This window comes from Meriones unguiculatus, chromosome X (assembly GCF_030254825.1).
Source record: "Meriones unguiculatus strain TT.TT164.6M chromosome X, Bangor_MerUng_6.1, whole genome shotgun sequence".
Lineage (NCBI taxonomy): Eukaryota > Metazoa > Chordata > Mammalia > Rodentia > Muridae > Meriones > Meriones unguiculatus.
The window spans coordinates 97933946-98078124 of NC_083369.1; the positions used below are offsets into that span (position 1 = coordinate 97933946).

Here is a 144179-nt window from a genome sequence, read left to right on the forward strand (position 1 = left end):
GTCCAATAGCAATGAGTAAATCCAGTGGCCGGGTCTTGGTTTCTAATACCATTCTTCACTCAGTGAAACCAGGCTATTTTGGAGAATTGGCTAATTCTAGGACTGGAGAAGGAAATAGACAACATGAACTTTTGAATGTATTGTAGTGCCAGAAAGCAAAGAAGTGCTTAAAAATAAAAGCCTCCAACTATGAAGGCGTGTCAAAAGGACACAGGAGACCGCAGAAAAAGCTCTTAGTGATTACAATGGGAACAACTGCAGCAACAAAATAACGCAGTGTTCGTATCTGCTAATCCAAACTTGGATAAGTGGATGACTAAATAACTTAGTCATTGGACATATTTCAGGAGGTATTTCTACAGAAGAAATCAGTTATAGGAGCACTTTATTCTCAACATAGGATAGCATAAGTTCTCACTCTATAGGTGTGGGCTGTATGGACTTCTAATAAGTACTGCATAGGGAGGAAAAAAAAGTAGCTTTACAGCTCAGACTCCTGACAAGTCTTACCTTTGAAATGTGAACGATTGGTGAGTGGATACTGGGCCTTGGTGTGCTATGATGAGGAGGACAGTTTAACATGGCTGTCTTTCTCTCCCCACCCAATATATAACCACAGTCTTAATAACCTTAGACAAATCCCAGCAGCAAAACATCCAATAAAGGTTAGAAAGTTGTCACAGCCAAGAGAAGCCAGAACATGATATATGAATCTAAGGTGGTACTATGGATAGGTTCTTGAAATACGAAAAAAATTCTAGGCAAACACAAGAAATCTAAATAAAGTATGGACTTCAGTTAATATCTTGCACTAATATCGGTTCACTGCTTATACCAAATGTCTTCAGTTAGCATGTTAGAAACAAAATAAATCAATTATAGGGTACATGAGAACTCTTTGTACCCTATAATTACTTATCTTCCCCTGTTTTCTAAAAGTGTGCAAATGTTCTAAGAAGCAGTCTACCTTCCAACACATGCCAGGAAAGCTAATTCACCTAAAATCAGTCTAAAGAACTGGGTGGAAGAATTTTCTACTGGCTTTTCTGATTCAGAAAAGCATATCTGCTTTTTATTTTTTTAATAACCTTTCTGATTCTTCCTTTGGGATTGGCCAAAGCCTGGGTACACTTTCTAGACACTCTGGGATTCCTCACTATTTCTCTATGAAGCCTCCTCTCCTGTCTTGCAGCAGTTGTCCATGTGGCTGCTGGCTGACCATTACTGAACAGGCCTGCTTTCTTAAAAGACTATTTCCCTTCTTCTCTGTATTCCTCTTCTTTGCAGCTTGTCTGCCATTGTCTTTTTCTTAAATGCCAATAAAGGTGTCAAGTTTCAAAAAAAATTCGAAGAACCAATTTTATTTAGAAAATAACAGTTTTCAAAAAGATACAGTAAAAGGGATACCAATCAGTGCTAATTTGTGAACCTTGGAGAAGCTACTATAAAAGCTATTTGAAAGACGTGTGAAGAAATTTAAATATAAAATGGTTTATTCTTGCACAGTTGTGAGAGTGGCATTGTGATCACATAGGAGAATGTTGTCTCCCTTGTAAGGACAGGCACGATGGCATATTTAGGAATGTCATGAAGTGTGGTGATAAATGTCTATCACTTGCCTGAAACGATTAAGGAAGCAGAGAAAAAGCACACTGGGAGAAAAAAACAACAGTAGCAAGCATGTTAGGAATGAGAATCTAAATGAATGGAGAATCTCAAGGCTCATTAAACTATTCTTTCATGTTTCACTAGCTTGCAAATTCCCAAATTAAAATATCAGGAAAAAAATCAGTATGATTCTAGATATGAAGAAAATGGTAACTAGAGGTTATCTAGAAACAATAAACATATAAGAATTAGGACTAGTGAGGTTTGGACTAGAGATGCAAAGTATGAGCATATAGGGCTAGAGACAGACCAGTGAGGTAGAGCACTTATCAATCATCCTCAAAGAAGTGGGCTCCCCCCTGCTTAACAGACTGCAGGGTCCAGGATCAGATCTGTAGACATTCAATGTACACAGATGGCTATTCCAATCATTGTGGGAGAAAATCATAAATGGATATGGGATAACCAGTTAGCTACTTGGATGAAAAGTATTCCTATTGCCTAAATAAATTCTAAATGAACAAAAGATATAAAGGATAAATGCAAATAAACAAAACCCCTTGAGTCAGTTCCGGTGTAACCGCAGCCCTTTGGAAGCTGAGGCAGGATTGTGGTTAGTTCCAGGCCAGCCTGGGCTATATACTACGTATAGGTCAGCCACTACTACATAGAGATATATTGTCTCAAAAACAAACAGACAACCCCCCCAAAACTAAAACCGAAAAAACAAAGGACCCTTAAAAATACTAGAGAAGTATATTCAATTCATTCTTAAATATGAAAGCTTTTCTAAGCAAAACAAATTCTCAGTAGCCACAAATATGCATAACTTTACAGAAATAACTCAGGAAAATGTGAATTACTAAATAACCAATTTTCCTAACTTACAAAAAAGCTCAGTTGAACACAGATCATGACCATACAGTTCACTGAAAATATAAATAACCAAGAGATAACAGTGCTCCATCTCCTCCATTAAAATGCATTAATCCTTCATTAAAATGTAAGATTCCAATACTTTGCTTTCAGATGATCAAACTGAAAACACTTCATATCCATCTTGGCATGGATCTGGTAAACAACCCCTCTTATATTTTGCATGTGGAAGGATACTGGGCAGAGATGTCTGAAGGTCAATTTGGCGGTAGCTACTGAACTGAAAATGAATCACACCCTTTGATCCAGGAATTCTATGCTAGGAATTAACCCTGTGGGCATAATCTCATTAAATGCATGAGTATATTCACTCCAATGTGGCTTAGCAAAATAGTGGAAACAATCTAAAAATTCACTCATGTTTGCTATATCAGTTGTTAAAAATGATATATTTCTGACTATGTTGATATGGAAAGATCTCATAAAAACACAGGAACAAAGAGAACAACATACAAAGGCATAAGCTGATTTCATTAATGTAAAATAATGAAGTATACACTGGGTGTCTATTAAAGCTGGTTACCTCCAGAAACATACATATGAGAGACAAAAGAGACCAAAAGCATACTTTTCCCAAAACACAGGGGAAAAGTCTATTTACAAATTATACAATGAACAAACACCTATCACATAAAACAACATATTAAATGCGGCATATGTATTTCTCTAGCTACTCTGAGAATATTACTTTTATTTAACAAAATAAAAGGTTTTTCTTTTTTTTTTTTTTAACATTGTAAAGCTGGCCTCTTTGACCAGGAGCTAATCTTTTTAATTTAAAAATTATTTTCATACAATATATTTTGATCATGTTCCTAAATTTTATGACTTTCTTCATTACCTGATCTTTTATTCCATGTGCATATATTATCTCTCCTGTTCCTTCTTAAATAATAAACACTTTATGAGGTTATTTTGAAATAGCGTATATGGATTTTGATACTGTCTTTTCAAATTACTGTAAGTACCTAGCAAGTTTTACATATGGGACTTGCCTTTAGAGTCTTATTAAACGTTTGATTCTGATGGTTTTTTTTGTTTGTTTGTTTGTTTTGTTTTTCAAGATAGGGTTTCTGTGCAGTCCTCGCTGTCCTGAAACTTGCTATGTAGATCAGGCTGGCCTCAAACTCAAGAAAGTCACCTGCCTCTGCCTCTGAGTACTGGGATTAAAGGTGCGCAACACCACTGCCAGGCTAAACTTTTGATTTTTCCCTGATATTCCAATCGATTTTTTTGACAAGATCTTAGTACAGTCCTGGGTGGCTTAGAACTCACTTTGCAGCTGAGTCTTAAAGGTGTGTGCCACTATACCCAGCTCAATCAGTTTTTTTTTTTTTTTAACACTGTCATTTTGACTGTGCGCTTTATCTGTAATGCACTACATATTGCTGTTCAAGAACCAGGGCACTTGTTTATTTAGCAATGACATTATACATTATGAGTGCAAAAACAAAAGTACATTAAGACATTACATAGACAGTGGGGTGTGGTGTTGCACACCTGTCACTTCAGGACTTAGGAGGCAGATGCAAGATAATTATCACCGACTCTACATCCCACCTCAGTTGACCTTGGCCTTTGGCGATTGGGAATTCAAGTCTAGCCTTGATTATGTAGGGGATTCGAGGCCAATATGGGCTAAATGAGACATTGTTTCAAATATGTATGTAAAACAAAACAAATAAAAAGAGACCATGAAATCAAAAGGTGCCAAGGAAGGTACATGGAAGGAATTGGAGAAAGGAAAGGGAGAGATTATATAATTGTATTCTCAAAAACTAAAAAAAAAAAAAAAATTAAGGAAGATTTTACATATAAAAGTAAAGTAAACATTAAAAACAGCATCATGCTAGAAAAATATATCAAGGCTTTTTTTTGGGGGGGACAGAAACTTAAGAAATGAGATCAAAAGTTAAAACAAACAAACAAACAACAACAACAAAAAAAACACTACCCCAAACAAGGTGAGACAATCACTTATTTATTGGACAAGGAAAGGTCATTTAGAGAGAGAAAATATATCTAAAAACGGGTTTATTGATGTTACAGGCATCAAGGCTCACAAACAACAGTAACTGATACATCGTGGAAACAGGTAACGTCCAGCCAGGAAGATGCTGTTATATCATTCAACAGTATGCCACAAGTGCTTAGGAAGCAATTATTCGGTAGTTACTGTGCATACTTGCCATCAATTCATAATCTTTATTCCCTGCAGCTGAGGTATTAGCTCATAGGATTTGGCTAGTTCCCTGGTTATGAAGTGTGTTCCTGCATTCTGGAAAACTCTGAATGAGTGTATGTCTATTATTGAGTGTCACTGAGGTCATGTCAGCTATAGGCTTACCTAGCACTAGACCATATCACAGTTTTTCAACTACCCTAGGCAGTAATGGACTATCACACAGTACTGTAAATAAAATTCTGTACTGAACACACTTAGCACTGTCACAATGCACCCAAATCTGATTTAGTCCTATAGTACCATATTTCAAGAAGATAGCAGAAATTCGATGAAGTCAAATTAAAACAAAATGGGGTATTTATCTGGTCTGAGGTATACAAGTTGTCCACAAAGGTGGACATGTCTAAATTTACCATGTCAATTTTTTTGCCAAATTTTTAGCATTGTTTTTAGCATGATTTTATTGCCTGGGTAGGTAAGACTAAATTTTAATATCCATTGTGGAAACTAAAATAGGCTGGGTGGTGGCAGGTGCATGCTTTTGAACACTCCGGAGGCAGAGGCAGGTGGATCTCTGAGTTTGAGGCTGGCCTGGTCTACAGAGTGAGTTCCAGGACGGCCAGGGCTACATAGAGAAACCCTGTCTCAAAAATCAAAAAAAAAAAAAAAAAAAAAAAGAAAAGAAAAGAAAAGAAAGAAGAACCTAGAATGAATGTTAGAAGCAGTAGTACAGAAAGGATGTTTGGCTAGGAGGAAAACTATTCTATATAATAAGATTAACCAGGAAATCTGTGAGGTATCTGGCTTTCCCTCTTTAAATCCACTGATTTACAAACTACTTTTTCTGTGATACTCTGGATGAACCTAGGGCCTTGTGCATGCTAGGCAAGCATTCTAACAGATTTACAATTCCAGCTTCCCAATCATTTCCTTTCACTGTATTGGGTTCTGGGTTCTCAAGTTGAACATTCACTCCACATAGGAAACCATATTTAGGAGACTGGCTGCAGATGACTAAATATTGCATCAGTTCACTTATGGTAAATGATAAGATTATACATATAATAGACTATTGGTTTCCTAGGACTTAGGCAGGACACACTGGGAGGAAATTAGAGGTGACAACTAAAGAATACAGGATTTCGTTGAGGGTAGTGAAATGGCCTAGATTTATCAAGTGGTTACACAATTTTGTGAGTAAATAAAGTTATTTAATTATGCCCTTTTAAATTTGTATAACTTCTTTAATGGTAAGTCTCACTATGTATTTTAATCTGGCCTTGAACTTGTATGACAACTTTCCTGCCTTGACCTCCTGAGTGTTAGGGTTACAGACATGAGCCACAGCTGGCAACTATACCCTTTAAAGAATGAAATTAAAAAGGATATAGATTAATTTTTAGTAACGTTGCTAGGAAAACACATTAAGAGGAGAAAACAGTCCTCAAAGAGAAAAAAACAAACAAACAAACCAAGAGGCTCTTCAATCAAGTAATAGTTGTGAAGAATGGCAGAAAAGCTTCTGCATGCCATTTTCATTCCATTATATCACCTTAGTCCTTGGATTCAGGTTTTTAGGAGCCTGGAGTTAAGACAATGATTCACTAATATAGCTCAGATTTGCCATAAACTTGTGATCCTGTTTCAGCCTCCTAGGTGCTGGGATTACAAGCACATGCCACCACACCCATTTTTAGCCTGTTTCTAAATTATTATAGGCAATCAGCTGATTTCTGAGTTTGTTCTCAGTAGAGAACAGAGTCAGTGTTCCATAGATTTAGGTAGCAAAATAAAACTAAAATATCACAATCCAACATCAAGGGCCCCGGGATATAGCTCAGCTGGTACAGTGCTTGCCTAGCATGCATAAGGACTTGGGTTAAGTCCCCAGGACCTAGAAAACCAGATGGAATGGCAGCACCTATGACCTTAGCACTGAGGAGGTGGAGGCATAAGGATCATCCTTGGCTACATAAGTGAGTTTGAGGCTAGCTCAGGTTATATAAAATCCTGTTTACAAACAAATAACAAAAACAACAGAAACAAATAAATGACAAAATAATCTTGTCCTTTGAGGCTGTGCATTATCCTAATGAAAAAAAAAAATCAAAAAACTCCAAGTAAAAGAGCATCTTGATATCAAGACCCTGCCTGAAACAAACAAAAAGCTTCAGGTGGGTTTCCTATCAAAATCTGCAGTTATTCCCTTTAAACCTATATAATTTAACAAAAGTAATGTGTTCATGCTTGTGGAGAGCAATAATCTCTACAAAGTAATGTTGAGCTTCTTAGTTTTCTAGCTGAAAAAGCTACTCCAATTTTCCTAAGAGTAAAATTACTGCCTGTGAAAAACATTCAATGCCATGTCCTTATCCTCACCTTCAGCACCATAGAGTGAAGATGGAAAACTCCAAGCCAGCTCTCGGTCAGAAGCTGCAAAACAACTTCTTAGATGACCTTAATTTTCTAAGAGAATTTAAAGTGATTAACTCCAAATATTTAGAACATATTTGGCTCAATTTCTTTGCATGTGCCTTTAGATTAAATGAGACGTTTCCTTTCTTTTTACCATTTCACTAGTTTAGTATGAGATAAACCAATAGACTTTGAATGAAACTGGCTAATGACGATCAGTTTTCCTCAATTGATACTATTCTACATAGGCAAGATAATGAAATTACAAATTGTCTTTTTGGTCTACTTTCAACTAGTCTTACATTATACACTCAATGAAATTTTTACAATAAAACAACATGAGTAATTTTACAGCATGATGAATTTGTTAAATACATGTTATGATAGAATTTCAGACATAAAAATTGCTCACTGCACAGAGTCTCAGAAGTGATGACACAAGACAGCTGATGTTAAAAGGTATCTGGGACTTGGGTCCAGAGAGAAACCACTGATAAAGTAAAAATTGGCAAGTATCTGTAAAAGTAGAGTCACTTTTGAGGGGACCCCCCCAAAAAAAAAAACTGTGAAGTCACCATTTTGGTCTTCTTAAAGAAGTTGGTCTGATAAGAACTGAAGACCATTTGAGTCCTGTGCTGCAAAATGCAGGTATTACATGATTTCCCAGGATTCCTAAAATCTGTAGTGCAAAAGAAAAAAAAAGTCTTTGAAAATAAATAATCATGAAAATCCTAACATTTTTCAGGGAAATGTGTTTGAAACAGCGACTTTTACAAAACATGAGAACTGTTTCAAATGAACAAAAATTTTATACGAAAGTTCAAAGACTCATTTCACAGATAACTTATACACCATTTAATTTGATCAACAATGTACAAACAAGGGCCATAGATTATTTTAACTAGCTCTGAAACAGCAATATAAATACTGATGTTGGGGGGGGTGTTTTACACCCCAAACTCCAATACTCAATTCTGTATCTGTCCTGTTATTTAATTTGTAAAAAGCTTAACGGCGCAGTGAGTCAAACTTTCTTAACTTCAATGATGTGTTAGAGGACAATGCATCGAGGTTTGAAGAATTTGTTGCATCCGAAGACCGGAACAGCACTCGGCCACGATGGTTAAACACATAAAAAGATGGGTGATTCCTTAAGGTATCAAATGTCCTTAAAAGAAAAAAAAAAAGCACCAATTTTCAGATAAACCTTTATAAAAGCCCATTTGAAAAGTAAGCAGGCTTCTAATGAATTATGAATTTGCTGTAAATTACATTTTTGAAATAAGAATAAATCTGAGATTAGACTACAAATGATAATCACACTGTATTGCATATTTTTACTATACGGAAAATGTAAGAAACTTGGAAATAACAATAAAGTTGTCTGACTTTCTTTTCTTCAGCTATTCCTTCCGGGATGCCTATCAATAATAACGAAGACTAGGTGAACGTCAATCACCTCTGTAAACCTAACAGTAGCTTATAATAAACCATCTTTCAAATGCCAACAACATACTGCACCTCTTAGGCCCTAAGCCACAGACATTTCAAGCCATAAGATATTTCACAGATCTGTTTTTCAAGTAAAATGAAAATTTCCTTTTGGCCCTCTGTATGTACCATTGGCCAAACTCAACTACCCACTACTTGATGCCATTTGGTTTGGCTCCTTTCTTTCCTGGCTTCTTGCCTAAGAAATAATAATCTTAACATACATAGAAATAATGAAGTAAATGGAGGAGGAGGAACTTCCTCCAGTATACAGATGCTTACTATGAATCCTTCTATGAAAATACTATAAAGCCTTACTTATTATTTCTAGATAAGGACGGTAGGGAAAGTCCAGAAATGGAATTGAAGAAACTGAAGTAAAAATATGGGACAGGAAAGGAAACAAAGAAACAAAAACAGGAGAAAAATGCAGAATAGCGATATTATTTAATCCAGATATAGAAATAGGACTGAGGGCAGAGCTTAAGTCAAGATTAGGTTCAAATGAGAGAGGAAACAGAAAAATCAGTTGTTTTTTCAAAGACTAAGCTGGAACAAGAGGATAAAAGCATAAGAAAGGAATGGGGGGAAGACAGGGAGGAAGGGAGTAGACAGGAAGGAAAAGCAGGCAAGGAACCTAGTTAATGTTTCTGAGCTATTATCTTTCTATATACCTATTCTCATCCACCTATAATCACATTCTAATGAATCTTTTAGGCTACTAGCAGGAACTACAATCTAATACCTTGTTTTTACTCTTCTTCTTATTGATCAATTGATTGAAGGGTCTTCCCAGAATATCTTGGAATTCACAATACTTCAGCTTCTTGGCTCTCTCCGTCTCCCTCTTTTCCCTCTCCCTCCCCTCTTTTCTCTCTTAGTTTTTCTAGACAAGGTTTTTCTGTGAATCCTTGGCTGTCCTGGACTCGCTTTGTAGACCAGGCTCCTGGCATTGAACTCACCTGTCTCTGCCTCCCTGAGTGCTGGGATTACAGGCGTGTATCACTGCACCTGGCTTGCTTCTCACTTCTCAAGACTGCTGGGCTTACAGGCGTGTGCCATCATACCTGCTTTCAACTTCTACTTGTCCTATGATACCAAACACTGACTTAATATTTTTGCCCCATTACCCCTATAAACTACATAACCAGAAGATAAAAATAAAACCAGATTTTATGTAGATGAAAGCACGTTATGAATCATGCACAAAAAACAAATCTTTCTGAAGTTAAATGCTTCTGAAAAGGGACTTACTTATTCTTTAACTCTGAAGTGGCATCCATGTCTTTGAACTCCCCTGCGATATGAACTATGCCATAACAGGTGACTGCAAAGGCCAGAAGTGTCTGAAGAACTATCTGCGAGTATAAAAATACAGATTAACAAATAGTATATGAATACTATTTGAAAATTTGACAATCCGCTTTCCCCCTCTGTGCAACTTCTACAAGCATTCCTCAGTACCACACATCAAGGAGTCAGGTCTTACTTGAAATGATTTGTATTCAGATACAATAAAATCTCTTAAGTATAATAACATATCTGAGGTTTTAGGAAATGACCTTAGCAACATGCTCAGAGAAGCTAAATCACCAAGTACTGAATGGCACTAAGCCTCTTAGAACTTAAGTACCAAACAGTGTCTGCTTCCAAGAGCAATTAAAACTCGTTTGTTATTTTGTTGCTGTTCAGTATCAGAGAGAGCACAAAGCATACAAGCACAATATAAAGAAAAGCAATAAAAAGGTATCATATACCCGCCAACCAACTACACTTTTGTCCTTCTTCCTTTCTTTGAAACAGGGTCTCATTATACATTCTAAGTTGGAATTAAACTCATAATCCTCCTGCATCAGGCTTTCCAGATATATCAATTACAGGTACTAAACATGGCTTCCCAGAACCTTCCAAGTCCCTCTCCCATTATTTCCTTTCCTTTCTTCTCAAAGTTAACTATTATACCAAATTGTGTAATAATCCATTCCTTGTTATTCTTGACAATATTTCTTTTGTTTTTGAACAATCTATGAATCTCTAAAACACATTCGTGTTTACTTTTACTCATTCTGAATCTCATTTAAATGCACTCAAATACATTCCTTTAAGTCCAGCTGTATTCCCTCAACATTGTGAGATTCATCTCCACAGCAGCAGTCTATTCCTTTTCATTGTGTTTACTACCCATCATATGAAACCGTCATTTATTTCATTATTGCTGGGAATGTGGGGTGTTTCCTGTTATTTTTACGAGGCCAACAAATATTCCCACATCTTTTCTGGTACACAGGAATGGAAACTCTGAGTACAGAATACGTATGTGTCTATATGTATTACATAACACCAAACTGCTTTCCAAACAGGTTGTACAAGCAACAATGCTGAATGTTTGATTAACCAACACAGGATTATGAATCTATTTTCTTAATTATGATTGTATGAATTTTTAAAAGTTTGCCATTTGATAATCATGAGAAAATTAGATATAAATGAGCGTATGTTTGTATATATCTACCAAAAAGAAAAGGTGAAAGGATGAGTGAACAGCCACATATATTGTAGCTTTATTTATAAACAGAGACAAAATTAGCCACAAGCTATTACTATCTAAATGAAAACCCAATGACATCTGAATTGTTACTTTACATTCCAACCATCAATACCCTAAAGAGATTGTCTTGTTTTATTAAGACAGGGACCCAGTTCAGTGTTGCTGAGGAAAACCTTGAGCTTCTGAGCCTCCGTTTCTACATCCCAAGTGCTGGGTGGGTGCCACCATGCCCGAATTATTGGGTATAGAGAATCAAACACAGTGATCTATGTATGGTAGGCAAACACTATACTGAGTTACATACATCCTTAGCACCACGGAGATTGTCTTTTTAAAAAAAAACTTTTTGAGATTGTCTTTCATACAACACACTGTTAGCAAGAATGCGGTAGATCAATGAATTGGCATGAAAATATATGTTCCAGAAAAACTATGTCCATGAAAAGCTAACTATAAAGTGAGGGTAGGGGCATATGCCTGTACTCTCAGTACTCAGGAGATGATGGCAACAGATCAAGCATTTCAAGGCCAGGCTTGGCTACCTATAATTTCAGTGCTAGCCACATAAGACTGTCTCCACAAAACACAGCTAGCTAACTACAAGACTACATACAAGCTTAGGAATGGATAGCGAATTTGGGGGTTCTTCCCTGGTAAAGGCTATTCCTCTTATTCTCAGCATTTCTTAGTTGTCTGTGCTGCTTTGTCTAGGGCTGAGGCCCCATGGTTATCCTTGAAATCACACACACACACACACACACTAGCACGAGAGTGTGTGTGTGTGCATGTATGTAACAATTAAAGAAATACAGAGCATGAATTTGAGCGAGGGCAAGGGATGAGTGCATGGAAAGTGTTAGAGGGAAGAAAGGATGGGGGAGATAATTATACTTTAATTTCAAAAACAATTTTTAAACTATACACGCACATGCATAATGCTTTTTTAAACAATCCGGTTTTAACCTTAATTTTGTTGCTTCCTATTTATTTACAGATAGGGGAAGCATAGGTGCCACAGTATAAGGGTTCATTCAAGTCAGAGGCAACTTGCAGAAGTTGCTTCTCTCCTACCATGTGGATTCCAGGGATCAAATTCAAATCATTAGGTTTGGCAGCAAGTGTCTTTACCCACGTAGACATCTTTACCACTGCAACATCTTACCAGCTCCCAAAAGCTCTTTCAGTTAGGTAAAACATTTTAAAAAAGCGTAAAATCCTTAAAGTGTTAGGGGAAAACGTAAGGTTTCCAGGGAATGAGATAAGTCCTGCTGCTGTTATTGTTTTAATTTTGAATGATTAATTTATATTTTCACACCTATTATTTAGTTCTGTTACAAAGAACTTACAATGTTTCTAAGTTTAAATCTAATAACAAAAATAAACTAAGTCAAATGGGGAATAGGTATTAATTCAAGTTAAAAACCACCTTCTTTAGTATTTTTTTCTTTTTTGGTTTTTCAAGACAGGGTTTCTCTGTGAAGCCTTGGCTGTCCTGGAACCACTTTGTAGGCCAGGCTGACCTTGAACTCACAGAGATCCTCCTCTGTCTTCTTTAATTTTTATCTTTGATTCCTGTCTGTAAATAATATAGAGTCAGTGTTGCTTGTTTTTAAACTTTATTTTTTTATGGTGGAAAAAGTATATTTTAGAATTAACCAGCTGGACTCAGCTTAGATGATCACAATCTTGTTGGCAACATCCAGAGCATCATAATCAGGCGCCAACTGAACATATGCCTTCTTCTCTCCCTCAGGCCTTATCAGGGTATTCACTTTGGCCAAATAAATGTCATAGTTTCTTCATGGCCTGTTTGATCTAGTGCTTGTTAGCCTTGACATCCACAATGAACACAAGTGTGTTGTCCTCTATTTTCTTCATGGCTGACTCAGTGGTCAGGGGAAATTTGATGATAGCATAGTGGTCAAGCTTGTTTCTCCTGGGTGCACATTTTTGAAGGTATTTGGGTTGTCTCCATAGCTGCAGGGTCTTGGGCCTCCAGAAGGTTGGGTGATGTGTAGATCTTCTTCCTTTTGTGGCTATGGACAGCTTTCAACACTGGCTTCTTAGCTTCTTTGGCTTCGGCTTTGGGAAGGGCAGGAGGAGCTTCCTTCTTCGCTTTTGGTGCCATCTTGGTGAAAAGGCTTAAACTTCATTTTTAGAAGGAAGTATTGGGCCAGTGGAATGACTGAGAGGGTGAGGACACTTGCCACCAAGCCTGATGACCTGAGATTTTTTTTTTTTTCCATTGGGACCCACATGGTAGAAGAGAACTCACTCTTGTTGACTGTCTTCTGACCTACATGCTTGTGATATAACATGAACACCTATACACATAATAAGATATTTAAAAAGGAATTTTTATAAAAACTTGAGCCAAGTAACATTTTAAAAGACCATTTTCTACTGTCAATACAGAAACTTCTGAAACGGTACCCCCCATTTCCTTCTTTAGTTTTTGCTCTTTTTGACAAAGGGTCATACTCTGTAGTCCATGTTGACCTCAAACTCAAACACGTATGATTATATGTGCTGAGGCACCATGTCTGAACAAAAGGATCAAATAGAAATTTTTAACACTTCAAAATCTTTTTATTTTACAGAGTGATAAAAGCAAGTAACTGCTGGGTGAGGTAACACAGGCCTTTAATCCTAGCATTCAGGAGGCAGAGGAAGAAGCAGAAATAGGTAAATCTCTGTGAGTTTGAGGCTAGCCTGGTCTACATAACAAGTTCCAAGCTGGCCAGACCTACACAGTGAGACCTAGTTTAAAAAAAAAAAAAAAAAAAAGAGGTAACAGATGCCATATGATGCTTGAAAATGATAACAAAAGCAAAGTGGCTGATTTTAAATATGTATTTAGTGGAATAGAAATTACCAACTTACATCTATTGGTAGTGATTCATCTTCCTTTTCTGTTAGTCGCATATAAGAACGATCTATAAACCAGAAGCATATCATTAGGAAATTGTAGCCCATTTTCCTTTCTCAAAATGCAAGAAAATCAATATACCAAAGAAGTGGCTAACTTATATGCTACATAAATAATCCCAAATTCCTACAAAACCCCTTCTACTGCAATAAACCTTATCTTTATAAATTAGTTTATGCTTGTCATGGCCTGTTTTATCACCTTAAATGAGTCACAGGTAAGTATGAAACTGAAATAACTAAGTCTAATTTTTCATTAGTATAGGAAAATATAGAAATTCTGAAATTGTTTCTTTCACTAAGTTATCAAAGAAGTCATAATTATTTAACAATCAAGAGGAGTATAAAAATCTTCAACGTTGAATGGCCATGACACTGTGTAGTAAAGCCAAGGTGACACTTGTATGAAAATGTTTCACTTTAGTATAGTAGACTAACTGGAGTTCCAGGACATTAATTTTTGTTCTTGCTACTACTTAATTCTGCTGCTGCCTTAACTTCAGGAGGCAGCAAGGGATTAAAGGATGGGAACAGGACTTACAAACTGGTAGTCCTGAGTCATACACAGCACCAGCTCTTTTCTATTTACTATAATCTACCGTACCTCATTCAAGACATCCTTAGCAACCCCAACATGTATTTCAATTGTGGAATGTTAAAATGTGAAAGTGTTTCTTAGATTCAAAGGTGTTTCTTAGATTCAAAGAGCTACAGAACCGTTGTACTGGCTGAGTTTCCTCTGTGGTAAAATGGGAATGTGAAAGTTAAACAGGAATTGTTTAGTGCATGATCATTGCACTGCTAAATCAAAGGTCACTATGGCAGAGATGAGCATGCCACAACACCATAGGATGCTATCTGCTGCCACAGTTTCACATGACACAACTAGCGTCAAAGGTAAATGCCAGTCTCTTTGCCAGTATGAGTAAATTACAAACCCACAAGGCATTCTAATCACTTGAAAAATATAAAAAGCCAAAATCTTAATTCTAGATTACGTAGGACAGTCTACTTCTAGATTAAACAGTCCAATTCCTACTTCATAACGTACTCTAGACTTAAAATACCCAAATTGTTTTGTATGAATGTTATGACTTTGATAAAATAGTGTATCTGCAGGCAGAGTGTATTTGAGTTTACAGAGCTTGTAAGTACAAAGGGTAAATGCAAAATGAATCCAGTATCAAAAGCAGTTTCGGATTAACCTTCTAATGTCCCACTTCTAGCTAGCTTTCTTGTTTGAATGAAGTCCAATTTGGCCCTTTAACACTATTTTCAGCTAGGCATTTCTTCATCGGTGAAATGAGCATGTTGTATTTCAAACAAGGGCCTTCCCTGCTCTACCAATGTGTAATAGAGCTAAAGCTTACTTCGAAAATAACACAGTACTTCAGTGCATCCTAATCTCCTCCAGGGCAGTGCTTCACAAACTAATGTGCATGGAAATCACCCAGGGATCTATTAAAACGAATATTCTGACTCAATAGGACTGAGGTGGAGCCTGAGTAGACACTAACAAGCTCCCAGGTGATGTCCATGATGCTGCTGTATGGAACACACTATGAGCAGCAAGGCTCTAAGGCATTTTCCCCGGGTCCCACCAAATTACCACTCCCCACGAGCATTTATACACACATACATACACACCTTTAGCATATTCAGATTATTTTATCTTACTGTAATTGTTGGCCCACTAGTTTTTCTACTAGCCTAAGATTTCCCTTATGGCGTCATGGTACTTCTAGAACCTAAAAGCAGAAGCAACTTCAATCACTGATCTGAGAGAAAAAAAAAAAAATATATATATATATATATATAGCACTATATAGCACGTTAGCCTTTTCCCCAAGGTCACACAGATTTAACAGTTAAGCAAAAATTTACAAGCCAACCCTTGAAAGCTACCAGTCCATTGCTCTTTCCCCGTGTGTCACAGTGCCTCCCTGAGGCAATCTGTCACATCACTTTTCAGTCTCTGCCTAGACAGCAGAGTGCCCAGGATCTGTCTACCTTGCTGTCCTGAGGCCACAAGCATTCAAAGTTCTCAACCCCACACTTTGTCTGATCTGCCTTATGCTGAATCTGAAATCTTGTGTCTTGAGTTCTGGGTCGGTCTCCTGCTTTGAATTCTCTCAAATATTAGCAACCTCCTCTAACGGATCTAAATTCTAGGTGCTCCACAACCCTCCAATTTCAAGCCTTCCATTGAGGACCCGGCACTGCTTTACTTAGGCACGCCAAATTAAAAGGTCTCCAACAGCTGTCTCTCTGGCACTGAGTCCGACAGTCCCTTAGGGGAGCTCCCACACACAGCCCCAAATGTCCCTCACGCGAGCAGTCCCCGTCCCTCAAGCACTTACGCTGCGCAGCTGAAAAGGCAGCGTGGGCTAGGGCAAACAGGCCGACGCCTACAAGCCCCTTCCATAGCGATGGCGCCATGATTCAGAAGGAGCGGCAGCCCAACAAAAGGAGACGAAGAGCGGTTGGAACTATTCTTTCTTTTGCCGGCGGGCATCCACTCGGCGCAGAAATATGATATCAACAAAACCCTAGGCGCGAAGTGCTGGGTGATGCAAAAGCCAGTGAGCCGTGAGAACGAGGAAAAATGAATGCCGGGAAGAAGGAGAAAACGACACGGAAAAACCTCCTCCGGACCTTCTCTGAGTCTGCGCAGTGCGGGTTCGTTGAGAGGGGCGGGGCTGAGTGGAGGGCGTGAAAGAACTGTCCAAGCAAGACCAATGGGGAGACAAAGAAGAGTGCCCACAAATAAGCACCCGACTTGGAGAAGAGGCGGGACTTACGGAAAGGCCCTGGAGGAGAAGAGGGTGGGCCTGGTGGGGACAGCGAAAGGCAGTGGGTGCGGGATTCAGAATCCTGATTTTTGGTAGTTGTAAGTTGGTTAGTTGATTTGGTTTTCCTTCGAACAGGGTCCTTTGCTTTCAGTCTTTCCTATGCTTCTGGCCTCGGAAAACTGGTACTAAGGAAGGTTGCGAGGGTGTTAATGTGAGGCAGTAAATACAGTGTGCAGATTAATAACTTGGGGGGAGGGGTGTAGAGCTCTGAACGCTTAGTATGCTGGGGACCCTCAGAAAGTTAGTTCAACCTCTTAATTTTCTACTTTCTTGGAGAAAGATCCATGTGAAAGAGAATGTAGCACAGCGGGACTGCTTTGTCATGAAGGAAGCCTAGCATGCTAAAACAGTTTGATCAGGATACAAATGTAACCTCCGTTGTTCATTTTGTCTTCATCTTCTAAATTGTAGGCATTCAGAAGTGAGGTGTTTCCTTGATCTCTTTTCGCTCTACTGTCTGTTGACAAGCTCATTAATTCGTTTTTACTTCATACCAGTGTAGTTATTACAGTGATCCCAAATCAACAACTATGCCTCAAATACCTTAACTCCTTAGCTAGTCACTGCTGGATATTTATTTTTGTATGAGTATACCCTGTAGCACAGGACATTTATATGGCCAGATGTAACTCACACCCTCAACTCTATATGTTACTTCAGTGCCCCTGGCTGAGGGGCATATTTTTGTAAACTGCGTTTCACAAAGTAAATGTAAAGCATGATGATTACAATTCTTTCCCACCAACCACCAAAGAACGGTGTCATCTGAATCAGTTGGCTCACCAGTACCTCTTCAATGATTCTGGTCCTTTAAAATTTGAAGCATTCCCACTTGTGATCTTAATCTACTCTGATTTTGTATCACCTTCTAAACAATGTAATCTATTTATTGTGTTTGTTGTGTTACTGTTGCTTGCTACCTCTCTTCCCACTCTGGAATGTGAGCTGCAAGAAGGCAGTTTTCTCTGTGCATTAGAACACTGACTGTCAAATAGTAGATATTGAATACATAATTGTTGAATGAAGAATGGATAAATGGTGGGAAAGAACTGGTACTGATTTTATCTGAAAATAATCTTTTAACTGAAAAAAATGTGTTTCTTCAAATTGGAAAAAAATGGAAATTAAGACATCCAAGATTAAACATATTTCCTTAAACTTACCCATATTGTTTTTCTTCTGGATCCCATGATTCAAACATTAAATCATGGTCATTACTGTTCTCTGGGTCCTCTCCACCAAATGCCTGATCAATGATCAATTGCAGTATCATGTATTCCTCACAAAAGGAGAACTACCCATAAACTTCACAATTGGAACAAACCAGCAAACTACTCACTGTTTAGTTGGCAGGTAACTGCTTGGGATGCTGCAAGATAGAAAACGCACCAAATTTTTGTTTTACCTTAGATAGATAAGGTTCATATTGAAATTGAAATTCAAACTTTTTCATGTGGCCTGCTCACAACTGATCTGCAGCAGAAAATGATTAATAAAATGTTAGAGGATTTTGAGGTGGGGAGAGGAGGGGGGGAGTGGAAAAATTCTGACTCTCTGTGGTCTCTGCTGGCCTCGTAATCATAACTGAAATGTTTTGTGCCTTATCTTCCCACCCAGTGCTGGGGGTTGCTGGCATGTAACACCATGGACAGCTAATAGTCTTCTTGAAGTGTCAGAGTTCTGGCTCACTTCTTTAAAAGACGGGGCTGGTTATGGAGAAGTACACCCACTGAGAAGTCTGGGATTTGTATAAGCCACCAATGCATTCCCCAAGGTTCAGGGAAGTCATTGCACTCTAGAAACAGAGTTTTGCTTTTTCTGTGAACTTAAGCTACATTTGCATCTCTCACACACATTCTTACTCGCTTTTATGCATTCAGCGCTCTTTTTTAACCTTTATCACTGTATCAAATACAAGGAAACTAGCTTAGTTTTATGTTTTCTAAACACAAACTGTTAAATTACATTCACTGGGGTTGTTTTCAAACAGGGTCTTATTATGGTACCCAAACACTTGGCTTCAAACACTTGGGCACAAATGGTCCTCCTGCCTTACCCTTTCCAGAAACTATAGGACTACAGATATGTACCACCATGCCCATGGAAAGTACTTTAATTATCTGTAGAATCCAAACTGAAGGGAAATCAAGGTGTTGATAAATAGTTATTGAGGGCTGGAGAGATGGCTCAGCCATTAAAGGCTAGGCTCACAACTGTAAATATAAGACAAATAGTTATTGAGAAATGGATCATATAAAAAGGTAACTAGAATATGCTCCCACTCTGCAGGTCGGAGTTAACCCAGGGCACAAGATGCAGCTAGTGAGAGCACTAATTCCCTGAGTTCTTAGAACAAAACTCAAACTGCATGGGACACAGTATTTAAATTCCTGAGTGACCACATAAGTGCCTTAATTATCCAGCCACCCCTCCATCCCCCCGCAAACCCACTCTCCAAGTGTGTCATGGGTTAATGATCCAGATATTATTGGGGAGGGAGATACTGATAGATCAAGCATTTATAGAGAAATGTTTCCCCAGTTGAATCTGTTGACTAGAGAAAATGTCCCAGTATTGGACCTTTGTTTCATGCCAGCTAAGTCCTTAACTAGTTTTTTTTTTCTTAACTAGTTTTATATGTTACTTGTGCACATTTCAGTCTCTCATTCATAGTTTCCCCTTCCTCTTGCATACTCTGACCTAGTTTGAAAAATCACTTTCACTGTAAATATGTTCCTATTACAGATATCTAAAGAAGACTATATAGATTGCCTGTACTAAAAGGGCTGATGAGATGGATTAGCAGGTAAGAGTGCTTGCTGCCAAGCTTAATGACTTCAGTTCAAGCCACAGAAGCCACATGATGTTAGGGGAGAGGATGAATTTCTGAAAGTTGAACATGAATGAATGTGCAAACACACACACACACACACACACACACACAGAGAGAGAGAGAGAGAGAGAGAGAGAGAGAGAGAGAAATAATTAAAAACCTATAAGCTATTTATATTTAGAACAATAGTTCTGGATAACAAATTCTAGAACTTTATTGCCTTCTAGGCAAACTAGCCTGCTTGCTTGCCCTCTTTGTCTCTCTCCCTTCTTCCCTCCCTCCCTTCATCCTCTTCCCTCCATGGACTTATCAGCAAACAAAGAATTGCATAGATCTTTCTCCGGTAAGGAATCAGATCAATAAAACAGCAGAAACTAAATCACTCAGACAGTCAGATCTTCCACAGATTTGTATAGGTTTTACCTAACACATCCATCATGCAAAAAGTGCTTGTCCAGTTTCCCTGAAGACACATAAGTAATCAGCCAGAGAAAGTTCACACATTAAAAAAAATCAGGACAAAGCAGAATCCCTTCAACATATTTTGTCCTTCAGCCGAGCAGCCTTATGAGAGCCTGTGCCTCTCTGCAGACAGTTCCTGGAGGCCCTCTACAGCTCCCTAGCTACTGGAGTCCAGGACCCTAGCCTGATGCTCTACATAAGAAACTAGCATTTTCAAAATTGACACTGTATCTTCTCATTTTCTTCTTAAAGACATAGTGTGAACTTTGAAGTAATTTGAAAGCGACACAACAAAACATGTATCTCAAAAGATCTAAGTTACTCAGTGTCTTGAGAGTTCAGTCTTAATGAGATTGTATTTGGGTGATTCGTGGCTTTGAGAATTGTTAATTGTTTGCTGGATCGCTTATACTACAGTAGCTTTCTAGAGCATGTACTGTGAACTGGTGTAGGGTTTGGACCCTGGATTTTCCTTCTGTAAGTCTGGTAGATCGAAGGAGTTACTCATGTCCTCTGTGCTTCAGTTTCCTCACCTATATCCTCAACTTGAGGATAACTGTAGTACTCATTTGATAGGGCTACTGTCAGAATTGAGTAACATGATGTCTTTGAGGTGTTTGATTAATCTCATATGTCATAATCACTCAGTAAATGTTGATTACTGCTTTTATTATTTAAACTATTTATTTTTAAAATTATGTGTATGTTTGCATATCTGTACTTGTGTATTGTGAACGTAAGTACAGGTGCCTATGGAGGCCAGAAGTGCAGTGTCACCCGTTTAGAGCTGGAGTTACAGGTTGTTGTGAGCTAGCTGCCTCATGTGGGTGCTGGGAATTGAACTCACGGTCTCTGGAAGACCAGTACATATTCTTAACTACAAAGCCGTACCTCCAGACCTCCGATTTTTATTTATTTTCCAGTCTCTGCCTCATCTTGCTGTAGGAGTACTGGGATCACAGATGTTTGTGCTATGTGTGTCTCGGGGATCCAAACGCACCCTAGCCCCTGTTATTATTATTGATCCTTCTATTTTTCCAAACTGAAGAGATTCCCTATCCAGCTAATTTTTTCTAAAACATCAGTTGATTCTCCCCTTTGACTGGTTTTTTTCTTTTGTGGTTATTGGAGACAGGGTTTCTCTGTGTAGCCCTGGCTGTTCTGGAACTCACACTGTAGACCAGACTGGCCTCGAACTCACAATGATTGACCTTCCTCTGCTTCCCAAGGCTTCTTTTTTTTTTTTTTTTTTTGAGATGGGGTCTCAGTATGTAGCTCGGGCTGGCCTAGATCTGCCTGCCTTTTCCTCTTGGGTGCTGACACATTGATTATTTTAATTGCTGTTCTTGTGGCCATTTCTAGAATGAATATATCTCTTAGGGCTTTATCATCACACCTGCACAAAAGTAGCCTACCTCATTCGTATGAAGTTAATACAAGCATGCACTTCAAAAAAAATCTGAAAAAATCTTACTTGCTCTTTTTTCCCCATTGTGATGGTCACATGAGAAAATAAATTTTGTGAAAACTTACACATGTTTATTCAGGTTCCAAACTAGTAGCTATGGCCTCTCTGTACTCTGTTTGAATATAGGCATTCACTTTCTTATTACTTCAGGACTGAGTTCATGACACCCTCTGTTCTTAGGAAAAGTCAGGATCTCCCACAGCTTCAATACTGAACGTACTGCTTCCAAATCTATTGTTGGTTCTGATGTCACTCCTGAACCACCAGGCTACATATAACTGTCTACTACAATATCTGCATGTGGATTTTCTACCACTCTCCTATTTATTTTTGGGACACAGTCTTGTTGTCCCCTATCCCTGGCTGCCCTGGCACTTGTTATGTAACCCAGGTTAACTTCAGACTCACGACAGTTCTGAGTGCTGTGTCACCATGCTTTCTTCCTTCCATCCTGTCCATACCAAGTTCAACCTTCTGATTGACATTACTGCTAACAGTTCTATAATATTACTGCTAACAAAACTATAATATTACTGCTAACAGGGCTATGTTTCCCAGTTATATAGGTTCAAAACCTTGAAGTCGCTTTTCAGTGCCTTCTTTTTTTTTCTTTTTTGACAGTGCTAAGGATTGAACCCAGGGCCTTGCACATGTGAGCAAGTGCTCTCCCATGGAGCTGCATCCTTAGCATCCTACTTGGCTCTTATATCAGTTTGCCACATTTATTCTTTTGTTCTGACATACTCAATATATTAAGACACATGTGCATTTTGGCACTACTTCTGTTTTATTTTTCCATCTTTTTTTGGGGGGGGGGGGTAGAAGAGTGAGAAATGATTCCCATGGGCTTTGGTTCCAAGTTGGTGGTGTTGTTTGGAGTGGTTTAGGCAGTCCAGCCTTGCTGGGAAACATATGTTACTGGGGACAAGCCTAGTGATTATATAGTTCCACCCTCCTTCCAATATGCCTTCTCCTCTTCTTGCTTGCTTATGCAGATGTGAGCTCCAAGCCCTGCTGCCATGCCTGCCCCTTTGCTGCTATGCCTCCCTGCCATGGTGGGCTCTTATCCCTCAGGAACTATAAGCCAAAACTGTCTCTTCCTTCAGTTGTGTTTACTCATGGTGTTTTGTCACAGTGACAGAAAAGTAACTAATATAGAGAGGGCACAGAATATCACTGTGTAATCCAGGCTGTCCTCAAAACTTGTTGCTCCTACCTCAGCCTTTACTTTTTAATTACATTTTTATTTTTGTATTAATTACAGTTTATTCACTTTGTATCCCAGCTGTAGCCACCTACCTCACTGTCAGAGGCAGTCACTGTTCCCCTTACTAGGTACCCACTTGGAGACTGAGCTGCCCTGGGCTACATCTGAGCAGGGGTTCTAGGTTATCTCCGTGAATGGTCCTTGGTTGGAGTAACAGACTCAGAAAAGACCCCTGTGTTCAGATATTTTGGTTCTTCTGCTTCAGTGGTGCAATCGGTTAGCACGTGGTACTTATATGTCAGTGCTACCTCAGCCTTTTAAGAGCTGGAATTACAGCTGTGAGCCACAAGAAACTGCTTTTCTAAACTCCTAATTTGTCTCTCAATACCCATCTTTTTGTGTGTTATTTGTTCCCTTTTCTGCCACCAAACCTAAATTGGGAAGACTTTTGAATGAGGAAATGAGTTAAGCATTTCAGTTGCATTGCAGATCTTCTGTAATGTGACCTCAACCAAACTTCCCCACCTTTCTCCCAGTATATGAATTAGTTAACCAACTGTTTGCTCATCAGGCAGTTCTAGTGAACTAAAGATTGTGCTGAGCACTAGACTAAACTTATCTGTGCTTTTCAGTTATCAAGTATTTACTGAGTACTTAATATGTACCTGGTATTGCAATACCCTTTTAGTTAATCCTTGAATTGAATCTAAGTTCCCATGGAAATTTAATGCCGTCTGCAAACATGGAGAGTTCCTTTGTACCCAATGAAATCCAAGAGACATTTATTGATGCATTGACATTATATGTATTATTGAATACTTTTATGGTGTGTGTGTGGGTGTTGTGTGCACGTACACATGCACACCATGGTTCAGGTGTGGAGGCCACAAGACAATTGTCAGGAGGCAGTTTGGTTCTGCCACCATGTGAGTCAGGCTTATCGGTGTGTATCCTTACACAGTGAGTCATCTTGCCTGCCCCAGAGTACTTATTTTGGTCAAGTTTTGTGCTGTGTGCTGTTGGTAAAAGACAAAGTAGCATTTAATTTCTACCTTGGAGTTGTTCATGATCTTAGAAAATGAATATTATAATATATCAGGAGAGCTAGGATAGAGGTTTGTCCAGGGGGGTCAGCGCCCTTAGGAAGAGGAGACCCCAACTCTGTCTGAGGACATCCTGGGAGTTTGATGACTTAGTTTGAGTTTTGTCAGTCAAGTAGAAGTTAATTTTAGAAGGAAGGGGTTGTAGGCCTATCCAAGCAGGAGTAAAGCAAAGGGAAGTAGAAAGGAGAGATATCTGATACATTTATGGAACTCTAAGATGTAGTATTTTGTGTTTCAGAATATCTGTGATAAATATCTCAGGGGAGACCAGACCATAATAGTGAAGAAGTAGCCTCAAGCTGCAGTGCTCCCAGCACTATGTCCCAAGTTGAGGGCCAGAACTGAATTGGGGTGGGGCACTGGAGGCTCTTGAGCAAGGGTTAATATATAAAAGCAGAGTGAAGCTTCAGAAAGTGCTGTCTCATAGAAGTATTGGGGGAATGATTGACAGGGATCAAACTTTTCCAGGAAAGGGTCACATAGCAAATACCTAAGACTTTGCAAGCCCCAGGGCCTCACTGAAAATTACCCAACTCTGTCCTTGTTACAGAAAAACAGCCATAAACAATGAGCAGACAGACAACAGCACTTTTCCTAGTACTCTACCATGGCTGAACACTGAAATTTTAATTTCATGTGATTTTCATAGCACAAAATACTCTTTTGGTTGTATTATTATTAATTTTAAAATATCAAAACTTTTTTAGATTCTAGTTAAAAAACAAACAAACAGATGACAGGCTTCTTTTGGCCCCTGCATTAAGGGATGTGCTCACAGAAAAGATAGAAATGCTTTTAAAGAGCTTATCTCTCAAGCAAGAGGCCAAACAGTGCAATAGCAATGGGGAATCTTGAAGGAAGGGCTTTGTATCAGAAACTACCTCCTGAACATGTTGACAGAGTAGCAGGGGGACGGGAAAGAGTCATGGAATGTGCTTGCATAGGGTGGTGTTGATTAGAGTTGTTTCTGGAAGAGGCACAAAGGAAGAGATGGGATGAGCTTGCTTGAGGAATATGTTCCCTATAGGAGGAAACACCTTTATGCAAAGCTCAAGCTGGGGGAAGACACGAATGTGATATTAAAAAATTAAAAATTAATAAATTGGAGCATGCTTTGAGTTTCCTTGTGAAAACAGAAGCGAGGCCAGAACTCTGAACTGTTTATCTGACTACTGAAGTCTCTTAAGGGTGGTGGCAAGGCTGAGAGGAAGATAGAAAGCCTGCGAACCAGACTCTGAAGTACTCTCAATACGTAGGCGTGACCAGGAAGTGGTTAGGTGTCAAAAACAAGGAAAAGAGAAGGTAACAGAGCTTTCCATGAAGGGTGTAGGAGTAATGGGCTTGAACAATAAGGAGGAAGCAGTGTCAGATCCTTTAGGCTACATGATTCATGGTGTGTGTGTGTATGCACATGAGCAGATGTGCCCGCACACACGAACACATGCACAGGCGTGCACACACACACACACACACACACACACACACACACACAGATGCATATAGAACAATAAGATTGTGATGAACTGCCTCCACTTGAAACTACTTCAGAACAAGGAAATACAGGGCCATGAGAACATCAGCGAGGGAGGGAGCACTGACCACGACTCACAGAGGTGGCAATGAAGAAAAATGGAGCTCAGAATGAGAAGTGGGAATAGTGTGTTTGAGAGAGCATATTCTGAGGGAAGCATAGGTCCATGGTTTTGGCTGTCTGCTGGAGATATTTCTGTGTAGATTCATCCTGGAGCACTGCTATCAAGAGACTGCAGATGGAGAGTTTCTGGGGCCATGGACATTGTGGTGGGAGTCTGGAGCTGGAAGAGGTTTGTTTACTGTGGTAAAGTAAACAAATCTGTGACTTTGTTCTTAAGATCCTGACCCTCATCAGAAAGTGATTTTGTGCAGAGACAAAATAGCCTTGGAGTGAGTGGTTATGCTCAAAGAAGGTAAGCACTTTCAGATGTTCTGTGCCATCCAGCTAGTCTGAAGAGAGCAGACTGGGAAGCTCAGGAATGCTCCTTGCTTGGGTTTCTTGTCTGTAGAAGGTAAGGTGCCATCTCTGTTTGAACAAGGAAGTGCAATTAGACTGGAGTCAGGGGAAAGGAGGCAGGTGGTCATGAGATTTCTTGGAAAGACACACATCCCCTGCTCTAATAGGATGGAATGGGTAGTTATTGCTGGAAAAATTCCTGGCCTGTCAGACAGAACATCCTTTCTAGAGTTATTTTGATTTTTTTGAAGTTCACTATCCTTACAGAGCTTAAATAGTTTGCTAGTGAAGAGGCATCCACACTAGGGTCACTCATTGTTGTTGTTTGTTGGTTATGTTACCCTGAAAGAAAAAAAAACATTTCAGAATGGTATGTTATATACATGATGGCAGGGCTGGGATTGATATTATTACTAATGATGTCATGAAGGCATTGAGCAAGGATATATCTCCAGAGGGGAAAGAATAAGCTCATTTACAGGACATGTTCAATACCCAACAGGTAGAGGCCTGAAAGGATGGTGACAGGCCAGGGCTTGAGACTTGTAGCCTATTCATGTAGAAGTTAAAGTCTAGAGAAAAAGAAACCCAAACTGCCTAAAGAGTGATCCTTCAAATATGGAGACCTTTTGGAGAAGCTCCCAAACACAGCTCAAATGTGGAGGCAAGCTGTGAAAATCTCTCTTAGTGAGGTCTAGGGAAATACACAGAAATGACTCCTTGGGGGGAAAAGTGGATGACAGGTGTGGAGTCAAATGTGAAAGAACTGGTGACATGTGCCTTAAAGTAATAATCAAAAAGAAAACAGGAGTGGGGAACACCCTGCATCAATAAATATTTCTTCCCAAAGGGAGCGCGGTGCTTCTGAGGGAAGGTAAAATCTGAGCTCAAACTTGGTTGACTACTCTTTGCAATGTTGATGAAGCTATGCATCCATTTTTGACTTGGTGGGTGACATATATTAAGTATTGGCATCTAAAGAACACTTGATTATTTGGATACACACTTGATCCATACCTTTGTGTAAATTCTTTTATGAACTCTTACAGCGTTATTGTTTTCCCCAATAAGGGGATCCCGATTTAAATTACAGAGATAGAGACTGAGGTCACTCCCTTGGGGACAACTTCTTATGCTGTTAAAAGACACTGGGGGACGATATCCAGACGGGTTATGAAGATCGATTCCTGTCCCCTTCCCAGCTGTCAGAAGAGTCAAAGTAAAGAGCGCTCAGTGTGTGTCTGATTACATTGGGCCCATGTTTCTTCAACGGAAAACAGTGGGTTAGATTAGATGAGTTTTCAGTTTGGGACAGAGCACGAGCTCTAGGCGTGCCTGTGGGTGGGCAGATGGGCAAAGGAATGGGTACGCGCGGGGGGCGGGGGAGGCGGGGGGACGGGAGCAGCAGCGCGGGCCCTTTAAAAGTGGAGGCCGTGCTGGGCGGTGCCTGCACTGCAGCCTCGGCTCTAGTCCCGCCCCTTTCCCGTGAGCCCTCGGGGAGTGGTCCGACCGCGGGCGGCTGAGGGTGAGGAGAGGGGTGGGGGTTGGGGGGGGAAGATATGGCTGTGGCTCGGCGCGGCTGGAGGCTGGCGCCTGTTCGCCGTGGCGTCGGTGGGCCCCGGGCGCGTCCTCTTCTGAGGCCCCTCTGGTTGCTCTTCGCAGTGAGCCTCTTTGGCTGGGCAGGGGCTTTGGACAGCTCCGGGAGAATGACGAGAGCCATGGATGAGGAGATCGTGTCCGAGAAGCAGGCAGAGGAGAGCCACCGGCAGGACAGCGCCAACCTGCTCATCTTCATCCTGCTGCTCACCCTCACCATTCTGACGATCTGGCTCTTCAAGCACCGCCGGGCCCGCTTCCTGCACGAAACTGGCCTTGCTATGATTTATGGCAAGTGTCTCGGACCCCTGTTCCCTAGCTGGCACTGTCCCTTTCTCTGCCTGCCGGCCGCTTTGCCTCCTGTCCTAGTCCTGCTCGGCCTACATTCGGCTCTGCTTCTCATTCCATTTTCCGCCTCGCCTTAAACCGTCCTTCGTTTCTCTGTCTCATCCTCCTCTATTTCTGCTACGCCCCCCATTTTTCCTACCTCGTTCTCAGCCTCGCCTCCCCATTTTCTCTGGCTCTCCTCGCTGTTATCTCCTCCGACCCCACCCCCTTTTTCTCTGAGCCCTGCTGCCCCTTCTTTGCCTACCAAGCTGGGGACCAGGACGGGTGGGTGTTCAGGAAGGGAAAGGGAGTGGATGGAATGGGGCTGGGGGTCTGGGGGAGGGGAAGACATCCTTGTAATCTATGTCTCCAGGACGTCAGTTTGTTTAAGGTTCGTTGAAGCTGCAGTAGTAGCTTGTACCGCCCGCATCTGGCATTCATTTGGAGCCAGAGTCGACCTTTACTCACTGGCCAGCTTTTGCTATGCCTTCTTTCTAGGTGCAAATGATAACCTTACTCCGGTGGAACTCATGGAAAATAAAAGCCTGAAGTAGGCTACGGAAGGCTTAGGGCATTTTAAATGTCGCCCTAATGTAATACCTGATAGGGAGACCTAGGGTTGACCCTTCAGATTCAGGTTTATGAAAGTGAGGACGAGTAAGAGTTATGGTTCTTTCCACAGCGTGTCACATCCCATATGATGAGAACTGTTCAGTCAAGTAGTAATTAAGAATCTTCACGTGTATGCGTGGGGGTGACTTGCTGGTGGCATGAGGTTATTGACCAGTTGCTATGTAAATGATTTTGGTTCTTGAGTCTCAGTGTGCTTTTTTTGAGGTTATTTATCTGTGTATGTTCGTGGAGCAGGGACAGACGACACACAAACGCACTGAAAGAGAAGGGCAGGAAGAGAGCAGGAGAAAGGAAAACCAAATCATGGGTTTAGAAGCCTTTTAAGCCATGTTCCAGCCTTGTGAGGAGAAAAGAAGATATTGCTGATGTCTCATATCTGCCTACAAGGGTATGGCTGGCTGAAGAGATGAGGGCAGACAAACAATCCTGGCTGGGCAGTACATGTGTGAACATTTTTTTTTTTTTAAATTTAGTACAGTCTTGAATTGTTGAGCTTGTTGCGGTTTCTTTCTGAGACTTGAAGATAGGTATAGGAAGGTTTGGAACTAAAAGGCATTTCTCCATTCAGCCCCCGCCCACCTGCTTCCAGTAAATCTAGACTTCTAGAATGTGCATTCATCTCAAGGGTAGCAATAAAAGGTACTTGTGTACCTTAAGAAAATGCATGGACTCAAGCATGTTTTTCTTTGGTAAGATAATACATTTTAAGCATTCTAAATTTGAAGGTAAATAAATTCTAGAATGTCCAAAATGGCATCTCATTGGCAGTACCCCTTAAAGCTAATTGGTCATAGAAGCTATAGATTTTGTCTAATTTCTTTGTGTGACAATGTGTGTGCAACTTGTTTACTATCTTCAACAATCATTTGTGGGTTAGTTTATTATTATATGTTTATATAAACCATGTACAGAATAAATTATGTACAGAAACTACAGACATGTAAGACCTTTGAGGAGAGTAAAGACAAAACATAAAACGCATATAATGGCATTTGAATTTTGGTTGAATTCAAAATGAGCCTTATATTGTTAAAATAAGGAGCTGATCACAGACCATCTCTGTCCTATTGAGAGAGATGGTTTGATATGATAGTTGATGGTACAAGGCTTTAGGCCAAAGATTGGCATTTTTTAAAGGGCTAGATAATAAAGATTGTTGATTGTAGGGGGCATAAATATTATATTTTTACAATCTGTTTCTTTCTTTTTGCAAACTTCAAAAATGTAAAAAAAGAACAAAACAAACAAACAAAAACAACAGGGCTTGGAGGGAAGGATCAGTGGGTAAGAGCACTGGCTGCCCTTCCCAAGGTCTCTAGTTCGATTCCCAGTCCCCACATGGTAGTTCAGAGCCATCTGTAAGGGGATCTAATGCCCATTTTTGTACTCTGGGCAGTGCACACACATGTTGCACCAATACACATGCAGGCAAAACAAGCATACAGATAAGGTATAAATACACTTACATTTTAAGTCTTTAGGCTTTTACAAATAAATACGAAAGCCATCCTCAGCTCTTGGGCCATGTAAAAACAGACTGAGGTCTGAAGGTGCAAACCCCTTGAGAGTTGTCCCCAGATTTCTGCTCCACTGTGCCAGTAACTATGTGGGATCTTAGCAAGCTCCCACCCTGCTTTTACTCTTATCTATGTATTGGGACTAATTTATTTTTTAAAAAATGTTTTTAGCCTAGTACTTGGCTGTGCTGTTTTTGTTGCTGTTGCAGCTTCATCTGCTAAGTCCCAGAAAAAGTTTCTTTCATTGCTTTAGTTGTACAAGACACAAACAATATTTAAAAAAAAATTCAAATAGAGACTTTGGATGACCCTGAAAATATTTGCTCTTTGCTATCTTGTGTCATTAACTTCCTTTAAGTCCTGGGCTGAAATAAGGTTGCCGATGGCCTTTTCTACAGTTTCTGATATGAAAGAGAATAGTGTGTTAGTAGTAATAAGGGTATCACTTGAAAACTGAGGTGCAAGAATGTTAGTCTGGGAGTCAACTCTGGTTTGAATTGGCATTCCAGAGCTTGTCCCATTTTCAAATGAGAAATTGTGGCCTATGGAATAAACCGGTCCCCAACTCCCAAATTCAGCTCCAGACTAAATGGAGTTGGGTCAATGTATTTTGAATGTCTAGCACACTGAAGCTTTCTAATCCTAATAAATGCCATTTTCTGCCTCTTTTGACTTTTGCACCATTACAGCTGATGTACTAGTATATATATATTTTTGAAGACAGCTTACTTTTTAGTTTCATTTCTAGGTGAAAAGAGAATCCCTGTACATCTAAGCTTCAGCCTAATGGTGATCTAATTGTGATATCGGTTTTGCTAGGTAACTACTCTCAGAGAAATGTCATTTATTTATTGATTGATTGATAGAGATGGGCCTTGCTATTTTTTAGGATCTTAAGCACATGGCAATTCAGTCTCTGCCTTTCAAGTGCTACTACGACAGACTTATCTCACCATTGCCTAGCTCGATTATCTTTGTAAGAAGCAAGGGAAAGAAGCTTAAAGCATGGCAGGGTGTGGTGTTGATCATTAAACTTGGGAAACTGAGGCAAGAGCATAACAAGCTGAAGGCCATCCTGGGCTGCAGAGTGAGACCCTATGTCAAAACAGTCAAGCAAACCAAAAGCGAACTTAAGTCACTTATGTGGTCAGTTTCTGGATTGTAATATAGAATAAAAATTGTTCTAATTAAAAACACAGACTCCTATATGTGTGCATGTGTGGGTGCATAGTGGAGACAAGAGCTCAATATGGGGTATCTTCCTCAATCATTGTCCAGCTTTTTTTTTTTTTTTTTTAATGAGACAGGGTTTCTCAGTGAATCCACAGCTCATGGATTTGGCTAGACTAGGTGGCCAGCAAACCCCATGGAAATTCCTGTCTTTACCTCCCTAGCACTGGGATTACAGGTGCATTCTGCGGTCACCTTATTTTTACATGGGTTCTTGGGATCCAAACTCAGATACTGATGCTTGCACATTGCCAATTGAGCCATCTCCTGAAGCCACACACATACAATATCAAGGGACCCACGTGTTTTGCTCTTTAGGCTAGCTTTCTTAAGAAGCTTAAAAGTGAGTCACCTTGAGTAGAAACTGTTGAGGTACTTAATGAAGCCTGAAAAATGATCACTCACTGCGGTGTGCTTACCAATAGGAAGCAAATGACAGAAAAAAGATGTGAGAATCTTAGAGAATCTTGCTTAGTTAGGTCCTAGGATAAACTGTTAATTTTGTCAGTAAACACTTATTAAATGTCTATGATATGTGGCATATGAGGAGGAATGCATATAAGTGCTCCCTACCCTGCCCTCAAAGTACTTAGAGTCTAGTGACTTAATGGTGTTTATTGAGGATAGGAATGTGTTAGGCTTTATATTATTCACTTTTAAGTAGCATCTCATTTAAACCTCATAATAACTCTGTGATATGGGTACTATTTATTATCTTTCTCGTTTTTCAGATGAGATTAAGGCCCAGATAGGGTAAATGATCTGCTTGGTATTATATGTTTAGTCAGATTTCAAAATGTCTATGTGGTTTAAAAGCCCCATTTTCTTTTTCTTTTTTTGTAAAATTTATTTATTTATTTTTGGTTTTCCTGAGACAGGGTTTCTCTGTGTAGCCTGGGCTGTCCTGGACTCTCTTTGTAGACCAGGCTGGCCTTGAACTCACAGAGATCCGCCTGCCTCTGCTTCCCTGAGTGCTGGGATTACAGGCATGTGCCACCATGTTCCAATAAAAGCCCTGTTTTTCTAGCCAGTAAATCACATGGCTGTCAGCAAAAGCTTGAACTTTCTTTTCTATCTTGAAATTCAGTTGGCCATTGCTACAAAATTGTTTCTTTTAACAGATTTTATTTTTATACACATGAGTATTTTGTCTTCTTGCATATCTGTGCAACACATATATACAACTGCCCTCTGAGGCTAAAGATGGCATCAGATCCTCTGGAGCTGGAGTTACAGGTGTTTGTGAGCTGCCATGTGAGTGCTGGGAATCAAACCTGTGTCATCTGCTGGAAAAGCCAGTGCTTTTAAACCACTGAGCCATCTCTCTAGCCTTCTCTAACAGCATTTTTTGAAACAAATTATGAATGTTTTCATGAATGCATGCACACTTTTTCTAGGGGACCCTGGGCATTGAACCCAGGAGCTCACTCATGTTAGATAAGCATCCTGCCACTGACCTATATCTTCACAGTCCTCTTTTTGCTTTTTTTTTTTTGAGACAAGGCCTCACTGAATAGCCCTGAGTAGCCTCAAACATGCTGTAATTCTTCCTTTTTCTCTTGAGTGCTAGGACTACAGAACAAAGACTTCTTTTTTAACTTTATTGTATGAAACTGTTTGTCCTCATTATGAGTTGTGAGTGCAGGCATGAATATTCCACAGCGCACAGTGCAGGTAAGACAATAACTTTGTAGAGTCAGTTTTCCAGTGATTGAACTCAGGCCATTAGGCTTGTGTCACAAACACTTTTAGCATCTGAGCCATCTTGAAGGCCCCAAACACTTCTCAGGTTGTAGATCTTTTTGTCAGTTTTGGCTATACTTAATTCTTCAGTGATAGTACTTCCATATTTTTGAGCATCAGAGTTTTTAGGTACAATAGGCAGGAAGACTGGGCTGAAGTTCTTGAGAAAGCCATGTTCCATTATCTAGAGAAGCAGGCGGTAGTGGAGCCCAGATAGCGCTAAGTTCTTATCACTGGAAGTGCTTTCAGCACAAGTAGATCATGAATGCAGCGTAGGGGTAGGTTTCTGTTTTGTGAAAGAAAAAAAAAACCATTCTTGTTGCCTGTTATTAATGTAAATTTTGCAATATCAATATATTCTGTGCCTCCATATGTGTAGGATGCTAGAAATTTTTGCTTTATCTCCCAAACAAAGTATTCTTTTGTGACCTTCCTCTTTACTACAAATTGTTTTAATTCCATGATTAGGATTTGACCTTTTATAGAACTTGAATTTTGTAGATCTGTCAACTTTTTTTTTTTTCAGAGAAATTCCAATTTTCCAGATGCTCTAACGAAAGGATCTGTTTTGTTTTCAACATAAGTAATTGTTCTCCATGCTGTTGTTTTATTTTCCAATGTGTGCATTTTAAATCTGCTCAAGTGCTAGGCCGGGATTGGGGAACCTGGTGTTTCAGTGTGCATTCAGGCATGCAGGGGAACCAGTATATACTATTACTTCCATTGGAAAGAATTTATGCTTCTGTTGTTAATATTTATAGGAGCTAAACTGGGAGGGTTCGTTTTTTTTTTTTTTTTTTTTTTTTTTACATGTAAATGCAGAGGGGTAACTTTTACTGAGCCTCTCAATTGCAAAGTCTTTTGGGATATGAAAGAACAAAGTTGTTCCTGTGTCATCTACATATTGGTTATATGGATACAGCCTTCTTTCCCTTCTAGGGTATGTCTATCAAGGATTGCTGATAACCTGTCATGATTTCCTTCCTCATCTCTCCCTGCCTGTTTCTCCTTCCCCTTCTCCCTCATTTTTCCCTATCCATCTGTTGCTTTGTCCCTTTCTGTTTTATGGAGGTTAGTCTGGACTCAAGATCTTTCTGCCTTACAGGTGTGCTAATCACACCCACCTGTTTTTGTACAACTATTGTATGTGTGTGTGCTTGTGAGAGCATGTGCCTGTATGTGGGTGCAAGCCTGCATGTGTGCTTATGTGTGTGTGTGTTGTGATGCTGGGGTTTGAACCCTGGGCTTTTCACGTGATATTGCTCTTACACCAAGATGCACCTCCCAAATCAGGAGGTACAGGGGAGTTTAAAGTGAATCTTCATTTTAGATTGGAACATTGTCCAATATATTTTTGAAATTGATATTGTGCTGTTCAGCAATTCATCACTGCTGCTTACTTTAACAAACACATGTGGTGATTGAGAGTTAACTATAAGAACCTGTCATCTTTTTGTTTTCCCTTTTCCCTCCAAGCTGAAGCTTTTAAATCCCCATAATTTTTTTAGTTATTTTGTATCCAATATTTTTTGATCATATTTCCCTTTCCCTGACACTTCCCATATCTTTCCCACCTCCCTATCCACCCATCTTCATGTTCTCTCTCACTTAGAACAAAAACAAAGTAAAAATTAAAACAAATAAAAAAACTTAGTAAGATAAAAATAATTAAACGTCCTCCCCCCCCCCAAATGAAACCCAGAGTCTGTTTTATGTTGGTTAACTACTCCAGGGCCTGGAGTGTGGTTAATATATTCAGTGGCACTACAGTGGAGGAAACTGATTTTCCCCTTCCTAGCAGGAATTAGTTGCAAATAGCTTCTTGGTTGGGTGGGACTGTGTGTCCACCTCTCCTTCTCAGTACTAGGACTTGCTCTGGTTTGAACTTGTGCATGTTGTCATAGTCTTTGTGAGTTAATATGTACATCAGTGAATTGTCTATACAAGATGCTATTTTCTTGGGTCATTTGCCACTTCTAGCACTTATCTTTCTGCCTCCTCTTCTGTACAGATCCCTGAGCCTTTAGGGGAGGTGTTTGATGGAAACATCATTTAGTGCTCAGTGCTCCAAAGTATCTTACTCTCTTCACATTGTCTGCTTGTGGATCTCTGTCTTAATCCCCTTCTGCTACAAGAAGAAGCCTCTCTGATGCGGATTGATCCTCTACACATTCCTCTTATTTTGCTTCATTCCTTCCCACTTTGGTTTGGCTTATTCCCCAACTACTCCACTGAACCTGCTCTTACCAAGACAACCCATGCCTTCCTTGTCACTAAACCCAGTGGAGATGCCTTACTCCTTCTTTATTTAATGTTTTTATAGCATTTGATAGTTTTCATCATTTCCTTTTCCTCAAAGGAAAAAAAAAAGAAAAGAAAATTTCCTTTTCTTCCTGAATTCTTCACCACTACTTACTTGTTTATTTCCACTCCTGTGGCTTTTCCTCCTTAGATTCATTATCAATTCCTTGGTTCCTAATGGCCCTTCAATGTTAGTTGTTAATGGATCAAACCTAGGGCTTATATCTGTAGTTTTTTTCCACAGTACTTTTTTTGCTTCCAGATGATCATCTCATATATGTACCTAACTTCTACTAATTAACACTAAGTTGAGGCTCTCTTCTTGAGTTCTAGACTCCACATACTCAAGTATACACTTTTCACAGGCAGATCAAATTTAGCATGTTTGAAACTAAACTTAGGAGGCTGAAGAGATGGCTCAGCAGTTAAGAGCACTTGCTCCTCTTCCAGAGGATCTTAGTTCCCATGTCAGGCATATCACAACTGCTGATACTACAGCTCTAGGTCACCTGATACTACTGGCCTCTGTGGGCACCTGTGCATATGTGACAGGTAGAGGCATACATATAAATAAAAATGATTTTAAAATGAACTTGGCCTTTTTGTCCTGTAAATCTGTTCTCCTGGTGTGTTCCCACTTCATTAAATGGCCCTGCTTTCCACCTAGCTTCTCAGGCTGATGTAACCACCTCATTGCCAAGTGCATTAAGGCTCTTCAAGTCTTTGATCTCATTCTCCCTAGTCTATTCTACTTAGCCACGAAAGCTTTCTAACACATACTATCTTCCAGCCACCCCCACTTCTGGCATTACTCTCTTAGATGAGGTCCAAAGCTCTTACTGCCTAATGATTGCAGTGTTCACCTAGACAGCCATTTAGACCCTCTCAAGTCTAGACCAACCTCTTAAAATAGAACTCTAATGTCAAACTCACACTTAGGACTCTTCAGTGATTTCTTTTTGCTTTAAGACAATAAAATCCAAGCCCCCTCTTCAATACCTGTGGTTGTTTATGACTCAATTCCTGCACATCTTTCAAACTTTGCCTCTTGTCAGCTTATAATGTGGTCACACTGAAACACCTTGTGATTCCCCTTATCAGCCCTGTTCTTTTATTCCTGAATAGATAGATATTCTAATATACCTATACCTGGTAATACTACTTAAATGACATTGCTGGGGAATAAAACAAAAATAAACAAAACAAAACAAAAATTCTCTAGTGTCCCATTCCCTTAGTCTTGGTTGATTATTTTCTGTATTTAAAACATCTTTGTGTTTGTGTGTGTGTGTGTGTGTGTGTGTGTGTGTGTTGCACTACAATCCTTAAAATTGCATTTTTTGCTAACTGGACTGGCAGCTCTTTGAAGTGGACTGTGTTTTCATCTGTTAACCGTGGGGTTGTATCTAGCATGAGTTGTCAATAATTACATCTTAAATGCATGGATTGCCAGTCAGGAAAAAAAAAAGACCACAGGAAGGTAAAGTCTAGTTTGCACTTTGACTCTTGGCCTTAAGGAAAGTTCCAGAGATATGGGTTCAGTGTGTAGTTCATGTATATGCATATAATGGAATGTTAATTTGCCATACAAATGAAGTTTTGATATATGCTACCATAACAGTGGCTGTTCAGCTATCATACTAACTGAAAGAAGCCAGACAGAAGAGGCCATACATTTTAGGATTCCATTTATATTCAATGTCTACTATAGGCAAATCTGTAGAGATGAAAAAGAAGATTATTGGCTTTCAAGGGTTAGAGCTTACAGAGATAGAGACATAGTTTGATCAGTAAACTACGTACTGTATTTTCTGTATTTAAAACATCTGTGTGTGTGTGTGTGTGTGTGTGTGTGTGTGTGTGAGAGAGAGAGAGAGAGAGAGAGAGAGAGAACTTGAATTCAGCTTCCCAGCATCCAAGTAAAAGCAGGCATGGTTGCACATATCTTCAAGCACAAGTATAAGGGAGGGCAGAGATGGGAAGATCTCTGGAGCTAACTAGCCACCCAGTCTAGCCAAAATCAGAGAGCTCTAAGCTCAAGGAAAAATCCCGTCTCAAACAATCAGGTGAAGACTGACTGAGGAAGACACCCAATGTTAACCTCTACCCTCTACTACACACATGTCCACATATGCGCATGCATGTATCTGTACATACATGTATACATATTCCGTGTTTGTTTTTTTTTTTGGCAAAAAAGGACCAATAAGCTAGAGTTTATGGGTAAGGTAGTAGGGAGTATTCTAATATTTTTTGAGCATTGAAAATGCTTTGGAATTAGTGGTGATTGAGTTACACTTTGTGGATATACTAATGGCCACTGAATAATATAATTTCAAAGAGTAAGTTTTATATCATTAAAATTATGTCTCAATAAAGCTGTCATTAAACATGGCAGTTTATCAGTACAGTTTTATAGAACCCAGAGAAATGTGTGTATCAGAATATGTATAGGAGTAAAACCTGTGTGCTGATCACATAGGGCCAGCATTAGGAGTTTTCCTTCATGTGTTGATTTTGAGGTGGGTATTTTAAATTTTAATTCTGACCTTGCAGTAGTAGAAGAATTCAATCAATCTGTAAATAGAATATTTACTTTGTCATTTGTTAAATATGTATTAGTTGGTCACCTATGTGTATATGCTTTGGGAGTAAACATGGGGAGCATATGTTTGTTTTGTTAATTGACAGACAAGGTTTTTAGAAAAAACACATTTTTGTGATCTTGGTTTCAAGTCCAAGGACTGGCACTAAAGAAACACATTGTGTTTGGAAATAGGATTTTATGTAGTTCAGGCTGTCCAGGAACTCATTATATAGCCCAGGCAGTTGTTGAACCCAGTCTTTCCTCAGTCTCCTGAATGCTGGGATTATACATGTGTACCAAATTTGCCAGGCTTAAAAACAAAACAAAACAAAACACAAAACACATTTCCAATAAATCTGCATTGTCAGCTTGAACCCACTTAGAACATGATCTGTATATAGATGATTTGAAGGTATTTTCTCATTTACTTTCTTTCCCCATCAGTTATGTACGTGACGACTTAGAAATGCAGTGCACATTTTTTCTAATGTTCCACCAGATTAAACGAAGATTAGACTCTTTAGACAAATGAATTCAGTAATACTTTAAAATGTAACAGCAATTTGGTCTAAAAATTGGTTCTGATCCATGAGAGACTCTCATCAGAAAATTTCTCTCCTGAAATCTAGAGATACATGTTGGGTACAAATAAGCAGTTTCTGTTTGCAAGAAGAGCTGATGTACTTCTTTTATTTCCAGGTCTTTTGGTAGGCCTTGTACTTCGCTATGGCATTCATGTTCCAAGTGATGTGAATAATGTGACCCTGAGCTGTGAAGTGCAATCAAGTCCAACTACCTTGTTAGTCAACGTTAGTGGAAAATTTTATGAGTATACACTGAAAGGAGAGATTAGCTCTCATGAACTCAACAATGTTCAAGATAATGAAATGCTTAGAAAGGTAAGTTTTTAGTTGAAGGGGATGTTTGGTTTTTTAAAAAAGGTATGTAATGAATGACTACATGAATCTTAAGAAAAAGAATGACCTGTGGTTTTTTTTTTCTTTTTATTATTCTTTTTATTTTTGAGGCAATGTCTTTCTTTGTGGGCTGCCCTGGAACTTTCTGCATAGACCAGGCTGCCCTGCCTCTGCCTCCTTGACATTACACATAGGCACTACCTACCTCTCCCAGCTTGTGCCACCATGCCTAGCTGTAATTTCTTTCCATGTTTAAAATAATAATGAATTTAAAATGTAATAAAACCTGTTAATAAATGTAATGCTGTTAGGAGATGAACCTGTCTGTTTTCTTTTCATGATTAAGGCTAAGATCTGTAAATCTTTGTTTTACTCTGTGTGTAATATTGCTATGATTGACAGTGTCCAGGACCTGAGTTCAGAAGAATACATAAGCATTTCTTCAATTTACAGACAGTCTTGTTGCTTTAGGGTAAATTAGCACATTGAGTTTATTTAGTTCTACCTGTGGTCCCATCAATATTTGAATTTTTACATAGACAAGCATAATTTAACCTTTCTTTGACTCATAATCTAGTACAACTTGTATTGTATCAAGCTTTCCATGGGTGGCTGGGTTGCAATCTCAACTAGCTCTCAAGATTCCTGGGAATGCTTGCCCTGCCCTGCTGCTCCCCTGAAGCTGCTCAGCCCTATTTCATACATTGCTCTATGACAATACCCACCCTTTGTCTCCTGTCTTCTACATAAGCAGGTCTTGATTTTATAGCCTCTTGGTTGTGTTTCTATCTGTAATCAGTTTTAGAATGTCTACAAGCTCAAAGTTTACTTTGTGACCAGTGTTCTTAGCAGCCATGGAAGAGTTCAGTTCCTTAAAAATTCTAGTAAAGTAAGTTTTAACATGGTTATGTGTATAGCTGCTTTGTGTTCTTATCAACTTTTACTGCAGCCTTTGGAACAGAAGGGAGGCATCTGCACTGTTAAAGCAAGTAGGTTTTAGAATGAGTAGGCTTAAGGACTGGAAATTTTGAGTTGTATAGAAATTTTTGACTCCAGTATTATGCTATATAGCTTTAGAGAGATACCCTGTGTAAGAACTCAGTTTCCTTTCATTATCAATAAGTATAGTCCTGGAGTCTGTTTCTAGATTTGGGACTCTTTTGTGTAAAGCAAAAGTATATTAATATTTTCTTCACATTTTAAGTCTCTTGAATTTTATTTGGTTGAGACAGAGTCATGCTATGTGGTTCTAGGTGGTCTGTTACTATGTAGTTCAAGCTAACTTTGAGCTCATAGCAATTCTCCTGCCTCGAACCCTTCCTAAAATGCAGGGATTACATATGTGTACTATTGTGTTCTGCTAAGAATTTTAACAAACTATTTTCGTACAGTTTTCATAGATATAACTGAACAGGATGCGGTGGCTCACGCCTGTAATTCCAGCACTCTGGGAGGCAGAGTCAGGTAGATCTTTGTGAGGTTGAGGCCAGCCTGGTCTACAATGCCAGATCCAGGGCAGCTAAAGCTACACAGAGAAACCTTGTTTCAAAAAATGAAAGAGGGGGCGGGGAGAGAAAGAGGATGTAACTGATTATTCCATCACTGTCATCCTGTCATTTGGTCAAAAAATAGAACAAAAGCTATCCTGTACTTTAAAAAAAAATATTATGTGCCTAAAGCCTGACAGTACTGGGATACCTATCTAGAATATTTACTTTTAAGTTAGCATATAAAATAATGGGTATTATTTTGTCATTTTCATGCATATGTGTCATTATACTTGGTTCCAATTTGTCTCCCTCCCATTGCCTCTTCTGTCTCCTGTATCTCCCCTCTTTTCCTCTTTTCCCTCTCCTGACCTTTTTCTCCTTTCATGTCACACAGACACACAGACACACACACGCATACACACACATATACACACAGAATGGAGACAGATTACTTAATGTGAAAAGAGTCTTTGCCAAGTATACATCAATTAGCATATTAAAATCTAAGATATGTAAAGAACCACAAAAAAGCCCTTCCAAATCTATCGAATTAATAAATGTGCGAATAAATAGTTATCAAAGAAGAAATAAAAATACTCAATAAATAAAAAGTGTTCAACATCCAAAAAAACACTAATCTAAACTTTTCCATGAAGTGTTTTGAAGTTGATATAGAAATGTTCTTGTGTTGACCAGTTTAACCTTGAATCTTTTCCTTTTGATAGTTTGATAAGATAGTGACATATTCTAAAGGAGATAATTGAAAAGAATTCTGTGTTTTAACAGGTTACTTTTGATCCAGAAGTCTTTTTCAACATACTGCTTCCTCCTATCATATTTTATGCAGGTTACAGTCTTAAAAGGGTAAGTGCTTTTGCATTGGCTATGCTTTGACTGGCCTTAACTTTCCCATACTTTGACCAGTCTTAAAATTTCCCATGTGCTTCATTGTACTTGGCAGTTCAGAAACAGGCCATTTCTTCCAAGTTATCCTTCCTTCTCCCCTCATCTTTTTGATATGTTGAAATTTATGCCAGTACCAGCATGCTTTCTCTGACTGACTTCTGCTAGAGAATGATGCATTTAACATTAGCATAAAAAACTGCAGTAGAAGAATGTTTTTTGTCAGTACACAGTAGATATTCTAACAGAGCATAACTTTTTTTTTTTTTCTGTCAGAGACATTTTTTCCGGAATCTTGGGTCAATCTTAGCATATGCCTTTCTTGGAACAGCAATCTCTTGTTTCGTTATTGGGTAAGATTTGAAGCTTGAAATGCCTTTCACCTTCAGATTATAATTCTAAAAGAGCACTCTTTGACTTGTGTTTGATTTGTGTGTTACTTTATGCTCCAATGTGTCTTAAGAACTTTTGTGACAGTTTGTTTGAATTTTTCTTAAACGTAAAGTATTAGCTTATATTAATTCAATCCATTAATTCAATCCAGGAATAATCACAGAGTACTCTAGTAGATCCCTTCTCATATTCTTTCTTTATTCTAACTTCTTCAACAGTTGGCACTTTTATAATATAGGAATGTTTGTTGAACAGATCCATAATGTACGGCTGTGTAACCCTGATGAAAGTAACTGGACAGCTCGCGGGAGACTTTTACTTTACAGATTGCTTGCTGTTTGGTGCCATTGTGTCAGCCACAGACCCAGGTATGTTTTATGAAAAGAGCTAAAACGCTTCAGTTGCAGTGTTTCCAGTCAAAGCATGTGTGGTTGCTTGTCTGAGGTAGAGAATCATGATTAGGTTCTTCACTAGCACTGTGCTTTCCAATTGCGAAGGAGTAAACGATTTCTAATTCCTTTCGGTTTAAGCACACATTTGTCTGTTTTACTTTTTTATTACATTTGCCTATAACTGGTTCATAAATTGATGCTGTTATGATTCGAACTATTAAATATTTTCTTTAGAAAATAAATTGGTCTTTATACCCTACTGATTGGGTATAGCAAAAGAAAAGCTAGGTTATAATTTTGAAAATTGATTGTATACTTCCTTTTGCATTTCTAGACAACCATTTTTCTAAAATCCTTCTGTTTATATTCAGCTATTTATACTTCATACTAAGAAAAATTATTTGGGTTTTTTGTTTGCTTGTGGTTTTTTTTTTGTTTGTTTGTTTTTTTGAGACAAGGTCTCATGTAGTCAAGGCTGCTAAGCTGGCCTCTAAATTCACTAAGTAGCCAAGGATAATCTTGAATTTCTGGTCCTGAACTTACCCTCATTTCCTGCATGCTGGGATTACTGTGGTGTGCCATCATGCCTGAGATACACAGCACTGGGGATCAAACACAAGGCTATATACCTTCTTGGCATGTACACTACTGTTTTTGTTCTTTTGAGACAAAAGAACAAACTAGTCTAGGCTGGTCTCAAACTCATGGCAGTTTCTTACCTCAGCATTGCACATGTTATGTTTGCTGACATGAACTACCATGCCTACCTAAGAAAACTAGATTTAAAATAGCTATAAGGCAGCTATGTTGATAGGGTGTGCTTTAGAGATATTAATAGTTTTCAGTATATTAAAGAATTGCTTTTTATAAACTTTCCCTTATGATAATGAAATTATTTTATTAACAGCTTGCTTCTTTGTGCTGTCAGTGTCAAATCTCTAAGAATTTGTGCTAGTGAATGAATTTAATTGCTAAATCAAGTTAAAAATTTAAATGTGTGTTGGTAAACTAACAGCTAAATTCAAATGAGGAAATTGTAGAAAATTTTAGAATGAAATGGTCAGGATACACATCCAGAATATATAAAGATTTCAGTAAGATCAACAGTAAAAGAATAAGTAATCCAGTCTTCATGTTGCTTGATGAACTGATCAGATACTCCTCAAAAAGTGTACAAATGGCCAATAAATATTTTTTTTTAACATTTGCAACCTTTTAGTGATTGGAGAAATGAAAGTCAAAACCATACTTGGATTCTATCTCACCCCAGTCAAGAAGTCTATCATCAAGGAAACAAATAGAAACATATACTGGTGAAGCTGTGGAATGGGGTGGATGAAATCATGCTAGATGCTGTGGATTATGCCTATAATTCTATGATTTGAGCCACCGAAGCAGGTGGATTTCTCTGAGTATGAGGATAGTATGGGCTCCAGAGTAAGATTGCCTCAAGAAAAGGGAACCTTGTACACTGTTGGCAGGAATATAAATTAGTTGAGCCACTATGGAAACCAGTATAGGTGTTCCTAATAAAACCCTAAAAACAGTACTATATGATTCAGATATATCCCTCTTTAGGTATAAAGAATATGAATCGGCATAGAAAATTTACCTGAACACCCATTTTGATTGAGGTACTATTCATAATAGCACACTGTAGAGTCACCCTGGGTACCCATCCACAAATAAATGATAAAGTGTGATATATTAGCATAGATGCATGCATATATACCGTGAAGTTTTATTATTCATAAGTAATACAGCTATGTCATTTTCAGAAGTATAGCTGTAACTGGAAACTGTGTTAAGTGACATCAGCCAGACTAAGAAAGACAAATTGCACATATTTTCTTTAAATGTAAAACCAAAATTAGAACAAAACAAAACATGGAAACTATTTGGAAAGAGAGAGAGGGCACCAGATGATTATGGGGACAAATTATGGTAATGGGATGAATATGATCAATGTACATTGTATATATGCATGAAAACATCATAGTGGAACCCATTAGTTTATGCAGTCAACATACAGTAATAAAAGTAAATGGGAAAAAAGACAGCATCGGAACCAACTAAAGGGTTTTTGGTTGTATTTATTTGGTGTTAGGAGCATTGATCATGGTAGGCAAGTGCTTTACCACTGACCTATGTCTCTATCCCCTAGATTGAAGATTTAGAACCTGGGGATCAAAGTTTTCTTTTACTATTAGGATTTGGTAGAGGTTCGTTCTGTTTTATCCTTTGCCCTTGTAAGTTAATCATCTTCTTTAATTGTCATCGAGCACAGTTGAAGTTGGTGTCCTAAGGCTATCTTTGAATTCTTTCTTTAACTCTGATAACACAAGGAATGATAGATAGGAAAAAAAAAATGTGTTCCATATGCTATGAGAGTTAATTCTCAAAGATTACTCAAAGCTAGCTAGGTACTGTGGTATATGCCTGTAATCTCAATACTTGGAAGTAGAGGCAGGAATTTAGGGAGTTGGTGGTTAGCCTGGGCTGGGTGTCCTTGTCTACCAGTGGAAGTAGGCTCCCTGACCTTTCTTTAGCCTATGAAAAAAATCTAAGGATTGAACTGGCAACATTTCTTGAACTTTTTTATTTGTTTTGGTTAGAGTATTGCCTGACTATATCATAAGCAATAACCTTTTGACTATATAAAGTTTGCCAGGTTTCTTTTCTAGATCATGTAGGTACTTTCTCTAGTTCTATTACTTTGCATTAACTTTCTAGATGTTTAAGCCATAGGTTCTGTATTGAAAATGTGACAGTAATTTTCCACTCTCCCTTTTTCTTTCTTTTAGTAAGCTCTTTTTTTTTTTTTAAATTTCACATCTGATTTTACCTTTCTCCCCCTTTAACATTCTTTATGCATTTCACAGTTTTTTTTTTCAATGCAGTTTATTCAGGAACCTTGAACAATCATTGGACCCTGGGGAAAGCCAGCCCACAGCTTATATAACCTCTGGGTAGCCAACCCCAGCGTGCCACGTGGGCAATGCAGATAGGTCCACATCTTTCATAAGATTCCCTGCACTCTGCCCAAAGTTTGGCTGAGTCTCACCCTCTGTTTCAATACCTCGATCAGTAGAGTCTTTCAGAAGCCCTCTGTGATAGGCTCCTGTCCTGCTACCTGTTTTCTCCTGCTTCCAGTGTCTATCCCATTTGCTTTCTGAGTGAGGATTGAGCAACTTCCCTAGGGTCCAGAAGCCAGAGATAAAAATACCTGGAGGGGACAGGACCTCTACAAGGAGACCAAAAGAACCAAAAAATCTGAGCCCAGTGGTCTTTGCAAAGACCAGTACTCCAACCAAGGAGCATGCATGGAGATAACCTAGACCCCTTGCTCAGATGTAGCCCATGGAAGCTCAGTCTCCAAGTGGTTACTCTAGTAAGGGGAACAGAGCATATCTCTGACATGAACTCAGTGGCTGGCTCTTTGATCACCTCCCCGAAGGGGGAGTGCAGCTTTACCAGGCCACAGAAGAAGACAATGTAACCAGTCCTGATGAGACCTGATAGGCTAGGGTCAGATGGAAGGCGTGGAGGACCTCCCTATCAGTGAACTAGTAGAGGGGCATGGGAGGAGAAGAGGGGAGTTAAAGGTAGGGAAGGTAAGATTGGGAGGGGGGAGAGCAGGGGGCTACATCTGGGATACAAAGTGAATAAATTGTATTCATTAAAAATAAATTAAAAAAAGAAAATTCAGTCATGTTATGAAATCAGATTATAAGTACTAATTATGTTACTAAATATGAGATGTCCTACTTTTAAAACCTTTAAAAAACTTTTTCTTGGGGCTAGAAAATGGCTCAGCAGTTAAGAGCACTAGCTGCTCTTCCAGAGGACTCAGGCTTAATTCCCTGCACCCACAGGGTAACTTACAACTGTCTAGTTCCAGAGGCTCTGATGCCCTCTTTTGGCCTCCACCTGTACCAGGTACTCACCTGGTCCACAGACAAGCATGCAAACAAAACACCCATAAACTCAGAGATAAAAATAAAGTATTGCCCAAATAATTTTTCTTTAAATGATTTAAAACATTTTTCTTTGTTTTATTTATATGGGGGTTTAGCCTGCATGTGTATCTATGCACCACATGTATGCCTGGTGTCTGAGGAGGCCAAAAGAAGGTATTGAGCCCCTGGAACTAGAGTTAGAGTCTGGTAGAGCCTCCATGTCAGTATTGGGAACTGAAACCTGGTTCCTTGGAAGAAAAGCCAGTGCTCTTAAGCCACTGAGCCATTTCTGGCCCCCATTTTTTCTTTGCTCTTCAGAATTTCATGCATGTATATGTAGACATAGGACATATCTGTATTTCTATAGAAGTCTACTCCAGTGTTTTTCAATAGAAATTTTTTTTTTTAAATATAAGCTTTCTGTTTTAATGATTCCTATTTGAAAATGCTCTCTTCTTTCTGGCTGTATACATCTTTCATATCTGCTTGTGTTTATGTAATAGGTAAGCAATATATGATCTAGCAATGGGAAGTTATACTCTAACTTATCTGTCTTACCTGATTTTCTAAGAATTCTAATATAACCACTTCTCCAAAGGAAGGGTGTGTTGTATTTTCTATCTTTATTACCCTGCAATATCCTGATGATTGGATTCTTCATCAGTGAAATGTGGCAGTTGTTATTCTGGTCATAAATCTTATGTCAACCAAAATTTGGGGTTTTATTTCCTAAGGTCTTTACTGTTTCCAATTTGAAATTCAATGAGAAGTGAGTTGTAAGCCCAAGAGAGAAGGAGTATTTACAGAAAGAGATACTTTTCATATTTCCTTCTTTATTAAAGATTAATTGCTACTTGGTTTATAAGAAATTCTGAACACACTTTTTATAGAAAATAAATGTACAAAAGTAGACTCTTCAAATTTGCATGGAGATTGTAGGCCAACTCAGGCCTTCAAGGTTATTTTCAGCTGTTTTTGAGAAAGGTGGTGTTGCATGTAGCCAGTTAGGAAGAAATACTGTCCAAAAATTACTCAGTCTTTAATTCAGTAAGAGAATGTTAGGAAGAAGTGAATGTCTAAATAATAGATACCAACTGTTGAGGGACATATGCTGTGTCCGTGATATCTAAGAATTCCTTTGACTCTATCTACTAGTGACTGTTCTTGCCATCTTCCACGAGCTTCAAGTTGATGTTGAACTCTACGCTCTTCTCTTCGGTGAAAGTGTCCTCAATGATGCCGTTGCCATAGTTCTGTCCTCGTGAGTGTTGATTTTGTTTTTATACTCTGAATGTTACATGCAAGGTTACTAGGTGCTGAAAGTTAGTTGTTGAGTAAAGTCCATTGTGGATATAAATATTTGGAACAATGAGTCTTTTTTCCTTGTTCTGGCAGGAACATAAAATTTTATGGCTAATTTGGAAAAAAATGCACAGAAAAAAAATGAAAGAAAAATTGATATATATTCCCATTGTATAAAAGTAATTCCTGGAAAAATTCCAGGACAGTTTATTCTACTGTTTTTTGTTTGTTTGTTTGTTTGTGAAGCATAGTTGTTTTAATGTATGTAATTTTATTATTTGCTTTAACATTATAACACAAATACATAGGTGTAAGTTTTGAATTCAAAACTACATGAAAAGGTTTGTATAGAAATTCTGTTCTTACTCTAGTTCTTGTCTTCCTGGCTCTTTACAGCTATTTAATAAAAACTTCCTTTTATATAATAAGTATTTCTTCAAGTCTGATCACAGATATGAATACATTTTTATTTGCTTCTCATTTCTGTTTTTGTTTTAATTTTTGACAGTTTTGGAGATTGAACCTATAGCCTTGTGCATGCTAGGCAAGTGTTCTAACACTGAGCTACATTCCCAGCCACTCAATCCTTATTTTGAAATTAGCTTACTGCACATGCAGGTAGAGTCTGGCTATATTTTCATGTCAAAACAGTTTCTTATTCTTTTCAGCTTTGCCGTATTCTCTGTGAACTGTATTCTTTTTTCTTGTAATCTCTTACTGATGGCTATTTGAAGAACTTTTAGTCTTTTGCTATCCCAGAAGAAGTTGCAGGCTTTAACCTAGAACTTGTTTCATTTTTGCATATGCATATATATATATGATAGAACAAATTCTCAGAAGTGACTGAGATTTATGGTTGGTTTAAAGTATAAATGCAATTTCAGTTTTATTTAATATTGGCAAATAGCCAGTCAAAGGATTGTATCACTTTGTACTTCAACCACCACAAACTGAGACTGTCTCTTTCCAGTAGACTGTTTGCCCATCTTTTACATTTTTGCCAGCTTGATAACTGAGAAAATATATTGTAGCTTAAATCATGTTTCTCTTATTTACAATAATCATCTGAGAAACATTTTTATCTGAGATGTGTTAAATATACTTTTATTGAAGAAAATTGTTGAATGAGTGATACTTTTATCTAACTATAGAAACTGCTATTAGAATGCATTTGCAGGTGGAAGAAGTTCTGCATCCCCAAGAAACTTACTCTTAGCTGAGGACATATGCATTCATGTGGGCAACCGCCTTAACCTTATGCTAGAACTTGGTATGAGCAGGAAGAAACAGTCCTTCACATTTTCTCATTACTTTAATTTCTCTCCTTAATGTCTACTTTGTTAGCTATGAAAGAGTCATAAGTCACAGGCTTTGCTTTGCACAGCCAGAATACCACTGTTGCCTTATTGCACAGTGAGGAACTACCCTTTTGGAGATATAGCACTAATCCCTTCGATGAGGTGGATGGTGATATTTTTAAGGTCAAATCCTTTTGGTGAATGCTCGATGTGTAAGTATCGCTTCCTTTCCTGCTGTGTCTATTGTCATAACTTATTTTATAACTAATATAAACCTAAATTAAGAAACTAACCATAAGGCCTACAACTAATAATGATGCTGATGCTAAATGTAACTTCAATGAAGATATATTATATGATGGGAGGAATAGATAGATGATGTAATTGTAACTTATATATCTCAGAAACATAAAGGTCATTGAAACTTCTAGTATATAAGTACACATGAGACACTCCCCCCAAGTCCTAATTGAATAGAGTAAGGTGTAAAAGCAGTTATTTTTAACATTAATTCCTTATCCTAGACAATTATTTTACTGTTTAATCATCTAAATGATAAGCATTTCTTTCTTGTTGCTCTAATAGGTTAAGAGTCAAAAGAATATGAAAATCATTGTTCTGTTCTGGGTCTATCTTAAACTATTGTTCACCATATCTTACATTTTCTGTCAATGAAATAGACCATTTCTTATCACTTTATCATATGACTAGTGTTAAGAAAAAATAAATACATCGAAGGTGTTTGAGCTTTAGAAGAAATGTGTTTAAAAGAAAAAGCTTTTCCATGGAAGTTCTCACAAAGGGCCATACTTCTATTGCAGCCTTTTAATTGGGCTGTGTTCTAGTTCCCACCATTTGCCTGCAAATTTCATGTTTTTCTTGTTTTTAATTGCTGAGTAGTATTCCACTGTATAATGTACCACAATTTCTGCATCCATTCTTCAGTTGAGGGACATCTAGGTTATTTACAGATTCTGGCTATTATGAATAATGCTGCTATGAACATGGTTGAGCAAATGTCCTTGTTGTATACTTGAGCATCTTTTGGATATATGCCTACGAGTGGTATATGCTAGATCTTCAGGTAGCACTATTCCTAATTGTCAAGAAAGAGCCAGATTGATTTCCAAAGTGGTTGTACAAGTTTATATTCCCACCAACAATGGAGGAGGGTTCCCCTTTCTCCCCTTTCTTATCCCTTGAGTTTTTGATCTTAGCCATTCTGATAGGTATGAGGTAGAATCTCAGGGTCATTTTGATTTGCATCTCTCTGATGACTAAGGACACTGAGCATTTCCTTAAGTGTTTTTTGCCATTCCATATTCTTCTCTTGAGAATTCTCTGTTTAGCTCTGTACCCCATTTTTTTAATTGGATTAACTGGTTTGTTGGTGTTTAATTTCTTTAGTTCTTTATATATTCTGGATATTAGCCCTTTGTCAGATGTAGGGTTGGTGAAGATCCTTTCCCAACCTTTGCTTTACAGAAGCTTTTCAGTTTCATGAGGTCCCATTTATTGGTTGTTGTTTATAGAGCCTGTGCTGTAGGTGTTCTGTTCAGGAAGTTGTCTCCTGTGCCAATGAGGTCAAGGCTCTTCCCAACTTTTTCATCGAAAAGATTTAGTGTGTCTGGTTTTATGTTGTGGTCTTTGATCTATTTTGACTTTACTTTTGTGCAGGGTGATAAATATGGGTCTATTTGCATTTTTCTACATGTAGCCAACCAGTTAGACCAGCACCATTTGTTGAAGATGCTGTCTTTTTTCCATTTTTATGATTTTGACTTCTTTGTCAAAAAATAAGTTTCCATAGGTGGGTTTATTTCTGGTTTTTCGATTCAATTTCATTGATCCACCATTCTGTTTTTCTGCCAGTACCATGCAGTTTTTATTACTGTTGCTCTATAGTACAGCTTGCGATCTAGAATGGAGATACCTCCAGAAGATCTTTTATTGTACAGGATTTTTTTAGCTATTCTGTTTTTTGTTTGTTTGCTTGTTTTGTCTTTCCATATGAAATTGAGAATTGTTATTTCAAGGTCTGTAAAAAATTGTGTTGGTATTTTGATGGGAATTGCATAGAATCTGTAGATTGCTTTTGGAAGGATAGTAATTTTCACTATGTTAATCCTACTGATCCATGAGCTTGGGAGATCTTTCCATCTTCCCATATCTTCTTCAATTTCTTTCTTCAGAGAGTTGAAGTTTTTTTCATACAGGTCTTTCACTTGGTTGATTAGGGTCACACCAAAGTACTTTATATTATTTGTGGCTCTTGTTAAGGGTATTATTTCCCTAATTTCCTTCTCAGGCTGTTTGTCTTTTGTATACAAGAGGGATACTGTTTTTTTTGTTTTTGTTTTTTTGAGTTAATTTTGTATCCAGCCACTTTGCTGAAGGTGTTTATCAGCTGAAGGAGTTCTCTGGTAGAATTTTTGGGGGTCATTCATGTATGCTATCATATCATCTGCAAATAGTGATACTTTGACTACTTCTTTTCAAATATGTATCCTCTTGATCTTCTTTAGTTGTCTTATTGTTCTAGCTGGGACTTCAAGTACTGTGTTAAAGAGATAAGGAGAGAGTGGGAAGGCTTGCTTTGTCCCTGATTTCAGTTTCTTTCCATTTAGTTTGATGTTGGCTATAGGCTTGCTGTATGTTGCGTTTACTGTGTTTAGGTGTGTGCTTTGTATCGTTGATCTCTCCTAAACTTTAAACATGAAAGGGTGTTGAATTTTGTTAAATGTTTTTTCGACATCTAAGGAGATGATCATATGGTTTTTTTTTTCTTTCAGTTTGTTTATATGGTGGATTACATTGATGGATTTTCGTATGTTGAACCACCCCTGCATGCCTGGGATGAAGCCTACTTTGTCGTGGTGGATGATATCTTTAATGTGTTCTTGGATTCAGTTTGCAAGTATTTTATTGAGTATTTTTGCATCAATGTTCATAAGAGAGATTGGTCTGAAGTTTTCTTTCTTTGTAGAGTCTTTGTATGGTTTAGGTATCAAGGTGACTGTGGCCTCATAGAATGAGGTTGGCAATGTTCCTTCTGTTTCCATTTTGTGGAATAGTTTGAAGAGAATTGGTGTTAGGTCTTCTTTGAAGGTCTGGTAGAATTCTGAGCTGAAACCATTTGGCCCTGGGCTTTTTTTTGGCAGGGAAGTTTTTGATAAGTGCTTCTATTTCCTTAGGGGATATAGGACTATTTAATTTATATTTACCTGATCTTGATTCAGTTTGGATAACATGCATGTTAGAAAAGGAAAAAATAAATACAGAAGAAGAATAAAACATACCTGTTAGGGCAGTAGATAATGGGGTGATTTTTCTCTTGAGCCACAAGTTGCATTGGTATTAGGATTTTTTGAAAAGTATTTATGTAAATATTTATGCCACAAGATAGACTGTTTTTTTTGATATGGAAAAATGCCTCAAAATTTTAACTCAGAGGTCCACATTTGCCTAAAACAGTGTTTTGCATGTGTTCTTCATTTTAATGATTAAAGAACATAATAATGATTAGTGTGAAACTAGAATTTAGACTAATTCAAAGAGAGCAACCTCAGGAGGCAAAGTGTACATATTTTGTTTCATTAAATATTTTGTAAAAAAATATTATCAAAGAGGATATAGGTTGCTGTAGAAAAGCATGTTTTATTTCCTACAGAATATAGCTTAATGCTACACAGCATACTCATCTCACACAATAGTATTTTTTTGTGTATGTAAACTTATTGTGCTATTAAACGCCATTTCATGGTTTTCAAAGCAATATGTACTTTTTTAGTATCAAAGTGACCAGGTTATTTTGAGCATTTAAACACAAAATGTATAAAAATTTTAATTCAGATTGAGTGTCAGATATTCTTAATGCTGTCACTAGAAATTGGTGTTGTGCTTTTCATAAAGTAAATACTAATTAGGAAATCATGCTATGTCCTAAATTTTTAACAGATTAACCTGGGGGATATGAAAACAATTTGTTACACATTGTGTAGGTAACACCTTTTAGCCTTGAGCCAGAAAAAAAAAATTGTAGTAAGCTCAGGGTGAATTCATTATATTCTCTGGTTTATGATTCTCTTTTTTCTGTTTGACATGACTCTGTAATGTCTGTACTATTCATGAAGCTGGTACGTTAATTAACTGAGATGAGAATTGATTCAGTAACAGCAAACACTATTGGCAGAGACCTCCTGGCAAGAGTGGTTTTCTTGGCCATTTCTGTTTCCTGAGAGGTGACTGTTATACAAGAAGCTTTTTCAGACCAGGTTTGCACTTCCAGTTCAAGACAAGAGTGTCCCTTTTAATTGCCTGACTTGGCATAATACAGACTGGCTTTTTCTTGTGGAGGGTGGAGGATCCAGCTGGGAATGCTCAAAGAATTCCAGAGTGTATTTTAATTCCTCCGGAGGCTTTTGAGCCCATTCGCCTGAAGAAATCAGTTTTAGTGGGTAAATTTATGTTGGGCATTTTAAAAGTTGCAAAGACCCTCCATTTTCCCATAAGAGGAACCAAATGCAATGGGGCTGAGAGTAATCTTCCTTTTTTTTTTTTTTTGTAGCTCAATAGTGGCATACCAACCAGCTGGAGACAACAGCCACACCTTTGATGTCACAGCCATGTTCAAATCTATTGGAATCTTCCTTGGGATCTTCAGTGGATCTTTTGCAATGGGTGCTGCTACAGGAGTGGTGACAGCTTTAATATCCTTTTATTCTATTTATTTTTTTCCTATTAACCTACTGAGGTAATTTAATGAGGAATTTTTCCTAGTTCCATGACTGCAATAGTTTTTATAATTATTAATCTTTTAACTAAGAAGTTGTTCTGAAAACATGAAACAGAAATCTTTTTTTAATATATCACTTAATGAATTGCAATTTTTCCCATAGGCTCAGTGCCTTAAAACGTGTATATTATGCTGGCCTTGAATTTGTTCTGGAGCTGAGGCTACTTGGGAAGTTCTGATCCTCCTGTCTCTTCTTCTAAGAGTCAGGAATATATGAATACACCAGTATACCCAGTTTATATAGTGTTCAGGCTTAAACCTAGGGCTTTGTGTATACTAGTTCAGCATTCCACTAACTGAGCTGTACCCTCAGCCCTCCTTTTTGTTTTTAATTAATTAATTATTAGTTTATATAAATAATATATATATATATGACTTTGGTTTGTATGTATGTCTATGCACTGTGTACATGCAGGTACCTGTAGAGGCCAGAAGAGGATGCTGGATCCCTTGCTATTGGAGTTAACAGACAGTTGTTAGCCCCTAAGGGTGGGGATGCTGGGACCTGAACCCAGGTCCTCTGCAAGGTCATCTGGTGTTGTTAACCACTGAGATATCTCTCTAGTCTGTACTCCCTTTTTTGAGACTAGATTTTATTATGGTAGCCCAGGCTGTCCTCCAATTCATGATCTTCCTGCCTTAGCTTACTTAGAGATAGAATTGCTGTCATGTACTCACAATGTTGAAATGCCCCCAAACTGTCACTATAAGAGTCTGAGACATACTATCTCTTTGAGGATGAATTTAAAGTTATAGAATTGGTGTGAAGTAAGTAGGCTCTCTAAAGTGTGTGTGTATTTTGTGCTGTTAATCATCTCTGTCACACTTCTCTTCTTGTTTAATAGAACAAACAAACTGTATGGTTCCTGGGTGAGAACATGTATATGTTCATCCCGTCTCTCTAAATTACAAATTTTGTTCAGCAGAGCCCTAGGCTGGGAGCCCAAAGGATCTGGGTTGTAGCCCTGATGCTGTCTTTAGGTGGCCACAAGAAATACAGGGCTAGTGATCCTTACATTCATTTGGACGGCATTTGCTGATTGCCTACTACATGGTGGATGCTGTGTTCTGGAAGTCAAAGATGAAACAAACATGGTCCCTGCCTCGCAGACACAAATATGATAGTTGTTTTGAACTCTTCATCTCAGTGTATGAGAGTGGAAGCTTGGGAAATTTGAGTAGGACTGCACAAGCCCCAAAGTTTCTAGCTATAAAACATCTTTTAAGATTTATTTTTTTTAATTTTTATTTATGTGTATGTGTGAGTATATGGCATATGTGTGCAGTTATCCACAGAAGCCAGCAGAGGATACTGAATCCCCTAGAGCTGAAATTACAGGTAGTTATAAGCCTCCCTCAAAACCCAACTGAGATCCTTTGTAATAACATCAAGTGCCTTTAACTATTGGGCCATCTCTCCAGCTTCATCCAGCTGTTGATCTTTTAAGACACATTTATGTAAGACATGTGTATGGTTCTTTCTGAATCCTCTCAGTTTGTTATCTTTCCGTTTTATGCTGGAGAGACTACATTCATGGCTTTTTAATAGGTAGACTGAGGTGTATAGGACAGTAAAAGGGTTTTGACAGGAGCCATTAAAAGCTGTATCTCTTCTCTGCCCCAAGATCCCCATGGCTAGGAATTGTATCTTATTTATTGTTTGTTATGGTGCTAGTTCATGAATTGGCTGTAGATTCTAGACCTAGATTTATTACAACTTGGCACAGGCTTTCCCACTGCCACCCACATATACTCTTTTTTAGATTAGTATAAGGGAGTAAGTACCTCAGTTTCTTCATCATGGAATGAATGCTTTATATGAGTTAGAAGATCAAATAAATGTGGCACCCCATGGAAGTTACATGGTTTTATGAATGCAAATTGTTGTAATTATAGAAACTGTCTTGCTTTGGGCCATAAGTTAATAGAGTTTTGTCAGGGTTATGTCTCAGTCTGCTGCCCTCATCTCTGTCTTTTATTATTTGTTTTCTGGCAGAGTATGGCATACTCATTAATCAATAGGAACACATAATTTGAGATTTTCCCACTGATAGGAGGGCAGCTCCCTAAGATCTCATTCTAAGAATTTCTTACCATTGGTTCCTCTTTACTTTGTGCCTTTTCTTTTAGAGAGGCCCAGGAGCCCTTTTCTAACTCTCATCGTTACCTTGGATTGACTAATATTTTTTAATTTATTTTTATTTTTTACAATTTATTCATTACATATCCCAATTGAAGTCCGCCCCTCAACTCCTCCAAGTCTCACACTCCCTCCCTCTTCTCCTCATCCCCTTCCTCTAGTCCACTGAATGGGTGAGTTCTCCTCCTTTGCCATCTGCCCATAGCTTGTCAAGTCTCATCAGGACTGCTTGGATCCTCTTCCTCTGTGGCCTGACAAGGCTGCATCATCAGGTGGAATGTGAGTAAAGAGCAGACAATCCAGTTCATGACAGAGGCAGTCCTACTCCCCTTACTGTGGAACCCACATGGAGACTGAGCTGCCAACCAGCTACATCTGAGCAGGGCATCTATGTCCTCCTCATGCATAGTCCTTGGTTGATTCATCAGTCTCTGAAGGCTCCACTGGGCTCAGAATTTTTAGCTTTGTTGGTCTCCTTGTGGAGCTATTGTATCTTCCATGTCCTTCTATCTGCACCCCCTTCTTCCATAAGACTCCCTGAGCTCTGCCCGAAGTATGGGTATCTTTTTTCTATTGTGTGGTTTTGGCTTCTTTGTAAAAAATTAGGTGTCTGTACATGTGTGTGTGTGTTTATTTCTGGGTCTTGGATTTGATTTCATTGATCTACAAGTTGTTATGCCAGTACCATGTAGTTTTTATATAGGACTATTTAATTTATTTACCTGATCTTGATTCAGCTATTGTAAGTGGAATTAATCAAGAAAATTGTCCATTTCGTCCAGATTTTCAAATTTTGTGGCATACAGGCTTTTGAAATAAGAGCTAATGATTGTTTGGATTTCCTTAGTGTCTGTTGTTATGTCCCCCTTTTCATTTATTATTTTGTTGATTTGGAGAGTGTCTTTCTCTACCTTTTAGCTAGTTTGGCTAAGGGTTTGTCAATCTTCTTGATTTTCTCAAAGAACCAGCTCTTGGTTTTGTTGATTCTTTGAAATGTTCTCTTTGTTTCTAAGCTTATTGATTTCAGCCCTAAATTTGATTATTTCCATCCGTCTACTCCTATTGGGTGTGTCTGCTTCTTCTTTTTCTAGTGCTGTCAGGTGAGCCATTAAATTGTTGTATGAGATGTCTTGAATTTCCTTATGAAGGCACTTAGTGCTATGAACTTAGTGCTAAGGCACTACTTTCATTGTGTTCCATAGGTTTGAGTATGTTGGGCTTCATTTTTCTTTAATTCTAAGAAGGCTTTAATTTCTTTATTTCTTTCCTGACCCTCCTGTAATTGAGTAGAGGGTTTTTCAGTTTCCATGCAATTGTAGCCTTTTTGCTATTTCTGTTGTTGTTGAGGTCCAGCTTTACTCCATGGTGGTCTGATAGAATACAAGAGATTATTTCAATGTTTTTCTATCTGTTGAGGCTTGTTTTGTGACCAAGTATATCGTCTGTTTTGGAGAAGGTTCTGTGAGGTGCTGAGAAGTAAATTCTTTTGTGTTTGGATGAAAAGTTCTGTAGATGTCAGGTCCATTTGTTTCATGACATCTGTTAGTTTCATTGTTTAGTTTCTGTTTCATTGACCTGTCCTTTGATGAGACTAGGAAGTTGAAGTCTCCAACTATTAATGTGTGGGGATCTATGTGTGGTTTGTGTTTTATCAATGTTTATTTTACAAATGTTGGTGCCCTTGTATTTGGGGCATAGATGTTCAGGATTGTGATGTCTTCCTGGTGGAATTTTCCTTTGATGAGTGTGAAGTGTCCTTCCCCACCTCTTTTGATTAATTTTAGTTGAAAGTCTATTTTATTAGATATTAGAATGGCTACTCCTGCTTGCTTCTTGTGTCCATTTGCTTGGAAAACCTCTAGTCCTTTGCTCTCAGTTAATGTCTATCTTTGTGACTTAGGTGTGTTTCTTGTATGCCACAGATTGTTGGGTCTTGTTTACACATCCATTCTGTTAGTCTGTGTCTTTTTATTGTAGAGTAGAATCCATTTATGTTGAAAGATATTAATAATCAGTGACTGTTAGATCCTTTTTTATGTTGGTTTTGGTAGTGTATTTGTGTGCTTGGCTACTTTTAGTTTTTCTGTAGTGAGGTTATTTATTTTCTGTTTTCCTAGATGTAGTTAGCTTTCTTGGGTTGTATTTTTCCTCTTAGTATCTTAGGCTGGATTTGTGGGTACTTTTTAAATTTGAATTTGTTGTTGAATATCTTGTTTTCTCTGTCCATGAGGACTGAGAGTTTTTCTGGATGTAGTAGCCTGGGCTGACATCTGTAATCTCATATGGTCTGTATGATATCCATCCAGGCACTTCTGGTTTTCATGGTCCCTGTTTAGAAGTCAGGTATGATTCTGATTGTTTTGCCATTATATGTTACTTGGCTTTTTCCCTTGCAGCTTTTAGTATTTTTTTCTTTGTTCTGTATACTTACTGTTTTGATTATTATGTGGCAGGAGGATTTTCTTTTCTGGTCTAATCTATTAGGTGCTCATAGGCCTCCTGTATGCTTATGGGCCTCTTCTTTAAGTTGGGGAAATTTTCTTTTATGATTTTGTTGAAAATATTTTCTGGGTCTTGGAGATGGGATTCTTTTTTTTTTTTTTTTTTCTCTATTCCTATTATTCTTAGGTTTTGTATTTTCATGTTGTCCTTGATTTCTTGGATGGTTTTTGTCAGGAATTTTTTAGATTTAACATTTTCTTCAACAACTGAGATTCTTTTTTTTTTTATTTTATTTTATTTTATTTTTTGATGCAGTTTATTCAGGAACCTTGAACAATCATCTGACCCTGGGGAAAGCCAGCCCACAGCTTAAATAGCCTCTGGGTAGCCAACCCCAGCGTGCCACATGGGCAATGCAGATAGGTCCACATACATGGAAGCAAGCCAGATCCTCAGCCTTAGCCAAATGTGGAGTTGTTTGTGACAGAGAGCACTCACCATCGGGAAGGTGGAAGGCAGAAATCAGCTCCATCTTTAAGGCGCGGCATTACGCAACTCTCTACAGTTCCCCCTTTTTGTTTTAGACGCATCAGGCAAGAGTAGAGGTCTGATCTCTGATATTAGAAATAAATTGGGACTTTGTACCAATGTTCATTTAGGTGTCATCCACCCAAAGAGCATCAGACCCGTCCGATACCTTTTTCTCAGAGGCGGGACCTGGGGCATCAACCCGCATGCAATCAGACATGCTCTTCTCTGGGTCAAAAGCGGCTGACCCTGAGTGCAGTGCTTAGCCTCGCATCCTGAGCATAACATTTTAGCTTTTTATGGTATCCAACCATGCTTGGGGCAAATGTCCTGCTTCAATGGCTGTAAAGGCCTGAATGATCATGGCTGCATCACACTGTTGTGAGACTCTAATCTTGCATATATACCACAGGCAAACCAAGGAGACCAACACCAGAAGGCCTGCTAACGCTCCCATGCCCTCCCATTCCTTTAGATGATTCATGGCTGCAGCAATCCATGTTGATAATCCTGTGGCTAGTCCTGCGTCCACTCTGGTAGAATTTACTGTGACAATGGCCACTCTCAGCTGCTCCATCGTAGTATCGAATTCTCCAGTCCAATTACCTAAAATATAGCTCGACAATTGTTTAGACAGATTTGCAGCACAGGAAAAATTCTCATGTTGTATGCTAGTGACACAAAGTCCAGCATACTTTCATTGACAGCCAAGTTGAGCGATTTGCCATAGGGTATCAATTTGCTCCTGCACGAGGTCAATCCTCTGATTGAACACCATCAAGTCTCCTTTTAGTTGAGCATTAATTCCTTTTTGTACAACTAAGGCATGAGCTACATTGGCTAAAAGATTATTCAGGGTCTGAGCAGTCTGCCCAGTATGACTCATGGCTAATGCCCCGATGGTAGCTCCAACAGCCGCCAATGAGATGGTAGTAATAATGGTGGCTGTAGTTCCAAGATCCCTTTTCTGTCTGAAGAGAGTCATAGCGTGAGGGACATCAATGGGCACAGGCACCCAGTGAGGCATGCGAGTAACCAGGGCATACCTAAATTTACTAGCATTCCAGCATCGGGCAAAAAAGCAAGTATCATTACCACAATTACTTGGCTCTATCTGGCTAATAATGAATAAAAATGGGGGATATAGACAAACAGGTGTGGGCTTATAGGAAATATTATGAGAAGCCTTAACCCCCTCGTTGAAACATCCTGCGTCAGTTCTAGAACTAGCAGTGGTGGTGTCCGAGGTCTGAGTAGGTTCAGGAGACCATTGCCCCCAGGGGCGAGACGTGCTCAATGCCAATTGACTAACTCCATGTTTTCCTCCACTTTTGAAAGTCATTTAAGGTTCTTAAATTATTTTTTTTCCCTTTTTTTTAAAAACTTTCATCAATTACACTTTATTCATTCTGCATCCCCCCAAAAGCCCCTCCCTCCTCCCCTCCCAGTCCCACCCTCCCTCCTCCCTCTGCTTGCATGCCACTCCCCAAGTCCACTAATAGGGGAGGTTCTCCTCTCCTTTCTGATCTTAGTCTGTCAGTTCACATCAAAAGTGGCTGCATTGTCCTCTACTATGGCCTGGTAAGGCTGCTCCCCCACAGAGGGAGGTGATCAAAGAGCAGGCCAATCAGATTATGTCAGAGGCAGTCCCTCTTCACATTACTATGTAACCCAATTGGACTCTGAACTGCCCTGGGCTACATCTGTGCAGGGGTTCTGGGTTATCTCCATGAATAGTCCTTGGTTGGAGTATGAGTCTCTGGGAAGTTCCCTGTGTTCAAATTTTCTTGTTCTGTTGCTCTCCTTGTGGAGACCCTGTCCTCTCCAGCTCTTACTATTTCCCAGTTCTTACCTAAAATTCCGTTCACCTGCCCAACAGTTGCCCATCAGGCTCAGCATCTGCTTTGATAGTCTGAAGGGCAGAGGCTTTCAGAGGCCCTCTGTGGTAGGTTCCTAGGTTCTTTCCTGTTTTCTTCTTCTTCTGATGTCCATCCTCTTTGCCTTTCCGGATGGGGATTGGACATTTTAGTTAGGGTCCTCTCTCTTGCTTAGTTTCTTTAGATGCACAGGTTTTAGTGGGTTTGTCCTATGTTGTATGTCTATATGAGTGAGTATATACCATGTGTGTCTTTTTGCTTCTGGGACAACTCACTCAGGATGATCCTTTCCAGATCCCACCATTTACCTGCAAATTTCATGATTTCCTTATTTTTCATTGCTGAGTAATATTCCATTGTGTAGATGTACCACAATTTCTGCATCCATTCTTCAGTTGAGGGGCATCTGGGTTGTTTCCAGCTTCTGGCTATTACAAATAAAGCTGCTACAAACATGATTGAGCAAATGTCCTTTTTGTGTACTTGAGCCTCTTTTGGATATATGCCCAGTAGTGGTATGGCTGGATCTTGAGGAAGCACTATTCCTAGTTGTCTGAGAAAGCGCCAGATTGATTTCCAGAGTGGTTGTACAAGTTTACATTCCCACCAGCAGTGCAGAAGGGTTCCACTTTCTCTACAACCTCTCCAGCATGTGTTGTCACTTGAGTTTTTAATCTTGGCCATTCTCGTGGGTGTAAGGTGAAATCTCAGGGTTGTTTTGATTTGCATTTCCCTAATGGCTAGTGAGGTTGAGCATTTCTTTCATTTCTTTTAAGTGCTTCTCTGCCATTTGGTGTTCCTCTACAGAGAATTCTCTGTTTAGCTCTGTTCCCCATTTTTTAAGTGGATTACTTGGTTTGCTGCTTTTCAGACCTTCTTATATTTAGGCTCATGCCATCTCACCAAAAGCAATCTACAGATTCAACACAATTCCCATCAAATTACCAACACAATTCTTTACAGACCTAGAAAGAAAAATTCTCAACTTCATATGGAATAACAAGAAACCCAGAATTGCTAAAACAATCCCCTACAATAAAAGATCTTCCGGAGGTATCTCCATCCCTGATCTTAAGTTGTACTATAGAGCAACAGTTTTAAAAACTGCATGGTACTGGCATAGAAACAGAATGGTGGATTAATGGAACTGAACAGAGGACCCAGAAATAAACCCACACACTTATGGACACCTGATCTTTCACAAAGACGCCAAAACCATATAATGGAAAAAAGATAGCATCTTCAACAAATGGTGCTGGTCTAACTGGATGTCTACATGTAGAAAAATGAAAATAGATCCATACTTGTCACCCTGCACAAAACTGAAGTCCAAGTGGATCAAAGACCTCAACATAAAACCAGACACATTAAATCGGCTTGAAAAAAAAGTGGGAAATACCCTAGAACAACTGAGATTCTTTCTTCCATCTCTTATAGTCTGTTGGATATGCTTACATTTATAGTTTCTGTTTTCTTCCCTAAGTGCTCCCTCTCCATTATTCCTGTTTGTGTTTTCTTTAATGTTTCCATTTCCATCTTCAGACCTTAAACCATTTTGTTGATTTCCTTCACCTGTTTGTATTTTTCTGGTTTTTATTGAATTCCTTCACCTGTTTGTTTGAACTTTCTTTTGTTTCTTTTATTTCTTTCTGTGATGTCCTCTCTAAAGGCCACAAACTGTTTGGCTGTATCTTCTTGTATTTCTTTACAGATTTTGTTTGTTTCCTCCATTATCATCTTCATAAGCATAGATTTAAAGTCATCTTCTTGAATTTCAAGTGTATCTATGGCTACTTTCCTTTGGATAACTGAGTTCTAGAGATGCCATGTTGCTTTGGCTTTTGTTGATTGTGCTTTTAGGCTGGCCTCTACTCATCTGGCTGTCTCAGGTGTTGGCTGTTAGTTTCTGATGCCTGCTGTAGTCCTGTGGTGGGGGGAATCCCCTTGGCAAGAAGGTGGTTGTTCCTGAAGGCACCCTCCTCAGCTTTTTGGGTGTGGTTCCAAATGGTTGGTGCTTCTCAGGGAATTGCCACAACACACACAGTCCTATGTGCTCACTGGGCTCCTTGGGAGTCTAGGGGTTTTCCTCTCTCTGGGAGAAGTCCTGGAGACAGCTGCCCTGCCACTGGTTTTCTTGCTGTGAATTTAGTGAGTGGCTGCTGCTGCTCATACACTGTGTTTGCTGAGCACAGACCACTTGAAGAACTAGGGAGTGCTGAGGTTTGGTCTAGCTAAGGAGACAGGTTGAGCTTTGAAGCACTGTCTGGGGGCTGATCTTGTGACTCCCAGGTGTCACTGGGTCTTAGATTGGAGCTCTGTGCCCCAGTACCCAAGAGGTAATCAGTGGTGGGTGAGTGCAGCACACAGGCATGTGGCTGGAGGCTGAGCCCCTGAGCCTGTGTGAACTGAGGAACTTTTCCAGAGATTAGCTGGGTGTCCTGAGGTCAGATCTGATATTTACTGCACTTTGGGTTTTTCTCACGACTGGGAGACCCACTCTATGGTGGTTTGGGGTCCACAGTTCAGTCTGGGATGGTGAGTAGAGCAGGCAGAAGCAGGCTAGTGGCTCTGCCCTGGTAACTGAGTGCTACAGGAACCTGGAAACTTTTCTGGGTTGGGAGGGGAGTTGGCTGCATGACCTGACATAAGCACTGATTGCCTCCTTCTCTGTGGAGTTTCCTCTCACCTGGGAAACCCAGGTTTTAGTGTTGTGAGGCCCACAGTTCAGTCTGAGAAGGTGATCAGAGCACGCAGTCCCGTGGCTCTGTGCTGGCAACCTAGTGCCTGTCAGGATGTTGGAACTCTTCTGGGGTTTAGCTGGGTGATCTGAGATCAGACCTGATTGCTTCCCACACCATGGGGTTTCCTCTCACCTGGGAACACAGTTGCAGGTGTTTGGGGGCCTACCGTTTGGTCTGTTGGTAGCTGTGCAGTCACTGCTGCCCTGCTGATCAGACACAGTGTGTTCTTGGCACTGCCATCTTGGATCTTCCCCCATGACTGTTATTTTTCTAGTCGTATTTATGTATGATTATGAGATCTTGTTACCAAGCTTAACAGTCTTACGTGACAAAATTCACCAAGCTGCGGGAATTCCAGTTGCTGGAGACAGGTCTGTTCTTCTTGATGTCCTGGAGCACCTTCCTTTTGGCGGAAGCATGGGGTTTCACAGGTAGGTAACTTTCTTTGCATTGTAAGCCCCTATAAGGAATGGCTTAGAGGGCCACTTTTCTAAGTGGACCAAATACTTTAGTGTATGAACTCACTTGTCAGTGTTGGGAGTCAGGTTGGAGGTTCAAATGTAAAAGAGATTTTCAGTGGAAGCAACTGATTCCAAATTAAATGAAAATGTCAGCACTATGCATGGAATCTACTGTGAAATAAGAGGCTAAGTATAAAATTTGCAATCCCTCCTTTTCTGTGAACTGGACTTTTCTGTCTTTGCAGGTGTGGTTGCAGTATTGTTTTGTGGCATCACACAAGCACATTATACGTACAATAATTTATCCACAGAGTCTCAGCATAGAACTAAGCAGGTAAGGGAAACTTTCTAATTGGTGAAAAAAAATTTCCTCCTCTTAACAAAACAAATTTTTTCAATGTCTATGATCATTTCAAGGTGATACCTTCTCTTCCTTTGGCTCTAGAAATGGATGGGACCAGAAGGTTGCAGGTAGCATCTCCTAGGGTAACAATCAGTTAGCAGAGCAACCAGACACAGTTACTATTGGACTTCCAATACCCAGTCAGTTGACTCCCTCTTCTCTTAGTTTTTCCCTAACCCAAGGGCTGCTAAGAGGAATGATTTGAAGGCCCACTCTGACTTGATTCAGCTTTTGGCTGTGCAGTGTAGAAAAGGTTAATTTTGTTGTTGTTGTTGTTGTTGTTTTTGTTGAGGCAGAGTTTCTTTGTGTAGCCCTGGCTGTCCTAGGACTTGCCTTGGAGACCAGGCTGTCCTGGAACTCAAAGAGATCCACTAGCCTTTGCCTCCCAAGTGCTGGGGTTAAAGGCATACACCACTACCACCTAACAAAAAAAGGTTAATTTTTTATCTGGATTTGCTGAGCTACACAGATACTAAGTTTCCTGCAATCTTCCTTTAGGTCCTGCAATACAGCTACTTTCAGGAGCTTCAGGGGACTGTCATTGACTGGTCTCTTCATGAGCAGGCTACCTGAAAAGAATTCTGAAGGAATTAGACATTAGGAATATAATTTTCTAGTCTTAGGAGGTACAGAAGGAAAATTAGCAAACAAAATGTAATAGGAATATGTGCATACTTGATGACTGTAGTGAGAACTAGGGACTTCCAGTTTTGCAGAAGGCTAGTAAAGGTGAGTTGAGTCTAGAAAGGACCAATGCTAAAGCAAAACAGCTCTCCCTCTCTCTCTCTTTCATTCTCTGTCCTTTCATCCCTCCCTCCATTTATCCCTCTCTCACCCCCCCCTTTGTCCTGGAGCTACAAAGTAGTGTACATGTTTTTCCCAACACACTTCAAAGGAAATTAGGTCCCCCTCCATTTACATGAAGGTTACAAATCCCTTTTGCCAAATATTTTAATACAGTAAATGTACCAAAGAAAAATAGCCAGAAAGTTGGTTGTTTTTAGATAGCAAGATAGGGCATAAAAACAGCAAACTAAGCCTTGTTCGTGATGTGAAGCTTGCATGCAGAAATACACAAACAGAAAGAGAGCGACAGAGAGAGAGAGACTGTGACTGCTTTTGTGCTAAAGTGGCCAAGGTAAGTTGTGACAGAGACTTTGTGCTTGCAAAGTTTCACATGTTTACTCTTTGGTTTTGCTAGCCCCTGTGCTCAGAATTAGAGCTGAGACATAGATCTAGATCCACTATGGCTCTGCACACCAAATCTATTATCAGGTTTTCTCTGTGTTTCAGTTTTGTCCTCTTAAAATAAAGATATAATACTACTTTGTCCTGAATCATGAGATTAAAATGTGACAGTGTGCATGGAATCTTTACTTAGTACTGTAATCAGGCCCACAGTAAGAAGGAAAGAAACTTTACTTATTGCCATTACAGAAGCACATAGGAATAAGAATATGTTAAGAAATTCATAGAAAGTATATGCTTATCTTAATATTTGTTCTTATTTTTAATAATAAGCCAATTCTACTTTTTTGTTCAGTTTTGGAGATAGAATCCAGGTCTCTTATTTGGTGGGTAAGTGCTGTACCATTGAGCTACAGCCCCAGACCTTCCAATTCTGCATTAAAAACATTTTTAATTCTGCTTTTGAAAGAAGTAAGTAAGCCAGGTGTGTAGCATATACCTATAATAAAAAAAAATATTTGGGAATAGGGGAGATGACTCAGTGGGTAAAAGTGCTTGATGTGTAAGTGTGGGGACCTGAGTTCAAATCTTCAAAATGCACGTGTAAGTTGGATACATGACACGAGTGTCTGTAATCCCAGTGCTCCTAACAGAAGATGGGCTGTAGAGACAAGAAAATCTACAGAAGCCTGACAGTCAGCTAGCCTGCTATCCACAGCAAATAATCAACAGAGACCCTGTCTCAGACAAGCTAGAAGGCAAGGACTAACACCTGACGTTGCTCTCTGAGCTTCCCATGCATGCTGTAACACATGTATTTACATTCATGTACACAGCATACATGTACACAGACACACAAATGAATGTCTTAGGAATTGGAAGCAGGACAATGTGGAGTTCAAGGCCACCCTAAGCTATGTAGTAAGACTCTGTTCCAAGACTTTCCTCCAGACAACAACAAAAGCTCAAAACAGGAATTTACTTGCTGAAAGCAACAGAGCTAGCCAGTAGGGAAAGTGTGCTTTAAGCCTAGGCATTCAGACTCCTGAGCTCAGGTTCCCTATCTCTTCCCTATTGTTATCTCTTTCCTAATGTTATGACTACTGGGAAAGATACAGAAAAGGTAGCGTTTATGGAGGGCCTTAATTTTCTTGGAAAAGTCTTACACACTTGCTGTAGAAACAGTGATGTGAATGGCTGGGCCATGACAGGCATCAGGGGAGGGTGCTCAGTACATACTATCATAGAGAAGCCCTGTTTCTATGAGTCTTAGTTTCTAAAATGAGAGGCTCAACCTTAGTGAAATAGTAAAGGTAACAACACAGCAGTGATATGACAGATGTCGTCCAGCATCCTCTGTCAGGGCAAAGAAGTTGAACTGTGTTTTGTGGCTTAGAGAAGAAAATCTCTTCAAGCTCATTTTAATAGAGATTCACTGGGTAGGGATGATAAATGGGCATGAAGGACTTACCATTTAGGTTTCAAAATCATATATAGAAAGTGATGAAAGCTAGGCTAGGGCACTCAAGAAGAAATATTGGGTTTGGAGGAGGAGAGTAGTTGATGATGGGCACTGTGAGAGGGGTGCTGATGAGGGAAGGCGAGGGTACAACATTTATGGCTCTTTCTGTAGGTTTGCAAATGCCATCTGTACATGTGCTCCCTTGTGAATCATGTGCTTTCTGGTGTATCTATTAACTGTACTTGTTTAACATGTCTGTTACTCATGTTTTCACAGTGTGACACTTGCTTACTGGAACCTTTGAAATTTCGTTTCAGTTGTTTGAACTTCTCAACTTCTTAGCGGAGAATTTCATCTTTTCTTACATGGGGCTGACGCTGTTCACCTTCCAGAATCATGTCTTTAACCCAACATTTGTTGTAGGAGCATTTGTATCCTTTATCATATATCTGTTTTGAAAACTTAATTGAGCTCTTCATGTGGTTCTGTGCATGTGGTTGATAAAATATTTAAATGTGTGTATTTTTTTTTTTCTGGGAAAACAAAGATATCAACTGTTTTACTCAGTTCCATTTTAATCTATTTTTCTGCCCTATTTCTATTTGAAATTTATTGTCCAAAAAAGTTGGCAGACTAGAATGACAGAAAAGTCTCTTCCTATTCTGCTTCAAAGGTGAAAGTATTTGTTCTTAGGTAGGCCTGGTGCCATGTAACTGTCATCCATGTGAAGGTGAGAAGACCTGAAGTGTGAAGCCATCTTCACTCACCCTGTGTCAAAATCAAATTTGAAAATGGAGCAATGGAGTAGCTTGAGGTAAACTGCTTCCCTAGAGGAAAGCTCTGATTTTCATCTCCAGCACAGCACAACCAAAGGAACAAAAACTGCCCTGTTACTATGGGGTGGGCAGGGGAGAGAGAGAGAGAGAGAGAAAACAAGAGACAGAAAACAAGAGAGAGAGAAGGATGGATAGGGAGAGGGAGCAGTTGGATATGGGAACAGTTAGAATCTATGCCACAGGGTAGTGTGTCAAAGATGAGAAAGGTTGAATAAGGACTGTTGTTTCCCATCTTTTTCTTTGTTTCATATAAATGAGCACTTTTACCTTTAAAGGCAACTCGAGGGGCCAGCAAGGTAGCGCTGAGAATAAAGATGCTTGTCACCATGACTGACAATCTCAGTGTATTCCTTGGAACCCATGTGGTAGAAGTTGATAACTGTCTCCTGCAAGTTGGCTTCTGACCTCCACACTTGTGTTTTGGCAAGAATAAATACATGTAGTAAACTAAATAAATAAAAAAGTAAAACCAACTTGAACATGAAAGATGGGGACAGTAAGACTCTAAAGTATATAGAGAGGAATTGGCCTCTGCTTGGGCCAGCTTCCCCAGTTGGTGAAAGAAATACAGAGAACATGGGGTTTCTAGCTGATGGCTTCTGTTTTCATAAAGTGGGGAATGATATTGCCTGCTGAGAGTAAACTAGAAAGGTGTACAAGTTATTTGTTGTATAAGACATTATCTGGAAATGTACCAGTCTTTAACTCAAATAGTGTATGGGGGGTTAAGAACCCTGGGATATCTTAGCTGGTGACTTTCAGGAGGCTGTAGTGACATGGTTAGCTAGTGTGGTACTGAGGACTTACCCGGGTCTGGAGCAACCATGCCAACCTCATTTACATGGCTGTCTACAGAAAGGACCATCTTTCTGTAAGAACTTCACAGAAGTTTCAGTATGGATTTCACAGAGTGAGTGAGCTGAAAGAATCCAAGAACAGAAGCCAAGGTGCCTTTTATGGACTAATGTTGGAGGTGAAATCTCAGCAGTGCTCTGCTGGACATATAGACCATATAGTATGAGTGGGGATTACACAGCCTGTGAGTACTATATACCAGGCATTGGGCACAATCTTGGAGGCTGGCTTGCACAGTTAGGAGTTTATGGGAAGGTAAAGAGAAAGTTTATGAAATAGTCATGGGAAGTTAGGAGAGAGCTGACCAAAGAATTGCAACATGATTGCACAGCATTAAATGGGGACTTACTTGATTTTGAGGAGTATGGTATTTGCAAGATATTAATCTTCCATCTTATGTGACTTTGTCCAGAAAGATGTAGCAGAAAGCACAGAAAAGAAAGAAGCATTGGATCCATTGAGTTTTGTGGTTTTGTTGAAAGAGTATGATAGAAATGGGAAAAAAGCAAAGCAGATGTAGGCTGCAGGAAGAGTGTCTCCACCATATGGAGAAGAAGTGAAATAAAGAAAGAAGGAGGTTGACCATCAGAGGCAAGCTTAGAATAGTCTTTGGACTGAAGAGCCTAGGGAGCTGGACTGATCACAGTCTGATAGTTGAACTTGAAATGTGGAAGGAAAGATTGTAGTCAGGGAAATGAATACTTAAAAAAGTGCCTTTCAAAAGAAGTGTTAACACACTTCAGAATCCAGATTCTGACCAAGAGAGCAGTAAATTTTTTAAAAACTTAAACGCATACAAGATCCATGTTAGAAAGTGAGATTAATTAAAAGCATACAAGATATGTGTTAGAAAGTGTGATTTTACTGACATGCCATTCTGCAGTCTTATAGCAAAATGACAAAGTCCTGCAAGTGTGAGTTCTGTAGCTTAAGAGCTTGTCACTATTGGAATTTTTTAAGTAATCACAGTTGTTTAATCTACAGCAGCTAATGTAGAAATAAGCTTAGTCATGAGGTTTCTGAGTCTGTTAGGATTTGAAATTTTCAATAAAGAATAGATGATAATTATTTTTTAAATATTTTTTATTTTCAAATAATTTTATACATTTACTTGTATCCCAGCTGTAGCCCTCTCCCTCTTTTCCTCCTAATCCTCCCCTCCCTCCCTCATGTCCTCCCTGCCCCCTTCCAAGTCCACTAAGAAGGGGTGTCCTCCTCTCCTTCCATATGATAATGATTCTTAACAGATCAAAATTGTCCAGTCTCTGGTAGCCTGGGTTACATGACAACTAAAATGAACCCAGGTTAAAATGTGCTAAAGGAAACAAAAGTTTATTTATGTAAAAGTCTGAGCTTATATGACTGGGGAGTTGTTAGGAACACAGGCAGCCCTGGAGCTTGTTGCTCTCCTTAGGGAGTTGTCTGCATTCTTGTGGTCCATGGCATCTAACTTTTGTGCCTCCTAATTACCTTTAAGGGCACTGTCCAAAAGTGTGCGAACCACTAGTACATAACAAAGCCAGCAACACCTACCTGCAAGGGAAGCTAAGAATCATACTCTCTATGAGAGTGGCTGTATGCTCAAAAATTGGAGCTAAAAGGGAGGAGGGTCTTGTACTTAGAAGGAAAGACTAGGTATGGATTTGTGAAAACATGGCCTCTCATGCCTTATTGCTGCTGTTACCTTTTCTTTCTTTCTTTCTTTCTTTCTTTCTTTCTTTCTTTCTTTCTTTCTTTCTTTCTTTCTTTCTTTCTTTCTTTCTCTGTCTTTCTTTTTGAGACAGGCTTTCTCTGTGTAGCCTTAGATGTACCTTTTCTTTCTTTTTTAATGTAATTTCTTTCAGAAATGTCATTTTAATATATTTTATATTTACAAAAAGAATAATGAAGGTAGTTCAGAAAGCTGTCCTATACCCCATAGCCCATTTCCCCCTGTTAACCCCTCACATCAGCATAGTACATTTGTCTCAAGGATCGAGCCTGTGGTGATGCAGTAAGTAAACTTGATGCTCATCCCAAGTCCCATGCCTTTCTTCTAGTGTGCTTGTGCTATATCAAGGTCCCACCAAGGACAGTGCATTATATTTGCTTTGTAGGCGTCTTTGGCTTCCATTTGACTGACATTTTCTCAGTTGTTCTTACTTTTTATGAGCCCTGAAAATTTTGAGAGGACTGACCAGGCATTTTGTAGAGTGTTCTCCAATTGGGGTTTGTCTGATGTATTCCCCCAGGATTACAGTGGATTACATGTATTCTTTTGGAGGAATACTAGGGAAATAAAATACCATTGTCATTATATCATGTCAAGGGTACATATATTTTAACATGTTAACGTTGATGCTAGTCTTAGTAACATGGCTGACAGGTTTCCCCATTGTGAAGTGACTCCTGGTTTTGTTTTGTTTTCCTTCCTTTCTTCTCTCTCTCTCTGCTGCTTCAGCTGCTGTTTATTGACATTCAGGTGGGTACTATAGCAACAGGCCTGGAGATGCTACAGAATAAAAGGTGGGGAACGGAGTGCACAAGGATGAATGGGAGAAGCCAAAGCTGTTAAGAAAGCAAGTCAGGGCCAGGACCAAAGGTCATGTACACTTGAGCCCTAGGACTTCGGCTGTCGAGTGCCTACTGTTGTTTGTCTCCTGACTCCAGGCCAGGACTGGAAGTGCTCTGGGCAGCTTTCTGCAGGAGCAAAGTATACAGAGATGTTGCTGCCCCTTTGTGATAAAGTCAGAGGGTTTCCAGTCCTGCATTCCTCCATTACCCCTAGCTCAGCTAGGGCCATAAGATAGCTAGCTAGCCTCTATTCCATTTTTCAGTGGCATTAATTTTGTCTAGTGTCCCAGCCCACCAGTGCCATACTACTGCCCAGAGTGAGCACTAAAAGCATTGCTGGCCTAATGGAGGGGTGGGGAAGGGGATGGAACATGGACTAGAAGAGGGGCTCCGGAGGGCCATAATGGCATAGGCACTACACACATGGCATTGGTAAAGCCAGAGCCAGGGTACTACCCGGTTAGCACATCTCCCTTCTTGAAGAAGCTTCGGGCCTTGCCAGCATTCATGGTGAAGTTTACACAAAGGTCAACATCCTCGTGCTTTTCTTTCTATCTTGCCCTACTTGCAAAAAGAGCCATCCATGCAGTCCACATCTAGCGAGCATGGAGATAGGACTAAATTTTTCCGAAATTGCTTGTAGCTCTTTACATGGGAGACTTATCTCCCTCGCTTGATGTTTGTTTCAGTTGTTTATAGCATTTATATATTATTTTTATGAATAATACTTAATTATATTATACATTAAAATATTTACAACATTTTTAAGTTTTGTTGTTCAGACTGTCCCAGCTTTAACCATTAGGAGCTTGTTCCGTAGATTACCACTTCCATTTGACATGCCTTGTCATTGTAGTTTGGGGATGTTTATACCACTTTCTTACTTTCTGGAGCTGCAAAATGCTTCTCCTAATTTTGTGCATTTTCTGCTTTAGCCTAAGAACTGTCTGTTTCTCTAAAGAGCTCTGGTTCCTTTTGTTGGGAAAAATGGTTTAGGAAACCAAGATTTGAGCTTTGGGTGTGCTTAGGACACCAAATATTCTTTTTTCTAGACCCTGTCAATAGAAGTCCTATCCACGTATATAACAAGTCACATGCACACACATACAGCCATAAGTATTTTGGGTTGTAATTGTCTGCCTTTTCCATCATGAGGTTGTACTGATGTCTCCAACTATAACCTATTACCAATATCAGCCAACCATCTTCCCTTGTTGGTCGTACACTTCTGTCCTAACCATAAAAAAAACCTGACTGCTGGCACCTTCCATCCAATTATTTAGTTGTTTGGTTGCAGTATATGTAGATGGTCATGTGCTGCTTAAAGGTGGGGTTACGTTTGGAGAAATGTGTCACCAGGTGGTTTTGTTATTGTGTGAGCATCATAGAATATATTTACATAAACCTACATGATGTAAATCAGTTATTGAGAGGAACTTGTTGGTTCAGTTAGAACACTCAATAAAGATGAGATATATAGGGCTGTTGCTGGTATAACAGCATTTTGTTTCATAGTAAACTTTTTAACGCATGCCATGGGATACAAGTGGATATCAGGGGACAACTTTCAAGACTCAATTCTCTCCTTCCACTATGTGGGTCCCAGGAAATGACCTAAGATTGTCAGAGTTAGTAGCAAGCACATTTACCTACTGAGCAATCTTCCATGCCCAGTTTTTTTTTTTTTGTGATAAGTAGAAAGAATGCACTAAAATAATGTCAGACAGTATGATAGTAAACATGTAAACCAGTAACAGTCCCTTATTACCAGATTTTATGTACTACATATAATTGTATATGCTGTTCTTGTGTACGAAAGGCAGTATAGTACGTCTGTTTGTGCTAGCATCAGCATAGACACATGAATAATATTATAATGTCATTAGGCAATAAGATAAGACCCTTTAGCTCCATTATACTTAGATGGGACCACCATGGTATAAGCACTCTTTCTTTGCATGAACTCTTATGTGGTACATGGCTACATTAGACTGCTAATATTGTTAACTATTATTTCCCTGGAAAACAGCATAAAAAACTCCATCAAACAGCATATCCTTTTCTCTCCTTTTGGTGGTTTTCATTTGTTATTGTTCAGATGGGGTCCGAGGTAACCCAGGCTAGCTTTAAACTCGCTCTTCAGCCAATGCCAATGTTGAATTCTTGCCCTCCTGATTCTACCTCTAATGCCCAGCTAATGAGAATATAATTTTCACTTGCAGTTCCTTTTGCCCTTGGCCTTACAATTGCACTGTCTTTTAACAGTAATTACATCAGCACTATTTCAACCATGCTACTTTGTTTTTAATATTACATTTCCCTTTCTAATCCTTTCAGGAAATGTGATGGGGATGACATTGTGAACCCTGCAGTAAAATTTACAATTGCAAAGCACAGGTTTCTGTAGACAATGAATGGAGAAAAAGACACCAAAATTGTTTCTTAGTGAAGTCCCATCTGAACTGACATGAAATCTGACCTTTTTTGAAGATTGGAAATGAGTGTACATTTAGTGAGAGCCAGCAGGCCTTTGCAGGAAGTTCATCAGCATAAAGTGACAAAGCTGCCCTTTTTTGTGTATGTTCTTAGGAAGGAAGAGGGCATTTAGCTAGACTCTTTTTCCTATCAGCACTGCAGTAGAATTGAATGACTTTGTGATGCTGTAATGAAGAAAGTTCTCATTTATGCATTCTTTCCTTCACTTAATGAATTTCCTACATGTTGGACATACACTATCAAGTTTGGTAGCGACTAACCAAGCATGAGTATTTTAATTTAAATTCATTTAAATGAAATAAAATCAAAAGGACAGTTCCTAAATCATCCTGACTATTCCAGCTGCTCTGTAAACACAATAGACAGTGTCCTTGCTCACCTCCTTGAATGTATAGATTAAATGACCAGTAGTAAAAGAAATGATCCTTAACCCCTTAATAATTTCAGATTGCTATTTTCTTGGGAAGAGCTGCTAATATTTACCCCTTGTCTCTCTTACTTAATTTGGGTAGAAGAAGTAAGATTGGATCAAATTTTCAACACATGATGATGTTTGCTGGTAAGTTTCAATTTTCTCTCTTATCTCCCCCTGCCCCCACCAATCTACTGTTCATGCTTGCGATGGAAGTGCTGTGTCAGAAACACTGAGACTGCATCCTCAAATAGAAAACGTTCCTTATCATCTCCCATTCCCTTCTGTGGAAACTTTGGTTCCAAAATATGTCACACAAAGTAAAGAAGTTAAAGGTGAATACATTTTTTACAGAAAAGCCTGCAAGTGAATGTTGATAGCAGTTCTATCCATAATTGCCAAAACCATGAAACTAGTTTACTTGTTTCCCTTTTTCAGTACTGGGGATTGAAGCTAGTGCCTCATGCATGCTAAGCAAATACTCTACCATTAAAATATGTATATCAATATCATCTATATCTACATCCCTTCAGCCTCTTCCTTTTAACAAAACATTTTGCTTTTTAACATGGGATCTAAGTTGTGTAGACTGGCTTTGAACTTTTTCTGTAGTCCAAGGAAGCCTGGATTTATCTGTGACTGTCCTGCTTGAGTCTCCCATGTAACTGGGATTACATGATCTGAATCAGGAGACCTGGCATTTGTTCGTCTTTCAATGGGAAAATGGGGCAGGGAAGGACTTGATAAATCTATGCTGTGGAAAATTACTAAATAATAAAAAGAACATTTATTTACATTGTGGCATAGATGAGTCTTAAAAGTGTTATGTTGGATGAAAAAAGACAGTCTCAAATTCTACATGTATGATTTTATTGATATAATGATTTAAAACACGCACATACAATATTAGTGATGGAGAGCAGGTCAGGGTGGTGAAGAGGTTGAGCTAAGAGACGGCACAAAGTAATTTGCACAGGAAGAGTAAAATGCTCTGTCTTGGTTGTGGCAGTGGCCATACCTTTCTATGCATTGCCAAAACATTTTAAGCTGAATTAACTATACATAAGTTACCACATTTTAAAGAATTATTAAGAGATCAATGTGTGGTAGTAGGCACATGCAATCCCAGCATTTGGGTCACTGGTATTTGGAATTTGAGAAGAGCCTGGGCTATATTAGCAAAATCCTGTCTGAAAACGAAAGCCAGTACTTTATGTTAAATCTGTCAATTATTCTTTACATGTGTTAATATTTATTTCATATTTGTATATATATTTTCTTAAGTATTGAGGTTATGTTTTATATCTCTTGAGTTTATATAGCCTGCATTGACAATGAGTACTTTTGTATTCCCTGTAGGCCTCCGTGGTGCAATGGCATTTGCCTTGGCCATTCGAGATACTGCCACTTATGCACGACAAATGATGTTCAGCACCACACTCCTGATTGTGTTTTTTACTGTGTGGGTGTTTGGTGGTGGTACCACTGCCATGCTGTCGTGCTTGCATATAAGGTAAGTAGGAACGGAGGACCTCATCTTCATATTCCATTTTAATTCACTTTACTTTTATTTTTAGTCATGAGAAGATTCTAAACTGTGGGAAATCTAAGTTTTTTTTCCCCTAAAAAGTACATATTATAGGAAAAAATGAAACTGCAAGAAAAAGAAATGAAAAGCATTGCTACCATTCTGAAAGATTAGCATTCCAGACCTTTGCTATGCATTTTATACATTTTAGCAAATGGGCAACACTAAAGTGCTCTTTTATCCTGGTTTTGAAATGTAATAATGGAAGAAAGTGGACATTTGCACTGGTAAATAACTTCATATTATATGAACAGCTGTATGTATCCTGGCTTATTCCTATTGTAGTAGTTTATATTGTTTTTAGGCTTTGGCTATTTCCATCTGAGGGCTTTGCTGTTACTGTTACTATTACCAGATGAATGCTCTGACGACACTGTGCCACCATGCTCCTGTTTAATTATTTCTTTAGGATTCATTTCCAGAAGTGGAATTAATTGATCCATAAGCTATGCATGTATTTAAGGCTTTTGACTAGGTTACCAGATTCGATTCTTCGGCAGTGTGTGTCCCATTTACTCCAACGCTAATCGATACTAGACAGTAGCTTTCCTTTTCATCTTTGTGATCAGCACCATCTCTAACCTAACAAGCCAACAAAGGCCAAAATCCAGTAGTCAATGGTCTTCAGTGTGTCCTGCTTAATGTGTTCAGTTTAAAATATCTCTTGCCTCTCTGGAGTTCTGCATTTGTTTCCATGGATACAGCAGCTTGTGTCTGAAGCCTTTGTAGTTTGTAGTTCTGTGTTTGACTGAAACTTCATAGGTGTTAAGAGTTATCAAACTTCCAGGACATGTATGCCTCATTCGGAAAACAGTGTTTCACCTCTTAGAGAATCTGTCACCTGTTTCTTTAACTTTCTATTATGCCTTTTATTATTGCAAAGATAAGCTAGCACTGAATTATACAGTGAATGTTGTTAATGTATTAATCTCTCTTTACTATTCAAATCCCTTTCTTCTAATTGTTATGCTGTTTTTGTGTGTACTAGATAATGTAATGCAGCATATGCTTTTATAAGTCCAATACTTTTCTTTAACCCAACTTATTACTTATAGGAGGACTTGACATTAATTAAGCACCTACTATGTGCCAGACATTCTGTTAAGTGTGTTTAACATGTTTATCTAATAATAGTAACTGTTTTACAAAAAAAAAAAAAGAGCTTTAAAAAAGGTTGTTAAATGTTCACTATCAGACAGATAATTAAATGGTAGCCTCTGCTTAGTGCCTTCAGACAATGGTACTTCAAGAAATTAATGTGGTAAACTTTGAAAGGACTAAACTCCTTTTCTCTAAAGCTTATAACTAAAGACTCTTCCAGGGAGAGTAAAACAAAGCGTGTGATAGCTTAGAAGAACTAATACTCGTCAATAGAGAATCAGTTCTGTTCCCCTCACGGCTCTCTACACAGAACAAACAATATTTCCCTGTTTTACCATCCTCCTCAAACGAGGAAACAAAATCCCACCTACTCACACTGAGTTTTATCTACATCACTAGGTTTGAAAGCTCTTTGGCTGGCCCCATCTTGCTTGCCTTGCAGCACAGTTGGAGGCCTAGTTATATCCATTTTGTCTTAGACTACTTCTTGGTTTCTTGTTTTATTGCAGTGGTTTGGGCTGTTTGTGAAAAATGCTATGTGTTAATTTTCAAAACATGTTTTTAGTTGGAGTAGAAGCATATCACTTTCTTCCCTCCAGTCCTAGGTACCTTCCTCTAGCCCCTCACATGTCCCTCCACCCTTAAGCAAGACTATATATTTTTATAGTCCTTACTGGATATTTTTAATGCAGTGAAGACTAGCATGTCAAACAGCTGTGAAACAGTCTTAATTTTTACAATATAATTCACATTATTGCTTTAATTTTTAAACTATTGGCTTAAAATGTTATCATATTTACCTAATAGTTATATCAGTAATCTTATATCTTTATTTTAACTCTTACTAAATTATTAATAATTAGCATAAATAGAAAACATCAGTATATTTGTGGCATTTACTAATGCTGTAATGATTATTAGTTTATCTTTATATTGACATTTAAAGCCTAGACGTTGTCTTATCCTCTCTACCTATATTTGGGAGTAAAGGCATAGGCTATATTTTAAGCGTCTCTTTCCTTCCCTCTCATTTTTGTGTATAATCATGAAGTTGTTGATGAGTTGGGACCACTGAAGACTTGTGTGCACACAAATTTAACCTTTTCATTTGTGCACAAAAATTTAACCTTTTCATTCTTGATCCCTCCTTAATTTTGGGCAAGGCCTTTGACTTTTTAGAGCCTCAGTTTTTACATCTGCAGCATGACACCTATCTCTTGGAGTTGGGAGGATTTGGTGAGCTAATTTCTGCAAAGCTCTTTGCACAAGATTTCAAGCATACCTTTGACATACCTACTCAGTCAGTATCCACTGAGCACTAGCTGTGTCATAGATACTCTTGTTTCAGCCACCAACTCACTGGGTATTAGCAGATTATTTTGTCTCCTCAGGGGATATTTGAAAATATTTGGAGTAATTGTTTGATGGCCAAAACTAGGAGAAAGGGCTGCCATTGCTGTCTAGTTGGCAAAGGTCAGCATCCTGTTAAGCATCCTACAGGGCACAGAATAGACTCTTGTCTTGACCTGCAATTCAAGAATTATCTGGCCAAAAATGTCAGTAGTGCTAAAATTAAGTAACCATATTCAAAAGGACAGTGAGTTAAAAAAAAAAAAAGAAAGAAAATATAAAAAGAAAAAGAAAAGAAAGAAAAAAAGTCTTTTTTCCCATTTAGTGGGAAAAATGATAATAAAGAAATAAATGAACATGACAGTGTTAGATGTTATTACTAAATGTGAAAGAAATCAAGGTGCTGTGATAGTGACTGGAAATGGGGTATATTAATATGAAGAAGCCAGGGACAGTCTCTTGGAGAGGTTATATTTAAGCTCAGTCTGCCTGAGTGGCAAGACCCTGCCAGTTCAACGATGACCAGGAAGAGCAGTCCAGACAGAGGGAAAAATCAGCAGCAAAGGCCCCAAGGCAGGAGCAGATGTGGCCTGTTTGACACAGAGAAAAGCTTACATGGTGAGAATGATCAAATGGTAAGTAGAAAAAAAAAAAAAGTGGACAAGACCCTAAGGGGTCAGGATTCTGAAAACTACCTGTGAAGGACCAGGAGGAAAAGTATTTGACCTCCCCAGTTGTATGATCTTTGTCTCAGCTCCCCATATCTGGTGTGAAAGCAGCAGCCACAAGAGCTATAGAATCACGTAGTATGGCCGAATTCCAAAAAGGCCTTATTTACCACTGGATGTGCACGAGGACTGTAGTTTGGCCCTCCTACTGCAGGATCATTGAAGACTTCGGATACGAAAATACAGTGAAAACCTTGAGGACATTAAAGGAAGGGAATGACATGATCTAATTTCCAGTGTAAAAAGATCATGCCCCTCTGTCTTAGAAGCAGTGAATTAATCAGCTTGAATTCTTTCACATAATTTTTAACAGTCACATTTGGCTGTCTGTAATTTAGTTAGCACACATGCTTTGCATCTCTTTGTTTCTGAGCCTTTGCTCGGCCTGGCATTCTCTTTCACTCTCAAGAATTGACACAGTGACCTTCCTCCTCCCCCACTCTTTTTTCTTGGAGTTGCTGTGTAGCACTGGGTCTGTCCATCACAGCAATTATCCCATTCATCCTTGTAATATGGTATTGCTAGAAGAGCTACCTACCACTTAGCGCTAGTGATGCATCAAGCACTTTCAATGGTTTCAGTACATTTTTCTCATTTAGTCCTTGCAGGAACACTTTGGGGTGATAATTAGCTTCATTTTCTATGGTCCTTCGGGACACATAACCTGATTGAACTCACCTAGGTAGAAATTATTCAGGAGTAGTCCCAGCCCCATCCTGCCTTAACAGCAAACTCTTTGGGAGTCTGCTGTAGTTGGGTCTATTTCTCCACTAGTCTGTGAGCTCCTTGAGGACAGGGACCATGTTCAATTCATGTCTATGCCCTGTGCCTAGTGCAGTGCCTGGCAAATAATAAGTGCTCTGTAAATGTTTACTACATTGGTTTTGGATAATGTGCCCTTTTGAATGTTCTAAGTGTTCTCTCATCTTGACCACTAGATGTCACTTGAGATGCACAAATGTGGTTAGAATTCAATGTGTGTCTGGCCAGTTTTAACAAAGTGAAAATGAGCCTTTGAGTTCGAATCCGGTCATGGCCACCTGTTTTCAAATACTTGACTCTGACTTCCTTGCCTTCCAGATGTAGTCTTGGATCTTTTTCCTCCTTTCAGTGTTGTCTTTGCAGATGTTGTTGCTACAGCTCCTTGTACTTCTGTGTTGTCTGTGCTGTCTGTAGTTGGTAACTGAATCAATAAACATTTGAGCACCTATTGTGTGTCAGGTACTATGCTAGACTCTGGGGATACAGAGTTGAATTGAGACATGGCCTTTACCCTCAAGGAGCTCACAGTCTTTTTGGGGAGACGGACAGGTAAATAACTATACTGTACTGTGGTGTGTTTTATAATAAAGAACTTAGAAAGTGCTGTAGGAGCACAAAGGGGAGATGATTCTGTGTGGACATCTCATAGAACAGCTACTTTGGCACTTGACAAGTTAGTAGAAAAGTGAGGGGACACAAATTACAGCCTGAGGGAATGAGTGGTGTGAGCAAAAAAAAAAAAAAAAAAAAAAAAGTATCGACCCTTGGAGCTGACAAGTATCTGGGGAGAGAAGTGGGTTAGGGCACATGGAAGAAAAGGCTGACAGTGGGGGGTAGAAAAGCACGTTGGAGTAAGGGGTGTGCACTAGTGTGTAGTGAGTTTTGAGTGTCCTACAAAGGACTTTAGACTTGGCCCTCAGGTTTGTGAACTGTTCTCAGAAGCTCTGTGAAGCAGTGAACTAGATAGTCCCATGCTTTACAGAGTTAACCCCGGAGGGGAGAGCCTGGCAGCTGGAAAGGCTTACTCAACAGAACCCATGAGTCAGAATGGGGGCTGGAACAGCAGGGATGTCCAGAAGAGGAGATCTGACAGGCAGGATGGGAGAAAGAACAGAGTTGGCAAGTTTGGAGACTAGAGAGAAGGCTTAGAGAACTGACAATCCTGGGATGTCCAAAGAAGGAATTTCATGTAGGTACACAGAATTATGAAGAACCAAGGCTAATGTCTAGCAGTTACCCTGAAGTCTCCTGTAACTGGACCCCCTTCTATCATCCTAACAATGTTTCCATGAGAGCAGTATGCCAGCTTTGTTTGTGAAACTCTAATCATGCTTATTGAGCAATTGGGGCAGTGTTTCTCTTCCTCACTGCTTAGAGTGGGCTGACATTCAGAGAAGAAGTGCTATTTTAGTGAAACTGGTAAGTGGTTTTTAGGAATAGAACCTCTGCCCTGCTTGCTTTAGACCCAAAGCTGTTACTAAAGAACATGGCAGATGCCAGAAATGTCCATTCCAACTTGTAGAGAAGAGAGAGAACATTAACCATTCTGGAGCTTTTGTGTTGAGAAAAGTATTTGCCTGACAATGTATATATGTGAATAGACCTTCTATTGGGTTTAAAAAATCTCATTTGCTCTTTGTGTTTTTTCTTTAGGGTTGGTGTTGATTCAGACCAAGAACACTTGGTAAATATGTGCTTGTGTTGTCCATGGCATTCCTGCCCAATGTTCAGTCATTTGGAAAGAAAACTGTCTCTCTTTGACTTCATGCCTTTTTTGATACTGTTTTGTTTGCCTCGGCTTTTAACTGACATCATTTCTGGCTTTTCTCACTGCTCCATAGAAACAGAGCCATAGTTTAGGCAGTAAGTGGTTATCAAGGGTGACAGCTTTCCTATCTCTGGCCAATCTGGGTTTCTGCCACCAAGGATAATAGGCTCTTAAGTGTTCCTGGGTGTTCAAGTGACCGCTCTGTACAGGGAGCCTTTTTCCACTCTAGTTGCACATGAAGGCTTGTCTCTGATGTCAGCCCCACTCCAGCTGCTCTTCCTGTGTAGCTTTCAAATTGGACGACCAACAGCTGCCCTTGAGAACTGCCTAGAAGCTTCTGAGTCTCTAGCTGGTCTCCCCTGAATGTTTTGGGGGTTATACTCTCTTACTCTAAGCCTCAGCCTTTTAAACACAGCTCCTCACTTCTTCAGTTCCTCAGTTCCTCCTATGATTGCCAGTCTTGTGGACCAAGAAAAATATAGCTGTCTGCCCTTGTGAGACTAACCCCCCCACATCCCCTTTTTGGGTATTTTCCACCCTCTTTTTAATGTTTTCTAATCACCACTTAATAAGTGATTCTCTATTACACATTAGATAAGAAATTTCAAATGAGGTTTTGGAAGATGAAAAATATCTCTTGAAACATAATTCTTATTATTTTCTGAAATAATTGCTAATATCTAGCAATTACCCTGAAGTCTCCTGTAACTGGACCCCCTTCTATCATCCTAACAATGTTTCCATGAGAGCAGTATGCCAGCTTTGTTTGTGAAACTATCTAATCATGCTTATTGAGCAATTGGGGCAGTGTTTCTCTTCCTCAGTGTTTTTCTTCAGGGTGTGTGGATGCTTTAAATGAAAATGTTTACTTGATTAATTTCCCAAATGCTAATTTTGAGTGATGACTATGCGTGTATGTATGTGATATAGTAAGTAGTTGCCTGTTTTATGGTCAGAATCTTAAAGTACAATTCCCTGGATAAACCAGATTATATTCCTTCCCATCCTTCCAAGCTTCTGGGACAGTTACAAAAGCTCGTAGTGTCTCAGTGCTTCTGTGATAAAACATTACTTTGATGCAACCCTGTTAGCCCTGTCATAAAAAGGAAAAGTATAGAAAGAGCCAGATAGGTGACTACCAATTGTGGCAAGCAGAAAGCATATTTTCCCATCACTTTCAGAACCCTTTGTAGAAACATTAGCAAGATGGCTCAGTGGGTAAAGGCACTTGCTGGAAAAGCCTGACAACCTAAGTCTAATCCCTAGAACCCGTGTAAAGGTGGAATGAAAGAAGTGACACCACAAAGTTGTTCTCAAACCTCCACATACACCACACACACACACACACACACACACACACACACACTGGTAAAAATAAATACAATTAAAACAATTAAAACCCCTATGGACATCTCACTTGCGTTGTTTACTCAGTAATGCTTATGTCCATTATGAAGATTGTAGTCCATATGGAGCTTGGGGTTGTGTGCATAGTAGTTAAATGGTTAAGATCTGTAGATGATTTGTTTTATAAGAAGTGAAGGCAGGGCCAACAAGGTGGCTTGGTGAGTAAAAGTGCTTGCTGAGCAAGTCTGATGACTTAGGTTCAATCCCTGTAACCCACGCTGAAAGAAGATAACCCCTAACACATGCCATGGTAGCAGCAGCCGCAGCAGAAGTAGCAATAAAATTTAAAAGAAGTGAAAGCAAAAATGTAAAAACAAGGCATTTCCAAGGGCTAGGAGTAAAGCTCATTGGTAGAATGTGTTATTAGTTTACCTGAGGTCCTGCTTCTATCCTTAGCACCAAAAATTAAACAAGAAAATAGGAAGTGAAGGCATAAGAAACTTAATGATGTATAGGCAAGTTCAGAAGTTCTTTTGTGCTTGTGAGTACATGCATTGTTCTCAGATATTCTCATAGTTTTTAATGTATGTGTTGACACATGTTGAGGGGAATGTGAGCTATTCTGGGATTAGAGAGGGCAGGAAGTAGACAAAACCCAGATTCTAGACTCTGTGTCCTTAGTAAATCACAAAACCGTGGAACATTAGTTCTGGAAAAGGCCTTGGGGAACCTGTAATGCTTGTACTTTATACATGAAGAAATTCAGTCCCAGAGAAGGAAGGAGTTTTGCCCAAACTAGTTAATGTCAGGGAGCCAGGACTTGGGCTAGATAGCCTAACTGCCTGACTACTGAGCATAACATATTACAAATAAAGACAGCTGGTATTTTTGTAAGCTATCTAGAAGCTGCCTGCTTGCTGTGTTAGTTTTCCCTCCTGGCCAGTGAGATCTACCATAAAATGTCCTTGTTTTCATTTGCCACCATGTTCTGAACCTAGTAGCAGCTTTGAAAATGCCAGTTATTTTTGAAGTCCATGACACAGCTCTCTAAAGATAGGGTGAGGTGTTTCTTTTTGTACATGCCACTGTGTGGACAGTGCAAGTCTTTCAGACTGGAGAAGGTGAATGAGTCCCTGCTGGCTTTTCTTTAATATGTATGTGTATGTGTGTTTGTGTGTGTATGTGTATACACAGGCATGCATGTGCCACAGTACATATGGTCAGAGCAACCTTGAGTATAGTAAAATAGGATCTCCTTGATGTTGATTGCTATGTATACCAGGTTAGCTGGTCCATGAGCTTCCAGAGATTCTTCCCATCTCACTCTATTAACATTGGAGTTACAGAGAGTTGTTGCCATGCTTGGGTTCAGGTGGGTTCTGAAGATTTGAACTTGGGTCTTCATGCTTGCATGCCAAGTACTTTTCTTACAGAGACATGTTCTTAGGTCCCACCCTGATTTTTTATGATCTTTTTAAAAAATATAATTATATATTGTTTACCACTTCAACTTTCCTCTAACCTTTAACCTTTCCCATATACCCTCCCTCCTTGTTCTCCCCCTCAAATTCATGACCTCCTTTTCTTTAATTGATCCCATGCTGACTTTTAAGTGGTAACAGAGTAATAAATTGTCATGTTGCCTTGGTCATAGAGTTGCTTAGAAAAGCATTTCCATTTCCCACACCAAAGCTGCAGTATACAAGCCACTGAATCTCTAATGTTACCTGTGCTGAGCACTACCTTTCATGAAGGTTCTATTTCTGATGCTAAAAAAAAAAAAAAAGGCTCTAAATAAATCTGTCTTCATCTTGGGTATTGATTTATGCATCATCTGTCTGCAGGGTATTCCTGAAAATGAAAGGAGAACTACCAAAGCAGAAAGTGCCTGGCTGTTTCGGATGTGGTACAACTTCGATCATAAGTATCCTTAATGATAAAGCATGATAGTATAGCCATGGGTAGGTACAGTTTAATGAAACAAGTCGGTGCCCATATGTGTGCACATGTGAGAACCAACATATATCTGTGTGTGTTGGAGTTGGGTACTATGGAGGAGCCTAGCAACTTGTGCATGCCAAGCATGTACTTCACCAATGAACTGCAGCTGTAGCCTCAGAGCAGAAGGTAACTCTCTCCATCAGTGTAGTGGAAAAGGGCTTTCCCACCAATGAGTTCCTCTGCAAATCTTGGGAACCAGTAGGCACTGGTTATTGAGAGAATCCAGAGCCTAAATGGCATGGGTTAGTCTCTCTCTCTCTCTCTTTTTTTAAGATATAGATTTATCTATTGAGGAAACTTTACTATTTGATGTCCTTGGGCTAATTTGGAGGATCCTGTGAAAGGAATTTTTTGCTTGTTGGTGTACTTGCTTGGGTGGAAGCCTTAGGAGGGAGCACTAGAGAGAAGTGAAATGCAGTGTGCTTGTTACTGCACTGTCCAAGAAGCCGGGGTGAGGGGAGAGTGTATCTTTCCAAACACTCTGTTAATAATGCTTTTGCAATAGAAGCCTTGAATGTTTAAGAAGAACACACTTGCCCTCATGATTAGAACCATTTACTATATTCTGTTTGCTGGATTTTCTTCTCCATTCTTTGGCAAGTACTTTAAAATGAAATTACTGTGTGCATACAAAAATTCAAGCATATCTGTAGCATTAAGGTTCCCATTAGGGAGTGAGGGCCTGAGTTTTTTTTAAATTGTTTAAAGATTATGTCATTTTTGGCTCCATTACCAGCATCTTGGATATGAGCCATTACCATATCTCTTGGAGCTTTTTCATTCCTCCTATTTAACATTTTTCAGTTTTCTATAATAAAATGTATATTTTCTACATAATTCACAAAATAATTTAAATGATTCCAGTTTAGAAAAAGAATTTCCTTTACTATATAATCTTGTAAGAGTAAACATCAAAACTAAACTCTAATAATTTTAACACCTACAGCCATGGTAGAATTAATTATTCATCAGTCTAGATTTTAGTTAGTTTATTTAGCCAGATTGTTACAATAAGAATTGTAATTTAAATACAGTGAAGTATGTGAATTTTAAAAATATAGTTTATTGATTTTGACCAGCATCTATCCCTGTGTACCTACTGTCCATATAAATATATATGTAAGTATTTATAGCACGACAGAAGGTGCTCTGTGTTCTCTTCAATCAGTAACACCTTTCCTAACATACCCAAAAGAAGAGGAACTCTAATTCTGAGTGCCATCAACATGAATTAGCTATACCTGATTTTGATTTTGATTTAAATACATCATGCTTATTCTTTTTGTGCCTTTATTCCTTCACTGAGCATCTGTGTAATTTAACCATAAGAAGGTTGTGTATAACCATAATTCAGTGAACTGGGGCTCAGATCTAGGGCATTGTGCATAATTGGATAAGCCTTAGTCCTTGTTTTGTTGTTATTGACAAAGCCTGCCTAGTTATGTTACCTGTGCTGAGCATTCCCTTTCATGAAGGTTCTATTTCTGATGCTAAAAAAAAAAAAGGCTCTAAATAAACCTGTCTTCATCTTGGGTATTGATTTATGCATCATCAGGCTAGCCTTAAACTTGTGATCCTCCTAGGTCTACCTCCTGAGTGCTAGGCATACAGGCATGTTTCCCCATGCTCAGCCTTTTCTTATTTTTTCTAATAAGCACAGGGCATGTGTGTGTGTGTGTGTTTATGTGTGTTTGTATTGTTTTTTGTGGCAGGGTTTCTCTTTGTAGTCCTGGCTGTCCTGAAACTTGCTCTATAGATGAGGCTAGCCTCAAACTCAGAGATCTGCCTGCCTCTGCCTCTGCCTCTGCCTCTGCCTCTGCCTCTGCCTCTGCCTCTGCCTCTGCCTCTGCCTCTGCCTCTGCCTCTGCCTCTGCCTCTGCCTCTGCCTCTGCCTCTGCCTCTGCCTCTGCCTCTGCCTCTGCCTCTGCCTCTGCCTCTGCCTCTGCCTCTGCCTCTGCCTCTGCCTCTGCCTCTGCCTCTGCCTCTGCCTCTGCCTCTGCCTCTGCCTCTGCCTCTCAAGTGCTAGTATTAAAAATGTGGGCCACCACTGCCTGGCTAAGCACAGAACTCTTTAAAGTTTTCTTTTGCTAGTTTGTTTGGTAATTTGATATAAAAACTTTCTGTTCAGTACTACTAGACAGGGCCTTAGTTATTTTTATATTCAGTATTATGAGAATTTATTATATCTGTCTTCAATCTTTATACAGAATTTATTAATATAGGCATGCATTAATGTTGTCTTTTAAAGACTTATTTATGTATTTTGTGTATGTATGTCAGGAGAAGGAAGGTGCTGTGGAGATCGAAAGACAACTGCAGAAGTTGGGTCTCTCCTACCATGTGGTTCCTGGGGGGTGGCACTCAGTTTCTCAGAATTTGTTGGCAAGTGCCTTCACCCTTGAACCATCTTGCCAGCGTCAATCTTTTGTCTTTAAATTTGTTTTTAAGGTGAGCTTGCTATGTAGCACAGTCTGACCTTGAACTTATGCTCCTCCTGCTTTAAGCCTTCTGAGTGTTGGAAGCATAAGTGTGCACCACTATGTATAGCTAGTAGCTTTTCAGGAGGTCTGGAGATTGAACTCATGGCCTTGAGCATGATAGGCAAGTGCTCCATCAACAAGTTACATGCCCCAGGCTTTCATTTTATAACGTAAGGAATGTGATATGTAGCTATTGTTTCTCCATTCTTTTCTCTGTGTTTTCCTCTTTTTTTTTCTTCTAGTTACCATGAGTTACCAAATCTGCTGAAAAGAGGATCAATGATATAGGAATTCGTGATACATAGTTTTTGTTTGTTTGAAGTCTTGGGATTTCATTTTTCTTTCCTCCTTCACTTCCTTCGTGGTTTGTAGGAAGTGAAACAACATGATACAGAAATTCAAGTCAGAGCATCCATAGAATCCATAATAAATGATCAAAGCTGTTCCTGTTAGTATACGCTACTGCAGTATTTATTCTTCCCTCTGAACACCATTATTTTTTACTTTTTCCCTTATCTTCTTTAGTACCAAACTCAGGATGAACATATGTTTCCTCAATCTCTAAAACCAGCAAAGCAATAGGATGTCATGTAATAGTCTCATGAGTTAAAGTCAGATCAGTGTCAGCTAGCAGATGTGTCCCCATTTCCTTAATCGTGTGACTTCAGGTGGATCATTGACCACTCTCTGTATCGGTGTCCCTCTCTGTTAAATCAAGATTTAAAAAAAACCTCTCCCTTTGCTGCCTTGCTGCGGTGATATGGCAATGAGATGAGCTTGCACATGTGGTCAGCGTGTGGTGGCAGTAACATCGTGAAGTGTATTGTTTGGGGCTGAGTTGTAGTTTAGGAGTAAGTAGAGTACCTGGATAGCACAGGCAAGGCCCTGGGTTTGCTCCCCAGTACCGGTGTAACAACAACACAACTTCACTGTTCCCTTAAATATGTGGAAAAAATGGGCACAGCCCTTCCTTAACTATGTGTGCACAGCTACCTGAAGCCTCTGCTGACCCACAGTGGGCCTCCTCTCACTACCACGCTCCCAGCCTGCTGCGGGCCTGTTGCCAGGTGCCTCACCAGCCCCCAAGCATATGAGGTAAGTGGCGTTTGTTTGTTTATTTACTTACTTATTCACTTGCTGCTGTTGTCTTGAGGTGGGTTCTTGCAGGATAGCCCAGGCTGGCCTCAAACTGAGGTTACAGGCATGTACAAACTTGCTCCAAAGTAAGTGGCTTTTATGTACTAACTGAATTCTTTAGCAAGTACGGTTTAGCCATTCTATGGGTTTTATTTTATTTTGATTTGAATTTCTTGGTCTTTGAGGTATAAAACCCACGAGAGAGAATTTAGCATATTTTTTAAAGTAGAAAATAACACCTTTTGAAAACAAACCAGTTCCTTATCTTACAACAGGTGATTTTAGTAAGCTGTCCCGTTTCCATGCCAGCTTTAATTTCTTTGCAGTATATGGCCTGACATCAACAGTATGTGTGTACATTTCCATGTCTTCATTAGGCTTATCACAATTCAGTTGAGAGGGTTCTCAAAACAATTTTTCTTAGATTCAGTTACATTTATTTAAACTGAAAAATGTGATATTGTGGAGCTTTTCCTCCAATGGAAAAAAATCATAGTAGAAATGGGTGTGCCACATCATACTATGCTTTGTTGGACTATTTTGATGTCTGTTAATTACAACAGATGTCCTGTGATTTAACACCTGTAACTTTGGGATTTTAGGGAAGTGCATCCATACCTGGTCCAGGTGGGTGGAGGATATAGACACAGCTAGACAGAATTTAGATTCCATATATTTTTACCTATTTACTAACATGATTGATGGTTTGGTAAATATTACAACCAAGCAGAAAGTGAAATATATAAAACTAGTCTGGATTCTAAAATGTAAACACAGCTGGAGAGATGGCCTAGGGGTTAAGAGCACTGGCTGCCCTTCCAGAGGACCTGAGTTCAATTCCCAGCAACCACATGGTGGCTCACAGCCATCTATAGTGAGATCTGGTGCCCTATTCTGGCATGTAGGCGTACATGCAGGCAGAAAACTGTACAAAGAGTAAGTAAATAATAAAATATTAACATATGGTGTCTTTTCTCTCCCATGTTTAAATAATTGGTGACTTCTTTAGTGTAACATTTAGAATGCCAGGTTAGTGGGAAGTTGTAGGGAAGCAGTATAGACATGGAACTTTTGGTTGATTAGGTCCTCCTTTGCAGTTTGTTAGGGCAGATTCCACAGGCAGTGTAAGGGTAGCACCTGGGCAAGGGTAGTAGTAAGTAGCTTTGTTTTGGGTCACTGTGCATTTGACAGTTTTGTTTGTAATGTGGGGAGAATACTCCATGCTGCCTTGTCTCCCTCCCATGTGGCCCAGGCTCTGCATGCAAGCATTGTTCTTTTCCATTGGGCCACATGACTGCATAGGGGTGCTGTTGGCTCAGGCAGAGGTTCCATATCTCTGTGTATGTTTGTGCATGTGTGCAAGCTCACACGTGTAAGTGTGTGTGTTTGCTGTCCCAGATATGGTGGCACAGATCTGTGATCCAGTCACTTAGGAGGTAGAAGCAGTAGGACCAGGATTCCAAGCTCATCCTCAGATACATAAATTGTGACCCCATCTCAAACAACAAAAGCAAGCAAAAAACCTGCCAGCAACAACCATTAAAAACCCACAAATGAAAATAAAACAACTATGTATCCTGTGATATGTAGCAATACATCATTGTATGAGTTTCCTGGGAATCCAATGACAGACTAAATGGCTTAACAACTAAATGGCTTTACAGTTCTGAGGTTAAGATAGAGACAGGATTGGTTCCCTCCAGATCTCTCTCTCATCGCTTTTGATGCTTTGCTGTCAATCTTTGGCATTGTGTGATATTTAGATGCTTTAGCCTAGTCTCTGCCTTCATCACCACTTTGCATCTTTTCTCTATGCATGTGTGCTTGTGCTGTTTATATTATTACAAACAGTCACTTACAGTGACTGTCTGTTTTACTAATATACTTTTACATACAAATTTGTTGAAGGATATAAATTATAAGTATGCAGAATTACCTCCCCCTCAGGGGGGTGCAGCCTTACCAGGCAACAAAGGAAGATAATACAGCCTCTCCTGATGAGACCTGATAGACTAGGGTCAGAAGGAAGGGGAGGAAGATCTCCTTTCTCAGTGGACTGGGAGAGGGGCATGGGTGGAGATGAGGGAGGGAGGGTGGGATTGGGAGGGGAGAAGGGAGGGAGCTACAGGTGGGATACTAAGTGCATAAACTTTAATTAATAAAAATTAAAAGATATAAATTATAAGTATGTAGAATTGATTTTATTAGATTAAAAGGTATACACCTTTTACATTTTTTCTCAAATATAAAGAAAACATTTATTAGAAAGTGCTAAAGAGTCCCCACTGACCTGCAAAGGAGCCACAGAGCTTTGTTTCAACCAAATGGCAGACAGTAGTCAGGTTTGTTGTTACTAGTTATACATTAGCAGGAATTGATTTCAGCTGATTGGTGGCTATGGACTTACCTTTTCAATTGAATTTTTATTTTAATCTTTGCGTATTTAACAAATTTCTAGCAATAGTAAATTTCTGACAGGAGAAACATATACACACACAGACACAGACACACAGTCATGCACGTGCACGCACACACACACAGATACATACATAAAATTCACCAGCAAACTCCATTATGGAGTTTGACATTCCAAACATTTCTATATCCACATATATGTTTTTTTCTTTGCCAAATAAGATTATATATTGTTAACTCCCCTCCCCACATTTTATAGAACTGTATTAAGTATACTTTTTTGGAACCTTTTTCCATTAGAAGAAATGCTTACCTGGAAAACATTTGTGTGGTGAAAGTTTCCATGTGCCCCCATGTCCCATAACGTGTTATGTGTTTGGGATAGGAAGCACTTAGTTTTGTATCTTAATCCTACTTTCTGATCCCCCGCTCCCTGGCCCCAGAGAAATGACTTTTAAGACCTATGAGGGCAAACTGGTAATGTGCAGGATTGAGTGCTACTTGCAGGCAAAGGGCCCAGGACCAAATGCTATGGGAGCACACACAGTGAACACCTAATGTAGAGATGAAACATAAAAAGAAGACTGCCAGGAGAAAGTCATGAGCAGAGATGAGTGACTTGAGAGGGGTAGAAGGGAGAGCATGCTTAATGGCTGGGAGGTACAAGAAAGATGGCAGAGTGGGATAGCTGTCAGTGTTTCAGTCCACCCTGCACAGTGAGGGGCTGCTGGAGCGGGAGAGGCAGCTGGGGATGGGAGACAAAGCTGAAAGGAACAAATCACATTGTGTTTTAAGTCAAGGTTAGGACTTTACATTTTATCCCAAATATGATGAGCTACCAGTGAGGCATTTTAATCTGGGGGTGTCAGATTATCTCCTCTTGGAAATGGTTCTCTGAAGACCTAGGCTTACCTTACCATCTTACCTGGCTTGGATTCTTGCATTGCTTAACTACTCTTAAACCTTATATTGTTTGTATTTAGAACCAGGAACAATTGAAAGATGATGACTCCGATCTTATTCTCAATGATGGTGATATCAGTTTGACGTATGGGGATTCTACTGTGAACACTGACTCCGCAACAGCCAGTGCCCCAAGGAGATTTATGGGCAACAGTTCTGAAGATGCCTTGGATCGGGAGCTTACATTTGGTGACCACGAACTAGTCATTCGTGGAACTCGCCTGGTTCTTCCAATGGATGACTCAGAACCTGCATTAAATTCATTAGACGACACAAGACACAGTCCAGCCTAAGCTTTCTAATACTCATTTAGTGGTTTTGTAAACTTTGCACATGTGATTGTGAAGAAATGTGTACTACCTACAAGTCCTAGTGCATGTCTCCGAATGTGTAAGCTATATAAATGCTATTTATATGGCCTAGGAAGAATACAAATACCCTGTACAAGGCAGATTGTGAACAAACTGTTTAGTTTTGCTGGCTGCACTACATTGGCCGGATCTGTTTTAGAAAGTTTCTTTCACAGTGATGTTGTGTGTTCTGTTAGTTTTATGTTTCAGTTAAAGTATAAAAAGTGATGGATTGACCCTTTCTTATATTTATCTTACACTTAACTGGAGTACCAACTTCTTGTGGTGTGAATGAATTTGTGTGTGGCAGGGAAGGGGGAGGGAAGGAGAGCTGTTACTCCCTCGGGAACCCAGGGAGGAGAGGTTGCTTTGTTGGAAAACTTTTGTTGGTTGCTGCTGCCTTTGTCGTGACTTCTTTCTTTCCCTTTTCTCTGGTGGCCCTTTGTGGTGCAAGGAGCTGATGGCATTTTGATCTCACCCCATTCAGAATGGGGACTGAAGTGTGGGGGCCTTTTTTACCCCATTGATGTGAAAGAACAGATTTCTTGACTACAGTACATTGATGCTCTGAGAAAGAAGGCTACAAATAACCTTCAAGACCTTACTTCTTTTCTTTCACACCAAGACCATCGGAATTGCATCCAGCTGGCTTAGCCAAAGTACAGGTGTATATACTTCAGGGCACTTGTTACATTTGGGGGGCGCTGGAGCAAGTGCACGTGGGGCATAAGATGGTGGTGTTGGAGGTCTCTCTTCCCAAATATGTAAATATCCTATACCAGATAAGTTGAAGTAGGAAATGTCATTACCGCTTCATTTTTGATTATGTTGTTTGTGTGTATAGCAAGCCTTGTCACCAGAAGTTTTCTATATATATATATATATATATATATATATATATATATATATATATATCAATTTAAATCGCTGCTCTTTAGCAGCCAAACAGGAGCAAAATGTAAACCTTTTAAACTCAAGGTGTTGAATGGTTACTTGTTAGTCAATAGTTGCTGTTGAAAGGTAATTTATGAGCCCACGATTGTTCTGTACTACGCCCAAGGCAGCCGTAAGAGAGATACAGTGCTCTGCAGCATCTTTGAAGGGACTCTTTTGTGTAAAGTGGGGGTAGTAGTCTTCATGGCAGTGTTACCTTTTAATAATAGACACTCAAGCTGCCATGTGTTGTTTTTGACGGTTTTTGAGGAAGAGCACAGGACAAAGTTTCATTTCATATCCATAGTATGAAAGTGGTTTCTATTTTGTAATGTGACATATACCTAAAGGTACATTGAACACTTGATGCTGATTCTGACCTGTTCATGATTTAGGAGAAAAATACAAATTTTATGGATTTCCCCCCCCCCCCAGGTCTGAGTAGAATTGCCTTAAATCTAACCTAATTAGAAAATTGATTATATATGTGATGTTCAAATTTTCCACTGAAATATACTCTCCCAAACAAAATATGCGCTTACTCTCAAAAGGGTTCTGTGCCATTGTAAACACTCCTTGAGATTTTAAGGGAATCTCACGTTGTACCCTTCATGGCAGCCTTGACTGTTGGCATAGCCATTTGTTATGTAGTGGTAGTGACTTCCTGCTATGCAGGAACTCCTCCTGTGAAGTGTACGTTTTATATGATATGTGGCTCTTCATGCAGTAAATAATTTCTTGTTAATGTATGTTTGAGGGATTTTGAATGTCAACATCATTGACCCACAAAGTTATTCAAGTTGTAATTTAACTATTGTATTTTTTATTCTGTCAGGTTACTGAGCTCACTTTATGAAAATGGCTATAAATAATTAGCATGGCAAATTATGTAATTTGTCTCTTTTCAGCATGCCTAAGATTTCTCCTTAAGGAAACTGGTAACGCTTGAGTCCACTAAATCTGCCTTCAGTACTTTATCAATGGGAACCAACCAACGTTGTTGTGCATACGTATTCATTATGTATTCAAAGATTTTCTTCCTCACTCGTCTGTGTACACATCCCCATGCAAAGAGAAAACCATCTCTGTTGAGGCAGCCATTGTAATTAAGCACCTGAATGAACTTTGAAGAAGTACAGTCTGAGTTACCATCATGCATGAGTGAACTGCTCTTGGACCTGTTTTTCTGTTGTTCATGGAATCTACATGTTTGATTGACTTGAACATTGCATCCCTCAAAGTTATTTTTCAAGATCTTTTGGCATTTATCCTAGTCTGTTTTTAGCAGTGTGCTGTTAAAGTACTAGACTTCTAATTTTTATGTGCTTTTTGTTTTCCTTTGGGGTGCTTGGAAAGATGTTATAGTGGTTTCTTTTAGGAAAATCTGTCATTAAAAAAATTATAGCCTTGCAAATAACCATTCACTGTTATTTGAGTCACAGCATATTCTAGAGAGACATAAAGAATGCTGACTTCATTTATTTTTCTACCTATATGCATACTGAAAAAGGGGGAGGACTGGTGTTTTAAAAAGAAACTTGACAGAAGTTAACTTATGAGGTGACAGAGTTGAGGTGCTTAGGGATAAGGGTGAATGTATTTCCTTATGGTCACAATTGTACCATTTAAGAAACACTGGTCAGAACCATCAAGTTCCATTACATTGATTTGTAGCCTGTTAGTGCAACAGCAGAAAATGTCGTGAAAAACAATTCCATTGTACAGCGGCTGGGAGAGTTGTGGGGATTAGGCTAGGTAGAAAGGCAGTTCCAGGCTTGCCTGCAAAGCATGACCACATGAATAGTCCTTCATGGTAAAGGCATGTCTCTCTTTGTACATAAGATGTTTTGTGGGTTAGACTTTATATTAGTCAGGGTTCTCTAGAGGAATAGAACTTATAGAATTTATATGATTTAATTAAGAAAAAAATTCTTCATAGATGTTCCCAGCCATCTGGGTTTTAGTTAATTCCAGATGTAGTCAAATTGATAACACACGCACACATAAATCCCAGATATATATGTATATGTAGAATGGTTTACAGGTTTGGTTCCAGCTGGTCCAGATACTACAACAAAAGCTGTCTACCAATGGAAAGTCTAAGAGTCTTGTAGTTGTTCAGTCCCATGAGGCTGGATGTCTTCAGCTGGTGTTTGGTATACACCAGAATCCTGAAGAAATAGGCTCTAATACCAGAGAAGGAATGGACTTGCCAGCAAAATCAAGCTGGCAAAGAGCAAAAGCTTCCTTCTTTTAAGTCTTTTCTATAGGCTGTCAGCAGAAGATGTGGCCCAGATTAAAGATGGATCTTCCCACCTCAAAGATTCAGATTATAAGTGGGTCTTCCCTGCTCAGATGTAGACCATGGTAGCTCAGTATCCAAGGGGGTACCCTGGTAAGGGGAACAGGGACTATTTCTGACATGAACTCAATGGCTGCTCTTTGACCTCCCTCCTCCCCCCGACCCGAAGGAGGAGCAGTCCTGCTAGGCCACAGGACTTTGCAGCCAGTCCTGAAGATACCTGATAAGCTAGGGTCAGATGAAAGGGGAGGAGGACCTCCCCTATCAGTGAATTTGGAAAGGGATAAGGATGATGAGGGAGGGAGGGTGGGATTGGGAGGGAATGAGGGTGTGGGATATAGCTGGGGTACAAAGTTAATAAACTGTAATATTAAAAAAAATAAAAATTTAATTAAAAAAATAAGTGGGTCTTCCCACTTCAAATGACTTAATCAATGTCCCTTACAGGAGTGCCCAGCCATTTGGGTTTTCATTCCAGATATAATCAAGGTGATAACCAAGAATAGCCATAACAGAGTTTGCCAACAACAATTTTGTCAAATCTGGTTAATGGTACATATTATCCTGTCAGGTATGTTGTATTATTATCCACTCCAGCTTTCTTAGGGTTCATTTTCTGATGTGCACAGGTGGGAGATAACCCACACCCAAGGCTCTTACCTGCAACCAACTTGTTCTTATTACCACACAGAGCCATGTATTAGATTTGAGCAAGTACCTCAGTTAACCTAAGTTAGTGTTAGAATACAAGGATGTGAAAGGGTAGATGTTTTGAATTAATTTGAAAATTCTTGGCAGGAAACCCTTATCAAGATGGTACAGGATTGAGGCTTAAAAATAAACTGCAAATTTTAATAATAGTTGTATTTCTGAGTCCCTCTTAGGTGCAGGTAATGTGTTTACAAGGTATTTTTATTGTTTTACTCTTTGACATGAGTGTACCCTCATATTTCAGTTGAGACAAAAGTGCAGAGTTTACGGAACTGGTCACCCGTGGAACTATGACTCAAATCCAGCCTCAGCCTGATTCCAAAAGTCCAGCTTCTGCTGTTTTGTTTTTGAGACAGGACCTTGCAGTAAAGGTCAGCCCGGATTTGAATGCAGTCTGTAGCCTCTTCTGGCTTTGAAACAATTGAGCCTCCTGTCCCAGCCTCTGGAGAGCTGCGAGTACGGCACTTAACATCAAACATCCAGTTTATTAACCACTACCCTCCTGGCTCTAGGCACAGGCTCTATACTAATCTAGAAGTAGTACAACCTGAAGTTGAGGCAGGGAGTTGTAGCTTTCAAACCTGCTGCCCACCAGCTGCTTGCCATAGGGACAGGGTGTGACATGAGGTCTCGGCTCTGTTCCGCATTTCCTGCCCTGTTGGCTGCCTTCCACAAGTCTCTCTGGATGGAGACATTCTGACACCCTTAGCCAAGGGTTTCTCCTATATCTTGTTCAGTCTATGGGTAGAGCTTGCTGATGAGCATCACTGCCTTACACTCTGTTATATTGCTTCTTAGCCTTTGAATTTTTTATTACAATTTATTCGCTTTGTATCCCAGCTGTAGTCCCCTCCTTTGTCCCCTCCCAATCTCACCCTCCCCACTTCTCTTCCAATGATCCTTCCTCAGTCCACTGATAGGGGAGGTCCTCCTCCCCTTCCATCTGACCCTAGACTATCAGGTCTTATCAGGACTATTTGCATTGTCTTCTTCTGTGGTCTGGCAAGGCTGCCCCCCGCCCCCGCAAGGGGAGGTGATCAAAGAGCCAGTCACTGACCTCATGTCAGAGACAGTCCCTATTCCCATTACTAGGGATCTCTCTTAGAGATTGAGCTGCTATGGGCTACATCTGTGCAGGGATTCTAGGTTATCTCCATGCATGGTCCTTGGTTGGAGTATCAGTCTCAGAAAAGACCCCTGTGCCCAGATTTTTTGGTTCTGTTGCTCTCCTTGTGGAGCTCCAGTCCCCTCCAGGTCTTTCTATCTTCCCCTTCTTTGAGAAGATTCCCTGCACTCTGCCCAAAGTTTGGCTATGAATCTCAGCATCTGCTTTGATACCCTGCAGGGTAGAGTCTTTCAGAGGCCGTCTGTGAGAGACTCCTGTCTTGTTCCTTGTTTTCTCCGTCTTCTGATGTCTATCTCATTTGCCTTTCTGAATGAGGATTGACCATCTTACCTAGGGTCCTCCTTGCTTAGCTTCTTTAGGTGTACAGATTTTAGTATGATTATCCTATATTATATGCCTAATATCCACTTATAAGTGAGTATATACCATCTGTGTCTTTCTGCTTCTGGGATACCTCACTCAGGATGATCTTTTCTAGTTCCTACCATTTGCCTGCAAATTTCATGATTTTCTTGTTTTTAATTAATGACTGGTATTCCAATGTTTAAATGTATGACAATTTTTGTATCCATTCCTCAATTGAGGGACATCTGGGTTGTTTCCAGATTCTGGCTATCTTTCATGCCAGACTATGTGATCAAAATGGCTTTGTATTCATAAAAGTAGGCGTAGTGTTTTGAAAACCCAGGCTTTAGGGTTATACAGAATTAGGTTCAAACTCGGGCCCTGGTACTGAGCATGTTGTTGACCAGTTACCTTACTTAGCTGAACTTTTTTTATTCTCCTTGTATGTTGAAAGGATCTGAGCTCACATGTTGAGCCACTTAAAGTGGAGGTAGCAGCAACCAGCTGAACAGCACTCTTGGTTTTGTGCCAAGTACTTTACAGAAGACATTGTCAGCCATCTCTTGAGGTACTTGGGGATCACAATATAAGAAGGACTACTTGATTTTTAGTGGGGACATGATTTATTTTAAGTAATAACTTCAAATGCAAAAATATAAAACCTATAACCAAGATGTAAGAGTTCTCCCCAGGGTGATAGCAGAGGCCCCATAATCTGGTAATACAAGGACTGGAGATGATTTTTCTGATAAAGTAATATTTAAGTTTAGATCTCAAGAGTAACTCGAGGGTCAGCTGAGTGAAGTGACATTCCTTTAGTCACGTGTATGCTGAGTGACAAAACATACACTGTGCTATATAATTCAGGAAGAAACAAAATAAAGCTACTCTCACAGCACTTAGAAATCAGTCATGAGGACAGAATCCAAGTTTCAGTGTTCACAAGCATAATGAATGCCTTGACACAAATTGTACCCCCTGCAACCTTTCTTCCTTCTACCCGGAGTAAGACGAACCCCTTCTGTATGTCACCCCTAAGGGCCTTTGAAAAGAGACGGTGATGATATTTTTTTTTCTGAGTCTTTGTGTCATCAGGCTAAACAACCTCATTCTCTTACTATTTTCCCTACCCCTGAGACCACCCTGGCTTGATTAGTTTCTGTGGCTACGTCAACTCCTCCTAAGAATCGGCAGGAAGACTGACCCAACGGCACCCTGCTCTTAAGTCTACATTCCCTTCAGGGAAAGCAAACCATAAATTACACAAACATGAAATAATGAAAGGGTGGATAATTAGCGAACAAGAAATGGGACAGAGTGCAAAGGGCATGAGGGGAGGGGTGGAAAGTGGAAGAGACAGGCAGGAGAACTTGAAAAAGTCAGCAATCAGTAGGATCACAAATTGAAGTCTGACTTTAGCTAGGGAGTACATTTGGGACCAGCCTGTTGTATGTAAGAGCCCCCTGTCTCAGAAGAAACAAACAAACAAACAAACAAACAAACAAACAGAACACCCAACTATGTAGGTTGAGAACAGGAATGCTGCAGAAGTCTGCTTCAAAGGCGATGCTCAATGCATATTGACAGAAAAAAAAATGTCTTCCTGTCCTTGAGTCAGTTGGAAGGTTAGTAGAGTATAATGGGAGAAGCAATAACTATTAGGAGGTCAGAGTCCTAGTCCTGTTTGCCACTGAGCACTTTTAGAAAGCTACTTGAATCTCTGAGACTGCTTCTTTATAAAATTATGACAGGTCAGAGACTCAGTGATCATTTCTTGAGTTATCTGCCAGACACTGCGGTAGGTGGTGGACTATGATTTCTGCTTCAAATAGCTGCCAGCCCTATTAGGGGATCAGATGAAGTGATGTTATTAAAGTGAGGTTGGCTATTCTGTATGGTTTTGCTGATGAGGTGTTTTTTGAATATGATATGGAACACACTTCATAGACTGCAGATCCTCTGGGCTGCTTTCCTTCAGAATCTCCAGTCCAGCACATTGGAAGGGTCCCAAGTGCCTGCCATGGCAAAGACTGAGAGCTGACTTTAGTCATTGCTATTATAACAGCAGAAGCCTCAAGTCCATAAGTCCACTTTTTGGTGGCCAAAATAGTATGCTTTTTTTTTTTTTAAACTAAGAACCCATATTAGGGTTGTAGCTTAGGAAGCTGCAGTGTTCGAACACTAAGTTCCCATTAGTGCTGTACTGAGTCCCTGTCCTGAGACAGCACTTAGTTGTGCAAGTCATTTCCTTTGTAGTGATGGAAAAATATATCACAAGCACAACAAGTACTTCTTGGACATGAGGCTTAATCTCACCTGTTCTGATAGAACTGAAGTGGTTCACTGTGTGCTTAGATACTAAACCTGCAGAAATTGCCTGAGAAGTAGTCAGTTCTTGTGTGCTTTGGGAATCACGAGGCTTTGCTGCCTGATTTTTGTTGTTCATTTGAATCTCCTAAACAGCTGTGTTCCCATGTGGCCCAGGCAAAAAAAAAAAAATTATATGAGCTGTTTTTCCACCTGAAAAATCTGGAAGACTTCTGTCAGATAATGAAAGCTGGCCCCCTTCTCAGGGCTAGTTTTGTGTGAGAAGGCAAGATAATGGCAATTAGACCCCCTGGGTGTGCTACAAAATTTTTTTAACACTTCAAAAAACTCAAGTTCCATTTCTTAAACAGGAGCCAGGAGTTTGATATTTAACAACTTTGGCCAACCAGTATTTTAAATTCTAACTTGCAGTCAACAGACCATTATTAGTGTCTCATCCGGGCTAAGACTTGAGCTGGGCCCAGGGCAGGAGAAAAACAGCACAGGGGTATTTACACCATGGTTCGAGCCTAAAAGGAGAAGGCAGTGGACTAACTAAGTGCATCACGTGGTGGTGGGGTATGCATTAGAATGAGGTTGATAGGTGGAATTCGGGTCCTTCACATTGCTTCAGAATATGACCCACCAGAAATGTCCCACAAAGGGAAGTAAGGAACTAAAATTGCCAGTGGAATATGGGGAGGTTACTCTGGGCTGTACAAATGGGCCCAACTGAGTTGCATAGGTCCTTAAAATTTATGAATTGTTTCTGGCCGTGGTCAGAGAAGGAGAGGTGATCAAAGACACAAACCCAGACACACACCACCTGGCTCCTTTGGCACCTAGAGGAAGGGGGCCTCTGGAAGCCAGAACCTGGAGCAGCCTGCCCGCACAGTAGAGTTAGCTCGGTGAGACCCTTGTCAGACCTTTGACTTATCAAGCTGTGAAATGACAAGCTGGTGTTGTTTTAAGCCACTAAGCTTGTGGGACTTTGTTATGGCAGTGAAAGCAAGTTAACGGACTGACTGCGAGGGAAAGAAGATTGTTTCTGTTCCTATCTCGTTCCCAATGTCTCACTTGTGACAGGCACTGTGCGTGGGACAGAATGAACCGGTCATAGACTGTTGGGTAGGGGAGACTAGGAGCCATACAGACAATTGTGATATAGCACAGGAAGAGCATGATGGACAAGACTAGGGGGTATGTGCTGGAGAATGCCTGACATTTCTGTGACTTTAATCTAGCTGTCACTGTCATGTCCATGTCACAGGATGTATAAGGATTTTCCCTAAGCCACCATGTCCATTAGATTACCTGAAAGTGGCAGTGTATTGGGGACAAAATTGTACCTGTTTTATAAAGTTCGCCCTCCTTGTGGCTGTGGTTACTTGTATAAAGGCAAACATGGGCAGAGAAATGAGGATTAGAAAGCTTGGCTAGTGAGAGAGTGTATAGTAGTATGGACTAGAGAAATGTGAGTGAGGACAAAGAAGAGAAGGAGATGAGGGAACATTTAGTATGTAGACTCAACAATAGTTGTTGGCTAAATAAGTAGTTGAAGCTAGAGAGATGTGTCGGTAGTTATGGAGAGATGGGTCAGTGGCTAAGAGCACATAGCCACTTTCAGAGGACCCTGATTCTATTCCCAGTACACACACAGCACTTGCAACTGTCCATAACTCCAGTCCCTAGGGAACTGATACTGTCTTCTGGCCTCTGAGAACATTGTGCATACATGATACACAAACATAAATCAAGGCAAAGCGTAAATAAAATAAAGTAAACCAATCTGTAAATGTGGAGATTAAACAAGGGACATATTTCCATGATCTGAGTGATGCAGATTGGGCAAATAAATACAAGACATGGAAGTAGCTAGAATTTTAAAACTATATAGATATATTTAGACTAAGAATTATGAAATGTGCCAGTAAAAACAAATGTAAATTTGCTTCTGAGTCAGACACATGCACACACACACACACACACACACACACACACACACACACACACACGTACTGCATGCTGTGCCTCATTGTGGAGGCTTAAAACATCAATTTCAAAGAAGAATAGAATAGAATAGTAATGATTAGAGACCAAACAAAGAAGGATGGAAGAAGAGGACATAGAAGGAGGTCAGCTAATAGTAAACACAAATGGGAAGAATATCTTTTAGTGTTCTGCAGCACAATAGGGTGACTATAATTTATAATAGTGCATTTTGTGTGTGTGGTTTTTTTTACAAATATACAAGGGAGGAGCTCAAAGGCTCCAACACAGAAAATGATAAGGAAATGGAAACATGATTTGCCCTGCTTTTATCACTGTATACTGTTTTCATGCTTTAAAATATCACACTACCCCAGAAATATGTACAATTATGTTAATTAAAATTAAAAATAGGAACATAAGTGATATAAGAGAAAGAGACGAGGGCCCCAAATGAGGTTGGGAAAGAATACAAGCTTGAACACCACCAGGGTTTATAAGCTATTCTCCAATGTAACCTAGGAACATGTAGAGCTTTTACCTGTGGGTGGTGTCTAGGAAAAATAATCGCTTTAACACAATGGATGGAGGAAAAATAAATTATTCCCACTCCTTAGAAGAAACAGAGCTTCAGACGGTCTCAGGAATGATGGATGTTATTATTGGGAAACTTTAAAAAGGGTGTCACTCTGGATCTTAGTGTCTCCATCACTGATCTTAGGCAGAAGAATGAAATCTATGTGGCAGGCTCTGCTGAATGCAGTTCTTAGTATTTTCCAAGAGGGTCAAGGGCCAGATAATCATTATTGGATGTGGAAAGGAAGCCACAGCTGGTTGGCTAGACCCCCTCTGATTCTGTGATTGACATGCAAGCTGAGACTCTTTTACTTTTCACCTTCCCCAAAGACTGTTGGAACATTTTCTAGCACATCAGTGGAGTGACCAAAGCCTTGGGCCATGCCATGCTCTGATGTCCCATGCCATTCACAAGCTCACTCCTCAGAATCTAGGCTGACACTTTAGGGAAAGTTGGAACCAAGTAGCAACTGGTGAGAGAGATTTCATCGAACACGCCTGGATTCAAATGTTTTAAAATTTGATTTTGCATCTCACTAGAAGAAAATCAGCAAATGACAGTATAGCTTAGTTTTTAAAAGGCAAAGAGCCCACAATATTAAGATGAAGAAAACATCTGGGTTTTTTTTTTCTCAAATTTTATTAATTCATCTGAGGTGTGAGTCACCAGCTCACTCAGCTGATATTTCCAAACTTGGTTGCTTCCAGAGCAGTTGGGCAAATTCACTTCAAAACTACTTTGAAGGAAGAAAGAGGATCTACAAAGAAGTAGGTGTGTGTGTGTGTTCACACACATGCATGCACACAAATGTATATAAGTACACATATTTTGTTTTAATGATATTTCTTAAAGTTGCTTCTATGTTAAACCATAACCACATTTTTTTCTAGGTAGGATTTTATTCCTTCACCTAGAAATTGAGGACTGCTATGCTCAGATCCTCTCCTCTCTCTTGATAGACAGACAGATAGATAGATAGATAGATAATGATAGATAGATAGAGATATATCAGAACCTAATAAAATAAGCCATTAACCTCGGAAGACAACTTTGTTGGGTCACCTCAGGCTTTCCCTATAGAGGGTAGTTAGATATGTATCCCCTAGAGAATTAAAATGTTTCCTATATTTCCACTCCAGATGTTCTTGGAGTATTACCAGTCCTCACCTGCAAAGGGCTGTCAGGTGAAGACATCAAGAGTAAAGTGTCTTCCTCCTGATCCTGAACTCTACCACCCTCTGGATTAGTTAGCCAATCTATGTTCTCAACTCCTTTAGATGGTCCACAACTAATTTTCAAGATGGCTGCCTCAAGTTGACAGTAAGCCAACAGTTACAGTCCATGACAAAACTGGCTTTTCTGTGTACTGATGGAACCATCCATTTGCTCTCATTACACTGTGCTCTACCCAGCTCTGGTCCATTGGTAGAGATATCAGTAGCTGGAGTCAAACCTCTTTCTTTCCTAGGAGCTCAATGGCTCAATTAGCATTCTCCATCTCTCTTCCTTCCCTTCTTCCTTTCTTTAATAGACTTAGGGTGCCTGTCTACTCTAGGTACTGAAAATACCGAAGTGAATAAAGCTTTGGATTTTTTTCCTTGTAAGTGAAAACTCCAGCATTTGCAAAGAACATAATGGCAGTTAGTGTTCCCTTTTTCCTATTCCTCATCAGGATGGCTTTAGATACAATATTGGTAAGGATAGCAATACATTATCAATTAAAGTTGGGACTGATCTAAGAGGGAATATTTGACAGTGTACACTAACCATATAAGCAATGATTGCAATAAAAATTTTTATGAGGTGTTGTTACAGATGTAAATATTTCCTAAAGATATCAGTCGAGTTGTAAATCATGTTCTTGAATTCATACTGAAGTTACCTCATTAAATAACAAGGGGAGCTATGTTTTTCACATAAACATTGGTCTCCAGTGACTTCAAACAAACAAACAAACAAAAAAACAAACAAACAAAGAACCAAAAACAGAACTCAAGTCCTAGTCATGTGTGGCTCAACTTCAAGAGCTTGACACCTTTTGTTTAACTTGCCTTCCAAGATGATCCTCTCCAAAAGTTTCATCTTCCTAGTCCTGTCTTATTCCTGTTAAAAACAGAGCTGGAGAAACAAGGCAGAGAAACTCTAAAAACAAAATCCCGAAGTAGGATTGGCAAACAACAAAGTTAATCTTTTTCAATGCACAGCGCTGTGAAAAGTGAATGCAGACATGTAACTGTCATCACAGCGAAAATATGGAGCATTTACAACTCTCCAGAACATTCCACCCTTCCCCTTTGTAAGCTAACCCCACTCCCTGGCCTCATGCTTCAGACAGCCTGACTTGTTTTCTGTCTACATAGTTTTTGCCTTTTCCAGAATGTCATAGAAACATAATCACAAAGCATATAGTCTTATGCAGACTTATTATATTGTGTTTTCTTTCTTTCTTTCTTTTTTTTTTTTTTTTTTTTTTTTTTTTTTTTTTTTTTTTTTTTTTTTTTTTGCATGCTGGGCACAGTGCACATGCCACAGTGTAAATGTGGAGGTCATAGGACAACTTTGTAGATTTGGTTCTCTCCTCCTATGCGTGTAGGGACCAAACTCATATCTTCAAGGTTGGTAGAAAGTGTCTTTACCAGCTGGGCCATCTTGGCAGCCTTCTCTTATTTTTAAAACTAATAACATTACTTTTACTTTTCAAGTGGTAATATATTTTCATTGTGGTAGATTTTAAATGTTTAACAAAGAAGTAGAAAGGTCTTGTTTTTGTTTGTTTTTGCTGTGATAAACTTGGGAGTGCAGCGCAGCCATCCCTTTGGCTTGCTGGTTTCATTTTCTTTGGGTATATAACTGCCAATGAGAATTCCTGGGAGGAATCCCTCTGTGTTTGTAAAGAGTGATTGACTGGTTAAAACTGCAGTTGTATATCTGGGGAGGTTGGAATGTTGCAGGTGGAGAGGCTAATTACCTTATCTCAGGATATGTTTAGTTCTCTAGATAGTCCGTCTCTAAGTTGGAACTTTCAGTCACATCCTGTGACTAAAAGATAAGATCATTTGAGAATCAATTAACTTAGCAGACCACTGTTTTCCGGTAACCCAAGCTCTTAAAATGTCATTAGATAGCATCTGAGGCCTGTAGAAAGACCTTCCCCCATCTTAATGTAACCACCAATGTATTTTAAATTTGCCTTGCCTTATGATTTTCTTTGTTCTGTAAAACTATAAACCTTCATGAAACTGCTACCACATTGGAACATGGGATTTGTAGCAACCTGATTCTGTGTTCCTGCGTCTCGGTCACTCAAATTTAGCTCCCGAATGAACTATCTCTTATTTCCTTGAAGGTAAGAACTGTTTTTCTGCATTGGTATACCCAGCAATGGGCTTGCTTGGATTATGTGATAGGTTAATTTGAAAACTTTTGAGAACTGCCTCCCCACTTTTCTCAATCATGCATAATGCCAATTGACTTCCCCACCAATGGTTTACAAAGTGTACTTCTTGTTATACAGCATGTCTCAAGTGTGGAGCCGGGCCAAAGCTGTATTGTCAAGGAGATGGAAAGTGTGGAAGAGGTGGTCTGTTTCATTGTTTTGTTATAGGTAGACGACCTGCTTCACCCGTGTGCTCTGCCTCTGGAGAAGATTTGGAAGAGTCTGATTAAATACTATGGTAGGAGCCAAAAGAGACTGTTTGGGCCACAGAAGTAGACTAGCAAGAAGGGGAGTGAGAGAGAAGGGAGGATGATGGGGTGTGATCAGGAGAGTATAATGATGCCCATGTATCGAATGACATGCTGAAATGTATTATTTTGTACAAAAAGTCAGTGAATTGTACACTGGAAAAAGGTGATTTTTCTTTTTCTTTTTCTTTTTTTTTTTTGCAAAGAACCAGAGATAATTGAGAGTGGGGGAAGGACAAAGGAAGTAGTTGCAGTCCCTATCAGCTTTGCTTTTGCTTCTAATCTTTGACTAGGTCTCACAGGTAACAATAGCAGTTAGTGATTGTTGACTCTGGCTGACCTGGGCCAGGCACAGGGCTTCACATAAACTGCCTTAATGGAATCTCACAACAACTTTCTGAGATAAGCACTACTCTTCTTCTCTTACAGGCCAGGGAGAAAAGGAGGCTGGGAGAGGTGCTGTGAATACCTGTGGTGACACAGTGACTTGCTGAGGTGACTGCGCTCCAGAGAACACCCAAGCAATGGCATTCGTTTTAGCTAGTAGTTCTACTAGGCACCCTAAGACATGTGAGGACCCTGGTTTCCCCTCCATCTTCTCAGAGGCTTGTGAAGGTGATTCCTTGGGTGGTGGAAAAACAATGCTGAGCTTGTGCTTGGTTCCATCTTAGTTCCCACAGATGTCCTTAACATTTTCCAGTTTCTGAATGCTTCTGTGAAGCATCTCTGATGCGCACAACAGCATTTGTACTATGAGCTAAGTCAAGCCTTCCTTGGGAAGAAAGCTGGAATCCTTTAAGGGGTTCTTCAGTGCTCACATAGCCTACAGCCTCTTGCTTAGTGTTGCACAAGGCCTGGGCTGCCAAGCACAGCACTCCTTTGGATTTCCCTGCCTTTCTCCCTGCGGGGAACTAACACCCTATAGGCCTGGCTTGGGTTTGCAAAGACCTTATTCAGGGACAGCTTTGCTGGAACCTCTGATCCACCTGAGGTGCTCTCTGTGGTTCAAGGACCGCTGAGGCTAGCTCATGCTCAATACTTTCTAACATGTAAACTCTAGAGATGGGGACAGAACAAGCTTCTTTTGACTTTTGGTGGGATTATCTTGTGATAATGACATTGTGAAATTGAAAATGTTGCGAGTAAAAAGGCCTAAACTACCACACATCATAGGCTGGCTTAGATTGTCTTGATTATGTTTAGACCACTTACAATGGCTTACAGTTAGGCAAAAGCTTTTAAGTTAGAGCCTCTGATGCTGTTCTTTGAATGTTCATGCAATTCTTTGATGTGGTACAGAAAGTAGAACATAGAATGGTTGTAAGATTTATGCCTTGGCACCATCGTAAAGTAGCAAAATTGTAATCAAATTATATTAAACTGGGGACCATCCTATTTGCAACCATACCTTGACTTGGGCAGTAATTGTTTATCTGTCTATTCATTCATTTATCAAGAAACTATTACACTCTTTGCTTCTTAGTCAATTTAAAACAAACCAGAGTCACCTGGGAGGAAGAAACCTCAGTTGAGAAATTACCTCCATCAGATGAACTTGATATGGGCAGGCCAAACCTGCTTTTAGTGGTATGGTTCCATGGCCAGGTGGTCCTGAATTGTATTGAAAAAGCAAGCTGAGCAAACCATGGAGAGCAAGCCAGTAAGCAGTGCTCCAGATCCACCGTGGTCTTGGTTTCAGTCCCTGCCCAGACATCTCAGAATTATGGACTCTGATGTGAAAGCCCTTTCCTCCCTAAGTTGTTTTAGTACAGTAGCTGAGAAGCAAAACAGGATAGGAATCCTGAGTTAGTTGTCTTGAAGACATCATTATTAAAAAGAACAAGACTGGCCCCACCCTTTGCTGTTTTTTTCTAGTAGATCTTTACTAGAAACCAAACCAGGAAGAGTGTCTTGGACTTCCAGATTCTGAAATTGGAAACTAACTAAACCTCTTCTTTTTGTAAAGTTACACAGCCTCAGATGTTTTGCTATAGTAGCAGAAAAGCAAACCAATACAGTCATGTAGCCTGAAAGTGACAGAAATAAACTTGAACAATTCATGTAAAGTCCAGTGCTTGGGGCTGTGTTCTTTGCAATTACTGCACATTACTGTGTACTCCAGAGTTGGTCAGGTAGAACCCACAGCTTAAATGTGACCCACTATCTGTTTTTTTGTTTGTTTGTTTGTTTGCTTGTTTGTTTTTTCCCAGACAGGGTTTCTCTTTGTAGCTTTGGCTGTCCTGGAATTCAGGCCGTAGACCAGGCTGGCCTTGAACACAGAGATCTATTTTCCACTGCCTCCCAAGTGCTGGGATTAAAGACAAGTGCCACCACCACCTGGCTTTCATTGTGTGCTTTTTGTACTACTTAAGACCTACAGATATTTTTCAAAATTTTTAAATGGTTTAAAAAAATCAAAAGAATGCTTATATCCCATGTGTAAAATATTAAATTCATATATCAGTGTTCCTCAGTAAGATTTGACTAGGGCAAAACCATATCCAGTCATTCATGTTTTGCCTAATCTTTTCCACTAAAAGGTACTGTTGATTCTTAGTGACTGAGATTACATGACCCCTAAATTTAGTAGAGAGTTTGTGCTGATCTCCGGCAAGAAGGGAAGCAGATCTCAGTGGATCTGTGAATTCAGAGCCCTGCCCCCACCGCAGCTCTTTCCCAGCAACATGGGATGGTCTCTAGGTGCCTTTGGTGAGCATTCTGGGTGGTGGCTGCTGCCTTTGAGCTGAAGTGCTTCTTTCAAGAGTGTGTGAAGCCTAGGATGCTTAGAGCAGTATTAGGTTTTCCATCAAATGCTTCACTGAAAATGTAGACTGCAGACTTGGGGTTGTTTGTGAACAAAGCCCTGAGAGCAATCCAGTTGGTCTTTGGTAAGAGGTGCCAAATTATCTCAGGCTCTCCTGGGAGCTATGTGGAAGCCTTATATGGCCATAATCTAAACTGGGCTTGTCTTGTTCTGCAGCATGCTCAGATCTGCTTTTTTAAAAATGTGTTTATGTTTAAGCTGAAAGATAAAATTGTGTACATTTATTTATTCTTTACGTCATGACATTTTGAAGTGCATATATGTTCTAAAATGAGGAACTCCGGCTAATTAACACGTGTGGTTTGTGTTCAGATCCACCTTCCTGGTTGTGTTCTCTTGTCTTCCTCTAATCAAGCCATACTCAAGGGAACACAGATGCCGTCAACTCCTGAACACATCTTACTGCTGCATCAATGATGCCAGTTGCTTTCCTTTTGGCACCTGTCACTTTTTCCAGTTGGAGGCAGGAGGAAGGATGTGTTTCTGTGAGTTCTGGAGTGGGCGAGATGTCACTTCATCAGTCTCTTTGCTTCCTGGGATTACAGCGTTTGAAGATGTTGATAAAGAGCTTTTACTGAGTGCCTGGAGGCAATGGGTCTGGGTGAGGCATTCCATGGGTGTTAGCTTACTCATACCTTATGGCACGCTCTCACTTACTCATTCAACAGATATTCATTGGATGCTTGCGAAATACCAAGTCTGGTGCTATGCCAGGGCTACAACAGTAGATACGACAAAGACAGTACCTGTCCCTTTTCAAAGCCTCCTCTATACTCATGAAGCCAACCTATGTGTGGGAACTAGTGATAATGAATACATAATAAAAAAAAACCCTTACAGAACGTAATGAAATAATAGAAAGCCAATGAACAGAATTGTACCCAAAATAAAGGAATGAGGAGCCCTACCTGAGACTGGGAAGTGGGGAAAGGCCCCTTAGAGGAGAGAACATTTAAGTTAGGGACAGAAGGATAAGGAGCTAGCTGGTGGAGTTTCAGTACCTGGCCAGGTAGTTGTAGCACATAAGCATTTGTTAACAAGTTGAACGGAAGTAATCTGCTTAGAGCCTTTGCTGAACAGCAACAACAACAAAGGCTGCAGGTATTTCTGTTCTAATGACCTCAGACTGAAGCTCTAACTTAGTCTAGGACAACTTAGTCTAGCCTGGACAACATAGCTGTGATCCAGAGGAGAAAGATGTGGTGGGGGAACCTTCCACTCCCATTCTTGAACATCCAGTTCCACAAATGCTTGTGAAACTCCTATGAGCCCAGAGACTGGGGAGCCAGAGACTGAGACTAGTCAGAGGGCAAGGCTGTCAACAAACCAGCAGAAGCCATAAGAGGCAGTGTCAGATAAATGGCATGGTAGGTTCAGCTGAAGAAATATAGCAAGATTCCCAAAGTGTCCCAAAACAGGGGTGCGGAGCACATTTGAGGGAGCCAGGAAACAAACCTGCCTGGGAACAATAAGGCCTGAGTATGCAGGTAGAGTGGTGACTATAGAAACTAAGGCAGGGACAGCAGGTCTTGAGAAAGTCTGGGGAAGAAGTGTTTGGGATCTGAGCTGCACTAAAGGTATGTAAACACAAGAAAGGATAGCCCCCTGGTGCTCTGCCTTCATAATATCTCTCTTGCCATCCAATCCCACTGTTTTACGTGCAGTTTTCTAGGAAGCTATGGTTTTTCAAAGAAGCCACCTGATCCTTTTCATGCTTTTGGGAAGTGGCTTTCTCCTCCTAAGTACTTCGAGTTTCTCTTAGAACTTTTCAAACCATATGGTATTTCTCCCAAGCGAGAGATTATTGTCCCTCTATTTGTGGGGAATCGAAATGAAGTCATCTGTCCACCGAAGTGACAGCTGCAAGCAGGAATGTTCTCAGTGGAACAGCAGGTCACCATGTGAGCTCAAGCCAGCAACCTCCCTTCTCCATGAGTGGCTGCCCCCTTCCAGCCTTCCATTACTTACTTCTCCCTTTTCCCTGCTTATTTCCCATTATATAAGAGGGTTTTTCTTTTCCCAGAGATGAGCTCTGGCTTGTTCTGAATGTTTTAGGTGTCAAACATCCTGTTTTCCTCTGAGTAATATGACCCTGTCAGCGACCCACTGCATTTCCAAATGACATCATGGGATTCAGCTGAGAACTGCTGGAGAAAAGTGATTATGGGAGCCAGGGGACCTCTGCTTGCTCCCTACCTCCAGTAAGTTGTTTGGAGATGTTGAACAAGAACCCTGAGAATGTGTGCACAAAAGCAGGGGTTCGCAGACTGAGGACCTAATCCTGCAACTCTGACTCCAGCTGATTTTGCATAGAACATTTACTTGGCATACATCCATTCTGATGTGCTTCAGTATAGGCTATGGTCATTTTTGTACCACCTGTACATGGAACTGAGTTGATATGCCAGAGCCCATATGGCCCAGGGGGCTCAAAAACTTTCCTATATGACCCTTTCAGAAAAAGTTTGCTCTGGGATTTTGCCTGATTTTTGTTGTTGTTGTTATTTAGTTGAGAGAGCATTCGTGTAACCAAGGCTAGTCTGGAACTCACTGTGTAGCCCACAACAACCTTGCACTTCGGATCCTTTTGTCTCCACCTCCGTAGAGCTAGGATTGCAGGTGTGTGCCATCAAGGTCAACCACCTTAGGAAGCAGCTTGTGAACAAAGTGACATCACATGACTTGGCGAACCACCACTCATTCCCTTCCTGTCATCCTAAACATAGTGTACAGGAAAGAAGTGAGTGGGTTTGAAAAACACATAGGAGCTTTTCTATTTTTTTTAATTTTTTAAAATTAATTAATTTATTTATTATGTATACAGTGTTCTGCTGCATGTACACCTGCACAGCAGAACTCATTATAGATGGTTGTGAGCCACCATACGGTTGGTGAGAATTGAACTCAGGACCTCCAGAAGAACAGTGCTCTTAACCTCTGAGCTATCTCTCCAGTCCCTCAATTTTTTTTAATTACATAAATCTTGCACATGTAATAAATGAGTGCTTTGTTTCCAAAAAAAAAAAAAAAAGAAGTCGTCTGGGAGATTGCCTCCTTATTCCATTGTTCTTACCAAAGTGCTGGACATTGTTATTCCTCAGGGCCAACAACAGCACACCTGAGACAATCCGCTTCACCTTCTTCCTGGAGCCAAGGTAGAGCACTCTGGTTGGAACATTTGCCTTGCTGAGCAATATTTGCCCATTTAAACAAAGCCCACACAGATCAAGCAGCAAGGCTAATCCAAGGAAGTAGCTGTAGGTTCTAAAGGCAGTCCCCTGATAGATACCCACTTTACGGTATCCTCAGAAGCTAGGTAGTCTTTCCCTTTGCAAGGCAAATCATGGCACTGTGCTTTGGAAACCTCTATTGAGATTTGGATGAGCAGTTTCAGCATATGGGTCATATCATTTCTCCTCAAAGGAAATAGTGTGTGGCTCTTGCCTCACTGTTTAGGGACTGATCCCCTACTTCAAATGACTTTACCATATGTCTTGTAATTCCTTGTCTCCTTCCAGCTGCTGCTAACGGATTGTGCTGTAGCTTGGTGTATTATTCCCATTCGGCTAAAACTGGACCAAACTAAAGTGGAGGAAATCCTTTGCTCCATTCTGTGTCTCACAGCCAGGTTCATATAGAAAAAGAGTTTTTTAGAAGTAAGCACGTGGCATATCGTGGGGGGGCCTGACATTGTTGGGAAAGACTGGAAAGACTGGAAAGGCAGTGGGCATGGCAGTTTTTGGTGATCATTTCCATCTCATGGACCACCATGTGCTTGGGGCTGCTGTGGGGACAGAGTATGGAGGTTAGTGGTTTTGGAAAACCATTAAACGTCTACTCATTGCTCTACGTTCTGCTTTCTCATTTTCCTTAATCACATTTTTCAAAGGGGATATTGTGTGGTCAGTCCTGAGGTAGAACGATAACCAGTTAAGCCACTTTTTTAGTCCTTTTTTTGTCTCCCCCCTCCTTTTTTTCTCTTTCATTTTCACTGAGTGCAGCACTTGTGGCAGGACTGGGGAGGTGCAGATAGGAGAATCAGGAGTTCAGACTCACCCATGGTTATATAGCAAGTTTGATACCAGCCTGAGATACATGAAACTCCACTTAAAAAAAAAGAAGAAGAAAATACAACCTTTCCCCGCATATATCTAAATCTTATGAGTTCCCTTTGCTTTATTGATGTCTCCTTTATGGGTGTCTCCAATACCCAACACCAGGAAATATTTGCTCAGATCCACATTTGTTTATATCCTTCCCATTAAATTGAATGTGTTTTTTTTTCTCGCATGATTGAGAATTATCAAATGGATGACTGAGAAGCAATGAATATTTAGGGCTGGAGCCACAGCTGTAAATTCCTTATGAACATTTTCAGATTTTCAGTGTCCCAGCTCTGAATCAACTAAGATGAGAGAAGGTACTCTTTTTGTCTTGAGATTTTCCTTGTGCTAGGGACTAGAGGTTAAACTTGGACTGTTATCTTTAACTCTGAGTAAGGGTGGAAACTTGGTTCTTATGATTTGGGTCTGCGTCATCATAACTTGTTATCCAAAAGAGAGCTGAGAGCATCAGACCCCTTGGCAGAGATAGTTCAGAGAAACTACTGATAATATGTTGTTGTGCATTAACATGTTCTTCATTAAGTGATGTCCTTTGCACATCTGGTGGTCCAGTCCTCATGGACCCTTCCAAGGGCAGGAATTATGTTTTCTTTTGTTTTTGTGCCATGCCGCAACAGTATGTGTAAAGGCATGCAAGTGGGATTTGGGGTGTTTGTTTTTATAATTTGAGCTTTGTGTTTATTATTCTGGTAGTACTTAATAATCAGGCGCCATTGGGATGTGAATCCTCCAAGGGTCAGATCCCACAGGAATTCTTCCATCAATCAGGCAGCATGTGAAGGAATTTGGGCTTTGTTCATAAGAAGTCTGGCATCACTGGTCCTTGGGAGACTTCCAAGCTGGCATGTTTTACTTCCAAAGGGAGGAATAGGGAGGGGGCTCCTTGCTTGAGAACCCTTTCTTTGCTTTGCAATTTTCAGAAAAGCAAGGGGGCTTCAGACAGAGAAAGAGTCCATCTTGGCAAGGTCTCTGCTTAGGTTCACTTCTTAGTATTTACATGAGTGAAAAGCTCTGCTTAAAAGGTTGAAAAAGTTCCTCTGGGAAGAGCTTCTGGGGGTAAAATGATGATTCTCTGTTGCTGTTGGTGCTGAGGGGGTGGGAGTGGGATGTGGAGCAGGGACTTGGGGATGTAGAGAGCTAGAGGCAAGGCAGTGATGGAATGTGAGGCTATTAGCCAATATTGCACTTCCCTCTAGAAAAAAAGAGAGATTATTCAAAATGGCTGCAGACATCCGTACAACTCAGTCCTGCCCCAAGCTTTATCATTAGCCAAATAGCATGTAGTTTCTGCATATTATTGTAAACTCTGTGTCCTGGGTCTTTACCTGTCACGGAGTAATCAGTCTACAACACTCTGATGAGACCGTTCTGAGAAGGTGCCAGCTTCTGCTATTCCCTCCCTTCAACCCATTATGTTTTGGGGATCTATTTGTTGATTTTCCCGTAGCAAGGATCTGAACTACTTCTTGCCAATGTTTAAAAAGAACCTTCTCCAGAAGTGATTCATGCTGGAAGAATGCAGGCCACAGCGCTTAGCAGGCCACTGATGGGCCCTCTTATACCCGTGCTAAATTTTATATACTCCTTTCTTGGTGTACTACTTTTATATGATGACTGTCACTCTCCTCCAAGGGTGACATTTAATTAATTGGTTTTATCATTCATCAGTTCATTCATTCAATTCATCCAGCATTCATTCATCCAGCATTTAGACGACAATTTTTAATCTGGGTGCTATGTCAAAATGTGGGGGTAAAAAGGGTCCTAGTCTGGCTGGATAGGCCTGATTACAAGAGTTTGATTCACAAAACCTATTGTGGAAGGAGAGAACTAACTCCTGGAAACTGCCTTCAGACTTTGTACAAGTGTGTCCCTGAATGCATGCACACACCACCACCACCACCACCACCACCACCACCACCACCACCACCACCACCACCTTCGAGAATCTGAAGAAATGCCCAGGAGGAAATAGAAGTATAGGATTTTAAAGCCCAGGAGAGAGTTCTCACCTAGGAAGGGCAGCCAGTCAGCATAGAGTTGAGAGTTCTTTCGGGTTGAGACCATAGGATTGGAGAGGCAATCTCAAGAGAAACAGGCAGACAGAGCTCAAGAACTGAGCTTTGATGCCCCATCATCACACCATTTGTAGGTCCATCACAGGAGGGGATGCAGTCAGTGAGGAAAGAAGGCAGCTGTTTCTCAGAAGTGGTTGGGAAAGGCAAGCGCTTTAAGAAGGAGGAAGCTGGCATCCTGTCTCGTGCTACTCCTGAACAGTGAGCTGGAGACAACAGAATGACTGGGAAATTGGGTTCAGGGAGGCCAATAGTGCCTTTGGAAAGAGCTAGTTCGGCAGAGGAGGACATGAAAGCCAGATGGGGTCAATGGACAATGGAATGATGTATGGAGAAGTGGTGATGGAGCCTTAGTGAAAGGCCGGGCTGAGGTTGGAGTGCTTCTTTAGGCTTACGTCACACCTCTACTGCTCCACACTCTTTCCCTGGAGACCAAGTCCTCAGTGGGTGAGCAGGCCACATCACCCAGGTGACTTCTATATTTGTTCAGCATATGACACTTAATATACCCCTGAAGGGGAAAAATGAGTATACTTTGTAGAAACAGATGACTCATAATCAGATCTCCTTCAGCTCATAAACACTTTCTTCACAGGGCTTCTCATCTCTACTTGACAGGAATTCCTTTTCCTCAACACATTAGTTCCTCAGCTTTCCAAAGCTCCCATAAATGGTCCTACACTAGTCCATTTTTTCTGTTACTAATAACACAATGCCTCTGAGGAAGTGAGTTCTAAAGAGGCTTATTTGAGCTACTAGATCTGGTCTAAGGTCGGGAGGGGGGCACATGTGGTGATAATGTTCTTGCTGGCAGTGTCCCTTGGTGGCACAGGCATTACATGACAAAGAGACAGGGAGTGTGTGTGTGAGAGAGAGACTTACGAAGCTGAATTGCATAACAGACCTACTATGCAGTTAACCTATTATCCTATGAATCCATTCATTTATGACTGAATTAATCCATTCATGAAAGCAGAGCTCTAATACTCTCTTAAATGACCCACCTGATCACCTGATTATTTTTTCTTCTTTTTTTGAGGAACTTTTGATCCTTCTGTCGCAGTTTTCTGGGTTCTAGGATTATCATGTGCAGCTGCTCTCACCTCTTACTATTTCGTGATGCAGATCCATTATGAGTTTCAGAGGGCCACATTCAAATTATACAGACTTATATGCTGTGGATATAGCACACTCTTAATAAAACAAGATCCTTCCAGCCAGGTGTGGTGGTATATGCTGGTAATCCCAGCACTGGGGGAGGCAGAGGCAGGCAGATCACTGTGAGGCCAGCCTGGTCTGAGAGGTAAGTCCTGGACAACCAAGGCTATACAGAGAAACCCTATCTCAAAAAATAAAAAGCAAGACAAAAAACCCACCAACCAACCAACCGAACAAACAAACAAAAAATCCCCAAGATCCTCCCATTATGACCTCTTAGTTCCTTGACCTCTCCTCTTCTCAGAATCTTGTCTGCCCTTAGCTCTACCACAACCACTTACTTCCATGATTATATTCTAGATCTGCATTTCATCCTTTTTATTAAAATGTCCAAAATGTCTCCTTGCATGGCTGGTAGGTAGGAAAGTGAATGTCCTACGGTCCAGCTCACTCTTACAGTGCTTCAAGCTATATTTTAAAATGTATTTGCAATTTTAAAAATAAAAATATAATTGCATTATTTACCCCTCTCCCTCCAACCTGTCATATGCACCTTCACTCTTACGAAATTCATGGCCTCTTTTTCTGTATTATTCTAATTATCTTTTGATTACATGAGGCTTCCCATCTAGCAAACCTCCTTCCTGTCCTCTTCCCTCACTGGACTGCCTACATTCCATATCCCTACAGTGTATACACACTAAGTCCTTGTCCGCCTTGCATCTGTCTATTCACTTGGCAGGAACCTCAACCATCTGAAATTCAGCTAGCTGCCAACTAAGCACCTGCAGCTGAGATAGTACTAAGGCAAAATGGAAAACCATAATGCCTAATGATGATCTCATTTTAAAACCATGATGGGCGAGCACAAGTGAGGCCTTCCAGTTGCTTAGCAACCACCTATTTGCATAATTCACTCTCCATCTCTCCCTGAGGACTAGGTTCTATGTACTCCCTCTCTCTTCAGACTTCCCATACTTCTTCTTCCTACCTTCACTTTTGATTTGTGCTCTTATTTTCTGTATCATTGAGGAAACAGATGAGATCTGAAGATAGAAAGACATTCTGAAGTCTCCCTCTACTAAATAAATCACAATGGCAGAAATGACTTTCCTAATAGCAATGCCTCAATTTCTTCACTAAATTCCCATCTCCTTTCATCTACTCAAGGAAATGTCAAGGAAATGACTATAAAAATGTTCCTTTCCATCTAGATATTATTTTCTTTCTGAAATTTTAGATCACTCTCGTCAGTGAGCAAATGCATCTCTTGAGCCACTTGGCTGTGTAGCAGCTGCCGTCTTTTTCTCTCCGTTTAAAGTCTCGTAGAGTATTCTAGAGATGTGCCATGCTTTCAGTATTGAGAATATATTCTCCTGAGCATAATCCCTCAGAAAACTATTGCGCGGGCCAACACCTGCTGTATGGTATCTGTGATGAATGAGAACTGTCCCCCATAGGTACTTGAAGTTGAACACTTAGTCTCCTGAGGGCAACACTGTGGGGGAGGTTGTTATTGAACCTTTAGGAGGTGATGAGTTGCTGGAGTAAGAATATCATTGCAGCCTCATTCTGCTTCCCGTTCCCTCTCCATACTTCTCATGTACAGCTGAAAATGTGATCAGCCCGAATCCTGCTCCTGCTCCTGCTCCCATTCTGTCTTCCCTGCCATGAACCATAAGGCAGACAATATACTCTTTCCTCCCGAAGTAGCTCTTTGGTCTTGGTGTTTTTATCACAACAGAAAAGTAACTAATATAGGCTCTCATTTGCCACAGTTAATCAGTGATCATTTAGATGTGTTGGAGGACAGGCAACAGGAACCTGTGCAGTGTGCTACCCAGGCATTTGAGACATATCATGGGCACTGTAGCCTGTATCAATGAGCCAGGCTAGAAATGGCATCCTGCCTGGCACTGCATCACTGGAAGAATGTCAGTAGTTATACGACATATGAAACAAAAAAATCTTATCTACTTCTGTCCAGGTTGTGTGGCCATTCTCCTGTTCAGATGGAGTTAAACGCATAGGTTGTGCCAAAACACCTGGTGATCCACCCTAAACAAGGGCTGCAGCCTAAACTTCAAGTACCAGGTTGAACTTTTCGCTTTTGTTAAGAGAATGCCTTCATCTTGAATCTTTAATATGTTTTGTTCAGGATGACATCTGTGATAGTTGGCTGTGGCTATAACATATTTGATCTAAAAAACTGCTTACATTCATTTATATTAAATTTCTATCCCATAGTTCTGTGCCCTCTTTCTCTACTCTATTAAAAAAATAAATGGCAGAGATGTAGAAATTCAAGTTTGCTATATTTATTGCCTCCTCATTCTCTCACCCCATTCATACTTGTATTTGTTCTTATTAATGTAGCAATACATATCTGGGGAATGAAGCTGGCTATTAAGGACTGAACAGTGCTAGAGGGCAATAGAAATTAAAACTACAACTTTACAACAGAGTGTTCTCTTAAGCTGTAGAATCTTCTCTTGAGTTCTATTGTCGAGGAAAATAGCAAAATATAAGAACAAAACACCCAACCTCAGTAATTCTTTTTATTCACTTTATATTATATTTAAATATTATGGTGGAGGCACTTCCTATGAGGCAAATGTGGGGATCAGTAGATAACTTGTGGGAATAGATTTTCTGCTTCCACCATGTAGATCCAGAGATAGAACTCAGGTTTTCAGGCTTGGTGGCAAGTGCCTTTATCTGCTGAGCTATTTCACTGGCCCTCAGGAATTCTTTAGAGACTCGACCCTATGCAAACACCAGGATATCTTTAAGAAGAATTTCATTTACACAGGAGACATACAAGGCAATACACTAAGATCCTTTTGTTATCTTTAAGCCTCATAGTTGTTGGGATGCTGTGAAATTTGTAGAAAAAAAGAACACTGCTGTATTAGTATAATAGAAGCTCATATTCTGATCACTCAAAATTAATAACTATTAATATTTTAGCTTGTTTGCATTGTCTATTTTACACTTGTTTTATGGAAAATGTCAAGCATATATAAAAGTAGAACATATATTAGGGAACAGAAATAATACGTTAATCAACTCCGGTGTAGCTATCAGCCAGCTGTAAAAATTAAACAATTATAGCATTTTTTATCTGTCCTCTCACACATTTCCCTCTCAAATTATTTTTCAAGCAAATCCTACACATTGTATACATTTATTATGCCATAATTCAGTATTTATAAAATCCTTAAAATTCAGTAACAATTCTATTTCATGATTATTTAAGAAAGCTATAAACTGGAGACAATTTTGTTTAAATTAGAATACAACAAGGTCCAAATGTTGCAGTTAATGGATATGTCTCTTTTATGAGTTATTCTGTATTTTTTGTTAAAGATTGTCAGTTGGAAAACCTGGTGTTTTTGTTTGTTTGTTTGTTTGTTTGAGACAGGATCTCACTATGTGGCCCTGGAACTCACAGAGATCATATTGTTTTTGCCTACCATAAACATGTGTGCTACCATGCCTAAGCAAACTTTTTTTTCCATCCTATAAATTTTCTAAAAGGCTGTGTCTAGTCACTTCATCACTCTGGTGTCATTTCCTGTACATTAATACATGGCTCTAGATGCCTAATGAAATTTGGCTTGGTTTTTCTTTTGCTTAACCACTTTGTGAAAGGAAGGGGACCATTAAGAGAGGCTGAGGAGCACAAACGAGGACAGTGAGTAAATATGATCCAAATATATTACATACATGTTTGTTACTGAAGAACACATCACTAGAATGGTGCGTGGTCACATTAGGAAGCATGACACTGCGATAAATTCCTGGTGTGACATTAGCAGCTGCTGGGGGTGGCAAAGTGGTCGTATTATGCAAGATGATCTTTCTTCATTTATTAGCTGTAATACTAGCGTGATGACCTAACCTATGATGTGGCTTTTTATCAGTGCTGCTTTTAGAGAAAGACAACAGAGAAACCCAACTCTTCAGGGTTAGTTCGCAAAGCAAGAAGTTGGTTCCCTAACATCCTCTAACAGTAACCAGTAAGTTTTTGTTTTAAATTTCACTCCAGTCAGGTTTTTGCCCTCACGGTTCTATTTTAACAGGTCTTATCAAGGCTGTCACTTTTTACAATGCCAAATGTAATAGTACAGCCTCTGTCCTCAACGTAGGTAAAATGTTTGGCACACTCTCACTGAAACATTTGCTTTTCCATTTTGTATAGTGTGTGTGTGCCTGGGTGCACGGATGTGCATGCATATGTATGTGGTAACACTTATGTCGATGTCATAGGGTGACTTATAAGAGTCTTTATTTCTACTATGTGAGACCTGAGGATCAAATGCAGATCATCAGGCTTGGCAGAAAGAGCTATCTAGCTAGCCCCCATTTTGGCACTCTCTTTCAAGGACAATCCATTCCAAGCTTTCTTGTTGCCTTCTTAGTCACTTCTCTTAATTCTTCCTCCTCTCATTGACTTTTCAAAAATGGAGATAAAATTCACATTCCATAAATGTCATCTTTTATAGCACACAATTAAGCTGTTCTTCATATAGTCAAAGAGTTGTGCAACTATAGTCACTAGTTTAAGAATGTTGTCAACATCCTCATATGCAAACCCCCTTCTTCATTTCATCCCATTCCAAGTCCCAACAACTGCAAACCGGCCTCAAATCACTATGGATTTGCCTGTTCTTCTTTCTGTTCTCCAACCCCATGTTTTTTTGTTTTTTATTTCTTTTTGAGACGAGGTCTTATGCATGCCATTCTGGCCTTGTACTCATTATGTAGTCAAAGATGACCCTGAACTTCTGATCTTCCTACCTTTACCTTCTAATTGCTGGGAGTCCCGGGTTATACAGTACTGAGGATTGGACCCAGGGCTTTGTGGATGCTAGGCAAGCATTCTATGAACTGAACTATATCCCCAGCCCTACTTTTATTTTGTTTCTTTGTTTGAGGCAAGGTCTTGCCATGTTCTCCAGGGTAGCCTGTAAGCCACTAGCCTATGTTTTCCTTGAGCTCATTGTGATGCTCCTGCTCTAGCCTCCTCAGTTTTTTTGATTACAGATAAGCATGAATCGCCATACCCAGCTCTCCCTGACTTTTGAATCAAACAAGTCTCTTAGACTTATTGCCACCAAATGAACCAGGGCTTAGTCCTCTTCCATCTTATCCTTAGTCTTTCATGACCTTTTAAAAACTTCCATGGCTTTATATATATATAATCCATACAGTGATGACACCAGCATGGAACTCTCCTCATGCCCACTATACCTGTCCACAAGGATGTCTAATAGATGTCTTAAACGTAATGTTTCAAAATTAGCTACTGATCCTCCTATACTGTTTATTCTGGAATCTTCATCTCAGATGACAGTTGCTCCAGCAGGAAACCCATAGTCATATTTATTTTGTCCCCTCTCTTTTAGCTAAGCATTTAACAAAGAATGAACTCCTACTGATGTTCCTATAGCCCGAAATACCATACCATGCAGCAGAACCTCTGCTGATCCCACTCTAGTGATACTAAACCACAACCCTTCATCTGGTTGCTCCAATCATTTCCCCATACTCATCTTTGTCCCTTCTGTAGTTCAGTTTCTATCTGGCAGTGGGTGATGTTCTAGATGTTTGAGGCAGATGGTGATAATGTTGTCCTAATATCTGTCATACGTGCAGCACTTGCTCATGCCTTATGTGATGGCTCCCGGTGCTTCTTACAGCTCTTGTCCTGGTCCTCTCCTTACCATTTTGTAGCATTCCACATCTGCCTTCTTGCTGTTCCGAGCACCCCTGGCTTTTTTCAAGTTTCTTGAGCTGCTGTTCTCAGTGCCTGAAACATATTTCCTTCAGATATCCTCCTGACTCTCACTTGCTTTCACTTCTTCAAGACTTCGTAGAGACATTGCAGCAACCACCACCCTCCCATCCTAACATTCCCCATTTCCTGTGTGCTTACATCTCCATAGCGATTCCTGTCTTCTAAGAATGTGTTTTGCTTATCAATTCTGTTTCTCAATGGTAGATTTCAGATATAGCAGTAAAGGGATCGTGTTGATTCTGTTCCAGCTACAACAGTATTTGGCAAAAAGGGACACTCAGGCCAAGCGCATACCTTTAATCCAACGCTTGGGAGACAGAGGCACGTGGATCTCTGTGAGTTCAAGGCCAGCCTGGTCGCCTTGAGTGAGTTCCAGGACAGCCAGGGCTGTTACACAGAGAAACCTTATCTTGACAAGCCCAAAAAGGTGGGACACTCAAGAAATCCTAGTTAAGTGATTGAACAGTAATACCAGGTACCAACTGACAAGCACAAACCTGGCGACTAAACACTTAACATAACTTAGTTTTATGACTACTGTAGGAAGGTATGCTATCATCCATACTCACAGATGAGAGAACTTCACCCAAGCTCACATATCTATTATATTTATTTATTAATTCAGTCATAAATGTGGTGGGAGAGAGCATGTATTCAGACCTGGGGACAGCCAGTGGGAAGCCATTCTCTCCTCCCACTGTGTGGGTGCTGACCATCAACCTCAGGTCATCAGGCCTTTACTCACTGCTTTGTCTCACCAGGTCTATGGTCACACATCTGTAAGTGCGAGGACTCCAAGTCAAACCTCCATTGGGGTCACACTGTAGCTGCCCTTATCTCCCTTCACAGTACCCTTCATCACAAAATGACTATTTTACGGCTACCTATGGCTTCTTAATGCAAGCATATATGGGGAGCAAACAATGACATCCTCAATTTCCATTCTACCTAAAAGGAAGCAATGCTTATTTCCTTTGCTAGTTTTATAGAATTGGTACAATACCCGCAGAGGACAAACAAGCTCATTCAGGCTCCAATGATAAGGGAACTGATGCAGGAATCAGTGGAAAAGAACCATGTAATGGGAGTAGGAGACTAATTATTTTCTGGAGTGGAAATTGTGTGCAGCAAAGATAATTTGTCAAGTCATATCATCATTGAAATTATCTCCTGCTGCCTGGCAGCCACTGGAGGCTGTATTTCAGTGGCTTCTTGCTGTTATGTCAGCCAATGAAATATGTCTCCTTCTAGTTTTGTTTGTGCAGTATATCATTCTCCTTTAGTAAGAGAATGTATTTGAATGAACTTATCTACTTAATATATGTGCATAACTGTGACAGACTCGTAGCCACAGATCAAAACAAGCATTTCATTTTGCGACAGGGTCAGATTGACCAGAACACTCTTACATCATCGTTTTTATTTGATGTCATAAGTGTTATTCACCACATAGCTGGACTTCAGTGTTCGAGTGTCTAGGAGACCATACCTAAATGGATGCTTTTAAGAAACACTATTCTGACCAGGCATGGTGGCACATGTCTTTAATCTCAACACTCAGGAAGCAGAGTCCAAAAGATCTCTGTGAGTTTGAGGCCAGCCTGGTCTATATAGTGAGTTCTAGGCCAGCCAGGGCTACATAGAGAAAAACACTATTAAAAAAAATAACACCCCCTCATAAGGAAGAAAGAAAGAAAGAAAGGAAGGAAGGAAGGAAGGAAGGAAGGAAGGAAAAGAGAAAAGAAGAAAGGAAAGAAGGAAGGAAGAAAGAAAGAGAGAAAAGAAGAAAGGAAGGAAGGAAGGAAGGGAAAGAAAGATAGAAAGAAAGAAAGAAAGAAAGAAAGAAAGAAAGAAAGAAAGAAGGAAAAGAAGGAAGGAAGGAACATAAGAAATATTTTTCTAGTATTACAGAGGTATATCAGTAGATAGTAGTAAGGGCTCTTCTAGAGGACTTGATTTTTTTTAATTCTTTATTAATTACACTTTATTCACTTTGTATCCCCCCCCGTGGTTCCCTCCTTCCTCCCATCCCAATCCCTCCTTTCCTCCACCCTCTGAATGCATGCCCCTCCCCAAGAGGACTTAAATTTTTAATTCCCAGAATCCACATGGTAGCTCACAACTTGTTCCCAGGGATCCTTTTCTGGCCTCTTGGGGCACCAAGTACACAAGTAGTGTGCATGGACATGCATGCCCATTCCTAGTATAAAATGATCTACAAAAAAAAAAAAAAAAAAAAAAAAGATTTACAAGTATGTCACTGACCACACTGAAGAGCTTGTGAATAACAAAAATAACCAGAATTTTTAGCATTTTGTTTTTGAGACAGGTTCTCACTGTGTCACCCTGAATCTGTCTCCTGAGTGCTGGGGTTAAAGGCATGTGCACCCACAACTGGCCTTAACATTTTTTCATCTTGTCTTTTAGATCCTGCTTGCTTCCTCCTTGGTGCTGTTTTTTTTCCTCCCCCTCTCTTTTTTTTTTATTAACTATTATTATTTATTAAAATGTGTTCTCTTTGTATCCCAGCTTTGGCCTCTTCCTCATCTCTTCCTGGTCCCACTCTCCTTCTCTTTTTTCCCCTTATACCCCTCCCCTAGTCCACTGATAGGGGAGGCCCTCCTGCCCTGAATCTGACCCTAGCCCATCAGGTCTCATCAGGATTAGCTGCATTGTCTTCCCCTGTGGCCTGGCAAAGCTGCTTCCCCCTCAGGGGAAGGTGATCAAAGAGCAAGCCATTTAGTTCATGTCAGAGACAGTCCCTGTTCCCCTTACTAGGGTACCCACTTGGAGACTGAGTCTATGGGCTACATATGAGCAGGGGTTTTACGTCTCTCCATGCATGGTCCTTGGTTGGGGTATCAGTCTCTGAAGGGCCCCCAGGGCACAGTTTTGGCTCTGTTGGTCTCCTTTTGGGGGTCCTGTACCCTCCAGGTCTTTCTATCTTCCCCTTCTTTCAAAAGATTCCATACATTTTGCACAAAGTTTGGCTCTGAGTCTCAGCCTCTGCTTTGATACCTTGATCAATGGAGACTTTCAGAGGTTGTCTGTGGCAGGCTCCTGTCCTGTTCCCTGTCTTCTCTTGCTTCTAAGGTCCATAGCGTTTGCCCTTCTGAATAAGGGTTGAGCATCTTCCCTTTGGTCCTCCTTGTTGTGTAGCTTAAGACTATAGATTTTAGTATGTTTATCCTATATTATATGTCTAATAACCACTTATAAGTGGGTATATACCATGTGTGTCTTGTGGCTTCTGGATCAACTCACTCAGTATGATCTTTTCTACTTCCCACCTTTTGCCTGCAAATTTCGTGATTTCCTTGTTTTTAATTTCTGAGTAATATTCCATTGGGTAAATGAACCGCAATTTCTGTATACATTTCTCCATTGAGGGACATCTGGGTTGTGTCCAGATTCTGGCTATTACAAGTAGAGCTGCTACAAACACGATTGAGCAAATGCCCTTGTGCACTTGAGCATAATTTGGATATATGCCTAGGAGTGGTAAAGCTGGATCTTGACGTAGCCTTATTCCTAGTTTTCTGAGAAAGCACCAGATTGATTTCAAAAGTGGTTGTACAAGTTTACATTCCCACCAGCGGTGGAGGAGGGTTCCCCTTTCTCCACATCCTCTTCAGCATGTGTTGTCACTTGAGTTTTTGATCTTAGCCATTCTGACAGATGAAAGGTGAAATCTCCCTGATGACTAAGGACATTAAACATTTCTTTAAGTGTTTCTCCTCCATTTGATATTCCACTATTAAGAATTCCCTGTTAAGATGCACACGGTATATACTCACTCATATAGACATATAATATAGGATAAACCTACTAAAATCTGTACACCTAAAGAAACTAATCAAGAGGGAGGACTCTTGCTAAAATGCTCAATTCCTATCCAGAAAGGCAAAGAGGATGGACATCAGAAGAAGGAGAAAAGAGGGAACAAGTCAGGAGCATGACACAGAGGACCTCTGAAAAGCTCTGCCCTACAGACTATCAATGTAGATGCTGAGACATATGGGCAACCTTTGGGCAGACTGCATGGAATCTTATGAAAGAAGTGAGAAATAGTAAGATCTGGAGAGGACAGGAACTCCACAAGGAGAGCAACAGAACCAAAAAATCTGAGCACAGGGGTCTTTCCTGAGACTGATACTCCAACCAAGGACTATGCATGGAGATAACCTAAGACCCCTGCACAGATGTATCCCATGGCAGTTCAGTATCCAAGTGGGTTCCATTGTAATAGGAACAGGGACTGTCTCTGACATGAACTAATTGGCCTGCTCTTTAATTTCCTCCCCCTGAGGGGGAAGCAGCATTACCAGGCCACAGAAGAAGACAATGCAGCCACTCCTGATGAGAACTAATTGACTAGGATCAGAAGAAAGGAAAAGAAGTCCTCCCCTATCAGTGGACTTGGGGAGGGGCATGCATGCAGAGGGCGGAGGAAGTGAGGGATTGGGATGGGAGGAGGGAGGAAACCATGGGGGGGATACAAAGTGAATAAAGTGTAATTAATAAAGAAAAAAGTAAAAAAGAAATGATGGCTATTAAAGCAATTCTTGTAAAAACAAAAGAAAATAAACTTCATTTGTTTATTGACTGAGCATAAAAAAATTCCCTGTTTAGCTCTGTACCTCAGTTTTTAATTGGATTACTTGGTTTATCGGTGTTTACCTTCTTGAGTTCTGTATGTATTTTGGATATTAGCCCTCTGTCAGATATAGGGTTGGTGAAGATCCTTTCCCAGTCTCTAGGCTGTCATTTTGTTCTGATGACAGTGCTGTTTGCTTTACAGAAGCCTTTCAGTTTCATGAAGTTCCATTTATTGATTGTTGATCTTAGAGCCTGTCCTGTTGGTGTTCTGTTCAGGAAGTTGTCTCCTGTGCCAACAAGGTCAAAGCTCCTCTGCAATTTTTCTAACAGGTTTAGCGTATCTGGTTTTATGTTGAGATCTTTTATCCACTTGGAATTTAGTTTTGAGCAGGGTGATGAATATGAATATATTTGCATTTTTCTACATGTAGACATCCAGTTAGACCAGCACCATTTGATGGAGATGCTATCTTTTTATCCATTGTATGGTTTTGGTTTCTTTGTTAAAAATCAAGAATTCCTAGGTGAATGGGTTTATTTCTGGGTCTTCTACTCGATTCCATTAATCTTCCTGATCCAGCTGTCGTTGAGTAGAGAGTTTAGTTTCCAAACATATGCAGTATTTTTGTTATTTTATTATTGCTGAGGTCTAGATTTACTCCATGGTGGTTTGATAGAATACAAAGGATTATTTCAGTGTTTTTGCATCTTTTGAGGCTTGCTTTGTGTCCTATTATATAGTCAGTTTTGGAGAAGGTTCCATGAGGTGCTGAGAAGAAAGCATATTCTTTTGAGTTTGGGTGAAATTTTCTGTAGACATCTATTAAGTCTATTTGATTTAGAACCTCTGTAAGTGTCATTACTTTCCTATTTAGCTTCTGTCTAGATGATCTGTCCCTTAGTGAGAGTGGAATATTTAAGTCTCCCACTGTTAAGGTTTGGGATAGATGTGTGATTTCACCTTTTTTTTTAAAATTTTCTATAAACTTTATTCTATTTAAATGACTCATTCATATGAGCCTGGATCAGAAGAGATGGTGAATAGCAGAGACTTAATGAGATAGATGCTCCTTCCAAGATAAAGCTCTGTGGCTGGGTCTTTTGTTAATATTTACACCTTTAATAATGTTTACTTTATGTATGCTCTTGTATTTGGGGCATAGATGTTCAGGATTGTGATGATCTCCTGGTCGATTTTTCCTTTGATGAGAATAAAGTGTCCCTCCTCATCTTTTTTTTATTATTAATTTTGGTTGAAAACCTAATATATTAGATATTAGGATAGCTGCTCCAGCTTGTTTTCTGGGTCCATTTGCTTGAGAAGCTTTTTTTTTTTTCAGCCCTTTACTCTGACATAGTATTCATCTTTGTTGCAGAGGTGTGTTTCTTGGATGCAGCAGAATGTTGGATCTTGTTTCCACAACTAATCTGTTGTCTGTGTCTTTTTATTGGAGAATTGTGTCCATTGCTGTTGATAGATAATAGTGACCAATGAATGTTAGTTCCTTTTATTGTAGAATTGGTGGTGATGGTGTGTTTATGTGCTTGTTTTTTTTTTTGTTTTTTTTTTTTTGTGAAGTTGTGTATATCCTGTGTTTTCTTGGCTGTTGATTTCCTTAGATTGGAATTTTCCACCTAGTATCTTCTGTAGGGCTGGGTTGCTGTGTAGATATTTTTTAAGTTTAGTTTTGTCATAGAATATTTTGTTTTCTCCATTTATGTTGATTGAAAGCTTTGCTGAGTATAGTAGTCTGGGTTGACATCTGTGGTCTCTTAGAGTTTGCATGACATCTATCCAGGCCCTTCTGGCTTTCATAGTTTCTGATGAGAAGTCTGGTGTGATCCTGATAGATCTATCTTTGTATGTTACTTAGCCTTTTTCCCTTGCTGCTTTTAATATTTTTCATTGTTCTGTAGATTTAGTGTTTCGACTAATATGTTATGTGAGAAGTTTCTTTTCTGGTCTAGTCTATTTGGTGTTTTGTAGGCCTCTTGAATGTTTATGGGCATTTCTTTCTTTAAGTTGAGAAAATTTTCTTCTATGATTTTCTTGAAAATATTTTCTCTAACTTGGAGCGTGGAATCTTCTTTTTTCTCTTTTCCTATTATTCTTAGATTTCGTATTTTCATGACATCCATGATTTCTTGGATGTTTTATGTTTGTAACTTTTCCTATTTTATTTTTTCTTTGAGAGATGCATCAATTTCTGCAATTGTATCCTCAGCGCCTGAGATTATCTCTTCCATCTCTTGTATTCTATGGGTGATGCTTACCTTTGTGGTTCCTGATCTCTTCTCTAAGTTCTTCATCTCCAGGGTTTTCTGTGTTTGTGCTTTCTTTATTGATTCTAATTCTGTTTTTGTGTCTTGTACCATTTGCTTCATCTGTACTGCAGACTGGCTACACCTCTCTCTGGAATCTGGAGTATTCTTCATGAAGATGAGAGAGGTCCACAGGTTTGAGTGTGGTGTTGTTGTTTCAGATACGGAAGGAAGGACACAGGCTTTTGTGCACAAGTGCAGGAGTGTGCATGGGAGTGTGCCTGCCTGGAAAGGTGGAGTGTAAGGTAGGCGCTTAAGCACAAACTGTGGTGCAGGTGCACATGCAGGCACTGTTTGTGAGTGCAGTGTGCATGCACAGGTGCCCTATATAGCTCAGTGGCCCACAGGCCTATCTTGGTATTGTGATCTGAGCACTCAGATGTGCCTGGGCTATACCATCTTGGCTCCAGGAATTGTTTGGCTGGACTCCAATGGTAGACCCATAGAACAGGGGCTTCAATGTTGAGAATGCTGTACAGGAGATAACTATGTTGCCCACAGTAGGGGTGTGGGTGGGAGGGATCCAATGTCTGGAGGCTAGCATAGAGGGACTCAGGTTCTGGGGTTGTATGTATTCTCTCACAGATGTATTCACTTGCAGGCTCATGTGGTAAGCACAGAGGGCCCACATGTACTCATTTCCAGGCTTATGGGGTAAGCCCTCTGATTTTACTCTCAGATTTGGGTCCCGTTTGGCTGTTAGAGTAAGAAGGCTCCACATACCTGGGGTTATGCACTCCCGCAGCTGCTGCGAAGCCTCTGGAGCAAGAGAATACAGCCAATAGTACAGGGTGTCAATAGTTCACCACTCTCAGACTTCAGAGATGTTTACGGAAGGCCTGGTTCCAATCTGTCCCAGCTCATATGTTATCCCTTCTAGCCTGGGAAGCCTCAAAGTCGATGTTTTGGCTTCAGCTGCCCATCTACTCACCAGTTTTGGATTTTGGGATCCTCTGCCCTTCAAAGATGGTGCACACTGGTTGCTGACATCTTGGAGTCCCCTTTTGGTGCTGTTCTTGATCACCTCTCTTCTGAAGAGAGGCACTATCCAGCAAAGGTCCTTAGAGCACTTCCTATTCTATGGTTGTCAAGTAGCTGCTTAAACTCTTCCCAAGGAAACTCAATGCTCAACTTTTTAATTTTTTTTCAGGACTTTGACCATTTGTACTCCCTGTCTCCATGTTCTTACTTCTCTTCTTTTCTTCCTTCTTTACCATTTTTTGATGCTAAGGATTGAATCTAGGGCCTACACATGCAAGACAACTACTCCGCTGCTCAGCTGAGTCTCCATCCCACACTTTTTCATATTTAGACAGGGTCTCACTGAGTTACCCTGTTTTTAAACCCATTCTGTAGCCCATCCAGGTCTCTAAACTTGTGATCTTTTTTCCTTAATCTCCCTAGTAGTGAGATTACAAACCTGTACCACCAAGCCTACTGTTTCGTAATACACACCCCAGCTGGCCTTAACATAACACTGACCTATGGGTGTAGCTTTGATCTCAGCAGTGAATAAATATGTCCCCTTCCATAAACTAGGCTTTCTGATATTCCAAATAAAACACATTCCAGGTCCTCCTACCCCCTCTCTTTGGTCTTAAGCTTCTCCTTATATGGCTGGGTTAATTTTCTCATTACCATCTTGACTCTTGGCCCCAAGAGCCTCTTAAATTTGTCAACAACTTTTGGAAAGTATTACATCTACTCTCTAAATCTAAATCTAGTTTGAAAGCAAACAACTTGTTGAACTCTTGTTCAGCATTAAAAATTATTGTCTTCATGATAAAGATTCTTCCAAGACTTTATTTTGTCTGCCTAGTTCTTTCTACAGTCCTGTTCTGTCCTCCGTGACACAATCATGGAAGAGATTTTAGAATGATGGGCTGGAGCCAACAAAATAAAATACAACAGAGACTTCACTTCTGCAAAAGCAGCTTGCATTACATGAGCAGCTGCCATGGCCATGGCTGTGGCTGACTCACACAGAACTTGTGGTTGACTAGCGCCTCCAAGTCAGCCTCTATGTTGCCAAATCAGGTCTTTCTCAGGCTCTGCTCTAAGGCTATTAGACATTAAAACCATATTGTTGGTTTCAACTCATTCTTTGTGCCTTTCTGAATCTTTATAAAATTGTAATTTAAAAATTTTAAAGTTATAACAATATAAAGTTCAAAAGTCCAAGTGTTCAGTTACACACACACACACACACACACACACACACACACACACGCACAAAGATGTCTGTATACATCACTCAGATTAAGAACTGCCACAACACCATATCTAAAAGGCTTTCCTATGCTTCTCTCTAAATAATAACACCCACCTTAAGGTAACCACTATGCTCATTTCTAACATTATACAATTGTTTTTGTTGGTTTGGAGCTAGGCCACAGAGGAGGACTTTGCAGCCAGACCTGAAGATACTTGACAAAACAGGGTCAGATGAAAGGGGAGGAGGTGTTCCCCAATCAGTGGACTTGGAAAGGGGCAGGGAGAAGCTGAGGGAGGGAGGGTGGGATTGGGAGGGAATAAGAGAGCAGGATATAGCTGGGATACAGAGTTAATAAAATGTAACTAATAATAATAAACAATAAAAAAATTTAATCACGTAGAGAATATTTATTTGTGAAGAGTGTTTAATACTTAATATGTCTGTGTGATTCATCCATATTGTTGCATACAACAGCAGTTCTTTTTATTGCTAAGTAATCATCTATTGAATAAACCTAATATCTATTTATCTATCTATTCTTCTGATGATCAAAATTTTGGTTGTTTCCAATTTGAGGTCAATATAACTAACATTATAATGAACATTCTTTTAGATGACTTTTAGAGATTTCTATTAAGTGTAAAGCTAAAAGGATACTTTTTTGTTCATAGAAAGAAAACATGTTGTTTCTTGCTTTAACTTATATTGTCAAACATTTTCAAAAGTTTTTGCCATGAACCTGGGGATGTGGCTGACTTGAGAGAGAGTGTACTCACCACGCACAAACCCCTGAAGTCAATTCCCAGCACCACATAAAGCAAGCATGTATGCCTGGAATCCTAACTACTCAGGAGGTAGAGGTTAGAAAATAAAAAAATTTAAGGTTATGCTCTGTTACATAATGAGCTCTAAGTCATCCTGAGCTACAAAAGATTCTATCTAAAAAAAAAAAAAGTTTTGTGGTTACTTCAATTATGTGGTAGTCACTTTTATATGTCCTTGGTTAAGATACAGTCCTCATGGGCTGGAGAGATGGCTTGACCATTAAAGGCTAGGCTCACAACCAAAAATATAAGATAAGGTTCCCAGTTATTCGATTAAAAATTGATCTTTCATTTCTATGAAAGTATTTTGAAACTGTGGTAAAAGTCCACAGTCAGTTTACTTTAAGCAAGGAAAGTTGTCGTAGAGCAGCAGTTCTAAACCTGTGGAATGCCATCCCTTTGAGGTTGAACAATCTTTTCACAGAGGTCACATATCAGATATCGTGCACATCAGTAATTTACATTACAATTCAGAACAGTAGTAGCATTACATTTATGAAGTAGCAATGAAATAATTTTATGGTTGAGGGTCACCACAACATGAGGAACTGTATTACATGGTCACAACATTAGGAAGTTTGAGAACCACTGGTCTAGATAATCTGGGGCCGGTTTATTTCAACTTGGGAAATAATTCAGGTGCAGGGCTGAAGGTAAGAAACTCTGCTTGTGCATAGAAGATTCAGTTCCACGTTGTTCTTCCCAGGGGTTGTCCTCATAGATAGGGCAATCCTCTTTTACTCACTCCACTAACTGAAAGGCTAATCTCATCTGGAAACATCAGCATGGTCATATCTAGAAGCAATGTTTAATATGAACACCCTGTGTCCCAACCAAGTGAAGACATCTATTTAATCCAAACCATAGCAGTAGTTTTGCACATAGAATTAAGTGAAAGGTCTAATGGAACTAGCCTCGGTGTCTGGCAACAGAAGAATGGATAAGTAACATGTAGTATATATTGAAAATGGATTTTTTTCCAGCCATAATAAAAAAGTCACGTCATTTGTGGGAAGATAGATACAACTGGACATCGTTACATTAAATAAATCAGATCTATCTCAGAAAGGCAAATATTGCATGCTTTCTCTCATGTGTAGATCCTAGATTGTATATGGGCATGTAAAATTGTGTATGTATATGTGGCATAAAAATAGACCAAAAGAACCTGCCTAGGGCACAATGGAGGCCAATGGGAGGGAGATATGGTGAGAATAGGGAGGGTAAGAAATATGCTCACCCAAAACAGCTGAAAGGGAATGAAATTAAGAGTCTCAAGATGGAATTTTTATGTATCATCTTGAGTGGTCTCCACATGTAATGATAAATATCCTTCTATGGGACAGAGGAGAAGGCAGAGCTACGGAAAGAAGAGGTAAACTGCGTGAAGATAGAGGCAGAGACTGGAGTTACTCAGCCACAAACTGAGGAACTTCTAGAGGGAGCAGAAGCTCGAGGAGCTAAGGAAGGCCTCTCCCTAGAAAGCTTCACTCTGCTAAACCCCCAGAAACTGCAGGATAAATATCTTGTTTTAACCCACCCAGTTTGTCATAGCAGTGATCCCCACTTCTCATTCCTACCGGTGCGTTTCTGGCAGGTCATGTCCAGCTAAGCATATCTGAGTAACAGGTTCTTTGTATTTTTTGCACTTCTAACGTTTAAACTGTGCGTGGTGCCCTTTTTATTTCACCACTGAAATAGGCGAGTACCTTATTCCATGCCCCTAAAAGCTTTGGCATTTCTTCAAGACCGTCCTTCAATTGCTCTTTCTGTTCTGTGGCTCCGCTTTTTCAATCAGAATCAAATTCCCATTCTCTGCAGGCCTCACTACCTAACTGACCTTAGGTAAGCCATTCAGCCTCAGCTTCCTTTATACAGGTTCACAACACTTTCCTGTTGTGGTTATTGTGAGCATTACAGATAATGGGACCCTGGCAGGGGTACAGTAAATGGCAGCTTTTGATATGTACTCAACCTGATTGTATGAGGTGTGTTGAACACATACACACAAAAGCTCCTCCTTTCACTCCTCCTGGGTCTTCATGTTTGAAAGTGATCGTCTGTCCTTCAAAGCCTAGCAATACCTCCCACTGCTCTGTTCCTCACACTCCCCATTGCAGCCTTTCTAGCTGTTAGGCAGTTTCTCACAGGCACACACCATGCAACATTTTTCATGGCCTGTGTGCTTGCTCCCTTTTTTGTCGAATTGTAGGTACCGGTGTCCTTGTAGGTACCTATGTGACTCATTCCTCAATTCACTCAGCTCTTTGCTAAAAGTTTCGTGTTATCCAAGAGGGGTTTCCTTACCACACTGAATAGCAAAACCTCTCCAACCCCTGCACTTCCTTGCCCTGCTTTGTTTTCATGTGCAGGCCTTGGACCACCTAACATGTGTTTGTGTATCCCATGTCTCTTTCATTAGAATTAAAGTCTCAAGAGATCAAGAGGGGAGTTTTGTCTTTTTTGTGAATTGCTGTATTCCTGCTACTCAGAGCAGAAAGCACTCACTAAATATTTCTTGAGTGAATGAATGAAGGGATATGTGAACAGTCTAGCTGAGAAGTCACAATGTAGTGTCATACTACTATGATTATTTTGTACAGGGTGTGCTAGGGCGTGTTAATCTGTGTTGGGGTGGAGGTGGTGGTGAGATGGAGGCAAGAATTATTAATGAAAACGTCTTGGTGCAAGTAACAGCTAAATTGAATTCTTAAAAATGAGTAGGAGCTTCCAGGCTTAGAAGGTTATGAAAGGAAGCCTGGCTTGATAACCCCACTGTAATTCCATAATGAAACTGTCTAAAAATATAAAAAGAAAAAGAAAAAGAAAAGAAAAAAAAAAAAAAACAAAGGACTAGACTACAGTTTTCTTCTCAGTACCCACAGCAGGTGGATACCACTTCAAGGGGGAATCTGGCACCAACACTCACATATACATAACTACCCAGAGATATAAATAATTAAAAGTAAAATAAATCAGAATAAATTGGGGGCTCCAAGATGGTGGTGACCAGCATGCATTGTATCTGAGGGGTGGAAGATCTGAAACTCCAAAACTGACGAGTGGAGGGGTGGCTGAAGCCAGAATATCAATATTGAGGCTTCCTGGGCTAGAGGGGACAACCTGTGAGCTGGGACAGTTTGGATCCAGGCATGGACCTCCCTGCTCTGCTGCTGCAGCCAGCAGCGGCTGCCTCTGCCCCAAGCATTAGCCTCCCTGCTCCCTGCTAGGCTACTGTGGCAGGCAGCCACTGCCTCAAGAATGAACCTCCATGCTCCATGACTGAGATGGCAGAGGCAGCCCCTACTGTGGGCCTCCTGGCATGGAGTCCAAATAGCAGACACCACTGACAGCTCTCCTACATTTTCATTTGCCCCTGCATTCCCAAATCTGAGAGTAGAGAATGGGAGGAACCCCTGTGCTTTTAATTAGGCCTGCAAGTGAGTGAGTGCACCTTCAAGCTAGCACATGCAGAGCCCCAGATCCAGGGTCCCTCTACACCAGCAGCCAGACATCAGCTCCCTCCCACCCACACCACAACTATGGGCAACATAGGGATCCTTGGGACAGCATCCTCAACACTGAGTCCCTATTCTGTGGCTCTACCAGTGGAGTTCAGCCAAACAATTCCTAGAGCCAAGCTAGTGCAACACAGACATATCTGAATACCTGGAAGGCTGTACAATAGGCCTGTGGGCCACTGAGGCATTCAGGGCACCCACATGCATGCTCATTGCACCTGCCTGCATCCCCACCTGTGCTTAAGCTCCACACTTTCTTGCATCTACACACACTAGCACCCAGTCCTCCAGAGGACACTTCCACAAACACTCCTGCTTGCACACAGGTACCTGCAACCTTCCTTCCTTAGGTACAAATGAAACACCAACACCCACTCTCAAATATGTGGGCCTCTCTCATCTTCCTGAAGAATAATCCAGACTCAAGAGACAGACAGACCCAATGTGGAGTATAGGCTTCAGGAACAAGCAGTGAAAGTTGTGGATAGGCAGATGGCTAAAGGGCAGCATAAGAACACATGCAACAAAAATCAGGACATCATGGCTTCACCAGCAACCTCAAAAATCAGATATTTTGATTCATCAGAAACACAGAAAAATGAGTTCAAATCTACATTTATGCAGTTATTAGAGGGACATAAAGGGAAAGTGAACAAAGCTCTCAAAGAAATACAGGCAAATGCAGCCGAACAAGTAGAGACACATGTAGAGGAGCATATGGAGGAACATATAGAGAGGAAATGAACAAAATTAGAGGCCACCATGAACACTCAGGAATAGAAATACAAACAGATGAAGGGAATGGTGCAACACATGAAAACAGAATTAGAATCAATAAAGAAAACACAAACAGAGAAACTTTTGAAGATGGAAACCTAGCAAAGAAATCAGAAACCACAGAGGTAAGCATCACCAACAGAATTCAAGATATGGAGGTGGGTGCTGAAGACAAAATTGAAGAAATCAATTGTGTCTCTCAAAAAAGACAAAATCAGAAAAGGTCCTGACCGAAAAACAAAACAAAACAAAACAAAAAAACCACAAGAAAACAAAACAAAAACCTCCAAGAAAACAAGGACATCATGAAAAGACAAAACCTAAGAATAATAGGAAAAGAGAAAAAAGAAGATTCCACGCTCCAAGTTAGAGAAAATATTTTCAAGAAAATCATAGAAGAAAATTTTCCCAACTTAAAGAAAAAGAAGTCCATAAACATGCAAGAGGCTTACATAACACCAAATAGACCAGACCAGAAAAGAAACTTCTCACATAACATAACACTAAATCTACAGAACAACGAAAAATATTAAAAGCAGCAAGGGAAAAAAGGCCAAGTAACATACAAAGATAGATCTATCAGAATCACATCAGACTTCTCATCAGAAACTATGAAAGTCAAAAGGGCCTGGGCAGATGTTGTGCAAACTCTAAGAAAACACAGATGCCAACCCAGACTATTATACCCAGCAAAGCTTTCAATCAACATAAATGGAGAAAACAAAATATTCTATGACAAAACTAAACTTTAACAATATCTACACAGCAACCCAGCCCTACAGAAGATACTAGGTGGAAAATTCCAATCTAATGAAATCAACTACAGCCAAGAAAACACAGGATATACATAATTTCACAACAAAAAATTAAAAGAAAACAAGCACAGAAACAGACTATCACCACCAATTACACAAAAAAGGAACTAACTAATTATTCACTATTACATATCAATATCAATGGACACAATTCTCCAATAAAAAGACACAGACTAACAGATTGGTTGCTGAAACAGGATCCAACATTCTGCTGCATCCAAGAAACTCACCTCTGCAGCAAACATGAACACTACCTCAGAGTAAAGGGCTAGAAAAAGTCTTTTCAAGCAAATGGACCCAGAAAAAAAATCTGGAGTAGTCATCCTAATACTTAATAAATTAGACTTTCTACCAAAATTAAACAAAAAGTAGAGGAGGGACACTTCATTTTCATCAAAGGAAAAATCGACCAGGAGGTCATCACAATCCTGAACATCTATGCACCAAATACAAGAACTTTTGTAAAGTAAATATTAAAGCTTAAATAACACATCAATCCCAATACCTTAATAGTGGGAGACTTCAACACTCTACTCTCACCAAGGGACAGATCATCCAGACAGAAGCTAAATAGGGAAATAATGACATTTACAGAGGTTCTAAATCAAATGGACCTAATAGATGTCTACAGAACTTTTCAAACAAACTCAAAAGTGTACCTTCTTAGCGCCTCACAGAACCTTCTCCAAAATTGACTATATAGTAGGACACAAAGCAAGCCTAAACAGATACAAGAAGACTGAAATAATCCCTTGTATCCTATCAGACCACCAGGGACTAAACCTAGACCTCAAGAATAACAGAAATAACAAAAATACTACACGTTTTTGGAAACTAAACGACTATCTATACAACGACAGCTGGATCAGGGAAGAAAGAAAAAAGAAATTAGAGGCTTCCTAAAATTCAATGAAAATGAAGGCAAAATTTACCCAAACTTATGGGACAAAATGAAAGCAGTGCTAAGAGGAAAGTTCAAAGTACTAAGTGCCTTCAAAAAGAAGTTTGAGACATCTCATACAAGCAATCTAGTGGCACAACTGAGAGCCCCAGATCAAAAAGAAACAGAAATACCCAAGAGGAATAGAAGTTTGAAAATAATGAAACTCAGACATGAACTCAATAAAATAGAAACAGTGGGATCGATTTAAGTTTCTCTACATTTAGTTTGATGTTGGCTATAGGCTTGCTGTATATCGCCTTTACTATGTTTAGGTATGTGCTTGTATCCCTGATCTCTCCAAGACTTTAAACATATAGGCTTTTGTAGAAAGACTTATTGATTGTTTGGATTTCCTCAGTGTCTGTCATTATGTCCCCCTTTTCATTTCTGATTTTGCTGACTTTGCTAGTTTCTCTCTGCCTTTAGTTAGTTTGGTTAAGGATTTGTCTATCTTTTTTATTTTCTCAAAGAACCAACTCTTGGTTTGGTGTAACTCTAACCAAGAAAGTGAAAATCTCTGAAGAAAGAAATTGAAGAAGCTATCAGAAGATGGAAAGATCTCCTGTGCTCATGGATCGGTAGAATTAACATAGTGAAAACTGCCCTCCTGCCAAAAGCAATCTGCAGATTCAGTGCAATTCCCATCAAAATACCAACACAATTCTTTACAGAACTTGAAAGAACAATTCTCAATTTCATATGGAAAAACAAACAAACAAACAAACAAAAACCCCCCCAGAACCCAGAATAACTAAAACTACCTGTACAATAACAGATCTTCTGGAGGTATCTACATACCTGATCTCAAGCTGTACTACAAGTAATAAAAACTGCATGGTATTGGCATAGAAACAGATTTGTTTATCAATGGAATTGAATAGAAAACCCAAAAAGAAACCCACACTCCTACAGATACTTGATTTTTGACAAAGAAGCCAAAACCATACATTGGGAAAAAGATAGCATCTTCAACAAATCGTGCTGTTCTAACTGGATGTCTAATGTAGAAAAATGCAAATAGATCCATATTCATCACCCTGCACAAAACTGAAGTCCAAGTGGATCAAAGACCTCAACATAAAACCAGACACACTAAACCTGTTAGAAGAAAAAGTGGGAAAGAGCCTAGAACTCACTGGCATAGGACACAACTTCCTGAACAGACACCAACAGTACAGGCTCTAAGATCAACAATCAATAAATAGGATCTCCTGAAACTGAAATGCTCTTTGTAAAGCAAGGGACACTGTCATCACAACAAAACGACAGCCTAGAAACTGGGAAAGGATCTTCAGCAACCTTAGATCTGACAGGGGGCTAATTATCTGGAATATATAAAGAACTCAAAAAGTTAAATACCAACATATCAAGTAATCCAATTAAAAATGGGATACAGATAAGAGTGAAGAAATGGATCTGCGTACAAGCATACAATCAAGAAAGGATGCATGTATTCACTCTTCTTTGTTCTTGACTCTGGATATAATGTGATTAGTTATTTTAAATTCTTACTGCCTTGACCTCCCCACACGATGGACTGTTACTTGAAACTTTTACCTAAAATAGACTCTTTCTCCCTCAAATTGCTTTTTGCCAGGCAATGGGGCTTATCATCATATTTTATTTCTCAAGTTTCCCCTACCATGTTTTCTGGCACAGGCTTCTCACTGTTGGAGAGCTTGTATAGTAGGCCAAAGTGGCTAACCGGTGAGGCCCAGGGCTATGCTCATCTCCACAGCACTGCCATAGGATTATAAACATGTATATCATGCATGCATGGCTCTTTGGTACGAATTCTGAGAACTGAATTCAAGTCTTCACATTTACAATACAAGCACTTTTCTGACTGCATCATATCCACTGATGCTGATCTAATAAATTATTTTCTAAGTAAAAAAAAATGGGATACAGAGTTAAACATAGAAATCTCAATAGAGGAGTAATGAATGACAGAGAAACACTTAAAAAATGCTCAACGTCCTTAGCCATCAGGAAAATGCAAATCAAAATGACCGTGACATTTCACCTTATACCCGTCAGAATGGCTAAGATAAAAAACTCAAGTGACAACACATGCTGGAGGGGAACCCTCCTCCATTGCTGGTGGGAATATAAACTTGTAGAATCACTTTGGAAATTAATCTGGTGCTTTCTCAGAAAATTAGGAATAGTGCTACCTTAAGATCCAGCTATACCACTAATAGGCATATATACCAAATATGCTCAAGTACACAACAAGGACATTTGCTCAATCATGTTTGTAGCAGCTTTATTCACAATAGCCAGAACCTGGAAACAACCCGGGTTTCCCTGAAGGGAGGAATGGGTAAAAAAATGTGGTACATATACACAATGAAATACTACTCAGCAATTAAAAACAAGGAAATCATGAAATTTGCAGGCAAATTGTAGGAACTAGAAAAGATTATCCTGAGTGAGTTGACCCAGAATTCAAAAGACACACATAGTATATACCCACTTATAAGTGGGTATTAGTAATATAATATAGGATAAATATTCTAAAATCTGTACTCCTAAAGAAGTTAAACAAGAAGTAGGACCCTAGGGAAGTTGCTCAATCCTCACTCAGAAAGCAAATGGGATAGACATGGGAAGAAGGAGAAACAGAGGACAGGAGCTTATCACAGAAGGCCTCTGAAAGACTCTACCCAGCAGGGTATCAAAGCAGGTGCTGAGGTTCATAGCAAAACTTTGGGCAGAGTACGGGGAATCTTAGGAAAGAAGGGGGAGACAGAAAGACCTGGAGGGGACAGGATCCCCACAAGGAGAGCAACAGAACCAAAAAATTTGGCCACAGTGGTCTTTTCTGAGACTGATCCTCCAACCAAGGACCATGCATGGAGATAACCTAGACCCCTTGCTGAGATGTAGCCTGTGGTAGCTCAGGCTCCAAGTGGTTACTCTAGTAAGGGGAGCAGGGGCTGTCTGTGATATAAACACAGTGCCTGGCTCTTTGATCAATTCCCCCTGGGGAGAGTACAGCTGTACCTGGCCACAGAGGAAGACAATGCAGCCATTCCTGATGAAACCTGATAGGCTAGGGTCAGATGGAACTGGAGGAGGTCCTCCCCTATCAGTGCATTGAGGGAGGGGCATGGGAGATGGGATTGGGAGGGGATGAAGGATGGGGCTTCAGCTGGGATACAAAGGGAATAAATTGTAATAATCAAATAAATAGAAAAAAGTAAAATAAATCTTTAACTTGAAAAAAGGAAGAAGGAAGTTAAAGCAAGTAAACAAAAAAGAAAAAAGAAAAAAGTTGAGAGAAAGAAGAAAGGAGAGAAGAAGGGGTGAAAGGAAACAAAGTGTATTAAGGCCTTTTAGTGAGAAGAAATAGTGTTGCAAAGTACTGTAGACAAGAAAATTAATATATTTTAAACAGTTTGTTATAACAGAATGGAAGGAAAATGGAAAGAGGAAGGTAAGAGGATAAGGGAGAGAGGAGAGAGGAAGGATAGGGAAAGGAATAAGGAAATGGGAAGGGAGGAGGAATTATATGCAAAATATAGAAGGAGTGAGAGAGAATGGAAAGAGTAGGGGAGCAAGAGTAACTTGGGAGAAGAAAGGTTAGAGACAAGCAGGCCCCCAAAGACCTCATGGAGCACTGTGGAATGATCATGGAAAGAAAACAATTTGATAACATCGCTGGCAGGGCCGTTTTAAGCCACAGTGGGAATACGTGAGGAAGAACTGCTCCCTCTGTGCAGATGATACAAACTGTGGGATGGAAGAGAAGACTGACTAGAGAACACTAAGGGCCTGATTTGTTCACCAGGTAGACAGAAGGGAGAAACAGGCCCAATGGAGAAAGCAGGACTGAAATGGGCAAAGAGAATGAGTTCTGAGAAAGCAGCAATGTGAGAGGATAGTGAGCAGGAAGCAAGGAGAGCAGAGTTGCCAACAGGCTTCTGGCCATAGGGGCCTTTAAAACCACAGGGTAAGGATATCAGAAGTCACGAAGAGCATGAAGTGGAGAGGATATTCAGGAGAATGTTATAGGTTCAAGATTAGCTTGTAACTCAACCGTTTTATCCTCCCTGGGAAGAATCAACTGAAAATGCGACAAAGCCTAGAGGCAGAAAGATTGGCCAGAAACTCTCTAGAAATACTGAAGAAAGAGATGTTATGGCAGCCTAGATCCTCCTTATCCAAAGTTGAGGCCAATTCCAGAAGCACCCTGAGTACTCAGAAGCTTGTGTAGCGCGCTGCGTGTCAGGCACTGACATGCACTTCTTCAGCCAGAACCTCCATTTTTAACAAGATCCTGGGTGAGAATATCCATACAAGAGTTGTAAAATACCTGGCTAAGACTAAGTGGGAATGGAGGGGTAGATACAGAACATTAAGAGGAACTGATATGATTTAGCTTGAGAACTGTTGACCCCTGCCCTTTGAAATAAGGTTTCTCATATTCCAGAGCACTGTGGAATGATCATGGAAACAAAACAATTTGATAACATCGGTGGCTTGAGAACATCGGTGGCTAGAGCTTACTCACTATAACCAAGGATGACCATGGACTTCTCATTCTCCCATCTCCACATTCCAAGCACAGGGATTATAGGATTGTTCCATCCTACCCAGCTGATGCAATGCTCAGGATTGGTCCCAGGGCTTCCTGCATGCTAGATAACTACTCAAAGCCCACCTCCAATGATACACCCTCTCCAACAAGGCCACAATGCCTAATCCTTCCCAACAGTGTACCAAGTGGGAATCAAGCTTTCAAATATGTGAGCATATGAGGGCCATTCTTATTTAAACTACCACACTGACCCCTTTGGAATTACTTTATTTCTCCATTTGCTGACCTCTCTCTGTTTCTGCCTTTGTCTCTGTCTCTCGGTAGTCTAGGGTTCCAAATGACCCCATACCCTCTTGGGCTGGCTTTATAGCACAGATTAGGAGACAGCCTTGTCTTTGGATCTGGGGCTGTGTATAGACAAAAAGTCTATTCCTTTTCAGGATCCCCAGCAGATGGCCCCTAAGCAGCTAAAAAGCCAATAAAATGTAAAATAAAAGTTGAGCATCATTTTCTCTCTCTCTCTCTCTCTCTCTCTCTCTCTCTCTCTCTCTCTCTGTCTGTCTCTCTCTCAAGTCAGTTGAGACTCCAGCTGTTCAATAATTTCTCTAAGTCTCTTCAAAGACAACAGTTCTCTTCCATTTGAAAGCAGGGGTGGAGAATAGGGGATTAGAATTACCTCAAAAAGTTTTGAAGAGTGAAATGTGAGCTCTTTGATTCTACTTGCAACACAAAGAATGTGTCCCTTTATTGTGGAGACAACTTAAAACCAGGTTGTGGGTTTCCATAACGTGTCTTCAAAATATGAGAAATGCTGGATGAGTTGATATAGAGAGCATCATTAAATACCGGAGGCACTGTAAGAACTGCTCCCAGTGAGTAATTGTTCCCATATGCCTTTTTAGGAGGTGACTGACTTCATCCTTGAGTCAATGTGTTCATTCCTGTTATGTTTGAAATGATAGTTACTTCAGCTGCTGACCTAGTGTTTCTCACCCTTCCAACATTCTAAGAAAATCTGCCAATTAAGGAAACAGAGCTCTTGTTATGAGACCACAGCAGCCATGGTAGAAATGTGTGGGATTTTGTACTAAGCAATTTCAAGTTGGGAATGAATGGGACAGACCGCTGATTCGGCAGGTGTTTGTTGCACTACTACCAAGGCGAAGGCATAATATGAACAGGCTTGTTCTTTTCAATCAACAGAAACCAATTAGGATGAATCTACGAAAAAAAAAAAAAACTTACAAGAAGGAAGCTAGATTGCAAGTAGTGTTTCCAGGAATGCCGGCAAACCAGATTTGGAAAATGTCCTACGATGAGAGGGAAATTCAGGGACCAGAGTCCCTAGCAAGGACACTCCCAAAGAACAGCTTGCTTGGGTCTTTCTGTAGCCATTGTGGGATGCTAGCTTGGATACTAGTTGCAATGCCATTGCAGTTGTTCTGACTTTCAGGGTGAATTCAAAATTGTCCCTTGCTTCTTTGCAACACTGGATCCTGATTCCAAGTCCTGAAGGAGTCCTAGGTCCACAGAGCTTAAGGCACATGCCCTTTTCTGGCCTCTGCCGGTGAAGGACAGTGAATATCAGATCATTGCAGTTTCCTCAGTGGGAGAAAGCCCTGTCTCTCACTCAGTGGGGATTCCCCGACATTCTTTATTTTACATCATTTCTCCCTTCCTTTTATTCCCTTCAAACCCTCCCATATACACCTCCTTGCTTTTTAAAATTCATGCCGTCTCTTTTTTCATTAATTGTTGAGGTGCACAGGTGTTTCTCTGAAGAGTAGCTTCATTCCAGGGCAGTTACAAGTTCTGCTTATGTCATCTCACCCTGTCCAATGGCCTTAAGTTACAGGGTCCACTGGG

The 144179-nt window shown here is 39.9% G+C and overlaps 2 protein-coding genes across 4 annotated transcripts; one reads left to right on the forward strand and one right to left on the reverse strand.

Moving 5' to 3' along the window:
• Window positions 1–4509: 4509 nt before the first annotated feature.
• Window positions 4510–16780, reverse strand: Mmgt1 (membrane magnesium transporter 1). Of its 2 annotated transcripts, XM_021628575.2 has the most exons (4): window positions 16472–16780; window positions 14067–14119; window positions 9890–9993; window positions 4510–8312 (listed from the first exon to the last, which is right to left on the reverse strand). In XM_021628575.2, exons 1-4 carry the CDS (start codon window positions 16548–16550, stop codon window positions 8153–8155), a joined length of 396 nt encoding a protein of 131 aa, XP_021484250.1. In that variant the 5' UTR covers window positions 16551–16780; the 3' UTR covers window positions 4510–8152. The 2 variants fall into 2 exon arrangements, with proteins under 2 accessions (XP_021484250.1, XP_060231644.1); XM_060375661.1 differs by lacking the exons at window positions 4510–8312; window positions 9890–9993 and adding an exon at window positions 12752–13507.
• A 10777-nt stretch (window positions 16781–27557) lies between these two features.
• On the forward strand, window positions 27558–94143 carry Slc9a6 (solute carrier family 9 member A6). 2 transcript variants are annotated; one of them, XM_060375455.1, is made up of 17 exons: window positions 27558–27913; window positions 38660–38859; window positions 41154–41231; window positions 41547–41623; window positions 41919–42031; window positions 47170–47275; window positions 53182–53323; window positions 63463–63568; window positions 63844–63932; window positions 66969–67082; window positions 73839–73950; window positions 75163–75316; window positions 79792–79881; window positions 80986–81016; window positions 84292–84371; window positions 87918–88023; window positions 91464–94143. In XM_060375455.1, the coding sequence occupies exons 1-17, from the start codon at window positions 27586–27588 to the stop codon at window positions 91734–91736; spliced, it is 2199 nt and encodes a 732-aa protein (XP_060231438.1). In that variant the 5' UTR covers window positions 27558–27585; the 3' UTR covers window positions 91737–94143. The 2 variants fall into 2 exon arrangements, with proteins under 2 accessions (XP_060231438.1, XP_060231437.1); XM_060375454.1 differs by lacking the exon at window positions 79792–79881.
• Window positions 94144–144179: the final 50036 nt, after the last annotated feature.

Coding starts and splice junctions, on each gene's coding strand:
- Mmgt1 (XM_021628575.2), bottom strand. CDS start 16,550: ATGGCGCCATCGCTATGGAAGGGGCTTGTAGGCGTCGGCCTGTTTGCC. Junction 14,120..16,471: donor TGCCTTTTCAGCTGCGCAGC/GTAAGTGCTTGA, acceptor TCTGGTTTATAG/ATCGTTCTTATATGCGACTA. Junction 9,994..14,066: donor ATGAATCACTACCAATAGAT/GTAAGTTGGTAA, acceptor TTATACTCGCAG/ATAGTTCTTCAGACACTTCT.
- Slc9a6 (XM_060375455.1), top strand. CDS start 27,586: ATGGCTGTGGCTCGGCGCGGCTGGAGGCTGGCGCCTGTTCGCCGTGGC. Junction 38,860..41,153: donor ATAATGAAATGCTTAGAAAG/GTAAGTTTTTAG, acceptor GTGTTTTAACAG/GTTACTTTTGATCCAGAAGT. Junction 67,083..73,838: donor CATTTGTTGTAGGAGCATTT/GTATCCTTTATC, acceptor TAATAATTTCAG/ATTGCTATTTTCTTGGGAAG.